The 144,179-nt window shown below is 45.6% G+C and overlaps 3 protein-coding genes across 3 annotated transcripts; all 3 read left to right on the forward strand.

Annotated features, from left to right (window-relative positions):
- Positions 1-723: 723 nt before the first annotated feature.
- Positions 724-17,459, forward strand: LOC146049358 (cholesterol 24-hydroxylase-like). The gene is made up of 15 exons (XM_083165854.1): positions 724-1,052; positions 1,677-1,754; positions 3,030-3,111; positions 4,123-4,193; positions 4,813-4,899; positions 5,064-5,202; positions 6,555-6,665; positions 9,277-9,433; positions 11,607-11,669; positions 11,799-11,871; positions 13,794-13,878; positions 14,551-14,661; positions 15,013-15,101; positions 15,925-15,991; positions 17,128-17,459. The coding sequence occupies exons 1-15, from the start codon at positions 916-918 to the stop codon at positions 17,290-17,292; spliced, it is 1,515 nt and encodes a 504-aa protein (XP_083021980.1). The 5' UTR covers positions 724-915; the 3' UTR covers positions 17,293-17,459.
- Positions 17,460-24,381: 6,922 nt separating this feature from the next.
- On the forward strand, positions 24,382-38,716 carry PSMC6 (proteasome 26S subunit, ATPase 6). Its single transcript, XM_083167603.1, has 14 exons — positions 24,382-24,540; positions 30,236-30,315; positions 30,622-30,661; positions 30,795-30,847; positions 32,177-32,244; positions 32,637-32,751; positions 33,197-33,284; positions 34,159-34,220; positions 34,553-34,676; positions 34,784-34,845; positions 35,752-35,872; positions 36,075-36,155; positions 36,549-36,620; positions 38,267-38,716. Exons 1-14 carry the CDS (start codon positions 24,414-24,416, stop codon positions 38,383-38,385), a joined length of 1,212 nt encoding a protein of 403 aa, XP_083023729.1. The 5' UTR covers positions 24,382-24,413; the 3' UTR covers positions 38,386-38,716.
- Positions 38,717-43,751: 5,035 nt separating this feature from the next.
- Positions 43,752-70,953, forward strand: STYX (serine/threonine/tyrosine interacting protein). Its single transcript, XM_083167190.1, has 10 exons — positions 43,752-44,020; positions 45,737-45,769; positions 49,157-49,210; positions 51,693-51,790; positions 52,064-52,124; positions 53,178-53,214; positions 65,203-65,293; positions 65,877-65,949; positions 69,161-69,254; positions 70,244-70,953. The coding sequence occupies exons 1-10, from the start codon at positions 43,964-43,966 to the stop codon at positions 70,315-70,317; spliced, it is 672 nt and encodes a 223-aa protein (XP_083023316.1). The 5' UTR covers positions 43,752-43,963; the 3' UTR covers positions 70,318-70,953.
- The last annotated feature ends 73,226 nt before the right edge of the window (positions 70,954-144,179 follow it).

Consider the following 144,179-nt stretch of genomic DNA (forward strand, 5'->3'; position numbering starts at 1 on the left):
GCCACTTCATCACTTCAGGCAACTCTACCCATGCAAGCCCCTAATGTGCAGCATGGTGCCACACAGGCCGAATTAATCTTGGGGGGCAGCGGCAGAGCGCCAGGAGTCGAACCAGGAGGTAATGAAGGCGATGGCTGCCAGTCAGTAAATCGGGGCGTAAACATGGGTGTGGACGAAAAGTGCTAGGCGTTCCGTCTAGCACTTTTCGTTTACGCCCCGATTTACACCCAGTTTTGCCCACTTTGAAACCGCACCCATACATACGCCCACATTACGCCCATTTTTCCGAGAGTGCTCGGTGGACATTTTTTTGTGTAGCGATCCGTCCGAATGCGGAAAGCCACCGTTGCACATGCGCATTGCGTAGTTTACGCACGCACACTCTGCTGGAATACGCAATCCGAACGAATGTGTTCCTGTCCGAGTCAATCAGAATAAGGCCCTCAGTTCTTATACGAGTGCAGTCAGGTCTACACCGGAGAACACTGGTCCTGGCAGATCACTCAGCGCACAACGCTGACACATCGCTGTGCAGTGCTGTATGCTGAGCGATCTTACTAAGCGATCTGAGAGCTCTACATTGATCAGATCGCTCTGCACAGTAGCCCCTTGTGTAAGCCCCATTACGAGGAGCGTGTATCAGGGGCTGTTTGGCATACAGCATGCACTAATCTCTATGACCAGTACAGGCCCCCAGCCCACAATGACTCAGCAAAGCAAACACTCCCCTTCCTCGTCTTCCTGTCTGTAGATAGGACTCTGCCACTGCTGCTCCTATATAAGGGATCCCTGCAGCCCTCACACACCGGAGCTCCAGCTGTAGATAAGACTCTGCCACTGTCACTCCTATATAAGGGATCCCTGCAGCCCTCACACACCTGAGATCCAGCTGCGGCCTCTCTACGAGCAGTCACTATGGGGCTGTGGGTTCTCATCTACTGGGCCTTCCTGCTGCTACTGGGCCTGACTGCTGCCAGCTTCCTCCTGTACTGCGCCTATATCCAGTATATCCATATGAAGTTTGACCACATCCCGGGGCCCCCCAGAGACAGGTGAGGGGTCTGCACTCAGCATTTTATATACAGAGAGATATGTATGTGCAGTATCACTGTGCACTGAGAAATAATGGGCCTGATTCAAAATCAAAGTTATGTGATTGCATAGGGACCCAGAGTGAAAACCCGCCCATGGGCAAGCCTGTGATATTATCCATTTGCAGCAAAATCGCCATAGAATGATTCCCGCACTGTGTGCACTGGCTGAGTAGTTTCAGGCTTACTCGGCGATTGTGATGAAACGGGCAGATCAGGGCCAGAGCTGATATCAGAGATTCTCCCTTTAAATGGATGAGCACGCCTGCGCTTTTCCCTGACACTCTGATGAAATGGCCGGGTGCCGCCCCCAAACTCTGACCACCTGTCGATCAACCTGCGCATGACCAAAGAAAAGAAAACGCTGGCTTTCATTGCAGGTATCCCTGCACATGCGCAGCTGTTCAATAATCGCTCAGCCCAGCGATTGAGTCTGAATCAGGCCCAATGTAACAACCTATGTTCTACAATTTTTATGTCAGATTTCCAACAAGCTTTGTCTGCCTGCCGCTGATCCCTCTGTAACCTGCTTCCCCTCACATTACACTGTACGCTTCTTGTGAGTTATTGTATTTATTTTTGCAGTTTCCTTCTGGGCAATTCTCCTACTTTGATGAAATCGATGAAGGGAAATAACCTGGTGCACGAGCTCTTTCTGCAATGGTAAGTCCTCGTTCTATTAATCATTATTATAATAATCAATTGTTTTAGCAAAGTTGTGTCACAGTTTTATGGTCTGTTACACAACTTTTATTATAGGATATAATGTGTTCACATGATGTCATAGCTTCTAACTGCAGGAGATAGTCAGAAATCACGAGACACAGCCCCAAAGTGCCCATTTGGGGAAGGATCCAAAGCAGCTTCAGTGTATTGGAATATATTGTATTTAAAACATAAGCTTTGCAGTTACATAGAGCCGGATTCAGGGGTGGAGGCAAGAGCGATGGCTGCTGCCACAATTTGCACCAGGCACAGCTTTCCATCCGTGTATGGCCGCATACGTGGCTGGTTGAGCGTCTGCTTACACAACCACTTCCACCAATACGCCGGTGGCAGTCCCAGAGCATGTGCAGATCTCTGTAAAAATGGCACGGCAGCCATATTTCTGGTGATTGCGAGAAACATAGGAGCTCGTCAATAATTAGGGGGACATGGCCAACTTTGAGGTCAGAAGGCGAGGTGTATGCTATCATCACTTTGCCACTGAGGGGGCATGGCCAATGCTCTGTGAGCTACTGGCCATGCCCCCAGTCCCTCTGTCTCCCTGAATTGATGCTGTGCCTGTGCACACAGCGTCTATTCACAGCTGACTCACAACTGCCCCCCCACTGCAAGATTCTGCTGGCCCAGGGTGGGATGCGGGACTGTCCAGCAAAAAATGGGGACAGTTGGAATGGCCGGATTTGTAACTAGGCACGGGCCTAGGGGTGGCACCTATTGCAAGCGAGTGATGAGCATCGACGCCGCCGACATGATTCATCATCACTTGTCACCCGACGCTGCCACCTCGGCCACGCATATAATAAGAGTCACATAAATCACGGTCCTGCATCTCGGAGGCTCACTGGCTCAGGCTGGGCTGAGCCACTGCTGCCTTTTGGATATACTGTACACACAGCCTATTGGCCGCTGTGTATAGAATGGGCGTGCGGAGGCGGGGACAGCTGAGCCGAGCCACCGGGTCCTCCCTCCCTCTGGGTCCAGTCCAGAGTAATGTGTGTGACGGTCCCATCACGCCACACGCCTAATGGAGGGTGACCCCTAAATCCAGCCCTAGCAGTTGGAAGGTATGAATAAGTGTGCTGTGGCCAGTAAATGACTAGGTCCTGACCCCAAAGATGTGATGGGAGTCTGTAGCAGAACTGTTTATTTACTATATATTTGATGGTGGAAATTCCCCAAGTGACTGCTCTGTTTTATCTCCTTACTTCTCAGGGCCCAAAGGTACGGTCCTGTTGTACGTATCTACGCCCTGCACAATGTGATGATCCTTGTTACCAGCCCTGATGCGGTGAAGGTAACACAATGACACACCCAGGAATATTATCACAGGAAGCATTGACACTAAAAGGGCCACTTTACAGAGAACCGTTCACCAGATGAAATGTATATACTAGAAACCCCCCAGAAGCGCCTTCCCATGCTCACAGTGGCTTAGTAGCGACACCCGCCAGTAGAGGGGTACTGTACCTTGCTTTCAGGGATGAAGTCCCCGGCGGATTCATAGGGCAGAGCTACTCTGAGTATTTAGAGGCTGTACCAGGCCAAACTGATCTTGAATTTCTCTGTCGGGTGCCATCTAGTGGCCATTGGTGCGCAATACACAGCAGTGTTCGCTATGGATTATATCATAAAAAATGTTACGATTAAGTAGCAAATGCGGGTTTCTAGAGGGGGGCTTCCAAATGCCATCCACAATCTCCCACTCTGCGGAACATTGGAGCAAGTCTGGGGGAGCGGTAGAAGAACCTAGTAATGACCCTGGACATTAATGTACACATTGGTCTTTTATACACTGGGTGCTGTATGGAAAACAGTATTAATATCTAACACTATAGCTGGTCTATATTATAAGATGTGTCAATACATTTATATAATATAAATTATCGGTCAGGAAAAGGTTAAACATACCATTATAAATACACAAACATATTAGAACCAGTACTGCAATATCTAAGCACACATTCTCCCACCTCATGGTCAGGCTCCTGTCTCTTCTTCCTGGCAGCTGCTCTCTGGACACTGACTGAGGACTGGGCACTGACTGAGGACTCAGTAAACTTGGTAGAAGAAGCTGCTACCACAGTACATGTGCAGCAGCTCCGCTCTGTCCCTTACACTGCATGATGTGGCAGCAGATCTAGTAATTATATTATATACCATCCGGCTCAGACCCCATGTCATCTTATTACTCTGCGGTTCATGAATCTGTGGTGGATAAAACCTAATTGTACTGGTTGACATTTATTATGTTTTATTTATATTTTCTTACGTCTCAGATAAGACATATTTTCTGCGCATATTGCAGGAAATCCTGATGTCTCCTAAATTCACAAAGGACATGGTCTACAAACGTGCGTTCAGCCTTTTCGGCGTAAGGTTGGTATTTACGCTTGCGAGCAGGGCCCTCCTACCTCTATTGTATGTCGGTTTGTTTCTACCCAGTTTGTTTAATCACTGTTGTTTCCAATTGTAAAGCGCAACGAAATAAGCTGCACTGTATAAGAAACTGTAAAAGAAAAATAAATAAATTTCCCGGATGTCCGTCGCACTTCCAACTTTACAGCGCATAATAAATGTTGTAATTGTGTTTTCGTAGCTGGAAGTTATCTTTCTTTTATTGATGTTCTCTCTTTTTTTTATTCACTAAGGAATCTTCTTATTACTGGCTGCATTTTTGCCAAATTTACAGAGGTTTTTGCAAGAACAGATCAGTTTATCACTGTCCATGCTGGGGTAGTGCATCCAATAAGAAACCGTCCTGATGATGACATTCCCCCATTAAAACCTCCTTCACTTCCTGCTTATCGCATCGGGGAAGGACGTATTTGTACTGGCAAATCCATCAATTTCCAGGGTACAGGGGAGGGATCCAAATATCCCTCTCCAGCAAAAATATAGTCTATGCAGCAGTTTGATAAATAAGCCCCTAAATCTCACTGTAGGACAAGTTTGCTTATGTTTTTCTTACACATATTTATTTATTTGCTCCTTATAGGTTTATGGGGACCGGTTTGGTGACAGATCGTGATTATAATCATTGGCATAAGCAGAGGAGAGTTATGGATCCGGCCTTTAGCAGAACGTAAGTAACCATGAACATTTCCGCTATAAGCCTGCGTCTATCCTCATACGATATTCTGACCTTTACTATATAGAGGTGACTGATCATACAGGGAGATCTCCCCATGATGCCGCTAGCGCTGTCATGTTGCTATGTACTATCGGAATGATGTTTCTTATTTCCAGGTACTTGATGGGATTAATGGGAACATTTAACGAGAAAGCAGAGGAGCTAATGGAGACACTGTTCGAAAGTGCGGATGGGAAAAGCGAGCTCTCGATGCACGAAAAGATGACCCAGATGACGCTGGATGTGATTGCCAAGGTAATTCTGCCACATGTATGCCACACAGAGGCCTCCCGGGCTAAGCCTCTACAACCAAGCGGGTGTGGTCCTCACCCCTAGCAGCTTCCTTTCCCATAGGTATGACTTGTCTCTAGGGGCCTTATTTTGGTTCATTCTTTCTGACAAAATCCTTCTTAGATGGGCAAAACCATGTGCACTGCAGGTGGGGCAAATGTAACATGTGCAGAGAGAATTAGATTTGGGTGGGGTTTTACTTCAAAGTGAGATCTATATTGCAGTGTAAAAAGAAAGCAGTCAGTATTTTCCCTGCACAGAAACAAAATTACTCACCCAAATCTAATTCTCTCTGCACATGTTACATCTGCCCCCCTGCAGTGCACATGCTTTTGTCCATCTAAGAAGGATTTTGTCAGAAAGAATGAACCAAAATAAGGCCCTTGGTCTTGTGCACACAGTAATGGAGGACTATTTGTATGATGCCACAGGGCCTGATTCATATTAATATGCAGGCTGCAGGCACCCAGGGGGTGGGGAGAAGGGGTCCAACAGAGGTGTGTTGCCTCCAATTTTGTGGGCGTGCCGTAGTCAGAGACTTGATATTCCAATGCAGATTTGCTGGCGGAGATGAGGCGGTCACTCTGAGTAGCCGTACGCTCACTCGGATGGGCGATGCTTGCAATGGTGGTCCGGTGGCTGCAGGCATTGAATGTAAGATACCATCAGCGGGCGTCCTCTAACACCACCTCAACTGCAGACAAGGAATTCTGGCAACCACAGGTGACTCTGCCAACCCTCTCCAACTGTGCAGGTGCCCGGTGGCAGAATATGGGTATTGCCAACTCCAGATTGTGATTTCTTTGTTAACATTTCATTATATGGTGCCAGCTTATTAAATTGCACTTTGCACATGAGAACAAAAACATAACTAAACAATAGAGAGGAGGGCAGACCTTGACTGCAAAGCTTGCAACCTATAAGGAGATAGAATACATGCTACATATTGCTGGTGTTCTTGGTGGATTAGTGGGGTGTGTCAGTGTAGAAAGAGAACATAGGTATGAGTGGAGTGTGTAGTAGATTGGCTTATGAGGTTTATGTGGGTGGCTCTGGATGGTGTTACATAACAGCGAGAAGGAAAGATTCCCAATGCCTGACACACAGATCCGACACCGCAATCCCTACAGCAGGCGATTGGGGATGCAGAATCCCTCTCTTGGAATCTGAGGAAATAGTGGTTTCATAAACAGAGCCCTAAGGATGTTGCCATAGCAATCTAACAGTAGGATAGAACGTTTGCCATTATTGCTATGTGACTCTGGATTACACTCACATCCGCCCTATTGCTGTATTACTGAATGTATACGTTTCAGGTTGCGTTTGGGATGGATCTAAACTCTCTGCACAATGAACAAACCCCCTTCCCACGTGCCATCTCCCTGGTCATGAGGGGCCTGGCGGAAACACGGAATCCTCTGGCAAAGGTTGGTGTCATTCTGTTTGCATGTATTGGATAAATCATGTGGACAGGGTATCCGGGTGACAGACACAAAAACAAGAGGTAGTGCCGGTCGAGACTCACTCGTGATAAATTATCATTAAAGAAAATGAAGTGAATATCAGTAATTTAATTGATAAACACTGCTTGAACGGTTCTCTTCTGTTTAAACCAAGGGATATAAACTCCAGCAGAAAGGAGGTTAATTAACCCATGAATACCATGAATGTGCAAAAGCACATATGCTAATAATGAATATGCATGAACTACACAGGTATAAAAATGGCTTCCAGAAGACTGTCAGGTTGGTCCTAAGGAAGCTCGTTTGCGAAGCGTACGCAGACCAGTACATCCGCAGTGCCTGTGTCCCCCTGTTCCCCTTCCCCCCTTGAATGCATTTCTGATTTGTGTATTATTTAAAATTGAGCGTTAACCACGGGCGCCAGTCGACACTGGGTCTGCACAGTTAGAACAGCGGCGTCTATGGCGCCAACTACCGCTGATTCCTAACTCTAGGGCAGACAGTGTGTCGGAGGTGCTGCATCCACGCACCCCGACACTCTCCAGCTAACCAGCAACTAACGCAGCCCACGCTCACCCCTCTGAGCGGCTTGGTGATTCAGTGTCGGAAACACTATCCGTACACTGCACCTGACCGGCTCGAGGGATTGAAACCATTCGCAGCAGGCACTGATCCTCTGCGTGACAAATCTGCTAAGTAATGTGTCCCGTCCTCTGTTGCCAAAACATATATTAAAGAAATGTGTCCGCCCTACACTGCAGCCACTATATGAACCCATATATGTTTTTCTCTGCCGCATGTCGTTTTGCAAATAAGCAAGCTCACAAGTAGGGGAGATCTCTCCTTGTATGACATACACAGACGATTTACTGTACTTGCAGAGGCAGTTATTCAATAATAGGTTACAGTGGATACACATTGTGTTACAATTAACGCTCCTCAGATTAAAATTGAAACAAATTAGTGGGGAAGCCAGTACAGGGGGAACTCACTGTGTGAGCATATGATAACCTTTTTAATTCCCCCTTTTTTGTGTCATTTCATGTCTTTTTTATGTCTATATTTCGCAAAAACCTTTTAAATAATAATTAAATAAAAGTTACATTTTACGTCTAAACTCTTTTCTGTGCACCACCTAGTGACACTCTTTCTCTCCTTTCTCAAATTATCCGGGTGACAGGTCGGCAGTGTCTATATAGTCATTAGGTCGACTTCAACACCTGGATATGCACCAGGTCGACATTGACAAAAAAGTAAACACAAGCAAAATGCCGACATGGCAATGATCGACACATGAAAACATCAACATGAGTTTTAAGGATTATTTTTAAATTTTGTGGATTTTTTTTCTTACTTTAACTTCCAACTTGACTACGGTTGGGTACACACTACACTAATTGGGGATCCACGTGCTCAGGTGTCAACACTGACACACCAAAAAAAGCATGTCGTCCTTTTCATGTGTCAACCACTGCCATGTTGGCCTTTTTTCCTTTGTGTCAACCTTATGTCAATGTCGATCTTTTTGTGTCAACCTATTAACTGTCTATGTAGACACTTTTTGACCCTTTTATCCAGAACCCAACAGCACAGATGGCATTATCAGATCAGTAAAGCGCAGGTTAGCAGTTAAGCATTGGTTAGGAAGAAGTGTAGATTCAGATCAGTCCTTCCTCTGAAGAAGCTGCTGTGGCAGCAGAGAAACACGTTAGTGCTAACAAGAGCTATTTATGACGCAGTGAAGAAAGCAGAGATGTGAGACAGCGAAGAAGTTGCCCATGGCAACCAGGAAACCTTTATTAAATGGCTTCTATAAAATGATACAGGGCAGCTGATTGGTTTTCATGGGCAACACTTCTTCACTCTTTTCATTGCTTCTAAAATAAATCCCAATCTCTTTATACAAGTTAGAAGCTCCCTAAGGACCTTATTCTGGTTGGTGCGGATATGTCCGCGTGCGTTTGTTCCGCCGATGTTTTGTGTTTGCGCATGTGCAGAGGCATTACTGCGCATGTGCGAAAGGGACATACGTCCAAATTCCGCATGAATTGTTTACACTCCGAACAGGGGGAGGAGAGGGGCATGAAGGGCTGTTTGGCCTCATTAACATATGCATACGCCCCGCGTTTCATGGGCGTTCCCATGAAAACGCTGGGCGTACGTATGGTAATGCGGCCGTGACGCACGTGTAGGGGGCGGACATATGACATTGCGGGATGTCAGCTGCCCGCCCAGATCCCTGCTTTTGCACGGAGAAATGCAGAAATGCCCGAGTGGTCTGAGCTCGCGGGAGCTGCCTGACCGCTCGGTCCTGCATTCGATGGTATGCGACCATCGAATGATGGGGGAGGTTCCCAGAGATGGAGGAGGTGTATACATGAGAAATCCACTCCTGCTCCGTGCGGTCAGCGGCTTACCGCATTCGGACGGAGTGAGCGATCCGTACGGAAGGCGGGGTTTAGGACACACGGTCCTGGCCGCATATTCGGCTTCGGCCGCACAGACCAGAATAAGGCCCTAAATGATAAGATGTGAACATAGCAGAGTTGTGATCCATTTGTTGTTATGTGAACAGTACACCCCAGGAAAACAAGCTTTTCTCCAAGATGTCCGGGACAGCGTGAGGCTGCTCCGCCAGACAGGGAAGGAATGTATTGAGAGGAGACAGAAGGCAATCCAAGATGGAGAAGAGACTCCAGTGGACATATTGTCGCAGATTCTCAAGGGGGCAGGTACATGGAGTAGGCACTTGTGCATGTCAGGGCCTCAGCTACTTCTATGAGATCACATAATGTACCATGGTTTTGGGGGCATATAAAATACTGAAGGAGAGATGTATCAAATGTTGCAATATATATATATATATATATATATATATATATATATATTTTCCAGGAAGTTCCGCACCTATCACAGATGAGTCACCACGGTGGTGCTTACTCTAAGGGTAAGATATCCAAACAATAAAGAGCAAAAAAAGAGGGCACTCACCAATCGTTGAATGAAATTTGAAGAAAAAACGATTTATTTACATGACAGGGCTAACGTTTCGGTCTTACACAGACCTTTGTCAAAGCCAAGCAATATAGAGAGCAGGTCCTTCCACCATGATCAGGATGTAATATCCAGCTCTCACCACTGACATGCAAACACTGTAGTAAGTGCACTTCCGGGATCTGACGTGCGTTCCAACAGCGTGGAACGCACGCAACTTCCGGTTTTCGCTGGGTTTTCTTAGATTTACCCTGTTTTCAGCCCTTTATTCCCCTTTTTTCTTATTGAATGACCCTGATGGATATAACGCTATGCCAACTTGCCATATAATATGTTGTTTAGCCATGTAGGTTTGTTATAATGTTAGTTTGATACCATGTGACTGTGATTGGCTGTATGATGTACCATGTGATGTGTAACAGGTATATATACTGCTATGGTGGCCAGTATGAATTGGGTGTTCATGGTGGAAGGACCTGCTCTCTATATTGCTTGTCTTTGACAAAGGTCTGTGTAAGACCGAAACGTTAGCCCTGTCATGTAAATAAATCATTTTTTCTTCAAATTTCATTCAACGATTGGTGAGTGCCCTCTTTTTTTGCTCTCTCTCTCTCTCTCTATCTATCTCTATATATCTCTATATATATATCTCTATATATATATATATATATATATATATATATATATATATATATATATATATATATATATATATATAACCAGTGTGGTGGGCGGCACTCAATCAGACTTGGACTCCAGTGTGAAGTAAAATAGCCTTTATTCTCCAACGGCGTTTCGAGGTAACAACCCCCGTTTTCAAGGACAGACACTCAAAATACAACTGCATAACATATTTATACATAAAATTCCCGCCACCAAACACCCAGAACTGGCGTGGACAGGCCTTACTCACCTGACCAGACAATCACCGCTGGCGTCCGTCACTGCTGTCAACCATCATCCAGAGGTGCAGCACCGCAATGCCTCCCCACGGAACCTAAAAGCTGTATAATGGTTCCGGGTACTTCACTGCACAGCGCACACGTCCGGGGTTTCAGACACGTGATGCGATCCAACCAATGGCTGTGTCCTTACAGGGAGATTGTAGTGTTGCCAAGCAATCTGAAACCTAATATATGCACAAAAAACATCAATACATTTAAAACATTGATCCGTATAAAATATATAAAAAAACACAATGATATCAGCTAGTGTTATCGCTTATTTTTTAACCTAAATATATGCTACAAGAAAATACTAAACATGTATATGCTGTCAGCGACGGACTTTGTAATAACTGCAAAATATACAATATTTAGAAATCAATAATTGCAATGCTCGCAGTTAAAGGAATAAGTTCACCCATAAAGCCACAAAGGCAGAGACAAATGACAATACATGAAAAAACATGAAAAAACATGAAACATGAAAAAACATGAAGAATCATGAAAAATCATAAAACAGTTGAAACCCATTTGACACAGGATGAAAAAGGGTAGCTAACATTCATAACCCACGCTGAAAAGTTACACAATACTTAGCAGTGGTAAGCAGAATAACAGCACACATACATGGTGGTTACAGAAAGCATATATATATATATATATATATATATATATATATATATATATATATATATAACCACATGTAAAGCCTGTATTCGTCCCTCTGTACCTTACTCTATGACAGGCTGAGTGCGGCCTCTGATTAAAAACCCTCCCATGATGAGGCCGCTGCTGCTGCCCTCCATAGGTGTGAGAAGTATATTATACTGAGCCCCCCCCCCCCCCCCCCTTAATCTGGTCCTGCCTGGGATTAGTCTGCACATGCACTGTTCATGCTGGGCAGTGCCACGCACCGGCTTTTCCTGCCCCTGTAAATAATGTTGTTTTCTCATTTGTGTTTCTGCAGCTCTGGAAGAAACATGCGACATGGAAATTTTGTTGGATAATTTTGTCACTTTTTTCATTGCTGGTGCGTATGAAGTTTATGATATATTAACTATTAGTCCTTATTATCACTAGTTGTTACATTGTGTTACAATGTTCTGACATTTTCCACCTGCATTGGATTGATTTGCATTATTATGTATCTTTTATCTAGGACAAGAAACGACAGCCAATCAGCTATCCTTTGCAGTCAGGGAACTGGCACGGAACCCGGAAATTCTGGAAAGGTCTGTCTGTCATTAGTGTAATGGGACCATAATAATTATCCTCTCAGTTCTTGTATGGTAAGAGAGCGGCCACCTGGATCCTTAGTCACATGTTGGTGCAGTGGCAAACGCAGGATTTTCAGAAGGGGGTTTCCAGAGGGGCGGAGCAAAGCACAGAAATGGACACTTAGGTGACCCAGTATATGCCGGGTCAGTTAAAGTATTATAGATAGACCAAATGTATATTAATAATAATAATAATAATAAAAATATACAGTATATATACACACACACACACACACATACATACATACATACATACATACATACATATATATATATATATACATACAAGGGCGTCAACAGCAGTGTAGACCCCTGGGCATAGCAATGTATTGGGGCCACTACTGATCCTCCAGCGGTAGGGGTGGGGGAAGCTTTGATGTCCCCCAGGTGGTAGGGGGTATTATATCAACCGCTCAGCATGTAGGGCCTGGATCAGTAATTTCCATTAATTACCCCTTTACTGCACAGATGGTGGGAGATGGGGTGGGAGAAGGGGGCACTGGGCTGAATGAAGGGGCCCTGATACATAACTTCCAGGGTGGTAGAGGATGTTTAATATGCAGAGGAGTGGTGTATAGTGGAGTGGGCATATTATTCATAATTTTCTGGTGGGAGGACAGCTTGCTTGACTGCAGATATCTCCAGTTCCCAGAAATACATTCATTAGATTTTAATGGATTTAAAAACTAGAGAATCTCACCTACTAATGGTACTGGGGAATAGGGGATCAGAGTTCAGGAGGCAGAGCAATCTGCCAACGAGTATATAAAACTACATACCAGGTGTGTGGAGCTGGAGCAGTAACCAGCTGCTGGAAAGCTGATATCTCTGGTTCTGGGAACAGTAGAGACAAGCTACTAGTGTCCACCAATGGGGTAGAGTCCCAGCTTTTGGAATATACCCTCAGAAAAACTCTGAGTCAGACAGAACCTGAAATATCTGACTGGGAAGAGCAATTAACAGGCTTGGATGGGGACCACTGCTTTGAAGTCAGATATCTCCGGTTTCCAAGGGCCGATTTTTAAAATTCTTGTACCCCTGGAAAGAGGGGACCCTCAGCTTTCAGACTAGGGCCCTTAGACTCCTGGGGGGGGTTTCTGGGTACCCAGAAACCCCCCCTGCGTGCGCTACTGCGGTGGCCTGTTTTTGTGGAACTTTGTCTGCCCTTGGAGCACCTGTGGCAAGGACCTAATATTTGCAATTATTATAATATTGGAATTTTCTATTCAGGCTGCAGTGGGATGTGGGTACTTGAACCACATAAGGGATGCTAAAATAGAAAATAAATGGAATTCTAAATTTAAAAAAAATGAATAATACAGAAATTATGAAAATGGACAAATCAATAATACATAAATAATACAAAATGACAATAAAAGCATAACTCAGTCGGAGGCAGCAATGATTATCATTCCAACAATATAAGTGAGCCAGTCCCATGGAGAAAGTCTTTAATCAATGTTGTTAGTTAGTATGTGAGGCGCGAAGTCCTGTTATGACCGTGCAGATTAGTAGTTTGTTGATGCATAGGAACGAATCAATGAAGCATTATTGCAAAAGGTATTTAGTTATTGGTGATGTGATATAGTTACCACTCCTTTCCGCAAGCAGCTGTATTTGTTGGCTTGGTATGGTTGTGAATGGACAGGTGGTCACCTGGTGGGTACAGTGAATCTGCGGTTCCTGGCCTAGTTAGCACTTCCAGTCTTGCCCTATCTGGATCCGCCCAAAAGGAAGTCACTTCTGTCCACAAAGATAGCTGGTACTAGAAAAATCTAATTAACGCGTTTCTCTGCCTTAATGTACTTCCTCAGAGAATGCCAAAAGTTAGCGATTAACTGTGACCGTGGAATTAACATGTACATGTCTCTGTGCAGGGTCCAAGCGGAGGTAGATGAAGTGATTGGTTCCAAAAGAGATATTGAATATGAAGATCTGAACAAGCTGCATTACCTGTCCCAGGTGCGCCGCTATGTAACACTGGACTATCACTATAGAGTCTCCCAAAATACAGCAATCACCCCAGCAGCCCTCACACATCACGCTCCATAACGCCTGTCGAGTTAAATATTTTCTAACACAAGATACAATGGGGTATATTCAATGCCGGGGGTGAGCTGGCACAGTGAGCAGTGTTGCCTGCTCGCTGTCACAGCTCACCCTGTCAGTATTCAACTGATATCCCGCCCCGGATTGATGATTTGCTGCATATCCATTCACAAGCAGCTCACCATCTAATGATTTCCCAGTGTGCGCAGTCTGTACGTAGGCCAAGACTTACTCAGTGGCTGCAATAGAAACAGGCTGAATGGGGGAGGAGCTGACATCACATGACTTCCCTGTAAATGCCTGGATACACCTACCAATTCCCTGACACTCCCAGAAAACAGCCGGTTACCACCTACAAACACAGGCTACCCGTCAATCCTTGCGTACGGCCAGCAATAAAAAAAATCATGAATTTATCACAGGATTGCGTTGCGCATGCGTACTACGATCTGAACACATGCACAGTCTATCGATAATCACCCAGCCTGCGAATCTACAGCTGTGCGATCAGTTCTGAATAAGTCCCATTTTAGACCCCTATGAGTGCATTGACTTAATACAAATAATTGTTTTGTCTTGATGTAGGTCCTCAAAGAGACGTTGCGCCTATACCCCACCGCTCCCGGCACTTCCCGGCTTCTGGATACGGAACTGGTGATTGAGGGTATTTCGATCCCCCCCAAAGCCACCTTAGTGGTAAGTTACTGTGTGTGTGACCACCCAGAAACAGGAAATTCTCCCCTTATTAGGATTTGTGTGTAATTAACGGAATCTGCCCTCTTGCATCTTTTGCTAAATGAATTAAGGGGTTTACGGCGCTGTAGGATGATCAGAACAAGTACATAAATATTACATATAACATTGGCACAATTAAAATTGGGACCTGCCACCCGAATAAGACGGACAATCTGAAAAGCTACTGATGGGGTGGGTGTGGCCCCTGTCAGAGTGGGCGTGACCTAGTGCAACGACTCCCCGTTTTGCTACCCTGGCTAATATTGTATATTTCTATTCCTCTTCTTACCAATTCATTATTCCTCTTTTTAGTTTAATTCGTATGTTTTTGGAAGGATGGATCAGTTTTTCAAGGATCCCCTGACCTTTGACCCAATGCGATTTAGCCCAGATGCCCAGAGGTAAATATTTATTTTGTATCCGCTACGTTAACATCATATGTTGTGTTAATATATACACTTCAAGAGGAAGAGCGCTATGTTTTATAAAGCACCAAAATGTCCTTCAATTGCTAGATTTGAGTGGGCAAACTGACATTTTTAATTTCGGTGTAAGAAAAAAGCTGTGCAGCATGTGCGGGCTACATGCAAAAGCAGCCAGTATATACTCTCCATAGAAAAAATATAACAATTATTTAATTTAAATTAAAACATTTAAATCTGATTATGGAAGATTTGCATCCAAACCGGCACCAGGCCCATATGTGTATATAACAGCGCATTTAAATATAATTAGGTTTCTTATACCAAAATAAATTATGTATAAATGGTGGGTACATGTGAGTATTTCCCATGGTCATCACCGAAAATTGATTCGGCCTCAGTAGTAACAACAAATGTGCATGAAAACCTAAAAAAACATTACACCAGCATACCTCCCAACAATCCCGATTTCAGCGGGACAGTCCCGATTACCGGATCCTGTCCCGCTGTCCCACCCGCGGCCGGAGGTGTCCCGCTGCGGGGGGGGGGGGAGGGGGGGCGGGGCAGTTCAGAGCCCCCCCAATTTGACAGAATAGACGCTGTGCGCATGCGCACAGCGTCTATTCGCGGCCGAAAACGGGGATGCGGCTCATTTGCATAAGCCACGCCCCTCATTTGCATAAGCCGTGCCCCCTAAGCCGCGCGAGTGTCCCTATTTCTGCAGCCGGAAAGTTGGGAGGTATGCACCAGATCTATGGTTTCTTACAATATTGGGTGATAATATGTCTGATTCCCTCTTTAGGCCTTACTTCACATACTTCCCATTTTCTCTTGGCCCACGGTCTTGTATTGGACAAGTGTTTTCACAGGTAAGACTATAACGCACTCTACGTTCTGTGGAGACTGAGGTAAGTTTTTGGGTCTTTTTTCCCCCCAGAGCAGGGGTTCCCAATCTTTTTCTAATCACGGCACCGTAGAGTATCAGAATTTTTCCAAGGCACCCCTAGGCCCCCAAAAATATATATCACATTAAGTAGATTGTGTTTATATGTGCTTCTTAGGTTCAGTTATGTGGTAAAGGGCAGGATTTGGTTCTGATTGTACACATTTTATTATTGGCAGCCACCAGCACTGTTTTTTTCCGGAAATAAATGATCATAAATAATTTGAATTGGTCCTGGACCACCAACCCGTGGCACCCCTGCAAGTGTCCCGAGGCACCCCAGGGAGCCTAGGCGCACAGTTTGGGAACCACTGCCCCACAGAGGGTTTTCTTCATGATGCCCTTACTCTCTGGTGCCTTTTAATGAGCCATTGACCTTCTGTTACAAAAAAGGTCAGCTGACATTGTAGTTTATATGTATTACCAGAAGTGTCAGGGTCAGGAAAGCAGTTCTGGTTTAGTTATGTAAAAGGTGAAAGTATACCATACATACAAATCAACTGAATCATTACCGAGCGGAACACTAATCGGCGGCCATAAATATATAAATATAAAGTTACAAAAAACATGGGGAATTTGCCCATGGGAACCCTCGCGTTTCATGGGCGTTCCCATGGAAATTCCCAGATGGGGTGGTTAGCTGATATCAGCCTGATCGCTCAGCAATAGGGCTGCAATCACCCCATGTGTATGCAGGGCAGCCGAGAGGTACGCAGGGCCCAGTAAAATTTTAGGGCATGGCCTAATTATGGGAGGCGTGGCCACCTCCCATGATTAGGCCACACCCCCAAAACATATAAAGTCGAGGATGTTATTGTCACCCCCTCCTCAGCAGCAGCACATACCTACAGCATGTGTTGTGCTGACAGGGCCCCTCCAGCAAGCCTGGGCCCGGGTAATTAGTACCCTCCCCCCCCCCTCTCGGCAGCCCTGTGTGTATGCCGCTTAAGGCAGGCCTATCACTAAGGCGGGCCTGTAACTATGAGGGGCCTATTAATGCCTTGTTTTGTGCTGTTATGAAAACTCTCACTAAAAATGTAAATTGTCTGTCTTTTCCCACAGATGGAGGCAAAAGTAGTAATGGCCAAACTACTGCAAAGATTCGAGTTTCAGCTGACAGAGGGGCAGAGCTTTGACATAGTGGACACGGGAACGTTACGGCCCAAGGACAGTGTGGTCTGCAGGCTGAGGCTTCGCACAAGCAGCAAAGAAACAAAATATACATAGTCAATCATTGGATGAAGCAGCTACGTATGTGTAGGGTATTTAGATTGTAAGCTCGACTGGGACAGGAACTGATGTGTTCAAATATTCTCTGTAAAGGGCTGTGGAATATGTCTGCGCTATATAAATAACTGGTAATAAATAAATAAAATACTAATAGAATTCACACAGACATTTGTAAGAGGTTTTGGATATATTAAAAGTTTTTCTAAAATGTTATCTGTCAGTTGCATCTGGATTTGTTGTAGAATTCTGACTTCTTCCACAGTACCACTTCTATATGCTGTATGAAATTCTCTGTGTTTACTCTTGTTCTGTATGCTATATATATATTTTAGTGACAAAGAATATTAAAAATGACCTCTGTACAATGCAGAGAGCATTCTGACCTCTGCACAATATAGTGAGCATTCTAGTGACTTAAATAGGTTAATGTTCACCATATACCAGGGGTGGGCAACAGGCGGCTCGCGGGCCACAGGCGGCCTGAGAACAGCTCCTGACTGACCCGCCGCTCGGTGCTGCTGTATGTGTGTCCGATGGCCTCTGTGTGTGTGTGTGCAGCATAGTCCTGTGTAGCCGACGCTCAGCCTGTGTGTAGCAGGCCTGGCGCATGCGTGAAAGGCTGCAGGACTACGCCGCGGCACACACAGCTGCCATCAGACACACATACAGCAGTGCCGAGCCACCCACCCCTGCATGTCACTACAACCGCAGCACCGCCACCGAGGATGGGTGAGTCTCAGTGACTGCATGGGGCTGCAATCTGCGCCATTTTTTAAGGCTGGCGCGCAGGTGATTGAAATATCTAAAGAGGGGAAGGTGTGTGGCATTACTAATGGGGGCAAGTGTGTGGCATTACTAATGGGGGCAAGTGTGTGGCATTACTAATGGGGGCAGGTGTGTGGCATTACTAATGGGGGCAGGTGTGTGGCATTACTTATGGGGGCAAGTGTGTGGCATTACTAATGGGGGCAGGTGTGTGGCATTACTAATGGGGGCAGGTGTGTGGCATTACTAATGGGGGCAGGTGTGTGGCATTACTAATGGGGGCAGGTGTGTGGCATTACTTATGGGGGCCGGTGTGTGGCATTACTAATGGGGGCAGGTGTGTGGCATTACTAATGGGGGAAGGTGTGTGGCATTACTAATGGGGGCAGGTGTGTGGCATTACTTATGGGGGCAGGTGTGTGGCATTACTAATGGGGGCAGGTGTGTGGCATTACTAATGGGGGCAGGTGTGTGGCATTACTAATGGGGGCAGGTGTGTGGCATTACTTATGGGGGCAGGTGTGTGGCATTACTAATGGGGGCAGGTGTGTGGCATTACTAATGGGGGAAGGTGTGTGGCATTACTAATGGGGGCAGGTGTGTGGCATTACTTATGGGGGCAGGTGTGTGGCATTACTAATGGGGGCAGGTGTGTGGCATTACTAATGGGGGCAGGTGTGTGGCATTACTAATGGGGGCATGTGTGTGGTATTACTAATGGGGGCAGGTGTGTGGCATTACTAATGGGGGAAGGTGTGTGGCATTACTAATGGGGGCAAGTGTGTGGCATTACTAATGGGGGCAGGTGTGTGGCATTACTTATGGGGGCAGGTGTGTGGCATTACTAATGGGGGCAGGTGTGTGGCATTACTAATGGGGGCAGGTGTGTGGCATTACTAATGGGGGCAGGTGTGTGGCATTACTAATGGGGGCAAGTGTGTGGCATTACTAATGGGGGCAGGTGTGTGGCATTACTAATGGGGGCAGGTGTGTGGCATTACTAATGGGGGGCAGGTGTGTGGTATTACTAATGGGGGCAAGTGTGTGGCATTACTAATGGGGGCAGGTGTGTGGCATTACTTATGGGGGCAGGTGTGTGGCATTACTAATGGGGGCAGGTGTGTGGCATTACTTATGGGGGCAAGTGTGTGGCATTACTTATGGGGGCAAGTGTGTGGCATTACTAATGGGGGCAGGTGTGTGGCATTACTAATGGGGGCAGGTGTGTGGCATTACTAATGGGGGCAGGTGTGTGGCATTACTAATGGGGGCAGGTGTGTGGTATTACTAATGGGGGCAAGTGTGTGGTATTACTAATGGGGGCAGGTGTGTGGCATTACTAATGGGGGCAGGTGTGTGGCATTACTAATGGGGGCAGGTGTGTGGTATTACTAATGGGGGCAGGTGTGTGGCATTACTAATGGGGGCAAGTGTGTGGCATTACTAATGGGGGCAGGTGTGTGGCATTACTAATGGGGGCAAGTGTGTGGCATTACTAAGGGGGAGCTGGTGTGTGGCATTACTAATGGGGGAAGGTGTGTGGCATTACTAAGGGGGAGCTGGTGTGTGGCATTACTAATGGGGGCAGGTGTGTGGCATTACTAAGGGGGAGCTGGTGTGTGGCATTACTAATGGGGGCAGGTGTGTGGCATTACTAAGGGGGAGCTGGTGTGTGGCATTACTAATGGGGACAGGTGTGTGGCATTACTAAGGGGGAGCTGGTGTGTGGCATTACTAATGGGGGCAAGTGTGTGGCATTACTAAGGGGGAGCTGGTGTGTGGCATTACTAATGGGGGCAGGTGTGTGGCATTACTAAGGGGGAGCTGGTGTGTGGCATTACTAATGGGGGCAGGTGTGTGGCATTACTAAGGGGGAGCTGGTGTGTGGCATTACTAATGGGGGCAGGTGTGTGGCATTACTAAGGGGGAGCTGGTGTGTGGCGGGACAGGTGTGTGGAATTACTAAGGGGGAGCTGGTGTGTGGCATTACTAATGTAAGGGGCATGTGTGGCGTTACTAATGGGGGAAGGTGTATGGCATTACTAAGGGAGAGCTGGTGTTTGGAAATGTGAGGGGAATGTGTGGCATTACTTGTGTGGCGTTACTAATGGGGCCAGGTGTGTGGAATTACTAAGGGGGAGCTGGTGTGTGGCATTACTAATGTAAGGGGCAAGTATAATGGGCCTACTATTATGTCGCATGATGTGTAAAAAGGGTATATGGTGTGCTAAAATACAAAGACACACCCCCTTTTGAGTGACCACACCCCCTATTTCTGGAGTGTGGCCCTCGAATATATGCTGGAAGTATTAAGTGGCCCCACAGCTGAAATAATTGCCCACCCCTGCCATACACTATCTCTACATGATACAGAGGGTATTTATTCACTATGCAACATTTATCATTTTAACGGAGTGATCAGCGATGGGGAGGGGGTGGCGGCCATCAGAAGACAGTCAGCGGCATCCCCACTGAACAGAATTCGGAAGGGCTGGGTGTGTATACTTAACCTCTCCCCCTGCCCATCCATCCCAAACCCTCTCAGCCTACAGCCTAACTCTAACCATCCCCTAATGTAGCCTAACCCCCTCTGAAAGTGCCTAACCTTAACCACACCCCCAGTCTAACCCTCCCCCCTTAATACCTAACCCCTACTTTTATCTACTAAGTACTACTACCTAAGTTTTAACCAAGTGCCGACCTGGTTAAAATAAAACGTCAGTATCTGAAAATGAGGATATGGTGGAAATGTCAACATCACTGTTAGAGTTGAGTCAATATGGTAACAGGTAATATACTCCGTCAGCATACAGTACTTGTCAATATACAGTATATCAACAATCTACCTTCATTTTTTTCTTGCCAAGGATATAAGAGTACTCTCAGGTCCAATTTTCACATTAGGGACCTTTTTCTGGTCCGTTCATTGGTCCGAGTGTGTTCGCACGGGGCCGATGTTTGCCCCATTTCTGTGCATGCGCTGGGTGGGTGCACCCACAGCAAACAAACTTCGGAGCGGAGGGCGGGGGGCATGGGATGGTGGAATGGTCCATTAACATATGGACACCTTACATATGCGTACACCTTCCAAAGATGTGGGAGGGTCCCAGTGGAATGCGAATGGATGTTTATGTAAAACATCTTTTTGATGCCAGTGCGAATGTGCATGCCTTGCAAATGGTGGGCCGGCATACCACCATTCGCAAGGCGGGATCTGGTTCCCTCGCAAGGATGCGGATTTGCATCCCAGCAAATGAACCAGAATAAACCCCTAAATCCTTGCTGTAGCTGAATTAGCTACAGTTTTGAAATGATTGAAAAGTAATAAAATGATATTATTTTCTCAATTTGAAGTATCCTACTAGTCTAGGTAACTTTACTTAACATAATTTAACAACTACCTTCTTTAATCAATCACAAGAATTTGTTTTATTTGTGATAACATAGCTGGTAGTCACGTTGGAGATACATAACACATATCTCCTCACTAACGCTAGGAGGAGGCGTGGCCGTGCGCTGCTGGGACATCAGTTAAACCGCCACCACCACGCCTCCTACCACCGTAATTGACATGAAAGAAATCATACTGCCGTCTCCCCATTTCAAACTGGGTTTAATGAAATAATCTGTAAAAGCATTGGAAAATCAGGCGATTGTTTTATGTACTGTATATTTGTTGGACATTTCCATCTCTTCAGCCCCGTACACAATATGTGATAAAGGTAGCCGATATGCACAATACCGCTAACGATGTTATTATGCTTATCGTTCAGTGTGTATTCTCTATTCCTTCATTCTGTAGCTCCAGAGAATTCAAGGGAATTCATTAACTATATCGTTAGCTGCCTTTTTCTCATGGGGCCTTATTCTAGTTCATTCTTAGAGGCAACTTCCTTCTCAAATGGACAAAACCATGTTCACTGCAGGTGGGGCAGATATAACATGTGCAGAGAGAATAAGATTTGGGTGGGGTTTTTCTTCAAAGTGAGATCTGTATTGCAGTGTAAAAATAAAGCAGTCATTATTTTCCCTGCACAGAAACAAAATAACTCACCCAAATCTAATTATATCTGCACCTGTTACATCTGCCCCCTGCAGTGCACATGGTTTTGTCCATCTGAGAAGGATTATTATGCCCGATAATAAATGCAATCAATCAAATCATTATTTGATATGGGGCAACTCAGACGGCATTACATCATGCCCATGTTGGCAAATGCAGTCAGAAGACCTCCACTATTGGCCTGTGTGCATGTGGTCATATTGCAACTACTCGAACAAGATCCATTGATTCTGAAATTGATCCAGCTGCTTAGCCTGAGTATTGGATAGATGGATCCTATAATATGGACAAATTGAGCTCTGACACTGACCACCAACATTATAGTGTGGATTTTGGCTCAATCCTGTGGCATAACTTGAATTTTGGCTCAATCTGTGTAGTGTAATGTCAATTTTGGCTCAATCCATGTGGCATAACATAAATTTTGTCTTACTTCATGTGGAGTAACGTGAATTTTGGCTCAATCCATATGGCATAATGTAAAATTTGGGCTTAATCTGGGTGGCATCATGTAAATTTTGTTTTATTTCATGTGGCATAATGTGAATTTTGGCTAATTCAGTGTGGCATCATGTTTAAATTGCAATATTCTAATGGCATTGTGGTACAATCACGGCTCCCACGATGTCCATCGCATAGCAAAAAATCGCATGCGATTTTTAACAGAAATGCATCCAAATGCATTGAAATTAGTATCAAACATGTTCAATGGCCCCCAAATGTCATTTTTGAGGCTGTACCACCCCCACTATCAACGCGAACCCGAAGCCCCACGAGGGGCGGCAGTACACGTCCTACGACCTTTTCATACCCCCACTATCCACGTCGGCGTGGAGTTGAGAATAGAAAGTGTGGCGAGCGCAGCGAGCCCCGCGAGGGGACACGGATACCTTCACAGGTATCCGCGTCCCTTCGCGGGCTTCACAGGTGTCCGCGTCCCCTCGCGGGGGTCGCTGCGCTTGCCACGCTTCGGGCTCGGTGGCTCGCCACACTTTCTATTCTCAACTCCACGCCGACGTGACATTTGGGGGCCATTGAACATGTTTGATACTAATTTCAATGCATTTGGATACATTTCTGTTAAAAATCGCATGCGATCAAAAAAAAAATTGCTTAAAAACTGCAAAAATCGCATCCAATCGCACTACATATGGCATGCGATGGCATGCGATGGGAGCCGTGAAAGTACACAAGTACCGGCATTGCTAATGGAAACGGCATCAGGCATTGCTTCTCATGGGACAGTGTAATGTCTCTGCCCCATGTTGGCACGCTGTAAGGGTTTTATACATAGCCGTGTCATTTTTGCATAACTCTAATGGGCATTATGGCATGTGGTATAATATAGGTATGTGACGTGTAATAGGCATTATGGTGTAAACGGCGCGCACTGTCCATTTTATACTGTATAAGCACTTATTTTCACGAGGCTTTCATTTTCGCGAGCCCGCCGTAATCGTGAATATTTAAGCCTCGCAAAATATTTTTGCAAAAGGGGTTCTATTTAGGTTCATATAAAATTTGCAAGATTTTCGGTGTGTTGCATAACATGTAATGGGCATTACAGCGTGTGATGTGATGTTACGTGTATGTGGCATTACCGTGTGGGAAATCGATTTGAAGCAAATGTAAAAAAAACCCCCATAAGGCGGGGCTGGGGGCGGGATGTGGGTGTGTCAAGGGGCGGGTCACTGTCCGGGAATCTCTCAACACAAAGGTGGTAACCCTACCGGGAAGCGTCCGGGAACACATTCCCAGGTATGACCTGGCTCTGTGAGCCTGAAAGGGATATTATTAAGTCAACAGTCATTAGGTCGACTGTCATTAAGTTAACCACTATTGCTTGACAGGCAAAATGTTGACATGGTCAAAAAGGTAGACATGCACTAGGTTGACATTGACAATAGGTTGACACAAGCACTAGGACGTGGACTACAAAAATGTGCAGAGAGAAGCAAGGCACTGTGCTTGAAGCATGGTGAACATTGTGGGCCCATGGTGACAGGTGTCGACATAGGCACCAAAAAAACCCTTGTGAAAAACTCATGTCTACCTTTTCATGTGTTGACCATTTCTATGTCAACATTTTGCTTGTGTCGACCCCTTTGTCCATGCCATGTCACCTTTTCATTGTCAACCAGTAGTGGTCGACCTTCTTTTTGATCCACGTCCCCTTGCTGCGTGCAGTACCCCCGCCCGGCAGGGAAGGCGCTGTCGTGCAGGGCTCCCGCTCTGTCCAGCCTCTGCCTGCGCCTCTCGCTCCCCTCTCACTCCTCCTCCCCCGGCGGCCATGGCCCTTCCCGGCATTCCCTATGAGCAGCGGCTTCTCATCATGGCGGACCCGCGGGAGAAGGCACTGCAGGACTACAGGAAGAAACTGCTGGAGCACAAGGAGATAGACGGACGGCTGAAGGAGTGTGAGTGGCAGAGGGAGAGGTGGTGGAGCCGGCCGGCGGGTGCTGGAGGCCCGGGAGAGCCGCGTCACTGCTCCAGACATCCCCGGCCTTAAGTCGCTGTGTCATGCCGGCCTAGGAGCGCCGGCTCTGGTGACTGGCCGGTCCTGAGCGGGTGCTGCAGCGTCGTCCTCAGCAGTGGAGCTCCACGTACCCGGGACCTCGGGCTCTGGATGTAGGGGAGACTTCTGATAGCTGCAGCGGCCGGTGCCATCTGCGGGGGCTCTGTCATCCCGGTACCCGGGGAAGCGCTTAGTGTTACCTACCCACTGTGGGGCCGCTCAGTGTTACCTACCCACTGTGGGGCCGCTTAGTGTTACCTACTCACTGTGGGGCCGCTCAGTGTTACCTACCCACTGTTGGGCCGCTTAGTGTTACCTACCCACTGTTGGGCCGCTTAGTGTTACCTACCCACTGGGGGGCTGCTCAGTGTTACCTACCCACGGGGGGCGGCTCAGTGTTACCTACCCACTGGGGGGGGGGGGCGACTCAGTGTTACCTACCCTCTGGGGGAGCCGCTCAGTGTTACCTACCCTCTGGGGGGGCCGCTCAGTGTTACCTACCCACTGGGGGGGCCGCTCAGTGTTACCTACCCACTGGGGGGGGGGGCGCTCAGTGTTACCTACCCACTGGGGGGTGCCGCTCAGTGTTACCTACCCACTGGGGGGTGCCGCTCAGTGTTACCTACCCACTGGGGGGTGCCGCTCAGTGTTACCTACCCACTGGGGGGTGCCGCTCAGTGTTACCTACCCACTGGGGGGTGCCGCTCAGTGTTACCTACCCACTGGGGGGTGCCGCTCAGTGTTACCTACCCACTGGGGGGTGCCGCTCAGTGTTACCTACCCACTGGGGGGTGCCGCTCAGTGTTACCTACCCACTGGGGGGTGCCGCTCAGTGTTACCTACCCACTGGGGGGTGCCGCTCAGTGTTACCTACCCACTGGGGGGTGCCGCTCAGTGTTACCTACCCACTGGGGGGTGCCGCTCAGTGTTACCTACCCACTGGGGGGTGCCGCTCAGTGTTACCTACCCACTGGGGGGTGCCGCTCAGTGTTACCTACCCACTGGGGGGTGCCGCTCAGTGTTACCTACCCACTGGGGGGTGCCGCTCAGTGTTACCTACCCACTGGGGGGTGCCGCTCAGTGTTACCTACCCACTGGGGGGTGCCGCTCAGTGTTACCTACCCACTGGGGGGTGCCGCTCAGTGTTACCTACCCACTGAGGGGTGCCGCTCAGTGTTACCTACCCACTGAGGGGTGCCGCTCAGTGCTACCTACCCACTGAGGGGTGCCGCTCAGTGCTACCTACCCACTGGGGGGTGCCGCTCAGTGTTACCTACCCACTGGGGGGTGCCGCTCAGTGTTACCTACCCACTGGGGGGTGCCGCTCAGTGCTACCTACCCACTGGGGGGTGCCGCTCAGTGCTACCTACCCACTGGGGGGTGCCGCTCAGTGCTACCTACCCACTGGGGGGTGCCGCTCAGTGCTACCTACCCACTGGGGGGTGCCGCTCAGTGTTACCTACCCACTGGGGGGTGCCGCTCAGTGTTACCTACCCACTGGGGGGTGCCGCTCAGTGTAACCTACCCACTGGGGGGTGCCGCTCAGTGTAACCTACCCACTGGGGGGTGCCGCTCAGTGTTACCTACCCACTGGGGGGTGCCGCTCAGTGTGGGGGGGAGTGCACATGGCATTGCCTACCCAATGTTACGGAACATGGCATTGCCTACCCCATGGAAGGGGGGGAGGGACATGGCACTACCTACCATAGGTGCCGATTCTGTGGTTCTCAAGGGCCCAAGCACCCACGGAAATTGTTGAGCACCACGGGCCTGCCATATTAACTTGCTAATTTGCAGCTGCAGCACGCACATTGCTGGACCCGCCACCTGGGAAACAGTATGCCGGGAAGAGTGTATTCTGTCCGCGGAGTACCTGCAGTGGAACTCTGTTGCCGTAATTTGAATATTGGAGACAACTGTGCTCCATAATATAAATTGGTATTATTTTGTGGACACACCCCTTCCCCATGAAGCCACTCCTCTATATTTTTGGCTTGAGCACCCACCAGCAAAAACATAAATCGGCACCTATGCTACCTACCCGGGAACGGAACATGGCATTACTTACCCCATGGGGGGGACGGAACGGAACATGGCATTACCTACCCCATGGAGGGGGGGTGGAACTTGGCATTACCTATCCCATCGGGGGGGGACGGCCGGGGGGAGACGGGACATGGCATTACCTACCCAATGGAGGGGGGTGGGACCGGAACATGGCATTACCTACCCCATGGAAAGGGGTGGGACTGGAACATGGCATTACCTACCCCATGGAGGGGGGTGGGACTGGAACATGGCATTACCTACCCCATGGAGGGGGGTGGGACGGAACATGGCATTACGTACCCTATGGAGGGGGACGGGAATGGAACTTCGCAATACTTACCTTATGGGGGGTGGGGAGCTTGGTAATACCTACCCCATGGGGGGTGGAGCTTGGTAATACCTACCCCATGGGGGGCGGAGCTTGGCAATACCTACCCCATGGGGGGCGGAGCTTGGCAATACCTACCCCACGGGGGGCGGAGCTTGGCAATACCTACCCCACGGGGGCGTAGCTTGGCAATACCTACCCCACGGGGGGGAGCTTTGCAATACCTACCCCACGGGGGGGGAGCTTGGCATTACCTACCCCACCGGGGGGGGGCGCGGAGCTTGGCATTACCTACCCCACCGGGGGGGGGGGCGTAGCTTGGCACTACCTACCCCATGGGGGGGGGGGGCTTGGCATTACCTACCCCATGGGGGGCGGAGCTTGGCATTACCTACCCCATGGGGGGCGGAGCTTGGCATTACCTACCCCATGGGGGGCGGAGCTTGGCATTACCTACCCCATGGGAGGGCGGAGCTTGCCATTACCTACCCCATGGGGGGGGAACATTGCATTACCTACCCCATGGGGGGGGGGGGGCATGGAATTAACTACCCCATGGGGGGGGGCATGGAATTAACTACCCCATGGGAGGGGGGGGAACGGAACATGGCATTACTTACCCCATTGGGGGAGGGATAGTGTTACCTACCCCTGAACACGGGGACTTAGAGTACTACTGATCCCCACCAAGGGGGGCACATGATTACCATCTTTGATAGCTCACATCATGCCACAAGTGGGGCAAACAGTAATAACACATCTTGTATCATGTGACACCAGTTGGTGTAATCTAGTAATTGCCATAATCTTACCACACCATGGAGGGTACACAGTATTTCCCCTACCTACAACACAGGGGACTCCCAATGCTATTACATGGGGCTGTCAGAATGCCATAATACCATTGGAGAGTTCTCACACTATTGCCCCTACCTAGTAGTGCCCGTCCTATATTATACACCTGGCCCTCCCAGCATGCTCTGCCATAGTTTTAGCAATCGATTATATAAAATCTGTGGCAGGGCATGCTGGGATGTGTAGTTCCACAACAGCTGGATGTCCATGAGTTTAACACCACTGTTATGCAAACAATTCCTCTCTCTCTCTCTGTGTCTGTCTATCTAGATAACATGTAACCTTCTATGCAGTATGTGCCAGAGAGAGAGCCACAGTAACACACAGCTGGTGTGAGAAGGCTTAGCCCTATCCTGGTTGATAACCAGTGACACAGCATAAATCTGCCATCACTGATACAATGCCATCATCCACTCATCCCACTCTGTACATTATTTAGGTTAGATGTATTTAATGTGACAGATAGCTACCTTAATGTTGCTGTGATGACAGTTCTTGCAAATCACTATAATATTTATATCCTTTCCTGCTGCATAACCTTTCCTGTAAACACCACACAACAGGGGGATTGTTAATGGATAGTTTGAATTAGTTTTATTTTATTGATTTCTCATTCAAAAAAGATACAATATAATACTAAATAACATGATGTAAAAGTTAGTATGTCATTATACGGATGCCAGTCACTGTTTGCATAGAGGTGTATGTACTTCACGTCCTCCGACCAAACGCGCTGCCTCGGTGTCATCATTGACTCCTCCCTCTCTTTCACCCCCCACATTCGTGCTCTCTCAAGTCTTGCCGCTTTCACCTCCGCAACATCTCACGCATCAGACCATTCCTCTCCACTGACGCGACCAAAATTCTCATTCACTCTCTTGTCATCTCCCGCCTTGACTACTGCAACATCCTTCTCTCTGAGCTACCTCTCACCCGCCTCGCACCTCTCCAATCCATTCTTAACGCTGCTGCTAGGCTCATCTTCCTCTCCCGCCGCTCTACCTCCACCTCCCCCCTCTGTTTATCTCTTCACTGGCTCCCCATTCCTTTCCGAGTTCTCTTTAAACTCCTCACCACCACCTACAAGGCTCTCTCCTCCACAGCTCCCTACCTCTCTTCACTGATCTCTATCCACACTCCCTCCCGTCCTCTTCGCTCCATCGCTGACCGCCGACTGACCTCTCACCTTATCACCTCCTCCCACTCCCGTGTCCAAGATTTCTCTCGCGCTGCCCCCCTGCACTGGAACAACCTCCCGCCACCCATCAGGCTATCTGATTCCCTTACCTCCTTCAAGCGCTCCCTCAAAACCCACTTTTTTCGACTAGCCTATCCCTCCTCCTAACCTCTTTTGATCCTCCTATCCTGCCTCCGTTCCCCTCCGTTCCTACTTATCCTATTGTATTTCGTTCGTCCACCCACCTATTTTTAGTATGTTAACTCTTATGAGCAGGGCACTCCTTCCTCACGTACTCACCCTACCTCACTACCTCACCTGTGCTCCTGTCCTGTTCTTCCCTTCCTCTACTTCATCTTCAGTCTCCTTGACAATTTTGACTCCTACTTCTGAACTGATGCTGATTTTAGTTCTACCAGCTATACCCCTATTTATACTGTATCTTTCAACACACCCTGTACGTTACCTTGTAATTTTTTTTTTTTTTTTGTTTGCTATGTACGGGGCTGCGGACACTTTGCGGCGCCTTATAAGTAAACGTACTACTACTACTACTTACCATCTGGTATAATATGCAGTTCATAGAAACATAGAATTTGACGGCAGATAAGAACCACTTGGCCCATCTAGTCTGCCCCCTTTTTAAACATGTTACCTCTAACCATATTTGATCCTTATTTTTTTTGGAGGCTATTCCACTTATCTTCTACTCTTTCTGTGAAGTAATTCTTCCTCAAATTTCCCCTGAATCTTCCTCCCTCTAGTGTCAGTGCATGTCCTTGTGTTCTGCTGCTCCTCTTCCTGTGAAGAATGTCTCCCACCTGTACCTTGTTAAAGCCTTTGATATATTTGTTTCTATCCTGTCCCCCCTTTCCCTTCTCTGCTCCAAAGTATACACATTAAGATCTTTTAGTCTTTCCTGGTACGTTTTGTGATGTAGGCCATGCACCATTTTAGTTGCCCTTCTTTGTACAGTCTCTAATGTATTTATATCCTTCTGGAGATATGGCCAGTTCATACTGCGAAGCATAACTTGGTCTTTCTAAGTCAGTGCTGGCCAAACCGGTTCTCGATCTCTCTGAACAAGTCACATTTCCAGACCACCTAGTTGGTGCACAGGTGCAGGCATTACTAACTCTAACTATACTGCATTCATTCCTAACTGATTTATTTATTTCCCCCCACCAGTGAGAGAGCAATTGAAGGAACTCACCAAACAGTATGAGAAATCAGAAAATGACCTGAAGGCTCTGCAGAGCGTGGGGCAGGTAAGAGGAGCGCGTTGCGAGTCCGATTACTCTCCTGCTCATTATGGTCTTTCCATACTGAGTACATTGCCATTCCTTAAGCTGGCCATACACTTATGTGATTTTGCCCGATTTCATCCGATTCCGAGTCATTGGTTGAGTAATCAAGTGAAATTGGGCAAATCGCACTGGTTCTAGATCCGATGCACGGTTCTGTGTGCATCGGGTCGGAGTCCGTAGATCGCACCAGTGGTTCAGGTGCCTCCCCCCTAGTATTGTTTTCATCAATAGCCGTTTTTAAACACAGTATGTTTCCCATATTTCTAGATTGTCGGAGAGGTACTTAAACAGCTAACGGAGGAAAAATGTAAGTAGAGTTGCCAATATATTATAACCTGATGTATACATAGTTTTTTTGTTACATACACTAAGTTTTATTTAATGTTTTGAATGAATAAATATTTGTATAAAGTCTCCCCTACTGTCTCCTATGATTTCAGTTATTGTGAAAGCTACAAATGGACCTAGATATGTCGTTGGGTGCCGTCGGCAGGTAATTTCATTATAGGTGTTTACTTTACTCTTGTAAGTGCTTATTATTTAGAAATGTATTCAGTCACTGCCGAAAAAATAATTACTGGGGGCTTCTGGCCTTGACCCAGTTCTGCCACAAATCTCCGAAAGAAGCTGTTTTGGGGAGAGCAAGCTGTACTGAACTCTTCCCTTACCCTTCAAGCCAATAACCTCTAATCTCTCACTGGTCCAAATGTGAATTCTTGCAAAATGTTCCCAATTCCTATTCAGTATGATGTCTTGGGGTGGTTGGATTGGGCTCGACTGGGTGTGTCCTACGCCCTAGACTTGAACCCTTAAGCTGATTACACTGCAAATAATATGATGTGGCTCTTGATTTCCCTGTAACGTGTACAAATGATCGTGTGTACACACTGAGCGATTTCACAAAAGAGATAGTCAGTCGTCATAGCTAGGATTATAGCAGTCACCTAAAAATGGGCAAAGCCATGCTTCATTGCAGGTGGGGCAGATGTAACGTGTGCACAGTGAGTTAAATCTGGGTGAGGTGTGTTGAAGCTGAAATCTTAATTGCAGTATAAGACTAAAGGTGCGTACACACGTACAGATTTTTCTGTCTGATCTATCTGGTGGGAACAAAAACCTGGAACTGTATGAGAGCAAAGGACAATCAAAATTGTTCCCAAATGCTGGAAAACAGACAGTGATGAGTCAGACAAATTGTTTAAATCATTCTGATATAACAAATTTATCAAAGCATATATATTTGTTTTCTGTTTTCCTGCATTTGGGTGGAAATTTTTGATTGTCATTTGCTCCCATACATTTGCAGGTTTTTGTTCCCACCAAATAGATCAGACAAAAAAATCTGTACGTGTGTACAGTAAGCAGCCAGTATTTACCCTGATAACAAAATCACTCCCCCACAAGTAACTCACTCTCTCTCTGCACATGTTACATCTGCCTCACCTGCAGTGCAGCATAATTTTGAGAACGGGTATGGTAACGGGTAATCTTTAGATTGAGCTGTATTTATAGACATCAGAGGAAATCGACCTGCTGGAGCGCACATGGTTAATGATATATTGGGTACACACTGGACAATAGACACAAATGCCGTTATGACTGGTCATTAGCGTAAATATCATTTAAATGTATCGTCTAATGTGTATGCAGCTGTAGAATGTTAAGGATGTTCCTAGATGAGGTTACCTGGATGTGGTGGGTTATCCCGTAACACTCCCCAGGGCTATGCAACAAATACTCCTATCTACTGCAAACCATTTTACAACTCTAATTAGTAATATTTGAATTACCTTTATTTTTTTCCCTCTTTGTTTTAACACAGCTTGATAAAAGTAAGCTGAAGCCGGGGACCAGAGTGGCGTTAGACATGACTACTCTCACTATCATGCGGTAAGTGTTTGATCTTGTGGTCGTTTCGGTATTATGGATATCATTAGGTACAGAGGGGCGCTACGCCCCTTGTAGCGGGGTGGGGGGAAGCCTCAGAACGAGGCGGCGAGGACCCGGGGGGAGCTCCATGGCCACGAGGCACGCGCGTGATGTGCGTCTCGTGTGCCCGCGCCCCCTGGAGGGGGCTGCTGATTTTGCCAGCCTCTGCAAAGATGGGCCCGGCTCCATCTGTATATGCGCATCATTGGTACAGCATTGCAGAATGAGTCGATAAGGATTTATTCTCCTGGTGCCTATTGAGGTTGCATCTTTGGTCATTTTCTTACCTGCTCCCACCATATGTTATTGGGCTGTTATCTTGGACTCTTATTGTTATCTTATTTTTGTTCTAGCTACTTGCCACGAGAGGTGGATCCGCTTGTGTACAACATGTCCCACGAGGACCCCGGAGATGTGTCCTATTCTGAAATTGGAGGCCTGTCTGAACAAATCAGAGAGCTCAGAGAGGTAGGTGATGGTTTTCCAGTTCCTCTCAAACAGTGGTTCACAACCTCGGTCCTTAAGTTCCCCCAACAATGCAGGTTTTCCAGGTGCAATCATGGTTCACGGACACATTTTAAAAGATCCACAGGTGGAGCTATTTATTTCACTTGTAATTTCGTGTGGAGACCTGGAAAACATGAACTGTTGGGGGTACTTGAGAACAGAGGTTGTGAACCACCTCTATAAACCAATAAATGGGCTGTACAGATGTTGCCACGCTTATTATGGCCGCTAGTGCCCGTTTGGTGCAGCAAGTCGCACCCACCACTCTGAAATGTTGCGCTGCCCCATGAGTCGAAGGTGCGATTCATTAAACATTTCTATAGACTGTCCAGAGTAGATCCATGCATCCTGCTGCAAAATCAACAGGGAAAACCTTTAATGATCCATTTCTTTATTTTTTGAACAGGTCATTGAGCTTCCTCTGACAAATCCAGAGCTGTTCCAGCGTGTAGGAATTATACCTCCAAAGGGCTGCTTACTGTACGGCCCCCCAGGTCAGTCTTTGTACATGATTGGTTGTGCACTGGATTATAGCTTCTGATGTCCTGGTGCAGGCATCCTTGTTAGATCAGTACAGTACCTCATGACACTTTATGCTGACAAAGTGAGGGCAATGGGCCTGATTCAGACTGTATATTCACAGCCTAGTGAACCGTAGACTAATTCGGCCCGCTGTACGAGCGTGTCTGAATCAGCCACAATGTGTTTTTGTGATGGGTGGAGCAGCTTGCAGTGGAGAGACCTATGAGCTGACAGGTCGAATTGTCCGTGTCACAATGAAATCATTTTTTTTTTTTTTTTAAATCAATAGTTTCATTGATATAAAATGAGCATGTGGAGGCTACGTAGTGAAATAAGGAAATGTGGAAGAAAAGGGTTACATGGGAAACCAAGTAATACATTGTATAATTAGTCTTATGTATGAAACCTCAAACTATAAATGGAGTAATGGGGCTTGGAGTGCGCAGGAAAATTACTGCTGCTTAAGTGTGCGGGTGGGGAACCTCCTTTATAATAAATAAAACCGGTTTTAGCAGATGTGTCCACGTACATCTAGCATCCTTTCACACTGTTCAGCCGAACGTCTTTTTTGCTACTTTTACCGTATATCTCTTATTTGTAAATTTGGAGGCACAAACAGCTTCTGCAGATTACAATATGTAACATGTCTATATTCTGCACAATCGCAGCTGTATCTGCATACGAAATGCTACGTTACTTTGTTTTCCAGGAAACCGCTAACTCTCTATTACTTAGGAGTCACGCATGATTCTGTGTGACTCCTAAGAATCGCATGTGAATATATCTGTACCTTTCCCATGATGCCTTAGATATAATACCCATCTTGCTTGTCCCTTCCTCCCACAGGTACTGGGAAAACTCTGTTAGCAAGAGCAGTTGCCAGCCAGTTGGATTGTAATTTCTTAAAGGTAACCACAATAACGCATCTAGGTGATATTTACCTAGATATTTGCCCAGTTTCATATATAGGCTTTACGTTGGCATGATTTTCTAGTTTAATTGCGTAGTTTATAGCTGTGGATGTCTGGTTTCACTTCTGCACTTTCAGCTTGTTTATACATGGAGGAAGACCTTGTTGGGCGGAGCCAATGCTCAACAGAATGCACCAATAGCTGGTGACATCACATAAATATTAGTTCCTCCCATAAAGGAAGTTCGTTCCTCTGCTAGTTAGGATGTTACTTCCTCTGCAGATCCACCTAGACTTATTATATTGTTCTTGTCTCTCGTTTTTTTCCAGGTTGTTTCAAGTTCAATTGTAGACAAATACATTGGTGAAAGTGCCAGACTCATTAGAGAAATGTTTAACTACGCCAGAGACCACCAGCCATGTATAATCTTTATGGATGAAATCGATGCCATAGGTAAGGAGAATCTGCATGTTGGCATTTAGGAAGATGTAATCTTTCCATTGGCCTATCCTTTATTTAAATGCCTGGCCCTGACCAATCTGTACTTGCCAACTCCTCAGGTGGTCGGCGGTTTTCCGAAGGCACTTCAGCAGATCGGGAAATACAGAGAACTCTAATGGAGGTAATTTGGGGTAGTGCACGGTTGTGATTTATTTGTTTTTTTTCCAGTGGGTTGGATGCAGGACTGTAGTGTTTGTTCATCACAACTGTGGCTCATGTGAAAGCGTTACCACTAGGGGTAGTGATCTGGGTATCCAACCCGGGTAGCTACATGGGCGTCTGGGTTGTATGAATGGGTAAATCGGGTCGTGTGTTCACTGCAGATGGAGAGCCGCAGTCCAGTGTCTTGGAGGTGACAGCGCCTGCAGTGGAAAGCCCCCAGCAATATACTGGGTCCATCCTACAGTGTAAACAGGATTCGGGGTTTCAGTCTGAAAGGGGTATTAGTTACAAGGCCTGTTTGGTCTTAATTCTGGAACAACCTAAAACGAAATGGTTCTGGGGTAAATGGTCGATACGGAAGAATGGTCGACATACACTAGGTCAACGAATTTTAGTTTGTGTCAACATGGACAACGTATAAGTGTACCACATCCCCTGACTGCTCTCGGCACACTATTGTAGTCCACGTCTACTGGGCTGGTGAATTAAGTCGTAAGGCTGGTATTAAGTCGCTTAAAATTTATGTTATGTTGACTTTTTTTTTTAGACGTCGATCATGTCCATGTCTTTTGCTTGAATCGACTTTCGGTCAATGTTGACTTGATGTATGTTGACCATTCTTAGGTGTCAACCTACTCACTGTCTACCATTAGTTGTCGTCCTAGACATTGTCAGCCTGCAGACCGGGATACCAAACCAAATGTGAGCGGAATATATAGCAGATACTGCAAGTTGCATATTTGGGTTTTCGTCCATTATCCGCTAACATTTGGCTTCCATTTTCCTGATCGTTCTTTACCTGCTGGCTGTGTTGTCTGGATGGTACTAGGTGTCAGAAAGTAACTGATATGTTTGTTTCTGTTAGTTATTGAACCAGATGGATGGCTTTGATACCCTGCACAGAGTGAAGATGATCATGGCAACAAACAGACCTGACACCTTAGACCCGGCCTTGCTACGCCCTGGGAGACTTGACAGGAAAATTCGTAGGTGTTTTGTGATCACGTGAAACTATCCACTTAATGACTATAGGAAGTAAAGCTAACTTTCTGGGACGCGTCCGGTTTCTTTTTCTATAATACTAAATATTATGTCTGTATTGGCTAGAACGTCTGTATGTCCCGCCCAGGCTACTGTGCTGCCACGTATGGTGATTGGTTAGTGCTAATGATGTGTTTTGTTTTGCAGATATTGAATTGCCCAATGAGCAGGCCAGATTAGACATATTGAAGATTCATGCTGGTCCCATTACTAAACATGGTGAAATAGGTAAAGAAGTCTGAGTTTCTCTACACCACAGAAATAAATTAATATTGGACAACTATATGAAGTGGAGGGATTTTTATTTTATTCTTAATTTTCATTCTTAGACTAAACTTTCTTCAATTAGCATGTTCTGACATAAGGATCTATGCACTTGGAAAAGTTACATTTAAAGCAAGAGCCTCAGTTTTCCTCATCTCATACACTTTCTGTAGCCTCATATGCGGAAGAACACCTAACAACCCTTTAGCTCAGGCTGACAATGGTCTACAAACCTCCAAATCCTGTAGAAGTGTTTTTTTTTTTGTGGAAGCAAGAAAACCTTTTCCTTCAACCCTAGGCACAGACTCTGTATGGGATTTGTCTCTCTCTATAACACTGCTCTTCTTATTTTATTAGATTATGAAGCCATCGTGAAGCTGTCAGATGGGTTCAATGGAGCAGATCTGAGAAATGTCTGCACTGAAGCTGGTAAGGGGACATTTATACAAAGCCTACATTGCAGTATATAGTATTGCCAAGAATACAGTAGCCATGCTATGAGAATAAGGCATGTCTTTTCTATGTTCTGTATATTGGCATAAAACCCAATCCAATTGTCTGCTTCATTTAGTTTTTACCCCTTTGTAGAACCACAATAGAAATGCTGGTGACGCTGATAGATGTGACTTAAGCTGAGCAAACACTATGCAATTATCTGCCAGACTTGCCAGGTTGCAATGAAAATCTCGTAATGGCTGAAAGCAAATGACAATCGACCATTTGCTCCCAAACACTGGAAAATGGATAATACCTGTTGGTCAGATAAATTGGTTAAATCACGAATGTAAACAATTGAAATTAATGAGTTTTTGTCTGTTTTCCAGAGTTTGGGAGCAAAGCAATTATCTTTACCAGATTTTGTGGGATATCCAGTTACCCACGATCATTGATTTCGATTGATTGCATCGCTGGGGGGCTGACCAATTAGTCCCATTAAGCCAGTGCTTGCGCCGGCTTATCGGGGATTTTGTCTCACCTGCCACCGGCAGGCAAAGCTTAATACCTGAAAGCGGCCCCATTCTCCTGTGAGTTGCACTGAACCTGTGTTTGCTTGAGTTTTTTTTTTTTTTAAGGCAATCCAATTGGATAGCCTGTGAAAGGTTAGTCTTAAACCCCTTTTACACCGCCGAAAAATCCGGGTCAGCGGCGGGTCAGACACGGATCTTCGGCGGTGTAAATCCCTAACGCTGTGTCCCTTTACACGGGATTTATACCCAGGTCCTGACCTGGGTAGAACACGGCTAGGACCTGGGTAGAGGGCGGTGTAAATGGGAACGCCGGGTCGGATGACCCGGCTCCCATTTACATGAATGGGGAACGTCCAACCTGCGGACCGCAGCGTCCGCACGTTGGACGGGTTGTCAGCCTGACACTGACAGCCGGCGCTGCTGTCTGCTATACCCTGCAGACAGCAGCGACAGCAGCGGCGGCGGGGGAGGTGAACGGATGCCTGTGTGCGGCATCCATTCACCTCCTGTGCGACGGCGGGGGGTGCGCGCGGTGACTGGGGGCAGCCCAGCAGCTTACCTTAGTGCTGGGCTGCCCCCAGCAGCGTTCCGGTCCGGCGGCGGCGGCAGTGATTGGCGCTTGGAGATGACATCATCCTGTCATCTCCAAGCACCGGGAGGGGAGGGGGGGGGGGGGGGGGTGCGGGCCGGGCTGTCCGCCCGGTGTCAATTGCACTAAACGCCGGGTCGCACCCGGCTTGAACCTGGGTCTAAAAAATCCGGGTGCGACCCGGCGTTTTGGTGTAAAAGGGGTATTAGTAGTCACTAGAGGTAGGGGAAAGGTTAAAAGGTTAATGTTAGGCTGCAGGGGCGGGTGGGAGGTAAAGCTGTAAGTGGGTACAGTAATTAGTTTGTGAAGGGGAGTGTTTGGTCCTTAAGGGGGATTGTTGGAGGTCTGACTGCCGACTACACAAGCGCCAGATTCATGATACCATCTCATTGAATATATGAGCATGATAATCCGTGATGGTAAAGATAAAACTGTTTTTATGACCTCTGCCTCCGCTTTGGAAGTGCCGTGCACTTGTACTATGTAAGCTTCATGCGTGTTTGCTGGTTTCGTTACAGGCATGTTTGCTATCCGGGCTGACCACGATTTCGTTGTCCAGGAAGACTTCATGAAAGCGGTCAGAAAAGTGGCGGATTCAAAGAAACTGGAGTCTAAGCTAGATTATAAACCTGTCTAATACAGACAAAGACTGCATGGGGATATGTGACTTCCCGAAGAGGTTCCTCTAGGGTCTGGTTCTTCTTATAAGTATATTTAACATCGTCAGGATTATTAGTTTGATCAGTTCTGGAACAAGTTCTGCTACAGTATGGTTTCTGTAATGAAGGCCATATATCCGCAGGTTAGAAAATGTTTGCATTGTCAAATACCCACTATCTGGACAGGTTAGTGACGCCGGAGGCATCGATAAGACAGCAGAAGGTTTCTGTGTTTCGTAAAATGTATTTTATATCAATTGACTTTTGTCCTTTTTCTTTCCAAGGTAAATAAACCATGTTTAAATCGGGTGTTTTCTTTTTATTTAATGGGCATCAGGTGTTTGCAACATTCACGAATGATCCTTTTCTTAAGCTGCGTGGGGAGGGTTAGGGGTTCCCGTATATCAGGCATGTCCAAACTATGGCCCTCCAGCTGTGAAACTACAAGTCCCATCATGCCTTGCCACAGTTTTGCCATTAGGAAATGCTAAAACTGTTGCAAGGCATGTTGGGGTGTGTAGCTTCACAACAGCTGGAGGGCCATAGGATTCTCTCAGCTAGGACCCCTAGCTGAGAGAATCTTCAGTGAGTACTAGAAATCCTCTTTTCTCTATGGATCTAAAACAGGCTGAGATGTGATGGGCTGATATTAGCAGGCCCAGTCTCGTTTTTAGGAAATAGAGGCTCATTAAACAAATATCACTTATACAATTTGATCTGGGAGGGATCTTGCCGGCTAGGATCACATTGCATTATGCGATCCGATTGGCAGTATGTATGTTCCTGCTCATGTAGGGACAGGAGCTCTGTAAGGTGCCTGTCCCTGTTATACGTTTAGCCGGGTGCTGGGCTGCCTTTCGCATGTGCATTTATCGCTGACTCATGGCCTTGCCACCATGCGGTATGTAGCCCATAGGTTACAATGGGCTGCTGCCATCCAAATGGCAGTAGCCCCAGGACATGATGCGATGCTGACTGATATTAGTACATCGGGAAGCATCGCATCCCCATAAAAACCTAAATTTAACCCAAAAAATCCATTTATTGTAAACAAAAAAAAAAAAAGGCTTGATTTTACAAGCTGTGATTGGTGCAGAATTACTGCAGCGTTACCATCCACAAATGGAGGAGTTGCGCCTTTATCGGTTAAAGGAAGAAGGGCTTGTCTAGATGAGTGCTAGATAACCGGGATGCGGTCATTTGGTCTACAACATTATGGTAGGCGGTATTTCATGCCCTGCCATCCACTAGGGCGTGGTGGGAGAATAAAATAGTGTGCTGAGCGCAGCGAGCGATGCAATGGGGGTGTGGTGCACTTCAAAAAATTGTCCATGTTGATATTTAGGAAAAAAAACGTGAAAAACCCCATGTTGACCTTTTCACTGTCGACCTAGACATTGTTGAACAAATGACCTTGTCGACCTTTTCCCATGTCGACCTAATGACTGTCGACCATCATGCTGTAGACCAAATGATCCCAACCCAGATAACCTGTCTATCTCAAAGGGCTCAATCCAATTTCGCCCAGACATGCGAGGGGGCAAGTTGCCACTGTAATAGCATGTACATGCCAACATTGGGATTCCTTTCCCTCGTCACCTTAATCACATGTAGATGGAGGTTCTGCCCATTGCCCCAAATAACAATTATCGGAACTTGTGTACCTTCACGGCTGCCATCGCATGCCATATGTAGTGGCATGCGATGGGGTGCGATTTTTGCAGATTTTTAAAAAATTTCAACAGAAATGCATTGAAATTAATATCAAACATGTTCAATGGCCCCCAAATGTCATTTTTAAAGGCTGTACCACCCCCACTATCAACGCGAACCCGAAGCGTGGCGAGCGCAGCGGTACGCGTCCTACAACCTTTTCATACCCCCTCTATCCACGTCGGCGTGGAGTTGAGAATAGAAAGTGTGGCGAGCGGACGCGGACACCTGTGAAGCCCGCGAGGGGATGCGTATACCTGTGAAGGTTTCAGTGTCCTCTCGCGGGGCTCGCCACGCTTCGGGCTTGCTGCGCTCGCCACACTTTCTATTCTCAACTCCACGCCGACGTGGATAGTGGGGGTATGAAAAGGTCGTAGGACGCGTACCGACGCCCCTCGCGGGCTCGCTGCGCTCGCCACACTTCTGCTTCGCGTTGATAGTGGGGGTGGTACAGCCTCAAAAATTACATTTGGGGTCATTGAACATGTTTGTTAGTAATTTCAATGCTTTTCTGTTAAAAATTGCATGCAATTTTTTTGCTATGCGATGGACATTGTGGGAGCCGTGATTGTACACAAGTACCCAATTATCATCCCTGTGCATTTGCAATTACTTTAAATGTACATGTCTCACTATGGCTGCAGACTGTCAGTGATTTATCTGCTGCAGTTTGGGGGCAGGTAGATGATGGCTACGGCTGCGGTCTCCCGTAATGGAGGCATGTCTCTTCTGCTTTGGGGCGTGCTGAGGCCAGGATCTCTGTTCGTTTGTGTGGTGGCTGGCTTGTATGACCCATTGGGTTCTGCAGGTGATGCAATGTGGAGTCCTTAATGTGAGCAGAAGGCGCCCAGCAGCAGCAGCAGAGATATCCGCTCCATCTGCATAGTCAGGTCCCAGATTTGCAGATTTTTGGAAGCGATTTTATGAGGCTGGAAACAAAAATCTCAATCCCGAGAATGGCAAACAGCTGCACTTACTCGCACCCACAAGTAAATGCTGAATCTGTTCTCAAAATGGGCAAAACCACGCTGCACTGCAGGTGGGGCAGATGCAACACATGTAGAGAGAGATTTTTAAGGAAACAACTATGTTTAAAAAAGAAGTGGAAATGTCATTCTGTAAGGTGACGCTGACCGCCATCACACACACTTCAGTTTATTACACGCTAACACATGCACTGTCCGTATTATATGTATCCTATGATTCTGGATTTACATAAACATCCATTTGTGTGCCAGTTGGGACCTCCTCCATCTTTCGATGGTTGTGACCATCGAATGATGGTGAATGTGCATCAGACCACTCGTACATATGCGTGCAGAATTCTAGGGAATGGGGCGAGCAACTGACATCATGTCAGCTGTCCGTCTCCCGCATGTGCGTCACAAACACATTAGTATGTGTACTCCCAGTGTTTTCATGGGAACGCCCATGAAACGCTGATGACCCAGGCCGGATCCCAACGCCCCACTCCACCCCCACACTCGAAAGGCTGGAAGCGTGCACTCGGCAAACAGATTTTGCGCTAAGTTTGCACGCTCCCAGCGTATACACATGCACAGAAATGCTGCTCGCATATGCAAAAAATTGGTCTCAGTGAGAAATCACGCCCGAGCAAGTCAACCTGAATAAGGGCCACTGTCTGAAGGATATTTGTCCTACTGCTTCCAGTCTATTGTTGCAGCTTCAGTAAATTGAGGGACATGCCAGAGAGTCTGAGCAGCAGTTTCCAGGTAAGTATCCTTTATGGACCAAAGCATTAATAGATAAGATCATTGAATAAGGAAAAAATTATATTGACAGTATTAGCATGCTCAGTAAGCAGATTTGAGACTCTGGAGAAATAAATATCTCTCAGCTGTCACAATTTAGAATTTCTTATAAATCACAGTAAAAAAATTCTCATTGTTGCAGGAAGCAGAGGGTTAGGCCACAGGGTACGAGGGTTAAGCACTAGCAGGAAGGTTCAGAACTAGTCTGGATGGAGGGTCGGGTAGTGCGTCACTGTGATAGACTGCAGGCTGTCTGGTGAGGGACTGCGTCAGTCTGATAGAGCGAAGGATGCAGGGTGAGGGAGTGCATCAGTGTTATAGAGTGCAGGCTGCAGGGAGAGGGAGTGCGTCTGTGTGATACAGCGCAGGCTGTAGTTGAGGTAGTGCATCAATGTGATAGAACGCAGGGAGAGGGAGTGCGTCAGTGTGATAGAGCACATGCCACAGGGTGAGGGAGTGCATCAGTGTGATACAACGCAGGATGAGAGAGTGTGTCAGTGTGATAGAGCGCAGGCTGTAGGGTGAGGGATTGCGTCAGTGTGATAGAGTGCTGGCCCCAGGGTGAGGTAGTGCGTCAGTGTGATAGAATGAGGGCTGCAGGGTTAGAGAGATTGTGGCAGTGTGATAGAGTGCAGGTGAGGTCATGCATCAGTATGATAAAACGCAGGCCCCAGGGTGAGGGAGTGCGTCAGTGTGATAGAGTGCAGGCCGCAAGGTGAGGGAGTGTGTCAGTGTGATGGAGCACAGGCTGCAGGGTTAAGGAGTGCATCACTGTGTAAGAGCGCAGGCCGTAGGGTGAGGTAGTTCATCAGTGTGATAGAGCACAAACCACAGGGTGAGGGAGTGCATCAGCGTGATAGAGCGCAGGCTGTGAGGTGAGGGAGTGCTTCACTGTGATAGAGCTCAGGCCTTAGGGTGAGGGAGTGTGTCAGTGTGATATAGCCTAGGCCGCGGGGTCAGTGAGTGCGTCAGTGTGATAGAACGCAGGGTGAGGGAGTGCATCAGTGTGATAGAACGCAGGCCCCAGGGTGAGGAAGTGCATCAGTCTGATAGAACGCAGTACGTGGTGTGAGGGAGAGCGTGAGTGTGGTAGAATTTCGGCCCCATGGTGAGAAAGTGTGTCAGTGTCATAGAGCGCAGGACGTGGGGTGAGCGAGTGCGTGAGTGTGATAAACGGTCAGCTGACACATTCCTCCGCCCATATCCACCCTCTTTCTGTCACTGTCCTAGCGAAGGACTGTGTGAACGATTTCTTCACACAGATCCCTCGCCCAGCGGCGATCCGCTTTGTGCGGGTACTACGCATGTGCGCATTACGGTGCATACGCATGCCCAGTTTGGACCTGATTGCAGTCGTGGCAAAAATGCAGCTGTACGAACAAGTCTAAATGACGCCCTGTGTATGGTCATTGATATTTGAACACAGTACTTTTCTTAAACCATATTTCACGCAATAAAGACGTTTACGGGTTAAGGGGCGGAGCCCTTTACGGCGGTGTGAAGAGCACCCATAGGGTGCGATTAATCACCTAGTTTCATCATAAAATACATAAGGGGTACTCATGAATGAAAAGCCTAATAAAGAGGTACGGGAGTGAAAAAATGTTTTCTTATTAAATACTAGATTTTGCAATAATTGATGGTGAAGCCACATTTGGACGGGACTACGTCTCCCATCATGCTTTGCCAGAAGTTACAAGGTCGGTGCTGATGGGAGTTGTAGTCCGTATAAGCGGTAGACATGACACGGGCCGGGCGGAGCAGTGAGGGGGCCCCGGTGAGGAGGACGAGGACGGTGATGTGTGAGGGATATAATATAGGTGGCGGTATATAGTGTATTACACACGGGAATTACCACATACCATACGCATCGCCTCTCACACTGACCGTGCGCGTGACGCCACTGCGCTTTGTCCCCCAGGACGTGCGCGCCGCCGTCGCCGCCGCCCTGTTGAGTTGCTGGCGGGGGCGCGCCGGTTGGTGTGTAGAGCGCAGCATGGCCCGGGCGGTAGTGGCTGTTGGCATCATCAACGGGCCGGCAGCACTGTGACCCCGCTCCGCTGGACGCGACATGGACGGCGTGAAGCTGGATTTCCCCTCTCTCCCGCACTGTAAGGAGGACGCCGAGGTGAGAGTCGCCTGTTCCGGGCCCGGCTCCAGGTCCCGGTTATTGTCACCTCTGTCCCATTACTGCCCTACAGCTGCCGTGTGTCACTATTATCCATTTACTAGTGCCCTACAGCTGAAGGGTGTCACTATTATGTATTTACTAGTGCCCTTCAGCTACCAAGTCACTATTATTCCTGTACTAGTGCCCTACAGGTGCCGTGTGTCACTAATATCCCTGTACTGCTGCCGTTTGTCACTATTATCCCTTTACTAGTGCCCTGCACCTGACGGGTGTCACTATTATCTCTTTACTAATGCCCAACAGGTGCCATGTCACTATTGTCCCTGTACTACTGCTGCCGTGAGTCACTATTATCCCTGTACTACTGCTGCCGTGTGTCACTATTATCCCTGTACTACAGCCGCCGTGTGTCACTATTATCCCTGTACTACAGCCGCCGTGTGTCACTATTATCCCTGTACTACAGCCGCCGTGTGTCACTATTATCCCTGTACTACAGCCGCCGTGTCACTATTATCCCTGTACTTCTGCTGCCGTGTGTCACTATTATCCCTGTACTACAGCCGCCGTGTGTCACTATTGTCCCTGTACTACAGCCGCCGTGTGTCACTATTATCCCTGTACTACAGCCGCCGTGTGTCACTATTATCCCTGTACTTCTGCTGCCGTGTGTCACTATTATCCCTGTACTTCTGCTGCCGTGTGTCACTATTATCCCTGTACTACTGCTGCCGTGTGTCACTATTGTCCCTGTACTACAGCCGCTGTGTGTCACTATTGTCCCTGTACTACAGCCGCTGTGTGTCACTATTGTCCCTGTACTACAGCCGCCGTGTGTCACTATTATCCCTGTACTTCTGCTGCCGTGTGTCACTATTATCCCTGTACTTCTGCTGCCGTGTCACTATTATCCCTGTACTACAGCCGCCGTGTGTCACTATTGTCCCTGTACTACAGCCGCCGTGTGTCACTATTGTTCCTGTACTTCTGCTGCCGTGTGTCACTATTATCCCTGTACTACAGCCGCCGTGTGTCACTATTATCCCTGTACTACTGCCCTATACCTACATGTTGGAAATCCTCGATTTGCCAATCTTGACCTAAAAATGATCCCTGGTGCATGACAACCAAATGGTTGGATTGGCGGATGCAGGGAGAAAGTTACCTGCCAACAGGGGGACAGTTTAATATCTCCGGTTGGTGCCTCCTATGTGTTAACACCAATTAACACTTAATTTACTGGGCAAGAAAATGGGTCTCTAATTGAATAGTTCCAGGCGTTAGAGCCCGAGGCTACCATCCTATTTCACCCTCTGTAAATTATCGTGGAGAATTGAATCCCCCCCCCCATTAGTGTATCTGCTTATTTTTCCTGCAAATAGAAACCACCTTCGTATCCTGCTTGTAACATTGGAAGCCCTCGTCTACATCTTTTCACTGTCTTGAGGGGTGGGGTTCATTACAATGTCCAAGTCGACATAAAAGGTAGTCGCATGAAATTGTCGACTTGATTTTTCACTTTCTTCACTTGCCATTTTTCGGGTCAGGTGCTCTGCTGTGTTCCGCACATGTTACCATTCCCTTATAATAATAATCTCATAGTATTGAGCTCTGTCATTTGTTTACTGGACTCGTCTCCATTATCTCCACCATGTATGTTGCGTAGTTCAGTCACTTCATTTTCTTTTCTAATCTTGTTTTCTTGCTTCCCAGGACTGGAGTTATCCGATGAGACGGGATATGCAGGTATGTCTGATATATATGCAGGTATGTCTGATATATAACTACTCAAACCTAAACTGCAGGACCTATACATATGTATGTGAGTGTACTATAAATGGGTCTCATTACACACTAGTGTAAAACATAAGCCCACAGCTGATGAAAGCCATAGTATAGTAATAAGCAACACAGCATTACATATGGAAGCATCCACAGCTTGAACATAAAATAAAAAACTGTGGGGGGAATTTAAATGTTGGGTGCCCGGTGCCGTTGTTAGAATGTTTCTGGCGAGGGGTGCGCACACATTTTTCCAGCTCGCTACCCCCGGGGCACCCCAACTGGACTTTTCTTGTTGCGCCCATAAGTTTGGTCAGGTTTAGATGCTTTGTGCACCTAAACCCGACTTTAGTAGGTGTCAAATGTGTGATAAGTCACTATTTGCATACTGCCCTGTGATCTCCTGTCACTTTAGATGGGAGATCATGTGCAATAAAACATTTGAATTCCCCCCCATATGTTAAAGATCCCAAAGAGGAAAAGGAGGCTTCACAGCTTCCCTATTTAATGTAAGCCAGTGATGGAGAACCTTCCGCCCTCCAGCTGTTGTTGAACTACACATCTCAGCATGCCATGCAACAGTATTAGCATGGCCAAATAGCAAAGCTGTAGTAGGGCATGCTGGGATGTGTAGTTCAACAACAGCTGGAGGGCCGAATGTTCCCCATTCCTGATGTAAGCGGTCCAATAGTAGACCGGCACTTTACATGGCTATATAATTTTCTGGGGTTATTCTCGGTCCAAGACCCTTTTGAAAATGGAAAAATAGACAACAAGCTTTGAGCGCTAGGGACAAGTGTATGGGTGCTGTGTGCAAGTGGCTGCCCTCTGGGAGAGGGATGCCGCCCTCAATAAGAGAACAAGAAATGAAAAAGATACCAGTAGGTGCCTTATGCACACAAAACTTACAATTTAATAAATAACATACATAATATTTTGCATGCAATAAACAATTTAAAACATAAGTATCAATGCAATACTGTTTAAAAGCAACATATAGTTACCAAGTCCTGGTTAGTTACTCAGGTATGCGCACAAGTTGAACAAAATTCCCAATTGATAAAGCCGCCTGAGCGTGGCGAAACGCGTCTTTAAAGGAATTCCACGCTGGTTGAGACCGAGGACCTGGAGAAAAATCTGCTGAATTTGAGCTCCACAACCCTTCCACACATTGGTCCCCGCTAGAGCTCACCAGCTAAGGCACAGAGTTGTTTGCCCATTGGACGATTCACAGCCCGCTTGTCAACCCGGCGGCTTGCGGCAGGAGCGTGCACATGTCCACTCAGAGAGGACGCTCCCGCCCGCCACAGTGTTCAGCGGCTCACACTCGGCTCGCTGGCCAGTGTAGCTGCTGTCTACAATCAACACTGTAAGGCGTGTGGCGGAGAGTGCACCCACGCACCCCACTTGGGACCTGCTGAGAGCCTGACTAAGACCTGGGAGATGTACCATCACTGTTTCACATCGCCCAAAGGTAATCACCAAGGGGGTTATTTTGGTTCACTCTTTCTGACAAATTCCTTCTTAGATGGACAAAACCATGTGCACTGCAGGTGGGGCAGATGTTACTTGTGCAGAGAGAACTAGATTTGGGTGGGGTTTTACTTCAAAGTGAGATCTATATTGCAGTGTAAAATTAAAGCAGCCAGTATTTTTCCTGCACAGAAACAAAATTACTCACCCAAATCTAATTCTCTCTGCACATTTTACATCTGCCACCCTGCAGTGCACATGGTTTTGTCCATCTAAGAAGGATTTTGGCAGAAAGAGTGAACTAGAATAAGGCCCCAAGTGCCTGTTTCAAATTAAACTCCATGGTCAAGGAGTTAAAAGGAACTTATTTGCCAAATTACGTTTCCACATTTGGGAATTCCACCCCTCTATTCAGGACGATAATAATATTTGTTCAACTTGTGCGCATACCTGAGTACCTAACCAGGACTTGGTAACTATATGTTGCTTTTAAACAGTATTGCATTGATACTTATGTTTTAAATTGTTTATAGCATGCATGCAAAATATTATGTATGTTATTTATTAATTAAATTGTAAGTTTTTTTGTGTGCATAAGGCGCCTACTGGTATCTTTTTCATTCCTTTTAAAAATGGTTCTTCAACTGCGGCCCTCCAGATGTTGTGAAAATACATGTACCAGCAGGCATTGCCACATTTTTTCCTATAAGAGCATGCCAAAACTGTCAGGGCATGCTGGGACATGTAGTTCCACAACATCTGGAGGGCCACAGTTTGAAGACCCATGCTTTTGAAGAATAGAAGCCTTGTTGTGTGAGGCCTCATGATGCGTTTCACCTAGGACTTCCGGAGGCTGGTGTCTCGGGAGCTTGCTCTGAGCAAACCGTCCCACTGCCATTTTATAAGAATACATTTATTTATGTAGCACTCTAGTGTTCATTCTAGCACCCGCCATCTTTGAAAACCCATGGAGTTCCTCTTCCCTGCCTGGGATGTCGCTGTCTGCTGTGGTGTTTCTAGTACAGGTCTTGTTTGCAGATCAGTGCTGATATACAGACCACACTGTGCTAGAAGCACTACAGCAGGGAAGAGGAACTGCATGGGTTTTTTAAAGATGGCGGATGCTAGAATGAACACTAGCACTCTGACCAATAGGACGTAAGGAGCTTACAAAGCAGTAAAGGTGTCAGACTAGGTTGGGAAAGGGTCATAGAATGTCTGCAATATAATGAAGTTTAGGGCCAGATTTACTAAGCTTCAAAAAAGTGATGATGTCGAGCGTGAGAAACTTCGAGCCAACCAGCTCCCAACTGTTACTTTTTAAACCCAGCCTTTGACATGATAGTTAGGAGCTGGTACTTTATCACTCTCTCCATTGTGGCTTTTTGAAGCTTCGTACCTCACTAGGGGGTAACAGCCCTGCTCAATGTTCCAAAAAAGGAATGGAGAAGCGTATATGGAAAATCTCCCTGGAGAAGTTGCACATGTAGTGCTGAGCCAGCCACGCAGAACCTGCCTTTTAATTAAATACTAATTGGGAATATAGATTCTCTTAAGGAGGCCACACGCACCGATGCAGGCGGTGCGATGCTGTACGATGGGGTGCGCGCTCCCACGGCACCTCATCGTACAGTACAAAAAGTATGTGCTGCACATACTTTTTGTACTAGCTTTTTCTAGCACAGCATCGCATGCACATCGTATGCACAAGGCATACGATGCGATGCTATGTGTGCTAGTTAAGCCCACAACGCACGCCGGAATCGGTGCGTGTGTGGGCTGCATAACCCCTGTTACTGTGAGCTGCCCATGTCTTCCTGTTGGAGCGCTGGTTTCAAATCAATTTTAATAAACTGATTTTTTTCCCCCACTTTCTAGGAAATTTTACCTGGATTGTTTCTTGGTCCTTACTCTGCTGCAATGAAAAGCAAGGTATGAAATCCAAGCAAGGTATCCCAGGACCCAGCATCTGCATGGATTGTCCTTTGGTGCTTGTGCAGCTTAAATATAGCCACATAGGACTCTGTATTATCAAATCTATAGAAATCCCAGTTCATACTTTTTTTTTAATTTTTTTTTTTTAAATATAGTTTATTTGTTGTAACGCATACAATATGATATGAACATATGGCTTTTGTTTTGTACACAATAAAGTCCAGTGCAATGAGCTTGAAAAAGATACATAGAAATCACACAAAAATCGATATCCGTACACGAGATCAGCATTGTGGCCAAAGAAGGGTAGAACTCAGTTCATACTTTTATAGTTGCAAGAAAAAGTATGTGAACCCTTTGGAATTACCTGGATTTCTGCATAATTTGGTCATAAAATGTGTTCTGATCTTCACCTAAGTCACAGCAAGACAAACACAGTCTGCTTAAACTAATGCTGCTTTCCCACTGCAGACCCGTTTTAAGTACTGGTATTTTTAAACGGTATTTAAAACGGTATTAGCATTCCCACTGCAGCAGATTACCGGTTTAAGTACCATTCCCATTGCAGGTAAAACGTTTTTAATCCCCTTGTGTCCCCTTGTACCTGTCCTGCCCCCCTCCCCCCTTACCTGCCAGCTGGTACCCCCCTCCCCCCTGCCCTGGTATCTTGCTCCGGGGCAGTGCAGTCGGCAGGTCCCCCACTGATGCAGACAGCAGGGGCACTGGGGATCCAGTCAGGTCCAGAAGGAGAAAGGTCCCTGCCATGAATGGGAAATATCGGAGCCGCTCATTTAATATGCACATATTTAAATAGAGGTCCATTAGATATGCGCATATTTAATGAGCGGCTCCGCTATTTCCCATTTGCGGCAGGGACCCCCTTCCTCTGCTTCCTCCTCCCACACTACTTCCCCCTCCTCCAGGACAGGTACCAGGGGAGGGGGAAGTAGTGTGGGATGTTAAATACTGTTTAGGAGGCATTCCCACTGCAGTGGGAAAGCAGCACAATACCACAAAGACAATTATATGTTGTCATGTTTTTATTGAACACACCATGTAAACATTCACAGCGCAGGGTGGACCAAGTATGTGAACCCTTGGATTTAATACCTGTTTGACCATCCTTGACCATTGACCATTCCAAAATGGGGATTGGAAGTGGAGGTAGGGTAAAGAGGCTGCTGGGCAGCGGGATCGGGCTGAGTCCAGGGTCCTGATGTTCGGGGGGAGAGAAAGCACGGTCCAAGTGGGGTGGGTGAGTGCACAAGGGTGGTGGTGCGGGGGGGCTGGCGTCCCGTCCCCTCCGCAGTGCACCGCTCACCTGTGTTCACTGCTGTAATCTTCCTCGTGCTTCCGGCTCGTCCGTCTGCTTCTGTTGTTGTTAGATGTCCTCTTGCTGCGGCTCGTTCAGCTCTGCAGCTGAGTAGCGAGCCCGGCTCCACAGGTCCTGGGCTGGGTGCGACTTCCGGGTTGCGGCGCGGGTGTACACCGTCACCCGGCGTCACAGTCCTGCCCGGCTTCTGTGCGCTCTACTCCCGGCGGGGAGGAGACTTGGGGAGATGGGGCAAACTTGGTTGTACAAAGTGGTGGTGGATCAATGTTCTCCTACGCGTGTCAGCTTCTTAGCCTTCTTCAGGGAGTGCCACAACACTGATCAGCAACCATTACAGTGAGCACAGCCCACTCCTTCTTTACAACTGTCAGGAGGAATTTTTGGACCATTGTTTCAGTTCAGCAATATTCTTGGAATGTCTGGTGTGAATCGCTCTCTTGAGGTCATGCCACAGCATCTCAATCGGGTTGAGGTCAGGACTCTGGGCTGCTCCAGAAGGTGTATATTTTTTTCTGTTGAAACCATTCTGTAATTGATCAACTTCTGTGCTTTGGGTCATTGTCCTGTTGCATCATTCATCTTCTGTTGAGCTTCAATTGGTGGACAGGTGGCCTTAAGTTCTCCTGCAAAAATGTCTTGATAAACCTCCAGCATACTTCACAGTTGGGAGGTTTTGATGTTGGTGTGCTGTGCCTTTTTTTTTTCTCCACACATATTGTTGTGTGTTCCTTCCAAACAACTCAACTTTGGTTTCATCTGTACACAGAATATTTTGCCAGTAGTGCTGTGGAACATCCAGGTGTTCTTTTGCACACTTCAAAGACCATGAGTTTCCAGTCACCTGGGAAGTTTTTTGGGGCAGGCTTGCCCAAAAATGTGATATATCGCATGCAAAAGGACCACGTGATCCTGCCGCCCAGGAAGGGCTCAAGGGGGATCCACGGCGACTTCTCTGAGGGGAGAAATTGCTGTCGTGTATAGCCACCCTAACACCTGTATTTGGAGTTCTACACCTCTTATTGCCAATATATTCCAAATGAGTAAATAACACTTTTACAGCTCTGTGCAAGTAGTAAATTACAAGCCTCCTTGCACTAATGCAGGCTGAACTACGGTGCTATAATGGTTTTTTTTTCTTCCCTCCAGCTCTCGATACTTCAGAAATATGGAATAACGCACATAATCTGCATACGACAAAGTATTGAAGCAAATTTTATTAAACCAAACTTTCAGCACTTGTTTAGGTAAGTAACCCTGTATGCAAATATTCTGTACGCAGTGCGTCGCTGTAGGCTTCTGTTCTCATTGGCCTTTGTACAATGATGCAGGGTAATGAACTGCACCTAGAGTGAACACTACTCTGTATATTTCTTTACTGACCATTTATAAACCAAAGGGAGAATTAAATATGGCACGATGTACAGCCGGACATTACCGTACAATTAACCCCCTCATCCCAAGAATTCTCTGACAGGAGTCATGGCTGCTTCCTAACGATTTACTGTTTTGGTTTGCAGATATTTAGTACTGGATTTTGCAGATAACCCCATTGAAAACATTATACGCTTCTTCGCCATGGTAAGTCGTAGATTGTTGGGAGCTGCCATGTAAACCGCTATAATAAATACTGACTGTCCACAGGAAACATGGGGCGGGCTGTCATGCGTTGCGAGTCTAATGGCTGTGTGGGATACAGGCCGAACTTGGAAGCATTTTTTTTAAAGTGGCAATCATTTACACGGCAAAACCATGCCTTGTTAATGATTGGCCCTTTAAAACAATCCTCCAAGATCATCTGGCATCCCCGGATTCGCAATGCATGACAGTCTGCAAATAAGGGGCAGTCTTACTGTGGTAATGGGGACTGGTGTGCGACTGCAAACAGTAACTGCTCTCTGCACAGGATCTCATGCCCGGTCCCCAGGAACCTTCACAATCCACGTTTTCCAGGTCACCTGTGGATTTTTAAAATGTGATGGTTGGTGATACACAGTGCTCCTGCCAAGTGACCTGCGTGGGGTCCTAGGGACAGAGTTTGAGAACCTCTGGATTAGACTTGTCTGGTCCTGTGACTTTAGGTGAAACTCCTCTACCATGTATACCCAATAATTCTGTACTCCCGGATTTGCCATCATCTAACCTCCCCACTGAGCAGCTTATCCTGCAGGATTTCAATTTGCACAGAGGTGTATGCAAATGTGAGATGGGGGCGTCTCATCCGTGTCAGTGTGTCGTATATATTCAGAACCTAGTGGCATGCTCTGATGAGGATTATGGTGTAGTATATCTGGCAGATACGTCTTCCTGTCACACTTTGCGATGCGCACACCGCTGCATGGATCCGCACATGCGCTAGATTTTATTTATTTACACTTTCTTATATAGCGCAGCTTATTACGTTGCGCCTTACAACTGGAAGCAGTGATAAAACAAAACCGGCTGGGTAGTAACAAACTGACATAGAGGTAGCAGGGCCCTGCTCGCAAGCTTACACTCTATAAGGATAAAAGGAGGGATACATAAGGATTGGATATATTTATGTTCATGTGCATTCCGGCATCGGCCCTGATGTCACCATGCTTTTCATTGGTTTTTCCCTTATTTGTTTCTCCTGTATCTCTTCTTTTACAGTCAAAGGAATTCATTGATGGATCGTTACAGGCTGGAGGTAATATTATTGTCCGCTTGTCTGCAGTAATGCTTAGTCGCGTACTAGAGCGAGCAGGTGAACAGGACATGAAATGCATCGGAGAACGTTCAGAGATAACCGGGTTCCTTTCACCAGTGCGTCTCCCCCTTTTACAGCCAGAATCTGTATTAAAATGGAAAACCATAAGTTTATCCTGAAGGTCACAGTACAACATTAACATTCATACATTTATACATTAAGTGTTATTAGGAGTCTTGGGATAAATGTTTCCGTAAACTAGAAAAATAAAAGGTACTTGTGTAATATCTGGGCGCCCGATTATTTTATTGTATGCCTTAACTTAAGGCATACAATCAGATGCGATGCGATTATCGGCAAAATCGCATCGCAACCAAATCGCATGCGATGCGATTTTCCATAGGATTCAATGTTAAATGTTCCTGTTCGTACCTCCACTATCCAAGTGGGCATGGAGTTGATTTTATATAGCGTGGCGAGCCACCGAGCCCGAGGCATGGCGAGGGGACGCGGATTACTTCAAATGTATTCCACTGTGCTCGCCACGCTATATAAAATCAACTCCATGCCTACTTGGATAGTTGGGATCTGAACAGGACCATTTAACATTGAATCCTATGGGAAAATCGCATTGCATGCGATGCGAATTTTCCGACCCGATCATAACATCGGGCACCCAGTTATTACACAAGTACCAAACAAAAACAGTGTGGGTCCCCTCTCACCTCCATTACCTGCACCGGGTCTCTAAACCTTGGGTGGTATGGAAAAATATAAATTTATATGCATTTATGTAAATGTTTTTATAAAATTGACCTGCACCATCCAGGTCTCTATTTGTTTTCCTACATGTTATGTAATGGGAGAATCCTTATCCGAAATGATCGGGAGCACAATCATTTTGGATAAGGGATTTTTGCAGATTTTTAAAAAAAAAAAATTTTTTTTAATACTTACCTGGTCCCCCGACGTCCACAGTGTCCCCTGGAATCCAGGGCAGCCTTAGGAATCCTCTTCAGCGGCATCGCCGGTCCCAGAGGCGCATTGCAAGAGGATTCCGATGGCCACTGTGCACACCTGGGGACAAGGTAAGTATAAAAAAAGAGGCGGAGGGAGGGAACGAAATATTCAGAAAAACTACGGTTTTTGGAATATAAGGACAAGGGAGGCTCAACCTGTATCACATAAGGTGTAACCATGTGACAAATTGGTTACACTGTTTAGTGCTATTCCTATTCCTGCACTGTACACTCTATTTTTCTCTTGGAAAAATATAATGAAATACTGAGTGGGTTGCCCCTCTTTTCCAGTAGCCAGCACCAGGATGAACAAGCTGAAGCTACAGCAGGGATACCCACACTGTGGGGTCCCCCTACCGTGACAGCACCCAGACCCAAAGTGGTCAGACAAGGGCCCAAATTCCTATGGACTACCAGTTCTCCAAACTCCCCGGAGTATAGGAACTGAGAATACTAAATAATAAATCAGTATACCCCTTTGAGACTGAAAAATCCCCAAAAACCCAGGTATTTCCCGGATACAAAAACCTGGGTAAGAGTCAGTTAAAAGCTCTGACCCCCTTTCACACAGCACGAAAAACCCGGGTATTTCCCGTGTCGACCCCTTTCACACAGAAGCCTGATTTTTCTTGCAATATATTGTGTGTCATAAGAAAAGGACTGTTTTTAAAGGCACACAGAGATGAGGTCATGAAAAGTGGGTGGTGACTGCTCGCTGCATTACATTAACCATGACATGACACAAGGATATGTTGTAAACAAGTTTTCCTCTACCTTCCCCCATGGCAGCCATTACTATGGGTTCCTCCCTTCTGGGTAGTCCTTCGGAAAAGAAAAAAAGACACCAACCCCTATAAGAAGGCTCCACCTCCCTGCTCCGGTGTCTTTTTTTCTTTTCCGGGTAGTTGGAAGGGCTTACCCTGTGAAGTGCTCCTTGGATACCGCTGCTCAGGTGTGAGGACTTTGCTGCAGCTGGTGGGGTCCGGTCCCAGAGTTTGTGCCGCATGCAAACCCAGAAAGGGGTAAGCTGAGTCGGCGGCATCCTCAGGAGTGCACTATCAAGCGGCGCGGGATAGCGTTTGCAGTGTAACTCCTGGCCTGTGTTAATCTCCGTAGAGAACAGGCGGGTGTCAGGTGGTGCGCGACGCGGGAGATGACGCGTGCATAACAAGTAGCCGGCTGGAGGAAGAAGCCGGAAGACGCCGGGTCGCGTGGACGCTGCTGCGACTGCTGCACGGAGCGCGGTTGGACGGGTGAGAGAGTCTGATATTTTTTGTTGTCCACTGCATCACCAATGCTTGCGGGGAGAGAGAGAGAAGTAAGCACCTTGTATTTTGCTTTTGTCAGAATTCTGTGGAAAGGATAGTCTGCTTGGAAGCAGGTGTGTTGGAGTAGTACTGAGGCGGTAACTCTTTCCCTGCTGGATTGAAGAGGTGATTGTGGATGCAGTACTCTCTTACTGAATGAGCAGTGTTTTTTTGCATAAGCTAAAGTTGTATATGCTTCTATTCAGCGCACCACCTTGAGATTATGGAGGAGGAAAACCGGCAGGCTGTTAGAAAGTCAGGGTAAGCCCTAAGAGAGGAATAATTTTTTAATGGTGGTGGTCATTAGTTTTTTATTTTTATTTTTTGTTGTGGCACCACTGTGTTTGTTACTTAGGTGATATTCTTTGTTGGTAGGTCTGAGACCAGCAGAGAAAAGGAAGCTAAGCAGAAGAGATCACACAAAGCTAAATGCAGTTCTTGTGACAAATCTTTGCCTGAGAGGCATGTGGGCAGCCTGTGTGAGGCTTGTAAGACCCCGCTGCAAATACCTATGGTTCAGATGAACAGTCTGGTAGATATGCTGAGAAAATCACTGTCAGATACCTTTATGACTAAGGAGGATTTTTCCAAAATGAGATCTAAAAGGAAACATGCTGTATTAAGTGATTCAGATGAATCAGTGGAAGCAGCTGGCAGTGTGCATGTGCTGGATCAAGATCCTGACATTGATGATGAGGATCAATTACAGGATAAGTCTGAGTCTGACTTCAGTACAGACATGATTAATAACTTATTGGGACTGATTCACAAGTCTTTGAACATAGAGGATCCAGCAGAAGATCTTAATTTGCAAGAATTGCTGTTTAAAGATAAAAGGAAAAAGAGTAAAGTTTTTCCATTATCACAGACTTTAAAAGGGGTGATTGCTGATGAGTGGAAACACCCAGATAAAAGGATTGCTATACCAAGTAGGATTGCAAAAATGTATCCATTTGAGAGGGAGCAAGTTTCATCCTGGGATGAGGCCCCTAGGGTGGATGCAGCGGTCTCTAGGATATCCAGGAAGACTACGCTTCCACTAGAGGACGCAAACATTTTTAAGGATCCCATGGAAAGGAGGATCGAATTGGGCCTTAAAAGGCAACACTTGGTAGCAGGGGCGGCATTAAAGCCTGCTGCAGCAATGGCGGTGACCTCCAGAGTTCTCAGAGGCTGGTGTCAGCAGCTTGAGGCTGATATATTGGATGGCATAAAGAGGTCTGAGTTAATCAAAATGATTCAGGACATACAACTGGCAGTACAGTTCTTGTGTGAGGCCTCTTTGGACTCAGTGCGCCTGGCTGCAAGGGCAGGGGCCACTACAGCTATCAGAAGGGCCTTGTGGCTGAAGCCATGGGCTGCAGACGTTCAGTCAAAGAACAAGTTAATGTCTCTTCCGTTCCAGGGTGATTACCTGTTCGGAAAGCAGCTGGATGATCTGGTGACAAAGATATCTGGGGGCAAGTCGGTTTGGTTGCCCCAGGACAAAACTGCCAAGAAGAATGTGCCTAGTAGGTTCAACAGATACCAGCCACAGGATTATAGGGAAGCCAGGAGTTATAGGCCTGGCAGGGCCTATAGAAGGGGATCCTGGATATCCAGGGCAAATTTTCGGGCCCAAAGGGGCAGAGAAAATAGATTCCCTTCCAAGAAGGAACAGCAATGACGCCGACCCTCAAAGGGTAGGTGCCAGACTGTTAAAGTTTCATCAGGTCTGGCAAAGGTCCACCACAGACAGGTGGGTCTTGGAAATCATCCAGTCAGGATACAAGATAGAGTTCAAAACGTGGCCAGGAAATCTGGTAGTAGAATCCCCTATTCCCAGGGACAAGGAGGAAAGGGAAGCTTTGTTTTTGAGTTTGGAAGAGATGATGGCCCAAGGCGTGGTCACTGTAGTACCAAGAGGACAAGAGCCTCTAGGGTGGTACTCTCGTTTTTTTGTTATAAAAAAAGCATCCGGAGGTTTTCGTACCATTCTGGATCTCAGACGTCTCAACAAAAAGGTGCGCATCAGGCCATTCAAGATGGAATCAATCAAGTCCATACTTCCAGAGATAGGTCCAGGAGATTTTATGACTTCAATAGATCTCAAAGATGCGTACCTTCATGTGCCAATATTCGAGGGACATCGAAAATTTCTACGTTTCAAGATTCTAGGTAAAGTTTTATTGTTCCTCAGTGAGAAAAACAAAATAGCAATCTAGCAAATATGATACCTTTTAATGGCTAACAAAAATAAATGTTGTTAAAATGCAAGCTTTCGAGACTTCTTAGGTCTCTTCCTCAGGCATGGTATAACAAGGTGTGTGAAGAACCACATATATATACACAGCAGAGTAGGAACAAGATGTGATAGATGGACATTCTTAAGATCAAAACAAAACAAAATAACAGAATGAGCTTGTAAATTGAGTCCTTAATTGGTTTGTAGATAAGTAGTGTGAAAGTTTTATTGTCTCTAAGTTGATGACAGACCAGAGTTAGAGCTCCGATGCCCTCACTCTCTCTGGGCCAGTCTCCTCAGATGTTGTAGTGGGCCATAAATCCCTCGGATAGATTCAGTCCTGTGTTAAGGGTGTCAAACGTTGTCATTAATTTGTATTCCCAGACCCTCCTGTCTCTTTGTGATTTGAAATTTCCTTTTAGTATAATCACTTTCATATGATCCTGATTGTGTCCTGGGCTGCAGAAATGTTTGGCCACAGGAAAGTGTGTCTTTTTTTCTTTTATTGTGTGGCGATGGGACCTCATCCTTGCCTTAAGTTTTTGTCCTGTTTCTCCAACATACAGACCCCCAATAGGACATTTGGTGCACAGAATCAGGTACACTACATTGGTAGTAGAACATGTGAATGTCCCTGGGATCTTATAGTCCTGTTGTGTGTTGGGGATCCGTACACTGTCTGTAGTGAGGATATGGGCACAGGTTTTGCAGCTCCTTACATTGCAGGGATAGGTTCCTCTTTGTGTAATGGATGGCAGTGAACTTCGGATTATAATATTTTTCAGGTTTGCAGGTTGTCGGTAACATAGTAGTGGAGGGTCTGGGAATATTGTTTTCAGGCGGTCATCTTTGTGTATGATGTGATGTAGTTTTTTTGCAGTTTTTCTTAGCACCTCAAGCTGTGGGTTGTAGGTGACTACCAGGGGTACACGGTTGTTTCTTTCTCTTTCTTTATATTGGAGAAGTTGATTTCTGGGTATCCTGATGGCTCTGATAATCTGATCGTTGATTGATGTGGGATGATATCCCTGATTTAAAAAGGTCCCTTTAAGTTGTTTTAAGTGGACATCTCTATCTGCTGGGCTGGAGCAGATGCGATGATATCTGATGGCCTGGCTGTAGACAATGGATTTTTTGATGTGTTTCGGGTGGAAGCTGTCCCATCTGAGGTATGAAGGCCGATCCATGGGTTTTCGGTATAGGGTTGTCTGTATTGCGTTGTTTTGAATTGTTATAGTGGTGTCAAGGAAGTTTATCTCGGTATATGAGTAATTCATTGTCAGGTTTATTGTTTATTGTTGTTGATAAACCTGACAATGAATTACTCATATACCGAGATAAACTTCCTTGACACCACTATAACAATTCAAAACAACGCAATACAGACAACCCTATACCGAAAACCCATGGATCGGCCTTCATACCTCAGATGGGACAGCTTCCACCCGAAACACATCAAAAAATCCATTGTCTACAGCCAGGCCATCAGATATCATCGCATCTGCTCCAGCCCAGCAGATAGAGATGTCCACTTAAAACAACTTAAAGGGACCTTTTTAAATCAGGGATATCATCCCACATCAATCAACGATCAGATTATCAGAGCCATCAGGATACCCAGAAATCAACTTCTCCAATATAAAGAAAGAGAAAGAAACAACCGTGTACCCCTGGTAGTCACCTACAACCCACAGCTTGAGGTGCTAAGAAAAACTGCAAAAAAACTACATCACATCATACACAAAGATGACCGCCTGAAAACAATATTCCCAGACCCTCCACTACTATGTTACCGACAACCTGCAAACCTGAAAAATATTATAATCCGAAGTTCACTGCCATCCATTACACAAAGAGGAACCTATCCCTGCAATGTAAGGAGCTGCAAAACCTGTGCCCATATCCTCACTACAGACAGTGTACGGATCCCCAACACACAACAGGACTATAAGATCCCAGGGACATTCACATGTTCTACTACCAATGTAGTGTACCTGATTCTGTGCACCAAATGTCCTATTGGGGGTCTGTATGTTGGAGAAACAGGACAAAAACTTAAGGCAAGGATGAGGTCCCATCGCCACACAATAAAAGAAAAAAAGACACACTTTCCTGTGGCCAAACATTTCTGCAGCCCAGGACACAATCAGGATCATATGAAAGTGATTATACTAAAAGGAAATTTCAAATCACAAAGAGACAGGAGGGTCTGGGAATACAAATTAATGACAACGTTTGACACCCTTAACACAGGACTGAATCTATCCGAGGGATTTATGGCCCACTACAACATCTGAGGAGACTGGCCCAGAGAGAGTGAGGGCATCGGAGCTCTAACTCTGGTCTGTCATCAACTTAGAGACAATAAAACTTTCACACTACTTATCTACAAACCAATTAAGGACTCAATTTACAAGCTCATTCTGTTATTTTGTTTTGTTTTGATCTTAAGAATGTCCATCTATCACATCTTGTTCCTACTCTGCTGTGTATATATATGTGGTTCTTCACACACCTTGTTATACCATGCCTGAGGAAGAGACCTAAGAAGTCTCGAAAGCTTGCATTTTAACAACATTTATTTTTGTTAGCCATTAAAAGGTATCATATTTGCTAGATTGCTATTTTGTTTTTCTCACTGAGGAACAATAAAACTTTTCTTATCAACTGGCTAACACGGTACCAAACTTTTTTCTTTTGACTAAATGGAAGATTCTAGGTGTGAGCTATCAATTCACGGCCCTCCCATTCGGGTTGGCAACTTCCCCACGCACATTCTCAAAGGTACTGATAGTACTAGTGGCAAGACTGAGGCAAGAAGGCATAAAGCTATGGCCTTACCTAGACGACATACTTATAGTGGCAAGCTCCAGGGACGTTGTGCTACATCACACAGAAAGAGTGATTCAATGTTTGGAGCAACATGGGTGGCTTATAAATCGAAAGAAAAGTCATTTAGAGCCAACTCAGAAAATACAATACTTGGGAGTGATAATAGACTCCGCCCAAATGAAGGTGGCATTAACCGCCGACAGGAGGTTGAAGTTGATACAACAAGCCAATATGATGAGGATAAGATCAACGGTGAAGTCACAGGACTGTATGAAGGTGCTGGGTCTCATGGCGGCCGCATTAGAGACAGTGCAATGGTCCAGATTTCATATGAGGAAAATACAGGCCTGCTTTCTCATACAATGGAACAAGGACAGCAAGAATCTGATGCAAAGAATAGTGTTGACAAAGGCGGCAAAATTAGATTTGGCCTGGTGGTCAGACGACGATCGGCTAAGACAGGGAAGGTCGTTCGCCCCCATGGAGCAAGTAGTCGTGACTACGGATGCCAGTCAAATAGGCTGGGGAGCAACTTGTGGTCCAGGGATTGCACAAGGAAGATGGTCCCCATCCTGGGGAAAAGCACACTCCAATGTGAGAGAAATGGAGGCAGTGGTCAGAGCGTGTCGTCAGTTCCAGAGTCAGATTCAGGGCAAAGAGCTCATCATCAGATCAGACAATCGGGCTGTAGTGGCCTATATAAATCGCCAAGGCGGAACAAGAAGTCGCAGTCTGATGGAAGTGGCAGACAGGTTGTTGGCCTGGGCAGAGACTTCTGTTCTAAACATAACATCGGTCTTTCTGGCAGGGAAAGAGAACTACAGGACAGACGAATTAAGCAGGAAGACCTGTCTACCAGGAGAATGGTCGCTCAACGACGAAGTTTTCACCATGTTAGTGAGGAGATGGGGTCTACCTCAAGTGGACCTCATGGCCTCAGCAGAGAACAACAAGGTACCAGTGTACTTTTCTCGATTCAAGGATCCGCAAGCAGAGCAATGGGACGCGCCGACGGCCACCTGGTGGATGAGGCGTGCCTATGTTTTCCCACCGATTCCGGTAATTCCGAGATTGTTGAGGAAAATTCAGAGGGAGAAAGCAGAGGTAATAGCGGTACTACCTTATTGGCCACGGAGGGCGTGGTTTGCTTCAGTACGCCAGATGGCGGTGGAAGAACCGTGGACGCTTCTGTCAAGACCCGATCTTCTAGTTCAGGGGCAAATATGTCAGCCGCAACCTTTGACCTGGAAGTTGACGGCCTGGCGGTTGAAACCAGGTCATTGACTGAAAAGGGTTTTGAAGGGGAAGTGGTCCAAACCCTGCTCAAGGCTAGGAAGGGATCCACTTCTGCAGCGTATTACAAAGTGTGGAAAAAATACGTATCAAGGTGTAAGGAGAAGATGCAGTCGCCGAGGGAAGTTACATCAGTACTAAGTTTTCTGCAAGTAGGACTGCAGATGGGACTGTCCTTAAGTACTTTGAAGGTACAAGTCTCAGCTCTGTCGGCAATGTTGGACTGGGACTTGGCAGGGGACAGGTATGTTCGAAGGTTTATTCAGGCAGTAAGAAGACTGAAACCTAAATTTAGATCTCCCATGGCACCTTGGGACTTGAATTTGGTGCTTGGGGTGCTTATGGAACCTCCGTTTGAGCCCTTACACGAAATTTCATTATTATTTCTTTCCTGGAAAGTTTTATTTTTGGTGGCAATTACGTCTGCAAGAAGAATTTCAGAATTGCAAGCGTTGTGGGCAGAAGAGCCTTTTCTAAATTTTTTTGAGAATAGGGTAGTTCTAAGAACTAATCCACAATTCCTACCAAAAGTTGTGACAGAGTTTCACATAAATCAAGAGATTGTTTTGCCCTCTTTTTGTATGAATCCTACAAACGAAAAGGAGAAGCGTTTGCATAACTTGGATATTGTGAGAGCGCTAAAAGTTTATGTTCAGAGAACAAAAGAAGTTCGAACAGTCAAGAATCTGTTTGTTCTAACAACTGGTGCTAGAAAGGGTCAAATGGCCTCAAAGGCGACATTGGCGCGGTGGATTAAGGACTGTATCCTCAAAGCGTATCAAGTGAGGCAAAAAGAGCCACCTGTGAGCTTGAAGGCACACTCTACAAGAGCAATGGCCGCTTCCTGGGCGGAGAAAGGATCCGCTTCAGTGGAAGAATTATGTAAGGCGGCAGGATGGTCGTCGATACATACATTTACAAAACATTACAGACTGGATGTAATGTCTTCAGCAGACGCTAAGTTCGGGAGGAAAGTTCTTAGCGCAGCTCTATGAAAGTTTGAAGAAGTTGTTCTGAAACTATGATTTATGATTATTATGATTTTGAGGAGGCAACAATTCGGTGCTGGTTGTGAGTATGCCCTCCCGAAAATAATAACTGCTGGGGTATGACCCATAGTAATGGCTGCCATGGGGGAAGGTAGAGGAAATATCAGATTATTACCTGGTAATATGTTTTCCTCTACTCCACCATGGCAGCATATATTCCCATCCCTTACGAATTGTTCTGTATTGTGTTATGTGGAATAATTATTTCTGTTTATGTATTAAAGCTGGAGAATGCAAGACACCGGAGCAGGGAGGTGGAGCCTTCTTATAGGGGCTGGTGTCTTTTTTTCTTTTCCGAAGGACTACCCAGAAGGGAGGAACCCATAGTAATGGCTGCCATGGTGGAGTAGAGGATAACATATTACCAGGTAATAATCTGATATTTATTGTGTTTCTATACTGGTGGGTACATGTTACCTCACATGGCTGTCAGTATATTTGCAATGTTTGAATACACTGTGGCATCTTTGACTGTCCCAGTCATCTGTTTGCAGATCTCCTCCTCCCCTCCCACTGCCAGCAGCTCTCACCTCTTGCTCCTTCAAGTTTGCCATGCTATCCTTTCTTCAGCACCCTAATGACCTCAGAGGCCAGCCCTAGTGTCATGCCCTCCCAGCCAATCAGACAGCACCCCTCCAGGAGAGCCAATCAGTGCCTAACAATGTGTAATAATCCCAAAAACCCGGGTTGCACCCTTTCAGACAACCAGCGACCCATGTTTTTGGAATTCAGGCCCGTGGAAAACCCTGGTAAATTCCAAGGTTGAAGCCCTGGTATTTTAGACCCGGGTTGACCCTTTCAGACAGCCAGCGACCCAGGTTTTTGGAATTCAGGCCCGTGGAAAACCCTGGTAAATTCCAAGGTTGAAGCCCTTGTATTTTAGACCCGGGTTGACCCTTTCAGACAGAAAAACAACCCGGGTGTACCCTCCTGGACCAGGGTAATTCCTGGGTAATTTTTTCTTTCTGAAAGGGGTATAATATTGTTTTCCAGAGGTGGTCTACAAGTTTCAGCAAGTCAGCTCCAGCATTAACGCACTTGTTGTACCACATGTACCAGCATACCCATACATTAAGTTAAATTGGAAAAGATAGGACACACACACAAATTATTGAGGAGGAAGTGAGGTATCACGGCTCCCATCGCATGCCATATGTAGTGGCATGCGATGCGATGTGATTTTACCGTGTTTTTATGCATTTTTGATGCAATGCGATGTCATTTTTCACTGAAATTATGGACATGAGTTGAAATCATGTAAAATGCACCCCAAATGTCATTTTTCACACTACCACCCCCACTATCAACGCCAACCCGAAGCGTGGCGAGCGAAGCGTGGCGAGCGAAGCGTGGCGGTACGCGTCCTACGACCTTTTCATACCCCCACTATCCACGTCGGCGTGGAGTTGAGAACAGAAAGTGTGGCGAGCCCCGCGAGGGGACGCGGATACCTTCACAGGCGTGGAGTTGAGAACAGAAATTGTGGCGAGCCCAGCGAGGGGGCGCGGATACCTTCACAGGTATCCATGTCCCCTCGCGGGGCTCGCTGCGCTCGCCACGCTTCGGGCTCGCTGCGCTCGCCACACTTTCTATTCTCAACTCCATGCCGACATGGATAGTGGGGGTATAAAAAGGTCGTAGGGGCGCGTACCGCCGCCCCTCACGGGCTCGCTGCGCTCTCGCCACGCTTCGGTTGGCGTTGATAGTGGGGGTGGTACAGTGAAAAATGACATTTGGGGTGCATTTTACATTATTTCAACTCATGTCCATAATTTCAGTGAAAAAATGACATTGCATCAGATCGCATGCGATTTTTCCCTGTATGATTCCCATCGTGGGAGCCGTGATACTACACAAGTACCGGAAGTGAATACATCATGAGTATTGTTTATCTCACACAGTGGAGGGGTGCAAAAAAAAAAACATTTACAGGCTATGCCCCCACACAGCATCAGTGAAACGGACAGTGAGCAGAAACTGCGCTTCTTCTGGGGATTTGGTTTCACCTGCCTGAGGCTCACACCTGCTTATCGGGGCTAATTGGATAGCACACCACCGGATGCAATTACCCATGGTAAACTACCATGGGTAATTGGATACCCCCCAATGTCTATCCAAGCTGGTGGAGGCTGTACGGTGGTCTGAGAAACCCGATGTATGTGCCAGGTCCCCATAATGTCTTGTGGAATTTAAAAATGTGGTTTTAATATGTTTGGGTAGGAAAATTCTGCATTTGTGTAACGTATCGGTCTCTCCTTGCGCAGGCAAAGTTCTCATCCACGGCAATGCAGGGATTTCTAGGAGTGCTGCCTTGGTTATTGCCTACATCATGGAAACGTTTGGATTAAAATACAGGTAATGGGGGGGGGGTATAGTACGTTGCCATGTGCAATCATGTTTATTAACTCCACAGAGATGAGCAAAGTACTTAAATTATTAAGGGCTTAATTCAGCATGGGTTGCATATAAGCTTCTCGCAGCAGCTTAGTATAGGTGATCCATTGCATTGCAAATGCAGGAGGAGGTGCGCACCACCCCCATGCCTGTACACTGCCCCCCCTGCCTTCATACCCCTGCCTGCACAATGCCCCTTTCCTGTTCGCCCCCTGTCTGCATTTGTGATCGATGAAAACTGTGATGCGATCAGTTTTATGGTTGCGATGCTTCTTTGCCTGTGTTAGTCTAACATTACTCAGGTTGTCTGTCACAGCTCGCCGTGCAAGTCCTAGGAAACTGTGCCATGCGGTGGAGTTCTTGGTCTGGCCACCCCAGGAAAATGGGGGCGACACTGTGCAGGAAGCCAATTTCCTTTTCTAGCTGCAGGTTCCTTTTTTTTGTGTAATAGAGCAATAGAACGGTCTATAGACAATCGGAGACATTTGCAGACGTTATGCGCAGTCCAAGAAAAGGCTGCTGAGCTTCTACTCTTCTCTCGTAGGGACGCTTTCACCTACGTGCAGGAAAGAAGATTCTGCATTAACCCCAATGCTGGATTTGTTCATCAACTTCAGGTAGTTTCACATCTTGACTTCAAGCTCTGTTGCTGGCTTACTAGATCTGCACTGGGGAACCCACAGCCCTGAGATGCATTAGCTGTCCTGGGACGAGGTCTGTTCATGGGTTCAGAATATCTTGTTGACATTCAGAATGTTGAGATGATTAGAATGTTGACTAAGTGTTTTGGTGATCTAGCCTAACCTTTCCTCCCTCAGCATAAACTGCCCTGCCCTCCCTCGGCCTCAACTGCCCTGCCCTCCCTCGGCCTCAACTGCCCTGCCCTCAACTCCCCCCTTCCCCCCCATCCCCCCTCCCCCCCCCCCCCATCCCCCCTCCCAGTCCATGCAGAAAGTTGATATTTTGACAATATCGGCATTGTGGAGTCAACACATTGACTGCATTCCCTGTACACTACTAAGTGGCCACTTCCTCTTGCCGCAGTCACCATAGCTATTGCCCATCATGCATCACTCGCAGTGCGTAATTAGATATGTACAGTGGGGATTGAATGTTTGGGCTCCCCAGGCAAAAATTCATTTTAATGTGCAAAAACAAGCCAAGGAAAGATGGAAAAACCTCCAAAAGGCATCAAATTACAGATTAGACATTCTTATAACATGTACAAAATATATATTTTATTTCCCTCATTGACACTTTTAAAAATAACAGAAAACAAAAAATGGCGTCTGCAAAAGTTTGTGCATCCTGTAGAGTTAATACCTTGTTCTGCCCCCTTTGGCAAGTATCACAGCTTGTAAACGCTTTTGTAGCCAGCCAAGAGTCTTTCAATTCTTGTTTCAAGTCAAGTCAATTTTATTGTCATCAACAGCGGAAGAAGAATTCTCACTGCAGACGAAATTGTGTAGTACATAAATACCAGTACAGTAAAAGCAATATCCGTATAATACATATAAAAAGGGAAGAAAAATACTTAAGGGATACATAAAATCAAACATCACTTCAAACATTCAACATACGCACTGCTGATGGAAGGAAACTGTTGTGCAAGCGGCTAGTACGTGCCCTCATGGTTCTGAACCTTTTTAGCGAAGGTAATTGCTCGAATGAACTAAAAAACGGGTGACTGGAATCGGCTAAAATATTTTTAGTACGCTTTAAAATTCTAGAATTATAGAGCTCCAGTATGGTTGGCAGTTGGACTCCTATAATTTTGCCAGCGGCCTTTACAATGCGTTCTAGTTTTGAGCGCTCCCTAACCGTGCAATTGCCGAACCAGACGATAATGCCGAAGGTCAAAATACTTTCTATCGAGCATCTATAGAAGTTTGTCATGGTGGGCTTGCTCACACCGGCCGCTTTTAAACGCCTCAGAAAAAAGAGACGCTGTTGGGATTTCTTTGTCTGAGTGTGAACATTGCCAGACCATGACAAATTGGCTGAGACCTGAAGTCCCAGAAACTTGACTGACTCCATAATTTCAACATCTGCCTCGTCTATACACACTGGTTTCTTCGGCACCACTAACTTTCTCCTAAAATCAATCACTAATTCTTTAGTTTTTCCCTCATTTAACACTAGGTTGTTTCCCTCACTCCAGGCTACCAGTCTCGCTATTTCTTTTCTGTAATGGGTTTCATCATTTTGAGTTATCTTCGCCCATTCTTCCTTACAAAAGTCTTCCAGTTCTTTGAGACTCCTGGGCAGTCTGTGACCAACTGTTCTTTTAAGGTCTATCCATACATTTTCAATTATGTTGAGGTCAGGAGATTGTGAATGGCATAACCTTCAGTTTACGCCTCTTGCTGTAATTCACCATGGATTTTGAGGTGTGTTTAGGATCATTATCCATTTGTAGAAGCCAGCCTCTCTTTAACTTCAGCTTTTTCACAGGTGGCATCAAGTTAGCGTCCAAAATTTGCCGGAAACTTATTGAATCCATTTTTCCTTCTACTCGTGAAATTTCCCTGAGCCACTAGCTGCAATAAAACCCCAAAGCATGATTGATCCACCCCCATGCTTAACAGTTGAACAGAGGTTCTTTTCATTTAATTCTGTGCCCTTCCTTCTCCAAACGTACCTTTACTCATTCCGCCCAAAATGTTCTATTGTCCACAGAACTTGATTCCAAAATGCATCAGGTATGTTCATTTGCAAACTTCAAACGCTGATTTTTGTGATGAGGACGTAGAAGAGTTTTCTTCTGATGACTCTTCAATGAAGACCATATTTGTACAAGTATCTCTTTATAGTGGAAAAGTGTACCACAACTCCAGATCTTCCTGGAGGGATTGTGCAGTCAAAGGTGGATTTTGACACTTCTCACAATCCTTCGAGCTGTTCTGTCTGATATTTTTCTTGGTCTTCCAGATCTTGCTTTAACTTCCACTGTTCCTGATGACTGCCATTTCTTAATTACATTCCGAAAAGAGGATATGGGCATCTGATAACGCTTTGCTATCTTCTTATAGCCTTCTCCTGCTTTGTGAGCGTCACCTATTCTCAGTTTCAGTGTTCTACACAACTGCTTAGAGGAACCCATGATGCTGATTGTTGGGGCAAGGTCAGATGAGTCTGGGCTTTTAAAACCTTCGAGATTGACATCACCTGGTCTTTCCAGGCAATGATTGAGAACAATCCATGACACTGCCAGGTCTGAGCTGTCCAAAGGGGGCGGTGCATGCTATAAACTCTGCAGGGTGCCCAAACTTTTGAAGACGCCATTCTTTTTGTTTTCTGTTATTTTGATTAGTGTATATAATGATGGAAATAAAATCAAACTTTTTTTGACATGTTATAGAATGTCTTATCTGTAATTTGAAGCCTTTTGGAGATTTTTCCATCATTCCTTGGCTTCTTTTTGCACATTAAAATAATTTTTTGCCTAGGGTGCCCAAACTTTCGAGTCCCACTGTATGCCTGCATTCTCACATGTTCCTGTGGAGCTTTACCATGTGTCAGTGACCTCAGTGGGATGTGTGGCACATTGTATTTCATGAGCACACAGTCCACCATTCTCCCTATCACACACAATGCTTCTAGCCTCTAGTGCACAGGTAATAACGGCTGTAGAATTACACATCCCAGCATAACCTGCAATGTTTTTTGTTATTAGTGCATGAATAAACTGTAGCAAGTCATGCTGGGATGTGTAGTTCCACAGCAGCAGGAATGCCACCGGTTGTCTACCCCAGCTGTAGTGTTTTACTTATACATGTGTCGAGGGTACTGACTTCCTGCCTGCCCTGTCATCTCTCCTGTGTGTAGGAATATGAAGCCATCTATCTTGCAAAGCTAACCATTAAAACGATGTCTCCTCTGCAGTTAGGAAGGACTTTCTCTCTACAATCTGGTGCTACTGGTAAGGTCACACCTACATTTTGTGTTGTCACGTGTGTGAAAAACACAGCGGTGTAGTGGTCAGTGTTGCTGCCTTACACCTCTGACATCCTGATTTCAGTTCCCAAGTGCATCATCTGTATGTACCCTCCACCCCCTCAGCCTAAAGGCCCCCATACATTAGTCCAACTTGTCCTTTAGGACAAGTCGGACCTGATTTCCCAGGCAGCTCCCCGGGAAGGGGACACACTATTAGGCACTTGACGTGCCAAGGTTTGCATATGATAAATCGCATGCAACTCCCGGGGAGCTGCAAGGTGGAGGGAGCAAGGGGGCGGCGGACATTGAGGTGGCTGCTGGGAGACGCTGCTAGTAGGGCAGAGGCAGCGGGCAGGGGACACTGTGGGGCGGTGGACACTGGCGAGGGTAACGGAGACCTGGACAGGGGGAGCCGGAGCAGGGAGCTGTCAGTGCTGCAAGGGGGAAAAAAGCCCATACAAAGGAATGCGCAGCCAGTGATTGGCTGAGCGCTCTCTCAGCCAGTCAGCAATTGGCTGAGAGAGCTCAACCAATCACTGGCTGTCCATTCATTTGTATGGGCTTTTTAAAAAATATCTTAGCAAATCTTATGTGCAGCTGGTACGACCTCCCGACTCCAATCCGATGCGCACTGGACCGGGTGTCTAGACATGCGATTTTGCCTGATCCATCCGAATCTGGTGAAATCGGGACCAAATTGCATAGTGTATGGGGGCCTTAAAATCCCCTCCCCCTCCCTCAGCCAAAGATGCCCTCCTCTGTTCAGAATGATTGCACCAGCTAGGGGCTCTGGAAACCGTGGACCATTGGTAGATCTTTAGTGCCACTTTGGCCACGCCTTATGAAAGGGTTGTGATAGAAGAGCAAATATATACTTAACTGACCATTTTAAGGCCCTTTACAATGCCCAGAGTGGTGTTAATGTCCTATTTTGGATACAGCCAATGTCTGGTCTGTGCTCTTTGCCCCCAGGAAGTCTGAAGCGGACTCTAGAAGAGGAAGACGAGTTTGGGAACATGCAGGTCTCCGCAGCTCATGAAGGATGAAGATCCCCCTATAAGTAACCTGTCATTTTCCTGTTCTGGTGCTGCTATTGTGCTTTTATAGACAATAATAGGACTTTTTCCCATTTACGATATGGGTGGCACCGATTGTTTCACTGCTTTTTACACAGTCGTTTTAGTAAAAAAAAAAAAAGCCAAAAAAACTTGATTTGTTTTTCATTTTGTTTTTTTGTTCGGATGTGCAAAAGAGGTATTATTGCAATAACGCACTTTTCATACTTGAAGATTTTTTTTATTTTCAGGGTTTTTTTTTTTTTGTATAATATAAAGTAATTTCATGTAATGCAACTGATGGGGAATATACCTGTTTCTATAGTGTTGTTTAATTTATAAGAAAAAGGCTTTAGTAATGAAATGTTTGCTGAACTTTTTGTGTTTTTTTGTAAATACAATTTTATAGGTTTAGAAGTTCTGAAGTTTTTAACAAAGTGGGTTCTATACAAAAATAAAAGGCGTTCTTGACCAATGAGGGCGGCTTGTACACTATTGATATAACCTTCTAAATTATCAGTCATTTTTATTATGCAATTTATATTGTGGCATTGGCCTGAAAACTGATTTTGTTCATTCATAACAAATTTGTTCTGACGTTTTCCAAATAAACAAATTGTACATCTATTGCGCATAATCGAGATTTATTCTAATGTAAAGTGTCATAGCAGGTAAGACATTTGAAAAGTGTTAATTTTGTGCCTCTCCGGTGTTTCCCTCACCCCATGTTCTGTAAAGGGATACCTAAGAAAGGAAAAACTGTTACTGTTTTTGACGTAAAATTCATATTGATAGAATAGTCTATACACAGATTACAGTACAATTCCGAAAATGTCACAGCGCTAGCACTTAGTGCTTAAAATATCAATATATACCATATTTTTTGCTCCATAAGACACAAAAAAAGTGTGTGGAAAAGTGTGTGCGTCTTATGGAGCGAATACTGCAAAAAAGAGTGAATGTTGGGGCCGGGTCCTGGATGCTGCTATAGCGCCGGCATCTCAGGAGCTGCAGCAGAGCCCAGCATCTCGGTAGCCATGTGACTTCCCCACTCACCCCCCCCCTTACCTCCTACCTCACAAGTGCAGCCTTGGCCGCTCACCCCCATCCCAGGAGAGCCTGGACACAGGGAACCACTGGGGCAGACATGTGGGCAGTGTAACATCCAGAAGGGGTGTCATGGAGGAGCGCATCAAGCTCCGGAGACTATAGCAGCAGCTCTTGCCAGCCTCAACTTGGTAAGGGTCGGTGTCTACAGTATGTGTATGCTGGCTCTGGTGTGTGTGTGTGTGTGTGTGTGTGTGTGTGTGTGTGTGTGTGTGTGTATGTGTGTGTGATTATTTGCTTACATTTCTTGAGACCATTACAGGCAATTCATAAGTTAATGACATAGTATTGTATGCCAAATAATAACACATGGTATTTTATATAGTATTCAGGTACTATCAAATATCTGGTAAATTGATTTAATGGGCATGTTGGTGTGACATAATGTGTAATGAGCATGACAGTGTGATGCATAATCTGTAATGGGCTAGACAGTGGCAGGCATAATGTGTAATGAGCATGACAGTGTGATGCATAATCTGTAATGGGCTAGACAGTGGCAGGCATAATGTGTAATGGGCATTATTTGGTTCAGAATATTTTTTTCCCTTATTTCCTCCTCTAAAAACTAGGTGCATCTTATGGAGCGAAAATACAGTAGTTTGTCCACTTTCTCAATAAGGACAAGACTCAATAACATTAAAATATCAACCTTTTATAGACCTAAAATAATAATAAAAACAAATCTTAAATGTGGAAAGTGAGAATACAGATAAAGAAAAATACATACAAACTTGCATAGAAAACCATTAGAAATAAGGGGTGCTGGCGTCCCAGCTGACCTTTTTTTTATAGAAAAATCTTTATATAGATTAACCCCTTCCCGACATTTGACGTATATATACGTCATGGCCGGGATGTACTTCCCGACACATGACGTATATATACGTCATGACTTCAAAGTGCCACTGCGTCTAGAGACGCAGTGACAGAGGGACGATGTCTGCTGTCCCTGACAGCAGACATGTCCCTGCATGCCCAGGGGGGGGCGGCGATCGCTGTGATTGGCTGTTCAATGTGAACAGCCATTCGCAGCGTTTTCCTGTGTTGCCGGCGAATCAGACGCTCGGTAACACAGGTGTCAATCACCGCCGGGTGTGAGGGGGCATGAGGGGGTCATCGGTGACGACGAACACCTCACCCCACCTGCCCCTAAGGCTGTGATTGGTCCGACGGACCAATCACAGCCATGGCGCGCCATTTAAACTAACGGTGACTGCGCTGCAGACGTCATTCCGGTCTGGAATTGCGTGCAGAGCGGTCACCGGCCACTCTGTCCTGCTATACATACCTGAACCTTGCCTGATACTTACCTGATCACCGCTGATCACCGCTGGTAGCTTGCTGCCAGCAGCTGGATGCTTCCTGGATCTTGTGACTTCCTGTGTGCTGCTGCTGCAGTGTCATAGAGTCACAGATAGTTATAGTCAGAGATAGTGAGAGAGAGTGATAGAGAGTGCTATATTTTGTGTCTGCTGCACCCCCTTTTGTGCTGATCACTATATCTGAGCTGATCAGCAACTTTTTGGGGGTGCAGAGTTTTTTTTTTTATATATATATACCTGTCAGTTGCACCAAAGGTTGTGCTGCCTGTGCAACTGACTGCTGCCCCCCCTTTTGTGCTGATCAGTTTAAATTAATTAAGATCAGCAACTTTTTGGGGGTCCAGTTTTTTTTTTATATATATATACCTGTCAGTTGCACCAAAGGTTGTGCTGCGTGTGCAACTGACTGCTGCCCCCCCTGCTGCCCCCCCTTTTGTGCTGATCAGTTTAAATTAATTAATCAGCAACTTTTTGGGGGTCCAGGTTTTTTTTTTATATATATACCCTGTCAGGTTGCACCCACAGTTGTGTGCCTGCTGCCCCTCACTGCTAATCAGTGTTGCATCACTGCATCACAGATCTGCAGTGGGGTTTTGTTTTTACACCCACGTTGCTTTTGTGGGTGTCCTGTGGCCGCTGATCAGTGACGTACAATCACTGAACAGCATTTTTGGCACAGGGTTGATATAATTTTTTTTCTGCAATTTTTTTAAATTGTGTTTTTTTGTTTTTACACCCACGTTGCTTTTGTGGGTGTCCTGTTGCCTTTGAGCGCTGTTCAGTGACGGACGTTACTGACCGCTGTTCAGTGATGGACGTTACTGACCAACATCTGTGCTCAATTTTTGGCGCAGGACCTTTTTTTTTTTTTAACCCCTTCAATTTTTTTTTTTTTATTGGGATCAAATTCCTGTATAAAGTGTTTTTTTTTCTGCACTACATACACACTACACACTACATACCCCCCGTGTTGAAATAAAGTTTGTACCCCCCCTACACTATACACGTGTTGAAACATTACACTTACAGAAACACAAAAATAAAAATGGCATCCCAAATGTCAGCCCAAATGTCATCCCAAATGTCATCCCAGTCATCCAGAAGAATGTATTCAGCGGAGGAGGCATATGCCATGCTTGCCTCTGACACAGCCAGTGAGGCAAGCGGGGAATTTGAAGGATTCGTCTTAAGCTCCTCTTCCTCCTCTGGTGATGAGGGACCCCCTCAAAGACGCCCCCGTAGAGCAGCTGAGACCCCCCCCAAATGATTGATCCCGTATGGACCCCACCACCAGACAATTTTGAGCCCCAGGTTCCTGAGTTTTTGGCCATCCCAGGAATCCAATTTGATTCAACAGGTCTCAGAGAAATTGACTTTTTCAAATTATTTTTCTCTGATGATTTTATAAATTTAATGGTGGACCAAAGTAATTTATATGCCCAGCAGTTTATTGCTCAAAACCCCACGTCATCATTTGCTAGGTGGACCCCTGTAGATGCAGTAGAGATGATGACGTTTTGGGGTCTGGTGTTACATATGGGCATAGTAAAAAAGCCAGAAATTAGGCAATATTGGAGTACAGATGTTCTGTACAGCACCCCATTTTACCGTATGGCCATGACTCGGACTCGTTTTGAGGCAATCCTTAAATTTTTACATTACACCGATAATGCACAGTGCCCACCCAGAGATGATCCCACCTTTGACCGGCTATTCAAAGTCAGGCCGGTCATTGATCATTTCAGTGCCAAATTTGCAGAGATGTACATCCCTGAAAAATTTATTTGTATCGACGAGTCCCTTATACATTTTAAAGGAAGGGTTAAATTCCGCCAGTACCTTCCCAATAAGAGGGCAAGGTATGGTATAAAAATGTATAAGCTGTGTGAAAGCACCTCAGGGTACACCCACAGGTTTAGGGTATATGAAGGGAAGGATTCAACAATTGAACCGGCAGAATGCCCCCCCTCCCTCGTAGGTGTTAGTGGAAAAATTGTCTGGGATTTAGTGCACCCCTTCCTGGATATAGGTTATCACCTCTATGTGGATAACTTTTACACTAGCATCCCCCTGTTTAAGGCCCTTGGTTCAAGAGGTACAGCAGCTTGCGGTACTGTGCGCAAGAACCAAAGAGGCCTCCCAAAAACGCACATTGCCCAAGTACTGAGAAGGGGTGAAAGCAGGGGAAGATGCACCGAAAATATGTTGTTGGTCAAATATAAGGACAAGAGGGATGTCCTTATACTGACAACAATTCATGGAGACAGTACCACCTCCGTCCCTGTACGAGGTACCAGTACCCACACCTCAAAACCTAATTGTATCCTAGATTACAATAGGTACATGGGCGGAGTGGATCTTTCAGATCAGGTACTGAAGCCGTACAGTCCCCTGCGGAAAACAAAAATCTGGTACAAGAAGCTGGCCGTGTATATCATCCAGATGGCACTGTATAACGCTTACGTGCTATTCCGTTCTACCGGCCAGAGGGGGACATTTATGCACTTTCAAGAGGAAGTCATAAAGGGCCTAATATTTGGGAACCAGCAGGCAGAGGGCCCCAGTACTTCTAGTACTGGCCCCCGTATTGTACCAGGGCAGCATTTTCCTAACGAAATCCCCTCCACTGCAAGAAAGGGCAGGACACAAAAAAGGTGCAAAGTTTGCTATAAAAAGGGAATAAGAAAGGATACTATTTTCCACTGTGAAACTTGCCCCGACAAACCCGGCCTATGTATAAAGGAGTGTTTTAAAATATACCACACATCTATGGATTATTAGGTTCATCACATAACCGTGCTTCGGGGGTCTTGCTAATGCCACATAGCACCCACCATTCATTCCACCAGAATCTGAGCTGCAAAATCCAAAAATCACTCCTTCCCTTCTGAGTCCTGCCATGCACCCAACTGGTATTTTTTGGTCACATATGAGGCATTGCCATACTCGGGAGAAATTGGGGCACAGATTTTCGGGTGCTTTTTCTCCTTCATACCTTATGAAAATGAAAAATTTTGAGCCAGAACTGCATTTTTGTGTAAAAAAATGTAATTTTTCATTTTTCACTGCCCAGTTGTATCAAAATTGGTGAAACCCCTGGGGGTTTGAAATGTACACTATACCCCTAGATGAATTCCCTGAGGGGTGTAGTTTGCAAAATGGGGTCACTTGTGGGGGGGTTTCACTGTATTGGTGCTTTGGGGGTCTTGCTAATGCGACATAGCACCCACCAACATTCCACCAGAATCTGAGCTGCAAAATCCAAAAATCACTCCTTCCCTTCTGAGTCCTGCCATGCACCCAAATGGTATTTTTTGGTCACATGTGAGGCATTGCCGTACTCGGGAGAAATTGGGGCACAGATTTTGGGGTGCTTTGTCTCCTTCATTCCTTGGGAAAATGAAAAATTTTGAGCCAGAACTGCATTTTTGTGTAAAAAATGTAATTTTTCATTTGCACAGCCCAGTTGTATCAAAATTGGTGAAACCCCTGGGGGTTTGAAATGTACACTATACCCCTAGATGAATTCCCTGAGGGGTGTAGTTTGCAAAATGGGATCACTTGTGGGGGGGGGTTCCACTGTATTGGTGCTTCGGGGGTCTTGCTTATGCGACATAGCACCCACCAACATTCCACCAGAATCTGAGCTGCAAAATCCAAAAATCACTCCTTCCCTTCTGAGTCCTGCCATGCACCCAAATGGTATTTTTTGGTCACATGTGAGGCATTGCCGTACTCTGGAGAAATTGGGGCACAGATTTTGGGGTGCTTTGTCTCCTTCATTCCTTGGGAAAATGAAAAATTTTGAGCCAGAACTGCATTTTTGTGTAAAAAATTTTATTTTTCATTTTCACTGCCCAGTTGTACCACAATTGGTGAAACCCCTGGGGGTTTGAAATGTACACTATACCCCTAGATGAATTCCCTGAGGGGTGTAGTTTGCAAAATGGGGTCACTTGTGGGGGGGTTCCTAACTTTTAGCATCTTATGGTGCCTAGAAACCTACATGGTGCCTAAAAAATAATCTCATAAAAAGGAGGCTCCAAAATCAAGTAGGTGCTCCTTCTATTATGAAGCCTGTGGTTTGGTCAACGTGCACACTAGGGCCACATATAGGATATTTATGAAAACAAAAGAATTGGGGGAATCAATTTTTAGTCACATTTCTCTAGTAAAATCTACTGTGTTCCTTAGAAAAATGTATTAAAATTGCAAATCTGCAAAAAAAATGAAATTTTGAAATTTCACCTACACTTTGTTTTAATTCCTGTGAAACACCTAAAGGGTTAACAAACTTCCAAAATGCTGTTTTGAATACTGTGAGGGGTGCAGTTTTTGAAATGGCATCATTTATGGGGGTGTCTCACATACAAGTCCCTCAAAGTCACATCAGAACTGAACTGGTCCCTAAAAAAATCAGTGTTTGAAATTTTCTTGAAAATTTGAGAATTTGCTATTCATATTTTAAGCCTCCTAGTGTCCAAAAAATTTAAAAGGAAGTTGAAATAATGATGGAAACATAAAGTAGACATATGGTCTATGTTAGTTATTAACTATTTTGAGTGGTATGATTATTTGTCTCACAAGCAGAAAATTTAACATTTTGAAAATTGCTAAATTTTCCATTTTTTTACGTCATTTTGGTATTTTTCACAAAAAAACACAGACTGTATCGACCCAAATTTACCACTAATTTGAAGTACAATGTGTCACGAGAAAACAATCTCAAAATCACTGGGATAAGTAAAAGCAAAAAAAAGTTATCCCCACTTAAGTGATACATGTCAGATTTGAAAAAAAGGGCTCTGTCAGGAAGGCAAAAACTGGCTGTGTCAGGAAGGGGTTAATGCAAGGGTTCTCAAACTCTGTCTTCAGGACCCCACACAATTCACATTTTCCAGGTCACCCGGCAGGTGCACAGGTGCACTCATTACTCAGACACATTTTAAAAGATCCACAGGCGGAGCTAATTATTTCACTTGTGATTCTGTGAGGAGACCTGCAAAACATGCACTGTGTGGGGTCCTGAGGACCGATTTTGAGAAGCTGTGGATTAATGAATCGATATGACATCAGCAATTGCCAGGTTAGTGCTTCATAGATCGGACTCCATATAAATGCAGCAGCAAGTGTATTAGTGCAGATATATTTAGTCAATGAAGTTAGTTCTGAATCTGTTTAGCCTTAGTGCAGCAATATTTCAAGTTTAATTAAAGCATGGTTAAAGCAAGAATTGTCTTAACACATATGAAGCAGGTGGTTTTCCAGTTGATTCTGGAGGCAGGAGCTGTGTAGAAATGCTCACCTGTGATGGTTTCCAGTCGTATATTGGGACCAAGTACTTTGCTCTCCTATTGCTGTGTTTCATCTCCTAGAAACGGAGACTTTTTCAAGATGCCACGGCTTGTTTGAGTTGCAGTATTTAAAGGGTTATATACAAAACGGGTAGAAAAAGAAGACTCTTTTTTGGGGGCACACTTAGAATGAAGGATATATGTGTCAAAAATATATACTGTGAAAAAGATGATTGGTTGGTAAATTAAAACTTAGCTTTTAATTCGGTTTACCTTCTAAGATAAAGTGATCTCAAATAAGAGATACAAAAAAGGACACACAAAAAACATAGAAACACTGGTTAAAAAGCAATCCTCCCGTCTCTTGCGGGTTTTTTTTGACTACACCCCTGAATGCAGTTACTTAATTGTGACTAAGCTGTCACAAAATATATGCTCGTATGTAAATTGATTTCAATTAACCAGGCACCGTATTCAGTTACAGCTAAACGTTTGTTCCAAAAGGTTTTTTAAACTGACAAATTAGAAAAATCCATCACTTTACATGGACTAATAATGGCCAATCAGGAGCCAGTAAAGTCGGCTCCTGATTGGCTAGAATTCATTCTTAGTCCAGACGCCGAGGAGGAAACCTCTCTGCAGCTCTGACAGACGGGGAGTTTGCTGGAGTCGCCCGGCAGCTTAAAGAAGAAGCAAGAAGATGGAAGAAGAAGGAAGAATGCCTGGACAACGTCGGACCAAGCCAGAAGAACTTCCATGGAGGACCTGGGTGAATTGGATTTCCTTCCACAGGTCCACCATGGATTTCTTCGGACCCGGAGCTGCCGCCGACGCCGACATGAAGAATGGCGACATGGATCCGGAACCAGGACAAGGCACCGGATCAATACTCTGGGACCTACCTACGGGATCAAGATAGGTAAGTATCAGTGTGTGTGTAATGTATGTATTAAACTTTTATTTTACAGGTGTCAGTGTGTTTTTTTATTTAACTATTTTTTTTACTGTGGAACTACAAGACCCAGCGGGCCATTTAATGCCCCGCAGGCTGGGACTTGTGGTTCACCAAGTCCCAGCTTGCAGGGGAGGCTTGCTGGGACTCATAGTTCTACAGTTTAAAACAATAGTTTATTCTATTTTTTTACACCAGAATCAGCCCGATGCCCACCGCCCAGGGGCATCGGGGACAGCACCAGGCTTCAGCCTGGTCAGGTAAGTCCTGGAGGGGGGGAACCCCTTTATTTGGGGGGTCTCCACTCCCCCAGGACCCCTGGCCAGGCTGATTGGCCAGAGGGCTGAATGCTTTGGCCGGGGGTGACTTGTATAAAAAGTCTCCCCCCGGCTGTGGCATTACCCTGCTGGCTGGTTTGGCCTGGGGCTGGTTCTTAAAATACGGGGGACCCCTAGTCATTTTGTCCCCCGTATTTTGGGAACCAGCACCGGACCTGGAGCCTGGGGCTGGTTGTTAAAAATCAGGGAACCCCTATTTGTCGGGTTCCCTGATTTTTAATTACCGGCTCTTTCAGCCTGGTGCTGGTTGCAGCTGTGGGGGGGACCCCGCGCTGTTTTTTTTTTAATATTTATTTATTTTTCAATTTTTTTACACTGAAGCCTGCACGGATCTGACTGATCCGTGCAGGCTTAAAGCAAATACGACAGGGAAAGCAAGGTGTATTTCTCCTTCATACTTCATGGCAGCCATTACATTGGGTTCATCCCTTTCTCTCTCTCAATTAGACAGGTAGTTTTTTCCCCTAGGACCAGACTCCTCCTCTTACATAACCTATATAACTGAGCACCTCCCCTCTGACCATAGTCTTTTTTCCTGTCTCCTCTGTCTGTAAACAGGTAGTTAGGTTAGCTAATCCAAAGGAGACAAATTCTTAAAAATACCTGGCAGCATGGGGATGGCGGTGCCTTGTCCTTTATATATCCGGGCCGGCGGCATGGATAGCTCCAGAGCATATGGGTTGGCGGCGCCTATAACCCTGAGGTAAAACAAGCAGTATGGCTTGGGGACTCACCACGCTCATATGTCCGTGTAGCGGTGGCGGGACGCTCGTGGTGCGGTCCGGAGCGGAGGGAGAGGCGTCAGCAGCATGTCAGCAAGGTTACAGTTCCCGGCGTGTGTTTGGCTATTATGAGCTGCGGACGCCGGCGGAAGTGACGCGCGGCTTCCGGTGCTCGCGCACGTGTGTGCGTTCCACGAGCGGCCGCGTGCGTTCCAGATACCGGAAGTGCCGGTATTTATAGCGCCTGGTCGGTGTAACAGGCGCTGCTGCTGTCTGGCTCTGAGGAGTCAGTGTGTAAGGTGTACGGAGCACTGCACATTATGGAGGATGCCTCTCCCAAACCAAATGTACCGCTGCCCAGGTAAGTCCTCTGTGAGGACTGGTTCTGTTACTTTTTGCTGAGTTTAGGAAAGTTAGTTAGTTCTTTCTTTCTTTCTTTCTTTCTGTCGTTTTAGTGTGCCTGTAATTGCAAAGAAGAAGTCAGCCAAGAAAAAACTGGATAAAATATGCCCTGAATGTGACAAGTCATTTATTGGGGAGGATGTTTTATGTAGAAGTTGTTTGCAGAAGAAGGAAACTGCTTCAGTATCTAATCAAATCGCTGAACTTAGAGAATGGATGGAAAAGAATTTTGTGTCAAAAAAGGAGTATTCTGGCAACAAGAGGTCTAGGTCTCAGACCAGTTTAGACCTGGATGATGATGATGGCTCAGCTGTTTTAGGTTCTGACGATAATGATGATGGTGGTTCTGCTGCTGAGTCAGGGGAAATCACTGAGGAAGAGCGTTTATTTGATTTAGGGTTAGTGGAAGTAGTATTAAAAAACCTCTACAAAACCTTTAATTACAAGCAACCTGCAAAATCTGAGTTGGATACTTTGTTTGAGGACAGATCGAGGAAGGGCCGGTTCTTCCCAGTCCATAAAGTTGTTAAAGACATTTTGGCCAAGGAATGGGGTAATGTGGATAAACGAGTAGGTTCCTTTAAAAGGGTTGAGAAGATGTTTTCTATTGAGGATGAGGACTTTCTAAAATGGAGTAACATCCCCAAAATAGATGCAGCAGTTTCCGAGGTTACTACTCGTACAACCATACCGCTAGAGGACGGGGCGTCCTTAAGAGACCCTATGGAAAAGAAGATGGAAAGTGCATTGAAGCGTTTGCACATATCCACTGCAGTGACAATGAAGTCAGGTGTAGCCATAGCCTCACTTTCTAGAGCTTTGAGAATTTGGTGTGCGAGTTTGCAAGATGACCTGCAAGACAGAACGTCTTGTGATCAAATGAGTAAAAGTCTGGCACAAATCCAGATGGCCATAGACTATATTTGTGAGGCATCGCTAGACGCTTTGGATTTCTCGGCAAAGTCTCTGACATCAGGAGTAGTGGCCAGGAGAGCTCTTTGGCTGAAATCTTGGGCGGCAGATTCGCACTCCAAGAATAAGTTGGCAACACTTCCATATGAGGGATCCTTCCTATTCGGAAGTAAACTTGACCTCATGATTCAAAGAATGTCAGGTGGCAAATCTGTGAGGTTGCCACAAGATAAGAGGGGTAGGTTTCAGTCATACTCCAATAGGCAGTCTTATAGACAAGCCAGGTCCTACAGGCCAGGTAGGCCATTCCGCGACCGATATGCTGCAGTTACGACGCGAGCATTTTTTCGCCAATACATCAAGAAGAGAGGCGAAAGTTCGGCCGCAAGCCAAAAGCAGTGACGCCAGAGGTCCCATGGAACAAATTCCAGTAGCAGGAAGGCTGTTGGAGTTTGCTCATATATGGGCGCAAAACATTACGGACAAGTGGGTGCTGGAGATAGTGGCACAAGGTTACCGTTTAGAGTTTCTTTCAAAGCCAAGATTGGCAAAATATTTAAGTTCAAGAATGCCTCTACAGGAGTCAGAAGAGGAGGTTTTAAAACTGAGTTTGCAAGCTCTTGTCGACACAAATGCGGTCGAAAAAGTCCCAGAGGTAGAAAGGGGACTAGGCTATTACTCCCGTCTGTTTGTAATAAGCAAAGCATCAGGGGGGTTCAGAACTATTCTCGACTTGAGAAGTTTGAACGATCGCCTAAGAAAGAAAAAATTCCATATGGGGATCAGAAGAGACGATTTCCTAGTGGCAATCGATCTAAAAGATGCATATTTTCACATTCCAATCTTCCCAGGCGACAGAAGATATCTAAGATTTGCCATAGGAGACAGCCATTTTCAGTTTACATGTCTGCCGTTCGGCCTCACCTCATCACCCAGGGTCTTCACAAAGGTGCTAGTTGTCCTAATAGAAAGGTTAAGAAGACAAAAGGTGTCTGTATGGGCGTATCTGGACGACATATTGATAGCAGCACGCTCCATAGAAGAATGTATGGTAGCACGAGATCACACTATCAAGTTTCTTCAAGATCATGGGTGGATGATCAATTACGAAAAGAGTCGACTCGTTCCTTCCCAGTGCATTCAATTTCTAGGCATCCTGGTGGACACGGTGTCTTATCAAATATCCCTCTCAGAGAAAAGGTGCGAAAAAATCCAGCAGTTGATCTCACGGGTCAACAGCGAACCTCGCATATCCCTAAGGTCCGCAATGAGTTTACTGGGGATGATGGCCTCAGCAGTGGATGTAATTCCTTGGGCAAGATGGAGGATGAGGCCACTCCAATGGTTTCTTCTAAGGTTCTCCAAAAGTCTTGTGTCATTAGACCAGTTAATAAAAATCCCAGAGGCAGTAAGAAGATCTCTGGTATGGTGGAGTCACGAGCAGCTGAGGGAAAGAAAAAGAGCGCTAGAAAGCCCAACGTTCGTAGTGATAACCACGGATGCCAGCGCCTCCGGTTGGGGAGCACACGGGTTAGGCAAGTCATGCCAAGGAAGGTGGTCACTGACAGAAAAGAAGTGGTCTTCAAATCACAGAGAATTGAGGGCAGTGTGGCAAGCAATGAAATTCTTTGTGGAAGACATCAAAGGGAAACACCTTCGGGTGTTTTCAGACAATATCACTACGGTCTCTTATATCAACCGTCAGGGGGGTACAAGAAGTCAGGTGCTGCTGGACAAAGTAAGAAACATAATGTCTTGGGCAGAGGTAAACCTTCAGTCTATCTCGGCTCTGCATATTCCAGGAGAAGAAAACCAGGTGGCAGACTACTTGAGTCGCAGTACATTAGTTCCAGGCGAATGGGAACTAAAACAGTCAGTCTTCCAGTTAATCGTGGAATACTTCGGCATGCCAGAAATAGACCTCATGGCATCATCAGTCAACAAAAAGGTCCCTCGGTTCTTTTCAAGATTCCAGACGAAGGGGTCGTGCGGGATCGATGCCTTGTCACAGAGCTGGGATTATGCCCTAGCCTACATATTCCCACCCTTCTCCCTTGTGCACAGGGTACTCTGGAAGATCAGGACAGAGAAATGTCAAGTCATCATAGTCCTGCCTTTTTGGCCCAGAAGGGCTTGGTTTCCGATGCTGGAGAGTATGGCAGTAGCAGGGCCTCTGTTTCTGCCAGTGTCACTGGATCTGCTGTCCCAGGGACCAGTCAAATGCCAAGACCCTCAAAAATTGTCATTGACGGCGTGGAAATTGAGAGGCAACAATTGAAGGAGAAGCATTTGTCAACAGAAGTAATTGAGATATTGCTCCAAGCAAGAAAAAAGGTGTCATCAGAGATTTACTATAGGGTCTGGAAGATCTTTGCCAAATGGTCTGAAGGGAAGTTTCAATTTCCTAAAGCAAACCTATCGCAGGTCTTACAATTCTTATGTGATGGTTTCAGCAAAGGATTGGCAGGGTCCACGCTAAAGGTGCAGACATCAGCATTAAGTGTGCTATTGGATCGTAAGCTTGCGGATCATAGTCTGATAAGAAGATTCTTTCAGGCTATCAAGAGGATTCGCCCGAAGATTCGGTCTATGATTCCACAATGGGATCTTAATTTGGTCCTGAATGGTCTCATGTTACCGCCATTCGAACCATTGGATAGAGCGAACCTCAAATTCATGACGTGGAAAGTAGCCTTCCTGGTAGCAATCACCTCGGCTAGAAGAGTCGGAGAGCTTCAAGCATTAAGTATACTAGACCAATATTTGAAAATTTTTCCGGACAAAGTGGTGCTAAAGACTAAGCATTCCTTTCTGCCAAAAGTTGTATCATCTTTTCATTTGAACCAGGAGATTATATTACCATGTTTTTATCCAAATCCGACAGATAAGAGAGAAGAAAGGTTACACACATTGGACGTGGTCAGAGCTATTAAAATTTATTTAGACAGGTCTGCAGCGTTCAGACAGTCAGAAAATCTGTTTGTGATTCCGCAAGGGGCGAAGAAAGGATTCGTGCCTGCAAAACAAACGATTTCAAGATGGCTCAAAGATGTAATTGTTTTTTCCTACAAGAAAGTGGGGTGTCCAGTCCCTGAAGGTATCAAGGCGCATTCCACACGGGCAGTGGCGGTATCATGGGCAAGAGAGGCAAATGTGTCAGCCAGGGAGATATGTCAGGCAGCCACGTGGTCATCTCTACACACATTCTCTAAACACTACGCTCTGGATGTGGCGGAAGTGCGGTTTGGAGGTGAAGTCCTGAGGCAAGCCTTGGCCTGAGGTATTGTATGCCCTCCCTACTGCTTTGGTACATCCCAATGTAATGGCTGCCATGAAGTATGAAGGAGAAAGCAAGGATTATACTTACGATAATACCTTTTCTTCGGAATACTTCATGGCAGCCTATATTTTTTAGCCCTCCCTGTTTCTGTTTTTTCCCTAGGACATGGGCGGAGACATTCAAAAGACTATGGTCAGAGGGGAGGTGCTCAGTTATATAGGTTATGGAAGAGGAGGAGTCTGGTCCTAGGGAAAAAAACTACCTGTCTAATTGAGAGAGAGAAAGGGATGAACCCAATGTAATGGCTGCCATGAAGTATTCCGAAGAAAAGGTATTATCGTAAGTATAATCCTTGCTTTTCCTGTCGTATTTGCGTGGGTGTTTTACACCAATTAGCAGCCGTATTATCAATACGGCTGCTTAGTACATCAGGAACCACCATTCTTTTGAATGGTGATTTCTGTCGTATTCTATCGATGGTGTAGACATTCGTATTTGTAAATACAAATACGAATGTTCCATCTTTAGGAATACGAATTGTTTTATTTTACAGGTGTCAGTGTGTTTTTTATTTAACTATTTTTTTTACTGTGGAACTACAAGACCCAGCGGGCCATTTAATGCCCCGCAGGCTGGGACTTGTGGTTCACCAAGTCCCAGCTTGCAGGGGAGGCTTGCTGGGACTCATAGTTCTACAGTTTAAAACAATAGTTTATTCTATTTTTTTACACCAGAATCAGCCCGATGCCCACCGCCCAGGGGCATCGGGGACAGCACCAGGCTTCAGCCTGGTCAGGTAAGTCCTGGAGGGGGGGAACCCCTTTATTTGGGGGGTCCCCACTCCCCCAGGACCCCTGGCCAGGCTGATTGGCCAGAGGGCTGAATGCTTTGGCCGGGGGTGACTTGTATAAAAAGTCTCCCCCCGGCTGTGGCATTACCCTGCTGGCTGGTTTGGCCTGGGGCTGGTTCTTAAAATACGGGGGACCCCTAGTCATTTTGTCCCCCGTATTTTGGGAACCAGCACCGGACCTGGAGCCTGGGGCTGGTTGTTAAAAATCAGGGAACCCCTATTTGTCGGGTTCCCTGATTTTTAATTACCGGCTCTTTCAGCCTGGTGCTGGTTGCAGCTGTGGGGGGGACCCCACGCTGTTTTTTTTTTAATATTTATTTATTTTTCAATTTTTTTATACTGAAGCCTGCACGGATCTGACTGATCCGTGCAGGCTTAAAGCAAATACGACAGGGAAAGCAAGGTGTATTTCTCCTTCATACTTCATGGCAGCCATTACATTGGGTTCATCCCTTTCTCTCTCTCAATTAGACAGGTAGTTTTTTCCCCTAGGACCAGACTCCTCCTCTTACATAACCTATATAACTGAGCACCTCCCCTCTGACCATAGTCTTTTTTCCTGTCTCCTCTGTCTGTAAACAGGTAGTTAGGTTAGCTAATCCAAAGGAGACAAATTCTTAAAAATACCTGGCAGCATGGGGATGGCGGTGCCTTGTCCTTTATATATCCGGGCCGGTGGCATGGATAGCTCCAGAGCATATGGGTTGGCGGCGCCTATAACCCTGAGGTAAAACAAGCAGTATGGCTTGGGGACTCACCACGCTCATATGTCCGTGTAGCGGTGGCGGGACGCTCGTGGTGCGGTCCGGAGCGGAGGGAGAGGCGTCAGCAGCATGTCAGCAAGGTTACAGTTCCCGGCGTGTGTTTGGCTATTATAAGCTGCGGACGCCGGCGGAAGTGACGCGCGGCTTCCGGTGCTCGCGCACGTGTGTGCGTTCCACGAGCGGCCGCGTGCGTTCCAGATACCGGAAGTGCCGGTATTTATAGCGCCTGGTCGGTGTAACAGGCGCTGCTGCTGTCTGGCTCTGAGGAGTCAGTGTGTAAGGTGTACGGAGCACTGCACATTATGGAGGATGCCTCTCCCAAACCAAATGTACCGCTGCCCAGGTAAGTCCTCTGTGAGGACTGGTTCTGTTACTTTTTGCTGAGTTTAGGAAAGTTAGTTAGTTCTTTCTTTCTTTCTTTCTGTCGTTTTAGTGTGCCTGTAATTGCAAAGAAGAAGTCAGCCAAGAAAAAACTGGATAAAATATGCCCTGAATGTGACAAGTCATTTATTGGGGAGGATGTTTTATGTAGAAGTTGTTTGCAGAAGAAGGAAACTGCTTCAGTATCTAATCAAATCGCTGAACTTAGAGAATGGATGGAAAAGAATTTTGTGTCAAAAAAGGAGTATTCTGGCAACAAGAGGTCTAGGTCTCAGACCAGTTTAGACCTGGATGATGATGATGGCTCAGCTGTTTTAGGTTCTGACGATAATGATGATGGTGGTTCTGCTGCTGAGTCAGGGGAAATCACTGAGGAAGAGCGTTTATTTGATTTAGGGTTAGTGGAAGTAGTATTAAAAAACCTCTACAAAACCTTTAATTACAAGCAACCTGCAAAATCTGAGTTGGATACTTTGTTTGAGGACAGATCGAGGAAGGGCCGGTTCTTCCCAGTCCATAAAGTTGTTAAAGACATTTTGGCAAAGGAATGGGGTAATGTGGATAAACGAGTAGGTTCCTTTAAAAGGGTTGAGAAGATGTTTCCTATTGAGGATGAGGACTTTCTAAAATGGAGTAACATCCCCAAAATAGATGCGGCAGTTTCCGAGGTTACTACTCGTACAACCATACCGCTAGAGGACGGGGCGTCCTTAAGAGACCCTATGGAAAAGAAGATGGAAAGTGCATTGAAGCGTTTGCACATATCCACTGCAGTGACAATGAAGTCAGGTGTAGCCATAGCCTCACTTTCTAGAGCTTTGAGAATTTGGTGTGCGAGTTTGCAAGATGACCTGCAAGACAGAACGTCTCGTGATCAAATGAGTAAAAGTCTGGCACAAATCCAGATGGCCATAGACTATATTTGTGAGGCATCGCTAGACGCTTTGGATTTCTCGGCAAAGTCTCTGACATCAGGAGTAGTGGCCAGGAGAGCTCTTTGGCTGAAATCTTGGGCGGCAGATTCGCACTCCAAGAATAAGTTGGCAACACTTCCATATGAGGGATCCTTCCTATTCGGAAGTAAACTTGACCTCATGATTCAAAGAATGTCAGGTGGCAAATCTGTGAGGTTGCCACAAGATAAGAGGGGTAGGTTTCAGTCATACTCCAATAGGCAGTCTTATAGACAAGCCAGGTCCTACAGGCCAGGTAGGCCATTCCGCGACCGATATGCTGCAGTTACGACGCGAGCATTTTTTCGCCAATACATCAAGAAGAGAGGCGAAAGTTCGGCCGCAAGCCAAAAGCAGTGACGCCAGAGGTCCCATGGAACAAATTCCAGTAGCAGGAAGGCTGTTGGAGTTTGCTCATATATGGGCGCAAAACATTACGGACAAATGGGTGCTGGAGATAGTGGCACAAGGTTACCGTTTAGAGTTTCTTTCAAAGCCAAGATTGGCAAAATATTTAAGTTCAAGAATGCCTCTACAGGAGTCAGAAGAGGAGGTTTTAAAACTGAGTTTGCAAGCTCTTGTCGACACAAATGCGGTCGAAAAAGTCCCAGAGGTAGAAAGGGGACTAGGCTATTACTCCCGTCTGTTTGTAATAAGCAAAGCATCAGGGGGGTTCAGAACTATTCTCGACTTGAGAAGTTTGAACGATCGCCTAAGAAAGAAAAAATTCCATATGGGGATCAGAAGAGACGATTTCCTAGTGGCAATCGATCTAAAAGATGCATATTTTCACATTCCAATCTTCCCAGGCGACAGAAGATATCTAAGATTTGCCATAGGAGACAGCCATTTTCAGTTTACATGTCTGCCGTTCGGCCTCACCTCATCACCCAGGGTCTTCACAAAGGTGCTAGTTGTCCTAATAGAAAGGTTAAGAAGACAAAAGGTGTCTGTATGGGCGTATCTGGACGACATATTGATAGCAGCACGCTCCATAGAAGAATGTATGGTAGCACGAGATCACACTATCAAGTTTCTTCAAGATCATGGGTGGATGATCAATTACGAAAAGAGTTGACTCGTTCCTTCCCAGTGCATTCAATTTCTAGGCATCCTGGTGGACACGGTGTCTTATCAAATATCCCTCTCAGAGAAAAGGTGCGAAAAAATCCAGCAGTTGATCTCACGGGTCAACAGCGAACCTCGCATATCCCTAAGGTCCGCAATGAGTTTACTGGGGATGATGGCCTCAGCAGTGGATGTAATTCCTTGGGCAAGATGGAGGATGAGGCCACTCCAATGGTTTCTTCTAAGGTTCTCCAAAAGTCTTGTGTCATTAGACCAGTTAATAAAAATCCCAGAGGCAGTAAGAAGATCTCTGGTATGGTGGAGTCACGAGCAGCTGAGGGAAAGAAAAAGAGCGCTAGAAAGCCCAACGTTCGTAGTGATAACCACGGATGCCAGCGCCTCCGGTTGGGGAGCACACGGGTTAGGCAAGTCATGCCAAGGAAGGTGGTCACTGACAGAAAAGAAGTGGTCTTCAAATCACAGAGAATTGAGGGCAGTGTGGCAAGCAATGAAATTCTTTGTGGAAGACATCAAAGGGAAACACCTTCGGGTGTTTTCAGACAATATCACTACGGTCTCTTATATCAACCGTCAGGGGGGTACAAGAAGTCAGGTGCTGCTGGACAAAGTAAGAAACATAATGTCTTGGGCAGAGGTAAACCTTCAGTCTATCTCGGCTCTGCATATTCCAGGAGAAGAAAACCAGGTGGCAGACTACTTGAGTCGCAGTACATTAGTTCCAGGCGAATGGGAACTAAAACAGTCAGTCTTCCAGTTAATCGTGGAATACTTCGGCATGCCAGAAATAGACCTCATGGCATCATCAGTCAACAAAAAGGTCCCTCGGTTCTTTTCAAGATTCCAGACGAAGGGGTCGTGCGGGATCGATGCCTTGTCACAGAGCTGGGATTATGCCCTAGCCTACATATTCCCACCCTTCTCCCTTGTGCACAGGGTACTCTGGAAGATCAGGACACAGAAATGTCAAGTCATCATAGTCCTGCCTTTTTGGCCCAGAAGGGCTTGGTTTCCGATGCTGGAGAGTATGGCAGTAGCAGGGCCTCTGTTTCTGCCAGTGTCACTGGATCTGCTGTCCCAGGGACCAGTCAAATGCCAAGACCCTCAAAAATTGTCATTGACGGCGTGGAAATTGAGAGGCAACAATTGAAGGAGAAGCATTTGTCAACAGAAGTAATTGAGATATTGCTCCAAGCAAGAAAAAAGGTGTCATCAGAGATTTACTATAGGGTCTGGAAGATCTTTGCCAAATGGTCTGAAGGGAAGTTTCAATTTCCTAAAGCAAACCTATCGCAGGTCTTACAATTCTTATGTGATGGTTTCAGCAAAGGATTGGCAGGGTCCACGCTAAAGGTGCAGACATCAGCATTAAGTGTGCTATTGGATCGTAAGCTTGCGGATCATAGTCTGATAAGAAGATTCTTTCAGGCTATCAAGAGGATTCGCCCGAAGATTCGGTCTATGATTCCACAATGGGATCTTAATTTGGTCCTGAATGGTCTCATGTTACCGCCATTCGAACCATTGGATAGAGCGAACCTCAAATTCATGACGTGGAAAGTAGCCTTCCTGGTAGCAATCACCTCGGCTAGAAGAGTCGGAGAGCTTCAAGCATTAAGTATACTAGACCAATATTTGAAAATTTTTCCGGACAAAGTGGTGCTAAAGACTAAGCATTCCTTTCTGCCAAAAGTTGTATCATCTTTTCATTTGAACCAGGAGATTATATTACCATGTTTTTATCCAAATCCGACAGATAAGAGAGAAGAAAGGTTACACACATTGGACGTGGTCAGAGCTATTAAAATTTATTTAGACAGGTCTGCAGCGTTCAGACAGTCAGAAAATCTGTTTGTGATTCCGCAAGGGGCGAAGAAAGGATTCGTGCCTGCAAAACAAACGATTTCAAGATGGCTCAAAGATGTAATTGTTTTTTCCTACAAGAAAGTGGGGTGTCCAGTCCCTGAAGGTATCAAGGCGCATTCCACACGGGCAGTGGCGGTATCATGGGCAAGAGAGGCAAATGTGTCAGCCAGGGAGATATGTCAGGCAGCCACGTGGTCATCTCTACACACATTCTCTAAACACTACGCTCTGGATGTGGCGGAAGTGCGGTTTGGAGGTGAAGTCCTGAGGCAAGCCTTGGCCTGAGGTATTGTATGCCCTCCCTACTGCTTTGGTACATCCCAATGTAATGGCTGCCATGAAGTATGAAGGAGAAAGCAAGGATTATACTTACGATAATACCTTTTCTTCGGAATACTTCATGGCAGCCTATATTTTTTAGCCCTCCCTGTTTCTGTTTTTTCCCTAGGACATGGGCGGAGACATTCAAAAGACTATGGTCAGAGGGGAGGTGCTCAGTTATATAGGTTATGGAAGAGGAGGAGTCTGGTCCTAGGGAAAAAAACTACCTGTCTAATTGAGAGAGAGAAAGGGATGAACCCAATGTATTGGCTGCCATGAAGTATTCCGAAGAAAAGGTATTATCGTAAGTATAATCCTTGCTTTTCCTGTCGTATTTGCGTGGGTGTTTTACACCAATTAGCAGCCGTATTATCAATACGGCTGCTTAGTACATCAGGAACCACCATTCTTTTGAATGGTGATTTCTGTCGTATTCTATCGATGGTGTAGACATTCGTATTTGTAAATACAAATACGAATGTTCCATCTTTAGGAATACGAATTGTTTTATTTTACAGGTGTCAGTGTGTTTTTTTATTTAACTATTTTTTTTACTGTGGAACTACAAGACCCAGCGGGCCATTTAATGCCCCGCAGGCTGGGACTTGTGGTTCACCAAGTCCCAGCTTGCAGGGGAGGCTTGCTGGGACTCATAGTTCTACAGTTTAAAACAATAGTTTATTCTATTTTTTTACACCAGAATCAGCCCGATGCCCACCGCCCAGGGGCATCGGGGACAGCACCAGGCTTCAGCCTGGTCAGGTAAGTCCTGGAGGGGGGGAACCCCTTTATTTGGGGGGTCCCCACTCCCCCAGGACCCCTGGCCAGGCTGATTGGCCAGAGGGCTGAATGCTTTGGCCGGGGGTGACTTGTATAAAAAGTCTCCCCCCGGCTGTGGCATTACCCTGCTGGCTGGTTTGGCCTGGGGCTGGTTCTTAAAATACGGGGGACCCCTAGTCATTTTGTCCCCCGTATTTTGGGAACCAGCACCGGACCTGGAGCCTGGGGCTGGTTGTTAAAAATCAGGGAACCCCTATTTGTCGGGTTCCCTGATTTTTAATTACCGGCTCTTTCAGCCTGGTGCTGGTTGCAGCTGTGGGGGGGACCCCACGCTGTTTTTTTTTTAATATTTATTTATTTTTCAATTTTTTTATACTGAAGCCTGCACGGATCTGACTGATCCGTGCAGGCTTAAAGCAAATACGACAGGGAAAGCAAGGTGTATTTCTCCTTCATACTTCATGGCAGCCATTACATTGGGTTCATCCCTTTCTCTCTCTCAATTAGACAGGTAGTTTTTTCCCCTAGGACCAGACTCCTCCTCTTACATAACCTATATAACTGAGCACCTCCCCTCTGACCATAGTCTTTTTTCCTGTCTCCTCTGTCTGTAAACAGGTAGTTAGGTTAGCTAATCCAAAGGAGACAAATTCTTAAAAATACCTGGCAGCATGGGGATGGCGGTGCCTTGTCCTTTATATATCCGGGCCGGTGGCATGGATAGCTCCAGAGCATATGGGTTGGCGGCGCCTATAACCCTGAGGTAAAACAAGCAGTATGGCTTGGGGACTCACCACGCTCATATGTCCGTGTAGCGGTGGCGGGACGCTCGTGGTGCGGTCCGGAGCGGAGGGAGAGGCGTCAGCAGCATGTCAGCAAGGTTACAGTTCCCGGCGTGTGTTTGGCTATTATGAGCTGCGGACGCCGGCGGAAGTGACGCGCGGCTTCCGGTGCTCGCGCACGTGTGTGCGTTCCACGAGCGGCCGCGTGCGTTCCAGATACCGGAAGTGCCGGTATTTATAGCGCCTGGTCGGTGTAACAGGCGCTGCTGCTGTCTGGCTCTGAGGAGTCAGTGTGTAAGGTGTACGGAGCACTGCACATTATGGAGGATGCCTCTCCCAAACCAAATGTACCGCTGCCCAGGTAAGTCCTCTGTGAGGACTGGTTCTGTTACTTTTTGCTGAGTTTAGGAAAGTTAGTTAGTTCTTTCTTTCTTTCTTTCTGTCGTTTTAGTGTGCCTGTAATTGCAAAGAAGAAGTCAGCCAAGAAAAAACTGGATAAAATATGCCCTGAATGTGACAAGTCATTTATTGGGGAGGATGTTTTATGTAGAAGTTGTTTGCAGAAGAAGGAAACTGCTTCAGTATCTAATCAAATCGCTGAACTTAGAGAATGGATGGAAAAGAATTTTGTGTCAAAAAAGGAGTATTCTGGCAACAAGAGGTCTAGGTCTCAGACCAGTTTAGACCTGGATGATGATGATGGCTCAGCTGTTTTAGGTTCTGACGATAATGATGATGGTGGTTCTGCTGCTGAGTCAGGGGAAATCACTGAGGAAGAGCGTTTATTTGATTTAGGGTTAGTGGAAGTAGTATTAAAAAACCTCTACAAAACCTTTAATTACAAGCAACCTGCAAAATCTGAGTTGGATACTTTGTTTGAGGACAGATCGAGGAAGGGCCGGTTCTTCCCAGTCCATAAAGTTGTTAAAGACATTTTGGCAAAGGAATGGGGTAATGTGGATAAACGAGTAGGTTCCTTTAAAAGGGTTGAGAAGATGTTTCCTATTGAGGATGAGGACTTTCTAAAATGGAGTAACATCCCCAAAATAGATGCGGCAGTTTCCGAGGTTACTACTCGTACAACCATACCGCTAGAGGACGGGGCGTCCTTAAGAGACCCTATGGAAAAGAAGATGGAAAGTGCATTGAAGCGTTTGCACATATCCACTGCAGTGACAATGAAGTCAGGTGTAGCCATAGCCTCACTTTCTAGAGCTTTGAGAATTTGGTGTGCGAGTTTGCAAGATGACCTGCAAGACAGAACGTCTCGTGATCAAATGAGTAAAAGTCTGGCACAAATCCAGATGGCCATAGACTATATTTGTGAGGCATCGCTAGACGCTTTGGATTTCTCGGCAAAGTCTCTGACATCAGGAGTAGTGGCCAGGAGAGCTCTTTGGCTGAAATCTTGGGCGGCAGATTCGCACTCCAAGAATAAGTTGGCAACACTTCCATATGAGGGATCCTTCCTATTCGGAAGTAAACTTGACCTCATGATTCAAAGAATGTCAGGTGGCAAATCTGTGAGGTTGCCACAAGATAAGAGGGGTAGGTTTCAGTCATACTCCAATAGGCAGTCTTATAGACAAGCCAGGTCCTACAGGCCAGGTAGGCCATTCCGCGACCGATATGCTGCAGTTACGACGCGAGCATTTTTTCGCCAATACATCAAGAAGAGAGGCGAAAGTTCGGCCGCAAGCCAAAAGCAGTGACGCCAGAGGTCCCATGGAACAAATTCCAGTAGCAGGAAGGCTGTTGGAGTTTGCTCATATATGGGCGCAAAACATTACGGACAAATGGGTGCTGGAGATAGTGGCACAAGGTTACCGTTTAGAGTTTCTTTCAAAGCCAAGATTGGCAAAATATTTAAGTTCAAGAATGCCTCTACAGGAGTCAGAAGAGGAGGTTTTAAAACTGAGTTTGCAAGCTCTTGTCGACACAAATGCGGTCGAAAAAGTCCCAGAGGTAGAAAGGGGACTAGGCTATTACTCCCGTCTGTTTGTAATAAGCAAAGCATCAGGGGGGTTCAGAACTATTCTCGACTTGAGAAGTTTGAACGATCGCCTAAGAAAGAAAAAATTCCATATGGGGATCAGAAGAGACGATTTCCTAGTGGCAATCGATCTAAAAGATGCATATTTTCACATTCCAATCTTCCCAGGCGACAGAAGATATCTAAGATTTGCCATAGGAGACAGCCATTTTCAGTTTACATGTCTGCCGTTCGGCCTCACCTCATCACCCAGGGTCTTCACAAAGGTGCTAGTTGTCCTAATAGAAAGGTTAAGAAGACAAAAGGTGTCTGTATGGGCGTATCTGGACGACATATTGATAGCAGCACGCTCCATAGAAGAATGTATGGTAGCACGAGATCACACTATCAAGTTTCTTCAAGATCATGGGTGGATGATCAATTACGAAAAGAGTCGACTCGTTCCTTCCCAGTGCATTCAATTTCTAGGCATCCTGGTGGACACGGTGTCTTATCAAATATCCCTCTCAGAGAAAAGGTGCGAAAAAATCCAGCAGTTGATCTCACGGGTCAACAGCGAACCTCGCATATCCCTAAGGTCCGCAATGAGTTTACTGGGGATGATGGCCTCAGCAGTGGATGTAATTCCTTGGGCAAGATGGAGGATGAGGCCACTCCAATGGTTTCTTCTAAGGTTCTCCAAAAGTCTTGTGTCATTAGACCAGTTAATAAAAATCCCAGAGGCAGTAAGAAGATCTCTGGTATGGTGGAGTCACGAGCAGCTGAGGGAAAGAAAAAGAGCGCTAGAAAGCCCAACGTTCGTAGTGATAACCACGGATGCCAGCGCCTCCGGTTGGGGAGCACACGGGTTAGGCAAGTCATGCCAAGGAAGGTGGTCACTGACAGAAAAGAAGTGGTCTTCAAATCACAGAGAATTGAGGGCAGTGTGGCAAGCAATGAAATTCTTTGTGGAAGACATCAAAGGGAAACACCTTCGGGTGTTTTCAGACAATATCACTACGGTCTCTTATATCAACCGTCAGGGGGGTACAAGAAGTCAGGTGCTGCTGGACAAAGTAAGAAACATAATGTCTTGGGCAGTCTATCTCGGCTCTGCATATTCCAGGAGAAGAAAACCAGGTGGCAGACTACTTGAGTCGCAGTACATTAGTTCCAGGCGAATGGGAACTAAAACAGTCAGTCTTCCAGTTAATCGTGGAATACTTCGGCATGCCAGAAATAGACCTCATGGCATCATCAGTCAACAAAAAGGTCCCTCGGTTCTTTTCAAGATTCCAGACGAAGGGGTCGTGCGGGATCGATGCCTTGTCACAGAGCTGGGATTATGCCCTAGCCTACATATTCCCACCCTTCTCCCTTGTGCACAGGGTACTCTGGAAGATCAGGACAGAGAAATGTCAAGTCATCATAGTCCTGCCTTTTTGGCCCAGAAGGGCTTGGTTTCTGATGCTGGAGAGTATGGCAGTAGCAGGGCCTCTGTTTCTGCCAGTGTCACTGGATCTGCTGTCCCAGGGACCAGTCAAATGCCAAGACCCTCAAAAATTGTCATTGACGGCGTGGAAATTGAGAGGCAACAATTGAAGGAGAAGCATTTGTCAACAGAAGTAATTGAGATATTGCTCCAAGTAAGAAAAAAGGTGTCATCAGAGATTTACTATAGGGTCTGGAAGATCTTTGCCAAATGGTCTGAAGGGAAGTTTCAATTTCCTAAAGCAAACCTATCGCAGGTCTTACAATTCTTATGTGATGGTTTCAGCAAAGGATTGGCAGGGTCCACGCTAAAGGTGCAGACATCAGCATTAAGTGTGCTATTGGATCGTAAGCTTGCGGATCATAGTCTGATAAGAAGATTCTTTCAGGCTATCAAGAGGATTCGCCCGAAGATTCGGTCTATGATTCCACAATGGGATCTTAATTTGGTCCTGAATGGTCTCATGTTACCGCCATTCGAACCATTGGATAGAGCGAACCTCAAATTCATGACGTGGAAAGTAGCCTTCCTGGTAGCAATCACCTCGGCTAGAAGAGTCGGAGAGCTTCAAGCATTAAGTATACTAGACCAATATTTGAAATTTTTTCCGGACAAAGTGGTGCTAAAGACTAAGCATTCCTTTCTGCCAAAAGTTGTATCATCTTTTCATTTGAACCAGGAGATTATATTACCATGTTTTTATCCAAATCCGACAGATAAGAGAGAAGAAAGGTTACACACATTGGACGTGGTCAGAGCTATTAAAATTTATTTAGACAGGTCTGCAGCGTTCAGACAGTCAGAAAATCTGTTTGTGATTCCGCAAGGGGCGAAGAAAGGATTCGTGCCTGCAAAACAAACGATTTCAAGATGGCTCAAAGATGTAATTGTTTTTTCCTACAAGAAAGTGGGGTGTCCAGTCCCTGAAGGTATCAAGGCGCATTCCACACGGGCAGTGGCGGTATCATGGGCAAGAGAGGCAAATGTGTCAGCCAGGGAGATATGTCAGGCAGCCACGTGGTCATCTCTACACACATTCTCTAAACACTACGCTCTGGATGTGGCGGAAGTGCGGTTTGGAGGTGAAGTCCTGAGGCAAGCCTTGGCCTGAGGTATTGTATGCCCTCCCTACTGCTTTGGTACATCCCAATGTAATGGCTGCCATGAAGTATGAAGGAGAAAGCAAGGATTATACTTACGATAATACCTTTTCTTCGGAATACTTCATGGCAGCCTATATTTTTAAGCCCTCCCTGTTTCTGTTTTTTCCCTAGGACATGGGCGGAGACATTCAAAAGACTATGGTCAGAGGGGAGGTGCTCAGTTATATAGGTTATGGAAGAGGAGGAGTCTGGTCCTAGGGAAAAAAACTACCTGTCTAATTGAGAGAGAGAAAGGGATGAACCCAATGTAATGGCTGCCATGAAGTATTCCGAAGAAAAGGTATTATCGTAAGTATAATCCTTGCTTTTCCTGTCGTATTTGCGTGGGTGTTTTACACCAATTAGCAGCCGTATTATCAATACGGCTGCTTAGTACATCAGGAACCACCATTCTTTTGAATGGTGATTTCTGTCGTATTCTATCGATGGTGTAGACATTCGTATTTGTAAATACAAATACGAATGTTCCATCTTTAGGAATACGAATTGTTTTATTTTACAGGTGTCAGTGTGTTTTTTTATTTAACTATTTTTTTTACTGTGGAACTACAAGACCCAGCGCGCCATTTAATGCCCCGCAGGCTGGGACTTGTGGTTCACCAAGTCCCAGCTTGCAGGGGAGGCTTGCTGGGACTCATAGTTCTACAGTTTAAAACAATAGTTTATTCTATTTTTTTACACCAGAATCAGCCCGATGCCCACCGCCCAGGGGCATCGGGGACAGCACCAGGCTTCAGCCTGGTCAGGTAAGTCCTGGAGGGGGGGAACCCCTTTATTTGGGGGGTCCCCACTCCCCCAGGACCCCTGGCCAGGCTGATTGGCCAGAGGGCTGAATGCTTTGGCCGGGGGTGACTTGTATAAAAAGTCTCCCCCCGGCTGTGGCATTACCCTGCTGGCTGGTTTGGCCTGGGGCTGGTTCTTAAAATACGGGGGACCCCTAGTCATTTTGTCCCCCGTATTTTGGGAACCAGCACCGGACCTGGAGCCTGGGGCTGGTTGTTAAAAATCAGGGAACCCCTATTTGTCGGGTTCCCTGATTTTTAATTACCGGCTCTTTCAGCCTGGTGCTGGTTGCAGCTGTGGGGGGGACCCCACGCTGTTTTTTTTTTAATATTTATTTATTTTTCAATTTTTTTACACTGAAGCCTGCACGGATCTGACTGATCCGTGCAGGCTTAAAGCAAATACGACAGGGAAAGCAAGGTGTATTTCTCCTTCATACTTCATGGCAGCCATTACATTGGGTTCATCCCTTTCTCTCTCTCAATTAGACAGGTAGTTTTTTCCCCTAGGACTAGACTCCTCCTCTTACATAACCTATATAACTGAGCACCTCCCCTCTGACCATAGTCTTTTTTCCTGTCTCCTCTGTCTGTAAACAGGTAGTTAGGTTAGCTAATCCAAAGGAGACAAATTCTTAAAAATACCTGGCAGCATGGGGATGGCGGTGCCTTGTCCTTTATATATCCGGGCCGGTGGCATGGATAGCTCCAGAGCATATGGGTTGGCGGCGCCTATAACCCTGAGGTAAAACAAGCAGTATGGCTTGGGGACTCACCACGCTCATATGTCCGTGTAGCGGTGGCGGGACGCTCGTGGTGCGGTCCGGAGCGGAGGGAGAGGCGTCAGCAGCATGTCAGCAAGGTTACAGTTCCCGGCGTGTGTTTGGCTATTATGAGCTGCGGACGCCGGCGGAAGTGACGCGCGGCTTCCGGTGCTCGCGCACGTGTGTGCGTTCCACGAGCGGCCGCGTGCGTTCCAGATACCGGAAGTGCCGGTATTTATAGCGCCTGGTCGGTGTAACAGGCGCTGCTGCTGTCTGGCTCTGAGGAGTCAGTGTGTAAGGTGTACGGAGCACTGCACATTATGGAGGATGCCTCTCCCAAACCAAATGTACCGCTGCCCAGGTAAGTCCTCTGTGAGGACTGGTTCTGTTACTTTTTGCTGAGTTTAGGAAAGTTAGTTAGTTCTTTCTTTCTTTCTTTCTGTCGTTTTAGTGTGCCTGTAATTGCAAAGAAGAAGTCAGCCAAGAAAAAACTGGATAAAATATGCCCTGAATGTGACAAGTCATTTATTGGGGAGGATGTTTTATGTAGAAGTTGTTTGCAGAAGAAGGAAACTGCTTCAGTATCTAATCAAATCGCTGAACTTAGAGAATGGATGGAAAAGAATTTTGTGTCAAAAAAGGAGTATTCTGGCAACAAGAGGTCTAGGTCTCAGACCAGTTTAGACCTGGATGATGATGATGGCTCAGCTGTTTTAGGTTCTGACGATAATGATGATGGTGGTTCTGCTGCTGAGTCAGGGGAAATCACTGAGGAAGAGCGTTTATTTGATTTAGGGTTAGTGGAAGTAGTATTAAAAAACCTCTACAAAACCTTTAATTACAAGCAACCTGCAAAATCTGAGTTGGATACTTTGTTTGAGGACAGATCGAGGAAGGGCCGGTTCTTCCCAGTCCATAAAGTTGTTAAAGACATTTTGGCCAAGGAATGGGGTAATGTGGATAAACGAGTAGGTTCCTTTAAAAGGGTTGAGAAGATGTTTCCTATTGAGGATGAGGACTTTCTAAAATGGAGTAACATCCCCAAAATAGATGCGGCAGTTTCCGAGGTTACTACTCGTACAACCATACCGCTAGAGGACGGGGCGTCCTTAAGAGACCCTATGGAAAAGAAGATGGAAAGTGCATTGAAGCGTTTGCACATATCCACTGCAGTGACAATGAAGTCAGGTGTAGCCATAGCCTCACTTTCTAGAGCTTTGAGAATTTGGTGTGCGAGTTTGCAAGATGACCTGCAAGACAGAACGTCTCGTGATCAAATGAGTAAAAGTCTGGCACAAATCCAGATGGCCATAGACTATATTTGTGAGGCATCGCTAGACGCTTTGGATTTCTCGGCAAAGTCTCTGACATCAGGAGTAGTGGCCAGGAGAGCTCTTTGGCTGAAATCTTGGGCGGCAGATTCGCACTCCAAGAATAAGTTGGCAACACTTCCATATGAGGGATCCTTCCTATTCGGAAGTAAACTTGACCTCATGATTCAAAGAATGTCAGGTGGCAAATCTGTGAGGTTGCCACAAGATAAGAGGGGTAGGTTTCAGTCATACTCCAATAGGCAGTCTTATAGACAAGCCAGGTCCTACAGGCCAGGTAGGCCATTCCGCGACCGATATGCTGCAGTTACGACGCAAGCATTTTTTCGCCAATACATCAAGAAGAGAGGCGAAAGTTCGGCCGCAAGCCAAAAGCAGTGACGCCAGAGGTCCCATGGAACAAATTCCAGTAGCAGGAAGGCTGTTGGAGTTTGCTCATATATGGGCGCAAAACATTACGGACAAATGGGTGCTGGAGATAGTGGCACAAGGTTACCGTTTAGAGTTTCTTTCAAAGCCAAGATTGGCAAAATATTTAAGTTCAAGAATGCCTCTACAGGAGACAGAAGAGGAGGTTTTAAAACTGAGTTTGCAAGCTCTTGTCGACACAAATGCGGTCGAAAAAGTCCCAGAGGTAGAAAGGGGACTAGGCTATTACTCCCGTCTGTTTGTAATAAGCAAAGCATCAGGGGGGTTCAGAACTATTCTCGACTTGAGAAGTTTGAACAATCGCCTAAGAAAGAAAAAATTCCATATGGGGATCAGAAGAGACGATTTCCTAGTGGCAATCGATCTAAAAGATGCATATTTTCACATTCCAATCTTCCCAGGCGACAGAAGATATCTAAGATTTGCCATAGGAGACAGCCATTTTCAGTTTACATGTCTGCCGTTCGGCCTCACCTCATCACCCAGGGTCTTCACAAAGGTGCTAGTTGTCCTAATAGAAAGGTTAAGAAGACAAAAGGTGTCTGTATGGGCGTATCTGGACGACATATTGATAGCAGCACGCTCCATAGAAGAATGTATGGTAGCACGAGATCACACTATCAAGTTTCTTCAAGATCATGGGTGGATGATCAATTACGAAAAGAGTCGACTCGTTCCTTCCCAGTGCATTCAATTTCTAGGCATCCTGGTGGACACGGTGTCTTATCAAATATCCCTCTCAGAGAAAAGGTGCGAAAAAATCCAGCAGTTGATCTCACGGGTCAACAGCGAACCTCGCATATCCCTAAGGTCCGCAATGAGTTTACTGGGGATGATGGCCTCAGCAGTGGATGTAATTCCTTGGGCAAGATGGAGGATGAGGCCACTCCAATGGTTTCTTCTAAGGTTCTCCAAAAGTCTTGTGTCATTAGACCAGTTAACAAAAATCCCAGAGGCAGTAAGAAGATCTCTGGTATGGTGGAGTCACGAGCAGCTGAGGGAAAGAAAAAGAGCGCTAGAAAGCCCAACGTTCGTAGTGATAACCACGGATGCCAGCGCCTCCGGTTGGGGAGCACACGGGTTAGGCAAGTCATGCCAAGGAAGGTGGTCACTGACAGAAAAGAAGTGGTCTTCAAATCACAGAGAATTGAGGGCAGTGTGGCAAGCAATGAAATTCTTTGTGGAAGACATCAAAGGTAAACACCTTCGGGTGTTTTCAGACAATATCACTACGGTCTCTTATATCAACCGTCAGGGGGGTACAAGAAGTCAGGTGCTGCTGGACAAAGTAAGAAACATAATGTCTTGGGCAGAGGTAAACCTTCAGTCTATCTCGGCTCTGCATATTCCAGGAGAAGAAAACCAGGTGGCAGACTACTTGAGTCGCAGTACATTAGTTCCAGGCGAATGGGAACTAAAACAGTCAGTCTTCCAGTTAATCGTGGAATACTTCGGCATGCCAGAAATAGACCTCATGGCATCATCAGTCAACAAAAAGGTCCCTCGGTTCTTTTCAAGATTCCAGACGAAGGGGTCGTGCGGGATCGATGCCTTGTCACAGAGCTGGGATTATGCCCTAGCCTACATATTCCCACCCTTCTCCCTTGTGCACAGGGTACTCTGGAAGATCAGGACAGAGAAATGTCAAGTCATCATAGTCCTGCCTTTTTGGCCCAGAAGGGCTTGGTTTCCGATGCTGGAGAGTATGGCAGTAGCAGGGCCTCTGTTTCTGCCAGTGTCACTGGATCTGCTGTCCCAGGGACCAGTCAAATGCCAAGACCCTCAAAAATTGTCATTGACGGCGTGGAAATTGAGAGGCAACAATTGAAGGAGAAGCATTTGTCAACAGAAGTAATTGAGATATTGCTCCAAGCAAGAAAAAAGGTGTCATCAGAGATTTACTATAGGGTCTGGAAGATCTTTGCCAAATGGTCTGAAGGGAAGTTTCAATTTCCTAAAGCAAACCTATCGCAGGTCTTACAATTCTTATGTGATGGTTTCAGCAAAGGATTGGCAGGGTCCACGCTAAAGGTGCAGACATCAGCATTAAGTGTGCTATTGGATCGTAAGCTTGCGGATCATAGTCTGATAAGAAGATTCTTTCAGGCTATCAAGAGGATTCGCCCGAAGATTCGGTCTATGATTCCACAATGGGATCTTAATTTGGTCCTGAATGGTCTCATGTTACCGCCATTCGAACCATTGGATAGAGCGAACCTCAAATTCATGACGTGGAAAGTAGCCTTCCTGGTAGCAATCACCTCGGCTAGAAGAGTCGGAGAGCTTCAAGCATTAAGTATACTAGACCAATATTTGAAATTTTTTCCGGACAAAGTGGTGCTAAAGACTAAGCATTCCTTTCTGCCAAAAGTTGTATCATCTTTTCATTTGAACCAGGAGATTATATTACCATGTTTTTATCCAAATCCGACAGATAAGAGAGAAGAAAGGTTACACACATTGGACGTGGTCAGAGCTATTAAAATTTATTTAGACAGGTCTGCAGCGTTCAGACAGTCAGAAAATCTGTTTGTGATTCCGCAAGGGGCGAAGAAAGGATTCGTGCCTGCAAAACAAACGATTTCAAGATGGCTCAAAGATGTAATTGTTTTTTCCTACAAGAAAGTGGGGTGTCCAGTCCCTGAAGGTATCAAGGCGCATTCCACACGGGCAGTGGCGGTATCATGGGCAAGAGAGGCAAATGTGTCAGCCAGGGAGATATGTCAGGCAGCCACGTGGTCATCTCTACACACATTCTCTAAACACTACGCTCTGGATGTGGCGGAAGTGCGGTTTGGAGGTGAAGTCCTGAGGCAAGCCTTGGCCTGAGGTATTGTATGCCCTCCCTACTGCTTTGGTACATCCCAATGTAATGGCTGCCATGAAGTATGAAGGAGAAAGCAAGGATTATACTTACGATAATACCTTTTCTTCGGAATACTTCATGGCAGCCTATATTTTTTAGCCCTCCCTGTTTCTGTTTTTTTCCCTAGGACATGGGCGGAGACATTCAAAAGACTATGGTCAGAGGGGAGGTGCTCAGTTATATAGGTTATGGAAGAGGAGGAGTCTGGTCCTAGGGAAAAAAACTACCTGTCTAATTGAGAGAGAGAAAGGGATGAACCCAATGTAATGGCTGCCATGAAGTATTCCGAAGAAAAGGTATTATCGTAAGTATAATCCTTGCTTTTCCTGTCGTATTTGCGTGGGTGTTTTACACCAATTAGCAGCCGTATTATCAATACGGCTGCTTAGTACATCAGGAACCACCATTCTTTTGAATGGTGATTTCTGTCGTATTCTATCGATGGTGTAGACATTCGTATTTGTAAATACAAATACGAATGTTCCATCTTTAGGAATACGAATTGTTTTATTTAACAGGTGTCAGTGTGTTTTTTTATTTAACTATTTTTTTTACTGTGGAACTACAAGAACCAGCGGGCCATTTAATGCCCCGCAGGCTGGGACTTGTGGTTCACCAAGTCCCAGCTTGCAGGGGAGGCTTGCTGGGACTCATAGTTCTACAGTTTAAAACAATAGTTTATTCTATTTTTTTACACCAGAATCAGCCCGATGCCCACCGCCCAGGGGCATCGGGGACAGCACCAGGCTTCAGCCTGGTCAGGTAAGTCCTGGAGGGGGGGAACCCCTTTATTTGGGGGGTCCCCACTCCCCCAGGACCCCTGGCCAGGCTGATTGGCCAGAGGGCTGAATGCTTTGGCCGGGGGTGACTTGTATAAAAAGTCTCCCCCCGGCTGTGGCATTACCCTGGCTGGTTTGGCCTGGGTCTGGTTCTTAAAATACGGGGGACCCCTAGTCATTTTGTCCCCCGTATTTTGGGAACCAGCACCGGACCTGGAGCCTGGGGCTGGTTGTTAAAAATCAGGGAACCCCTATTTGTCGGGTTCCCTGATTTTTAATTACCGGCTCTTTCAGCCTGGTGCTGGTTGCAGCTGTGGGGGGGACCCCACGCTGTTTTTTTTTTAATATTTATTTATTTTTCAATTTTTTTATACTGAAGCCTGCACGGATCTGACTGATCCGTGCAGGCTTAAAGCAAATACGACAGGGAAAGCAAGGTGTATTTCTCCTTCATACTTCATGGCAGCCATTACATTGGGTTCATCCCTTTCTCTCTCTCAATTAGACAGGTAGTTTTTTCCCCTAGGACCAGACTCCTCCTCTTACATAACCTATATAACTGAGCACCTCCCCTCTGACCATAGTCTTTTTTCCTGTCTCCTCTGTCTGTAAACAGGTAGTTAGGTTAGCTAATCCAAAGGAGACAAATTCTTAAAAATACCTGGCAGCATGGGGATGGCGGTGCCTTGTCCTTTATATATCCGGGCCGGTGGCATGGATAGCTCCAGAGCATATGGGTTGGCGGCGCCTATAACCCTGAGGTAAAACAAGCAGTATGGCTTGGGGACTCACCACGCTCATATGTCCGTGTAGCGGTGGCGGGACGCTCGTGGTGCGGTCCGGAGCGGAGGGAGAGGCGTCAGCAGCATGTCAGCAAGGTTACAGTTCCCGGCGTGTGTTTGGCTATTATAAGCTGCGGACGCCGGCGGAAGTGACGCGCGGCTTCCGGTGCTCGCGCACGTGTGTGCGTTCCACGAGCGTCCGCGTGCGTTCCAGATACCGGAAGTGCCGGTATTTATAGCGCCTGGTCGGTGTAACAGGCGCTGCTGCTGTCTGGCTCTGAGGAGTCAGTGTGTAAGGTGTACGGAGCACTGCACATTATGGAGGATGCCTCTCCCAAACCAAATGTACCGCTGCCCAGGTAAGTCCTCTGTGAGGACTGGTTCTGTTACTTTTTGCTGAGTTTAGGAAAGTTAGTTAGTTCTTTCTTTCTTTCTTTCTGTCGTTTTAGTGTGCCTGTAATTGCAAAGAAGAAGTCAGCCAAGAAAAAACTGGATAAAATATGCCCTGAATGTGACAAGTCATTTATTGGGGAGGATGTTTTATGTAGAAGTTGTTTGCAGAAGAAGGAAACTGCTTCAGTATCTAATCAAATCGCTGAACTTAGAGAATGGATGGAAAAGAATTTTGTGTCAAAAAAGGAGTATTCTGGCAACAAGAGGTCTAGGTCTCAGACCAGTTTAGACCTGGATGATGATGATGGCTCAGCTGTTTTAGGTTCTGACGATAATGATGATGGTGGTTCTGCTGCTGAGTCAGGGGAAATCACTGAGGAAGAGCGTTTATTTGATTTAGGGTTAGTGGAAGTAGTATTAAAAAACCTCTACAAAACCTTTAATTACAAGCAACCTGCAAAATCTGAGTTGGATACTTTGTTTGAGGACAGATCGAGGAAGGGCCGGTTCTTCCCAGTCCATAAAGTTGTTAAAGACATTTTGGCCAAGGAATGGGGTAATGTGGATAAACGAGTAGGTTCCTTTAAAAGGGTTGAGAAGATGTTTCCTATTGAGGATGAGGACTTTCTAAAATGGAGTAACATCCCCAAAATAGATGCGGCAGTTTCCGAGGTTACTACTCGTACAACCATACCGCTAGAGGACGGGGCGTCCTTAAGAGACCCTATGGAAAAGAAGATGGAAAGTGCATTGAAGCGTTTGCACATATCCACTGCAGTGACAATGAAGTCAGGTGTAGCCATAGCCTCACTTTCTAGAGCTTTGAGAATTTGGTGTGCGAGTTTGCAAGATGACCTGCAAGACAGAACGTCTCGTGATCAAATGAGTAAAAGTCTGGCACAAATCCAGATGGCCATAGACTATATTTGTGAGGCATCGCTAGACGCTTTGGATTTCTCGGCAAAGTCTCTGACATCAGGAGTAGTGGCCAGGAGAGCTCTTTGGCTGAAATCTTGGGCGGCAGATTCGCACTCCAAGAATAAGTTGGCAACACTTCCATATGAGGGATCCTTCCTATTCGGAAGTAAACTTGACCTCATGATTCAAAGAATGTCAGGTGGCAAATCTGTGAGGTTGCTACAAGATAAGAGGGGTAGGTTTCAGTCATACTCCAATAGGCAGTCTTATAGACAAGCCAGGTCCTACAGGCCAGGTAGGCCATTCCGCGACCGATATGCTGCAGTTACGACGCAAGCATTTTTTCGCCAATACATCAAGAAGAGAGGCGAAAGTTCGGCCGCAAGCCAAAAGCAGTGACGCCAGAGGTCCCATGGAACAAATTCCAGTAGCAGGAAGGCTGTTGGAGTTTGCTCATATATGGGCGCAAAACATTACGGACAAATGGGTGCTGGAGATAGTGGCACAAGGTTACCGTTTAGAGTTTCTTTCAAAGCCAAGATTGGCAAAATATTTAAGTTCAAGAATGCCTCTACAGGAGTCAGAAGAGGAGGTTTTAAAACTGAGTTTGCAAGCTCTTGTCGACACAAATGCGGTCGAAAAAGTCCCAGAGGTAGAAAGGGGACTAGGCTATTACTCCCGTCTGTTTGTAATAAGCAAAGCATCAGGGGGGTTCAGAACTATTCTCGACTTGAGAAGTTTGAACGATCGCCTAAGAAAGAAAAAATTCCATATGGGGATCAGAAGAGACGATTTCCTAGTGGCAATCGATCTAAAAGATGCATATTTTCACATTCCAATCTTCCCAGGCGACAGAAGATATCTAAGATTTGCCATAGGAGACAGCCATTTTCAGTTTACATGTCTGCCGTTCGGCCTCACCTCATCACCCAGGGTCTTCACAAAGGTGCTAGTTGTCCTAATAGAAAGGTTAAGAAGACAAAAGGTGTCTGTATGGGCGTATCTGGACGACATATTGATAGCAGCACGCTCCATAGAAGAATGTATGGTAGCACGAGATCACACTATCAAGTTTCTTCAAGATCATGGGTGGATGATCAATTACGAAAAGAGTCGACTCGTTCCTTCCCAGTGCATTCAATTTCTAGGCATCCTGGTGGACACGGTGTCTTATCAAATATCCCTCTCAGAGAAAAGGTGCGAAAAAATCCAGCAGTTGATCTCACGGGTCAACAGCGAACCTCGCATATCCCTAAGGTCCGCAATGAGTTTACTGGGGATGATGGCCTCAGCAGTGGATGTAATTCCTTGGGCAAGATGGAGGATGAGGCCACTCCAATGGTTTCTTCTAAGGTTCTCCAAAAGTCTTGTGTCATTAGACCAGTTAATAAAAATCCCAGAGGCAGTAAGAAGATCTCTGGTATGGTGGAGTCACGAGCAGCTGAGGGAAAGAAAAAGAGCGCTAGAAAGCCCAACGTTCGTAGTGATAACCACGGATGCCAGCGCCTCCGGTTGGGGAGCACACGGGTTAGGCAAGTCATGCCAAGGAAGGTGGTCACTGACAGAAAAGAAGTGGTCTTCAAATCACAGAGAATTGAGGGCAGTGTGGCAAGCAATGAAATTCTTTGCGGAAGACATCAAAGGGAAACACCTTCGGGTGTTTTCAGACAATATCACTACGGTCTCTTATATCAACCGTCAGGGTAGTACAAGAAGTCAGGTGCTGCTGGACAAAGTAAGAAACATAATGTCTTGGGCAGTCTATCTCAGCTCTGCATATTCCAGGAGAAGAAAACCAGGTGGCAGACTACTTGAGTCGCAGTACATTAGTTCCAGGCGAATGGGAACTAAAACAGTCAGTCTTCCAGTTAATCGTGGAATACTTCGGCATGCCAGAAATAGACCTCATGGCATCATCAGTCAACAAAAAGGTCCCTCGGTTCTTTTCAAGATTCCAGACGAAGGGGTCGTGCGGGATCGATGCCTTGTCACAGAGCTGGGATTATGCCCTAGCCTACATATTGCCACCCTTCTCCCTTGTGCACAGGGTACTCTGGAAGATCAGGACAGAGAAATGTCAAGTCATCATAGTCCTGCCTTTTTGGCCCAGAAGGGCTTGGTTTCCGATGCTGGAGAGTATGGCAGTAGCAGGGCCTCTGTTTCTGCCAGTGTCACTGGATCTGCTGTCCCAGGGACCAGTCAAATGCCAAGACCCTCAAAAATTGTCATTGACGGCGTGGAAATTGAGAGGCAACAATTGAAGGAGAAGCATTTGTCAACAGAAGTAATTGAGATATTGCTCCAAGTAAGAAAAAAGGTGTCATCAGAGATTTACTATAGGGTCTGGAAGATCTTTGCCAAATGGTCTGAAGGGAAGTTTTAATTTCCTAAAGCAAACCTATCGCAGGTCTTACAATTCTTATGTGATGGTTTCAGCAAAGGATTGGCAGGGTCCACGCTAAAGGTGCAGACATCAGCATTAAGTGTGCTATTGGATCGTAAGCTTGCGGATCATAGTCTGATAAGAAGATTCTTTCAGGCTATCAAGAGGATTCGCCCGAAGATTCGGTCTATGATTCCACAATGGGATCTTAATTTGGTCCTGAATGGTCTCATGTTACCGCCATTCGAACCATTGGATAGAGCGAACCTCAAATTCATGACGTGGAAAGTAGCCTTCCTGGTAGCAATCACCTCGGCTAGAAGAGTCGGAGAGCTTCAAGCATTAAGTATACTAGACCAATATTTGAAATTTTTTCCGGACAAAGTGGTGCTAAAGACTAAGCATTCCTTTCTGCCAAAAGTTGTATCATCTTTTCATTTGAACCAGGAGATTATATTACCATGTTTTTATCCAAATCCGACAGATAAGAGAGAAGAAAGGTTACACACATTGGACGTGGTCAGAGCTATTAAAATTTATTTAGACAGGTCTGCAGCGTTCAGACAGTCAGAAAATCTGTTTGTGATTCCGCAAGGGGCGAAGAAAGGATTCGTGCCTGCAAAACAAACGATTTCAAGATGGCTCAAAGATGTAATTGTTTTTTCCTACAAGAAAGTGGGGTGTCCAGTCCCTGAAGGTATCAAGGCGCATTCCACACGGGCAGTGGCGGTATCATGGGCAAGAGAGGCAAATGTGTCAGCCAGGGAGATATGTCAGGCAGCCACGTGGTCATCTCTACACACATTCTCTAAACACTACGCTCTGGATGTGGCGGAAGTGCGGTTTGGAGGTGAAGTCCTGAGGCAAGCCTTGGCCTGAGGTATTGTATGCCCTACCTACTGCTTTGGTACATCCCAATGTAAAGGCTGCCATGAAGTATGAAGGAGAAAGCAAGGATTATACTTACGATAATACCTTTTCTTCGGAATACTTCATGGCAGCCTATATTTTTTAGCCCTCCCTGTTTCTGTTTTTTCCCTAGGACATGGGCGGGGTACTTGTTTCCTAGCACGGCCACAATCGTAACTAATCGTGTCCCTTAATTAAGGGACACGATTAGCCCGATGGACCCGATTTCCTTTGAAATCAGGTCCATTTTGCCGGCTAGGAAACAAAAATCGGGGGCATCGCGTCGGTCGGGACCATTAACATTGGTCCCGACGCGACCGACGCGATGTCCCCGATATTTGCATTGACTTCAATGTTAAAAAAATTTTTAACATTGAAATCTTGTCGGGAACTGTAAAATATCGGGGGCATCGCGTCGGTCGGGACCATTAACATTGGTCCCGACGCGATGCGACGCGATGCACCCGATTTTTACATAGGATTCAATGTTAAAAAAATTTTTAACATTGAAATGGTGTAAAAATGTTAAAAAATGTGAAATGGGTCAATATGACCCATTTCACATTAAAAATGTCCCCGTCGTCGCCCCACGATAGACGGCAACCCGAAGCGTGGCGAGCGCAGCGAGCCCGCGAGGGGCGGCGGTACGCGTCCTCCGACCTTTTCATGCCCTACTATCCACTAGGGCGTGGAGTGAGAATAGAATAGTGTGGCGAGCGCAGCGAGCCACCGAGCCCGAAGCGTGGCGAGCGCAGCGAGCCCCGCGAGGGGCCGCGGATACCTTCACAGGTAAACGCGTCCCTTCGCGGGCTTCACAGGTGTCCGTGGCGACGCCGACAACTGTGAAGCCCGCGAAGGGACGCGATTACCTGTGAAGGTATCCGCGTCCCCTCGCGGGGCTCGCTGCGCTCGCCACGCTTCGGGCTCGGTGGCTCGCTGCGCTCGCCACACTATTCTATTCTCACTCCACGCCCTAGTGGATAGTAGGGCATGAAAAGGTCGGAGGACGCGTACCGCCGCCCCTCGCGGGCTCGCTGCGCTCGCCACGCTTCGGGTTGCCGTCTATCGTGGGGCGCTGTGTACACGCTTCAATTTGGGGGGGTTTGGAATTTTTTTCATTCAATCCAATGTAAAATTGGGTCCCAGGGACCCAATTTACATTGGATTTAATGAAAAAATCGGGTCAAAAATCGGTCGGATCGGTCGATCGCATCGCATGCGACCAAATCGCATGCGATGCGACCGACCGATTTTTTTCAGCACGACCACCCCGATCTTAATCGGTGTGGCCGTGCTAGGAAACAAGTACCATGGGCGGAGACATTCAAAAGACTATGGTCAGAGGGGAGGTGCTCAGTTATATAGGTTATGGAAGAGGAGGAGTCTGGTCCTAGGGAAAAAAACTACCTGTCTAATTGAGAGAGAGAAAGGGATGAACCCAATGTAATGGCTGCCATGAAGTATTCCGAAGAAAAGGTATTATCGTAAGTATAATCCTTGCTTTTCCTGTCGTATTTGCGTGGGTGTTTTACACCAATTAGCAGCCGTATTATCAATACGGCTGCTTAGTACATCAGGAACCACCATTCTTTTGAATGGTGATTTCTGTCGTATTCTATCGATGGTGTAGACATTCGTATTTGTAAATACAAATACGAATGTTCCATCTTTAGGAATACGAATTGTTTTATTTTACAGGTGTCAGTGTGTTTTTTTATTTAACTATTTTTTTTACTGTGGAACTACAAGACCCAGCGGGCCATTTAATGCCCCGCAGGCTGGGACTTGTGGTTCACCAAGTCCCAGCTTGCAGGGGAGGCTTGCTGGGACTCATAGTTCTACAGTTTAAAACAATAGTTTATTCTATTTTTTTACACCAGAATCAGCCCGATGCCCACCGCCCAGGGGCATCGGGGACAGCACCAGGCTTCAGCCTGGTCAGGTAAGTCCTGGAGGGGGGGAACCCCTTTATTTGGGGGGTCCCCACTCCCCCAGGAGCCCTGGCCAGGCTGATTGGCCAGAGGGCTGAATGCTTTGGCCGGGGGTGACTTGTATAAAAAGTCTCACCCCGGCTGTGGCATTACCCTGCTGGCTGGTTTGGCCTGGGGCTGGTTCTTAAAATACGGGGGACCCCTAGTCATTTTGTCCCCCGTATTTTGGGAACCAGCACCGGACCTGGAGCCTGGGGCTGGTTGTTAAAAATCAGGGAACCCCTATTTGTCGGGTTCCCTGATTTTTAATTACCGGCTCTTTCAGCCTGGTGCTGGTTGCAGCTGTGGGGGGGACCCCACGCTGTTTTTTTTTAATATTTATTTTTCAATTTTTTTACACTGAAGCCTGCACGGATCTGACTGATCCGTGCAGGCTTAAAGCAAATACGACAGGGAAAGCAAGGTGTATTTCTCCTTCATACTTCATGGCAGCCATTACATTGGGTTCATCCCTTTCTCTCTCTCAATTAGACAGGTAGTTTTTTCCCCTAGGACCAGACTCCTCCTCTTACATAACCTATATAACTGAGCACCTCCCCTCTGACCATAGTCTTTTTTCCTGTCTCCTCTGTCTGTAAACAGGTAGTTAGGTTAGCTAATCCAAAGGAGACAAATTCTTAAAAATACCTGGCAGCATGGGGATGGCGGTGCCTTGTCCTTTATATATCCGGGCCGGCGGCATGGATAGCTCCAGAGCATATGGGTTGGCGGCGCCTATAACCCTGAGGTAAAACAAGCAGTATGGCTTGGGGACTCACCACGCTCATATGTCCGTGTAGCGGTGGCGGGACGCTCGTGGTGCGGTCCGGAGCGGAGGGAGAGGCGTCAGCAGCATGTCAGCAAGGTTACAGTTCCCGGCGTGTGTTTGGCTATTATGAGCTGCGGACGCCGGCGGAAGTGACGCGCGGCTTCCGGTGCTCGCGCACGTGTGTGCGTTCCACGAGCGGCCGCGTGCGTTCCAGATACCGGAAGTGCCGGTATTTATAGCGCCTGGTCGGTGTAACAGGCGCTGCTGCTGTCTGGCTCTGAGGAGTCAGTGTGTAAGGTGTACGGAGCACTGCACATTATGGAGGATGCCTCTCCCAAACCAAATGTACCGCTGCCCAGGTAAGTCCTCTGTGAGGACTGGTTCTGTTACTTTTTGCTGAGTTTAGGAAAGTTCGTTAGTTCTTTCTTTCTTTCTTTCTTTCTTTCTTTCTTTCTTTCTTTCTTTCTTTCTGTCGTTTTAGTGTGCCTGTAATTGCAAAGAAGAAGTCAGCCAAGAAAAAACTGGATAAAATATGCCCTGAATGTGACCAGTCATTTATTGGGGAGGATGTTTTATGTAGAAGTTGTTTGCAGAAGAAGGAAACTGCTTCAGTATCTAATCAAATCGCTGAACTTAGAGAATGGATGGAAAAGAATTTTGTGTCAAAAAAGGAGTATTCTGGCAACAAGAGGTCTAGGTCTCAGACCAGTTTAGACCTGGATGATGATGATGGCTCAGCTGTTTTAGGTTCTGACGATAATGATGATGGTGGTTCTGCTGCTGAGTCAGGGGAAATCACTGAGGAAGAGCGTTTATTTGATTTAGGGTTAGTGGAAGTAGTATTAAAAAACCTCTACAAAACCTTTAATTACAAGCAACCTGCAAAATCTGAGTTGGATACTTTGTTTGAGGACAGATCGAGGAAGGGCCGGTTCTTCCCAGTCCATAAAGTTGTTAAAGACATTTTGGCCAAGGAATGGGGTAATGTGGATAAACGAGTAGGTTCCTTTAAAAGGGTTGAGAAGATGTTTCCTATTGAGGATGAGGACTTTCTAAAATGGAGTAACATCCCCAAAATAGATGCGGCAGTTTCCGAGGTTACTACTCGTACAACCATACCGCTAGAGGACGGGGCGTCCTTAAGAGACCCTATGGAAAAGAAGATGGAAAGTGCATTGAAGCGTTTGCACATATCCACTGCAGTGACAATGAAGTCAGGTGTAGCCATAGCCTCACTTTCTAGAGCTTTGAGAATTTGGTGTGCGAGTTTGCAAGATGACCTGCAAGACAGAACGTCTCGTGATCAAATGAGTAAAAGTCTGGCACAAATCCAGATGGCCATAGACTATATTTGTGAGGCATCGCTAGACGCTTTGGATTTCTCGGCAAAGTCTCTGACATCAGGAGTAGTGGCCAGGAGAGCTCTTTGGCTAAAATCTTGGGCGGCAGATTCGCACTCCAAGAATAAGTTGGCAACACTTCCATATGAGGGATCCTTCCTATTCGGAAGTAAACTTGACCTCATGATTCAAAGAATGTCAGGTGGCAAATCTGTGAGGTTGCCACAAGATAAGAGGGGTAGGTTTCAGTCATACTCCAATAGGCAGTCTTATAGACAAGCCAGGTCCTACAGGCCAGGTAGGCCATTCCGCGACCGATATGCTGCAGGTACGACGCGAGCATTTTTTTGCCAATACATCAAGAAGAGAGGCGAAAGTTCGGCCGCAAGCCAAAAGCAGTGACGCCAGAGGTCCCATGGAACAAATTCCAGTAGCAGGAAGGCTGTTGGAGTTTGCTCATATATGGGCGCAAAACATTACGGACAAATGGGTGCTGGAGATAGTGGCACAAGGTTACCGTTTAGAGTTTCTTTCAAAGCCAAGATTGGCAAAATATTTAAGTTCAAGAATGCCTCTACAGGAGTCAGAAGAGGAGGTTTTAAAACTGAGTTTGCAAGCTCTTGTCGACACAAATGCGGTCGAAAAAGTCCCAGAGGTAGAAAGGGGACTAGGCTATTACTCCCGTCTGTTTGTAATAAGCAAAGCATCAGGGGGGTTCAGAACTATTCTCGACTTGAGAAGTTTGAACGATCGCCTAAGAAAGAAAAAATTCCATATGGGGATCAGAAGAGACGATTTCCTAGTGGCAATCGATCTAAAAGATGCATATTTTCACATTCCAATCTTCCCAGGCGACAGAAGATATCTAAGATTTGCCATAGGAGACAGCCATTTTCAGTTTACATGTCTGCCGTTCGGCCTCACCTCATCACCCAGGGTCTTCACAAAGGTGCTAGTTGTCCTAATAGAAAGGTTAAGAAGACAAAAGGTGTCTGTATGGGCGTATCTGGACGACATATTGATAGCAGCACGCTCCATAGAAGAATGTATGGTAGCACGAGATCACACTATCAAGTTTCTTCAAGATCATGGGTGGATGATCAATTACGAAAAGAGTCGACTCGTTCCTTCCCAGTGCATTCAATTTCTAGGCATCCTGGTGGACACGGTGTCTTATCAAATATCCCTCTCAGAGAAAAGGTGCGAAAAAATCCAGCAGTTGATCTCACGGGTCAACAGCGAACCTCGCATATCCCTAAGGTCCGCAATGAGTTTACTGGGGATGATGGCCTCAGCAGTGGATGTAATTCCTTGGGCAAGATGGAGGATGAGGCCACTCCAATGGTTTCTTCTAAGGTTCTCCAAAAGTCTTGTGTCATTAGACCAGTTAATAAAAATCCCAGAGGCAGTAAGAAGATCTCTGGTATGGTGGAGTCACGAGCAGCTGAGGGAAAGAAAAAGAGCGCTAGAAAGCCCAACGTTCGTAGTGATAACCACGGATGCCAGCGCCTCCGGTTGGGGAGCACACGGGTTAGGCAAGTCATGCCAAGGAAGGTGGTCACTGACAGAAAAGAAGTGGTCTTCAAATCACAGAGAATTGAGGGCAGTGTGGCAAGCAATGAAATTCTTTGCGGAAGACATCAAAGGGAAACACCTTCGGGTGTTTTCAGACAATATCACTACGGTCTCTTATATCAACCGTCAGGGGGGTACAAGAAGTCAGGTGCTGCTGGACAAAGTAAGAAACATAATGTCTTGGGCAGAGGTAAACCTTCAGTCTATCTCGGCTCTGCATATTCCAGGAGAAGAAAACCAGGTGGCAGACTACTTGAGTCGCAGTACATTAGTTCCAGGCGAATGGGAACTAAAACAGTCAGTCTTCCAGTTAATCGTGGAATACTTCGGCATGCCAGAAATAGACCTCATGGCATCATCAGTCAACAAAAAGGTCCCTCGGTTCTTTTCAAGATTCCAGACGAAGGGGTCGTGCGGGATCGATGCCTTGTCACAGAGCTGGGATTATGCCCTAGCCTACATATTCCCACCCTTCTCCCTTGTGCACAGGGTACTCTGGAAGATCAGGACAGAGAAATGTCAAGTCATCATAGTCCTGCCTTTTTGGCCCAGAAGGGCTTGGTTTCCGATGCTGGAGAGTATGGCAGTAGCAGGGCCTCTGTTTCTGCCAGTGTCACTGGATCTGCTGTCCCAGGGACCAGTCAAATGCCAAGACCCTCAAAAATTGTCATTGACGGCGTGGAAATTGAGAGGCAACAATTGAAGGAGAAGCATTTGTCAACAGAAGTAATTGAGATATTGCTCCAAGCAAGAAAAAAGGTGTCATCAGAGATTTACTATAGGGTCTGGAAGATCTTTGCCAAATGGTCTGAAGGGAAGTTTCAATTTCCTAAAGCAAGCCTATCGCAGGTCTTACAATTCTTATGTGATGGTTTCAGCAAAGGATTGGCAGGGTCCACGCTAAAGGTGCAGACATCAGCATTAAGTGTGCTATTGGATCGTAAGCTTGCGGATCATAGTCTGATAAGAAGATTCTTTCAGGCTATCAAGAGGATTCGCCCGAAGATTCGGTCTATGATTCCACAATGGGATCTTAATTTGGTCCTGAATGGTCTCATGTTACCGCCATTCGAACCATTGGATAGAGCGAACCTCAAATTCATGACGTGGAAAGTAGCCTTCCTGGTAGCAATCACCTCGGCTAGAAGAGTCGGAGAGCTTCAAGCATTAAGTATACTAGACCAATATTTGAAAATTTTTCCGGACAAAGTGCTGCTAAAGACTAAGCATTCCTTTCTGCCAAAAGTTGTATCATCTTTTCATTTGAACCAGGAGATTATATTACCATGTTTTTATCCAAATCCGACAGATAAGAGAGAAGAAAGGTTACACACATTGGACGTGGTCAGAGCTATTAAAATTTATTTAGACAGGTCTACAGCGTTCAGACAGTCAGAAAATCTGTTTGTGATTCCGCAAGGGGCGAAGAAAGGATTCGTGCCTGCAAAACAAACGATTTCAAGATGGCTCAAAGATGTAATTGTTTTTTCCTACAAGAAAGTGGGGTGTCCAGTCCCTGAAGGTATCAAGGCGCATTCCACACGGGCAGTGGCGGTATCATGGGCAAGAGAGGCAAATGTGTCAGCCAGGGAGATATGTCAGGCAGCCACGTGGTCATCTCTACACACATTCTCTAAACACTACGCTCTGGATGTGGCGGAAGTGCGGTTTGGAGGTGAAGTCCTGAGGCAAGCCTTGGCCTGAGGTATTGTATGCCCTCCCTACTGCTTTGGTACATCCCAATGTAATGGCTGCCATGAAGTATGAAGGAGAAAGCAAGGATTATACTTACGATAATACCTTTTCTTCGGAATACTTCATGGCAGCCTATATTTTTTAGCCCTCCCTGTTTCTGTTTTTTCCCTAGGACATGGGCGGAGACATTCAAAAGACTATGGTCAGAGGGGAGGTGCTCAGTTATATAGGTTATGGAAGAGGAGGAGTCTGGTCCTAGGGGAAAAAACTACCTGTCTAATTGAGAGAGAGAAAGGGATGAACCCAATGTAATGGCTGCCATGAAGTATTCCGAAGAAAAGGTATTATCGTAAGTATAATCCTTGCTTTTCCTGTCGTATTTGCGTGGGTGTTTTACACCAATTAGCAGCCGTATTATCAATACGGCTGCTTAGTACATCAGGAACCACCATTCTTTTGAATGGTGATTTCTGTCGTATTCTATCGATGGTGTAGACATTCGTATTTGTAAATACAAATACGAATGTTCCATCTTTAGGAATACGAATTGTTGTATTTTCGGGATTGTAAATCCCGAAAGGTACTTATGTAATATCTGGCCTCCCGTTTTTCTTATGAGACCGCGTCCCCTTGCGGGGCTCGCTGCGCTCGCCACGCTTCGGGCAAGGTGGCTCCCTGCGCTCGCCACACTATATAAAATCGACTCCATGCGTAGTTGGATAGTAGGGGTATGAATAAAATGGGGTGCATTTAACATGGGAGCCCAGATAATACATAAGTACCTCCCGAAAATACAAATGTGTAAAAAATAGGTGTATTTCTGCCTACGAATACACCTATTTTTTACAAATCCATTTTGGTAAATTTCCCCCTAAATGTCAAAAATAAGTGTATTTCTGGATAAAAATACACCTATTTTTTTACAAATTTCCTTAAGTAAATTTCCCCCATACTGTAGTGCAATTGCTGCGATTACTCAAATAAATGCGCAAACATCATATAAATAAAACGACATGTAAACATTCCTGAGAAGGATTGCCAATCAAGGACCACATCTGTCTGCTTCAAGGGTCAAGCTGCAGCGGTCATTACCAACTCTACCAATGGTGCAGCAACAGTAACCATTTGCATATAAAGTGACATCATAATAATGACAATCAAAAAGACATTGCAAAAAGACAATATTAAAGAGAATGACTTTAAAGAAGAATACCAACAAGAATAAGTTTGTCACTTAACCCCAGAATGTCCCGGACGCAAAACACAGTTCCAGAGTTTAAGCAAAGGTCCCACAAAGAAAAATCGGTACTTGTTTCCTAGCACGGCGCTAGCGATAAAAATTGTATCCATCAGGACCCCCAAAAATCGCGACGACCGCATCGCATGCAACCAAATCGCATTTGACATGTAAAATACCCATAAGGGTGGGTATACAATGAAAAATCGGGTCCATTGGCCCATTTAACATTGTTCCCTATGTAAAATCGCGTCCATCGGTCGCATCGCATGCCTTAACTTAAGGCATGCGATGGACGCGATTTTTTAATTGTCTGGAAAAAAGGTTAAAAATAGCCCTAAAAACACGTCGGTCACGTCCATCGCATACCTAAAGTTAAGGTATGCGATCACCTACAACGGGCGCCATGCTAGGAAACAAGTACCGGAAAATCCTCAAAGGAAACAATAGGCCTGCCTTAGTGTGCACACTACTTTCAGCTATATCAATAAAACAATCCTCAGGAGAGGGACAAGCCTAGGGTAACTCCTGTTGAAATGCAGATTATGGGCCGTGAGGGGTAGTCTTATTACAACAACAACCTCTGGGATGAGTTATGGGGCCCTGCAGGTGACTGGTAATAGCGATGGGGTCTGAGGGGTCCTGGTACCTTATATGTTGCTGGCTCCTGCCAGTTGGACCACCAGCTGTGCTGCTCTTGTGTCTCCGGGCGCACTGTGCACCACCATGTGGCTCCCAGCTCTATGGATCGCGTGCAGGGGTATGGGTCTTGATGTGCGCCTCTCCGGTCACACAGTGGCTTTCTAGCGCCGCTGTCAAACACCGCCAGGACCTCTCTGTAGTGCCTACTCGCTCTCTGCACACGCTGCCAGCTGGCTCACCGCACGCTATTCTCCTCTCTCCCTCTGCAGGGTCACTCTTCTGCCTGCTTCCAGGCTCAGGCTACAAGCTCTCCTCCTCTCCCCTTACTCTCTGGGCTGCTCTTCTCTCCTCTCTGCACACATTCCCTCTCTCACACTGCTGCTTGGATCACCTCTGACCTCCCAGATTCCTGTCACATGTGCAGGAGAACTGGTGTAACACCCTGCTCAGAGGGTGAGATGTAATGCACTCACCGGGGTCGCTGGTGATAATCGCCCCACCGAACAGGTTCTTCTTTTTCCTTGGAGAGTTAGTAGGAGGAATACAGGCTAACACGATTATTGTCCTTTTAAGGCCTCGCTTTGAGGTCATTTATTTTGCGTAAGAGGTCAGGTGAAAAGGAAGAAACACAGAGGGACACTGCCCGTGGGTAGTCTCCTATAATTGCAATAGGTTATCACAATAAATGCAATACATTTCTATATTCACTTTAACGGTACAATATCTCCCTCAGCAGACATATATATCTGAGGCTTAACTGTTTCAAAGTAGCATAAATCAGAACATACATCACATGCACATACAGACATTCCTCACTTAACGACTACCTGTTTACCGACCGCCCGGACTTACGACCCGTTTTTTTTTTTTAGCGTCCGCGCTACGACTCCTCGGACTTATGACCCTGCCCGCTCGGATTTACGACCCGCGCGCCTACCCACTCGCAGTTTCGACCCGCCCAGACTGTTTAGCGACCCGTGGCGTACAGTACATACAGCGTCTCAGCGTCATTTTGACATGGCAGAGAAGAGGAAGAATATGACAGGAAAAAGTGGCAAGAAAAGGAGGGCTATTGGTCTTCAGCTGAAAATGAAGATCATAAACGATCATGAAGCTGGAAAGAAAGTGAAAGAGATTGCAAGTGAGTTGGAGCTGGCACATTCAACCATTTCAACAATCTTGAAGGATAAGGATAGAGTGAAGGAGGCTGTGAAAGCATCAACAGGCTATAAAGTCATAATAACTAGGCAGCGGAAAGGCCTCATTCATGAAATGGAGAAATTACTGGCGATCTGGTTTGATGACCACATACAATAAAGAATACCACTGAGCCTTTCAATAATTTACAAGAGACCCATTTGTGGGGAGACAAATTATTGTCTCTAAAACGACCCTGGATTGCGCAAGCTTTCCACGCTCCTTACACCTCATCCTCACGTGGGGTCTCGATTCTGATTAAAAAGACGGTGGTATACGAGCACATCTCCGCACAGATCGATCATAATGGTCGATATGTGTTTATAGAAGGTTTGATAAATACAACTAGTTTTAATCTTCTAGCAGTTTATGTTCCACCGCCCTTTCGTTTTGATGTACTGAGAAATGCACTTGAATTTATCGTTGCTAGTCCAGATAACTCTTGTATCTGTTTGGGGGACTTCAATAATGTGATAGATTATGGGTTGGATATTTGGAGCCCCAGAAGGGGAAATCAGAATGGGAGAAGTAATTTTGCTAAATTTATTGAAGAAATGGGTCTGTACGATGTCTGGAGAGAAAGGTTTCCGAAGAAGCGTCAGTTTTCCTGCTATTCACCCACGTTCAACAACTTCTCGAGGATCGATATGATTTTTTCCTCCTGGAATGTACTCAATAACATCACACATATTGAGTATAGACCTCGAGGAATATCGGACCATTCCCCAGTGGTGGTACAATTGGATTATTCAACAATAAAATATAGCTTTTATTAAATATGCTTTAAAATATGTAGGTTCCTGTACTGAAGGAAAATGTATATAAAGCGCAGCAAAAATATAAGATAATAATATAGAGACACTGGTCAGGCTCAAGGCATCGGAAATCCTCATTAATCCCCTAATTGACACCAAGTTGTGGTCTGTTGTTATGGGGTAGGTATTAAATCATTGGATTTTTGTCCTGGACCAATTGTTTGTCTCGCAACAAGGTAGAGATTTGTAGCAGTATGTCATGCAGTTGTGTTAAATAGTGTGCTGACTTGCGGGAGCATATGGATAAGTGTGGCATAAATATGAGCGGTACAGCAGGTAATGAAAGGGTGATATACAAGAAAAAGAGAGATCCACTGGTCGAAACCAGTGGTTACCTGAAGAGACCCCACCGGTGTGGTACTAGGAGGCCGGAATGAAGTCTGCTGCTGTGCCGGGTATGTATGCGCTCGCTGCTAGCTGCTGGCGTCCCTGCCTGGAGAAAGCCGGTCACGTGTGTGCACCACGTGTCCCGGCGGAATCCTCTCACGTGAGAGGATTCCGCCGGGACACGTGGTGCACACACGTGACCGGCTTTCTCCAGGCAGGGACGCCAGCAGCTAGCAGCGAGCGCATACATACCCGGCACAGCAGCAGACTTCATTCCGGCCTCCTAGTACCACACCGGTGGGGTCTCTTCAGGTAACCACTGGTTTCGACCAGTGGATCTCTCTTTTTCTTGTATATCACCCTTTCATTACCTGCTGTACCGCTCATATTTATGCCACACTTATCCATATGCTCCCGCAAGTCAGCACACTATTTAACACAACTGCATGACATACTGCTGCAAATCCCTGCCTTGTTGCGAGACAAACAACTGGTCCAGGACAAAAATCCAATGATTTAATACCTACCCCATAACAACAGACCACAACTTGGTGTCAATTAGGGGATTAATGAGGATTTCCGATGCCTTGAGCCTGACCAGTGTCTCTATATCATTATCTTATATTTTTGCTGCGCTTTATATACATTTTCCTTCAGTACAGGAACCTACATATTTTAAAGCATATTTAATAAAAGCTATATTTTATTGTTGAATAATCTATCTTGATCTGTAATACAAGGGTGCCCCCACCCAGAGTTTTCTTTTCTCCTCCTCCTCCCTTGGCATTGTTTAACTACAATCATTACTCCGGGGTGCACCACTGACTGTCCCATACAGAGGCACCACAAGACTTACACTGTCTGAGTGCTCTGGGACCCACTGTTCCTTGTTATTGGAATTTAGTCAGTCTTTTACAGATCGTTCATCACCTCCCCTACTTATTTAATAAATACCAGTGCGGATATACTCCACTTCCCTCTCACTTCCATTACTCCCCCTTCCTCCTCTCTCAACAACCGTGGTACAATTGGACCCAGAGCCACTAAGAGGATACCAGTACTAGAGGTTTCAGCCAGCATGGCTGCCCCAGTTGGGAGACTTGGGTGATGTAAGGATGGAAATTGACGGCTTCTTTGGAATAAACATCAACTCTACTAAACCCGCAATTGTGTGGGAGTCCTTTAAGGCTTTTTTTGAGGGGAATAATGATTAAAAAAATTGCACAAGTCAGGGGTACACTCCAAAAAACAGAGTTGCAGTTGGAAGCAAAAATGATGAACCTTGAGCAAAATTATCTGTTAAATAAAAGTGAACCTAGCAAACAAGAATGGCTCTTGGCACAGCGTACCTGGGTTACACACCTGCAAGAAATGGCGAAGTGTAGGATGTTGAAAGACTCACATAAAATTTACTTGAATGCTGACAGAGCGGGGAAACTCATGGCACATATTGCCAGAGGGGATAAACCCCCCAACTTGATTCCAAAAATAGCCACGGGGACTGGAGAAGTAGTTACCGAAACGTCAAAAGTGGTTGATGTCTTTGTTAAATATTTGGCAGAGATATATAAATCAAAGCATACAATAAGGAACGACGAGTGTAAGACATACTTAAATACACTAAGGGGCTTATTCTGATCGGTGCGGCCAAACGTGCGTACATTCCATATTAGCGCACGCTCTCCGTACGCGGCCGTTGAGGTTAAGTCCACCCACAAATCAGCCGCATACGTACGGCCAGAAACAACGTCGAAGGGGAGTGGCGTACAATTGAGCGTACGCCAACGTACCCGGACGGATCAGCCCTTAGACTCCGACAACTGGCGTACAACAGAGCGTACGCCACCGTTTACGGACGTCTCTCGTCCGTCTTCCCGCCGACTTCTTGCGGAAATCTGAGCGTACGCCAGCTTGCACGGACGGGTCGCTATTGTTTTCAATGGAAAACTCAGCTTATGTCACCACTCGTGAGAGTGAGCGTACGTCCGTGTACGCTGGCATACCCTTCACATATATGGACCTGCAAATCTTGCCTTTCAACTATAATTCAGACAATTAATTAATTATTCTAATTGTTATTCAATTATTGTTTTCTATTAACTCAATTGTCTACCTTAATAAAGACCCTAATAAAACAACATTTTAACCCTCATTACATGTATATTTGTTATGTTCTAATGTGGCATTTTAATCACTATCTATGTGTCCCCACATTGCTTTTACTTGTAAATAAATTTATGTTGGTGTTTGTGTGTATGTACTAAATTATGTCCATAATTAGTTTGATCTGATTTTTTTAACATGTATACCTACCCTGATGTTGTGTGATGTTTTCATCTAACAACAATAAAAAATCATGCCTTTTCACTATGTGTTATTTCACCCCAAAACACACACATTCACACATCATTCATTAACCCTCACCTCAAATTACCAATATAACTTACATGACACATCTGTATGTACCTGCCCTTACAAACCCTCTAACATTTTTCTAATTAAAAACACAGGCAACTTCTAACTAAATATAAACTTGTATTTTTTACAAACATAAAAACAAAAATAATCAAAAAATTAAAGGAGGGCCTCCAGGCGCAAAAAAAGTGGTGTGGGGGTAGGGGAGGGGGTGGGGGTAGGGTAGGGGTGGGGGTAGGGGAGTGGCTGGTGGAAGGGGATGTGGAAATGTGGTGGTCACCAGCAGGACCCATAGTCTCCTCCTCTAAATCCTCCTCTTCCTCCTCCTCTTCCTCCTCCTCCTCCTGGGCTGCCTGCTCCCGGGCTGCCGCCTCCCGGGCTTCCATGCGTGCCCTTGCCCGTGCTGAAATGTTAATGTTGATGGCATAGAAATCGAAGGTTGGGTTTCATAAAAATGGGGGAAAGAAAAATTTGCATTAGGTATGCTCATAACCTTACAAATTTTCATTTCTGTTATATTTCATACATTTATCATGCTAACTAATTGATATGCTACACCCAAAAACAGAGCGACTACTTATACCCCCCCTATACACCCCATATACACCCAATATACCCCCATATACACCCCATATACACCCACATACTCATGAACATATTTATAAAAAGTACAGAAATCATTGCAAAAAAACGCAGACATACTAGTTAATAAAAACTTACATCGGGCAATATGGCGGCGAATCGAACACAGCATCACTGGCTGGCGCCGGCGCAGGTCAGACCAGCGCCGCTCTACTTGTGCCAGGCTTCTCTGGACGCCGGTCCGGGCGTATATTAGCCGGCGGGCAGCATTATATGCCCGACGCTTGTCCATGTTGGACACATATGGGCCCCTGGGCCCCAGGCGCCGGTCCATGACCTCAACCAAGGCCACCAGCTCCTGGGTCGAAAACGCGTTAGCCCTGGTTGAAGTCATATTGGCAATGGCGCAGTTATTAATTGCAGGTACATATATCACTTTTGGTGCTTGCTGATTGGTCTAAAAACTTGTTTGTTTAGTATTAACTTTATTAATCCTTCTTACATTAACAAACTGGATGCGAATAGAAACTTACGCGGACCGTTCTGATATACACACACCATAACCAACAGCATGCTTTCAATGTATAGAGAGACGTACTGTATATACAGTGTGCTGAAAATAATACACGCAACCGTCTACTAATAAATACGCTGCTAAAAAAGGCACAATGCAACATGTTGGTGTATGACAATTTCATACTCATTACATATGTAAGGAAAGCATTATAACGTGATGTTTTGAAATGTGATTCAGAAAGCATACACGAACTCCAACAGATACCAGCTGACAACACTCATCATTGGAATGACAGATGCACACATTTCACCATGTAGCACACAATGCTCCACAACCTGTGTATGTGCATATACAGGTAAATGTTCAGGTGCGTTGAGACCTGCGTAATTTAAGCGGGAATTATCGCCGGGAAATATCGGCGTAAATTAGCTACTACATTGCGGGGAAAAATATACGCCCCCTTGTTCATGGCGGGAGATTACCATATAAATATTCAGTCAGATGCAGGCCAAAATTGCTGCAAACATGTCTAGCTCAGATGATTCCGCAGCTGAGGACGCTCTACAGAGAGCTACAGCAGAATCCCTGCTTGAAGCTTTGAACAAGAGGGAACAGGAGCGGAGAAGGAGGGCCCAAGAGAGGAGTAGCCTACAAGACCAAGCGGGCCCCTCACTAACAGGCCCTGTTCAAACTGCACCAGCTCCACAAGGGCCAAGCAACCAGCCAGAACAAGAGGTTGCATCTCTCCAAACAGGTGTGACCCAGCAGGTGCATGGTGAGAGAACTGGGGCCACCAGAAAACGAGCTGCAACATCTAGGGTGAGGACTGAGCAGGATACCACCACCAAAAAGAGAAACCCTGCATTTGTAGAGGCAGAATTGAGAATTTTAGTGCCCAGGGCACGCAAATGGATCGAATTGCCAACCAGGAAGCCGGGTGCCAGTGCAAGGAGAAACCTTTGGGACAAGATCACAGAGGAAGTGAACCAGGTGTCACCAGTGGTCAGAGATTGGCTAGCGGTGAAGAAAAGGCAAGTGTGTTTCTCCCCCTGATAATGTCATATGTGTGTACATATGTTACATGTATGTTTTGAGAATAATAGAAAGGTGTGTTTGTAGATAGTGCTACACTAAAATGTCACATGTGAACACAACCATGTCTAATAACCCACATTTATATATGAAACATGCACCATTGGTGTGATGTGAGGTTATGGGCACAGTTCTGCTCATGTGAAGTATGTGATGGGACAAGAGAAAGTGTGTTTTTGAAAAAGAGTTGTTGTAACATGTTCCATATGATGCTACTGAAACAAGAATGACCAAACTGTGCACATGTAGCTGGTGAGAAACTACACATCCCAGTATGCCTTCCCATAGTTAAATTACTCCATAATAACCACACTGTCAAGCTATGGTGGAATGTGTAGTTTCACAACAGGTGGAGGTGCATAATTTGGCCATGGATGATGTCATTTCTGCATAGTGATCTATGTATGTGCATTTAGTGGCCTAATGAATGAGATGAGACACTGAAATGCCTCATAATGGAGACATTAATGTGTGTGTGGGACACATATGGCTAAAAAACATAAGATCACCCACACTAGGAAATGTAACGTAGTCATGATGTTCACTAGCACAGTGGTGCACATATCTCATGGTGATATTTGTATTTTTAAACTTGTAGGTGGACAGACTTCAAAACGACACTGAAGAGGAAGATGACTGACCGGTACAACCACAGCATGTCCACCGGGAGGGGGCCTATGCCAGAGAGCTTGGAATATACCCCCCTGGAGCAGGAGGCCTTGGATGTAATTGATGTGGCCGAGGTCAGGGGGATATCCAATATGGATAGTGAGCTCCCGGTGGAGGTCTTTGCTGCTGCTTTTGATGGTAAGTCACAGTAATGCATTGTATTTGGAAAGATATTTTTTAGTGCGTATGTGATGGTGACATTGTTTTCAATTATTATCCTAGAAGAAGCAGAAACACAGGATGAACCGGCAGCATCTTCCTTTGCAGAGCCACAGGTGGAGCAAGTGGTCCAGCCTCCACCAACACGACACCCCCAGCCACAGGACACATGGGATGCCAGGTGGAAGGTGATACTGGAGAGGATGGAGCAGCGAGGGGAGGAGTCTGCGGTCTGTCAGCAGAAGGTGTTGGAATATCTCGGAGATTGGAAGTCCACAAAGAGCCAGCAGTGTGAGGCCTTAAACCGCATCAATGACACTCTGGCGGCTGGCATGCAAAGCATTGACCAGCAACTCAGCCGCCAGAATGTCATTCTTGCGGAGCTGCTGACCACCGCCAGGTCCCTAAGGGACAATCCCCCATCTGCTGGCCCACCCCAAGCTGCTCCCCAACCCTCCACCTCTGCTGACCCTCCTGTGTCCACTAGGGGAAGACGGCGCAAGCCATCTGAGCCAAAGGCCCCTGTCCCCAAGGCCCCATCTAAAAAGGGGAAAAAAGGGCCCAAATAATGAGACCTGGTTCACTTCCTCTGTGGTTGGACCCCAAATGTTTAAATTGCACTGGACATCCACTTCCTGAGTTGGCCATCGATCCATTTTCGTGCCATGGGCATTAAAGTTCTTATTTTGACCTCTACAAATGCAGGATAAATTTTTGGTGGTGTGTATCTTGCTTAGTATTCACCCTGATTGTTGCAGTACGTATTCTGGTGTCCTCATTTCTTTCACCATTGCATTTGCAGGGTAACACATGTTTGGAGATATGCAACCTCTTGTTCTGGCTGATTTTTTATTTTTGTGTATATTTTATTTGTTTATTTGATTTATGACATTAAAGTGTCAAATAAGCTGTGATGCTGAACAGCAAATAAATTTATTTTACAAATTAAAACACAATTGTTGTATGTGTAATTTCTTGTGTGAAACAAATACTACATTTATGTGTACTTACTGACCAGGGTATTTTTGAGCATTTCTTGAAGTGTGGTAGAAGTTTCCCATGTGTAACCCTCTCCATGGCCATTCACATGTTCCTATCCAACTTTTCCCTGCTAATTAGTTTGTGTCGGCACATGTGCAGAGCAACTTAATAGGTGAGAAAGCAGTTTGTGTGCAGGTGAGGTAGCTCCTACATTAGTAGGTAAAAGCAGGTCCAGAACAATGATTTCCTCATGGAGTGGGTGAGGTAGACAAACAAGGGTCAAAAGGGACATTTGTGTAGGAATGCATATGTGTCCTCCCTAAAAAAAGATGTGTGAATCGGCCAAACATGATAAAATTGCTTGTGGACAAACATGTTTAACTTTTTACATATATATGATTTTACAGTGTCATAAGCAGATGTAGGAATCCTTTGTTAGAGAGATGTGAGTGCAATAATGTGATTGGTGGCATCTTACATCCAGAGTGTAGTAAAATCCAATTCATAGCAGATCAGATAGTGGTACAGTTCTGTATTTTGGGTACTATACAAAGATTGTGTGCAAAATAGTGGGCATGGGCTTAAAACATTGCTGAAACATCCTTTGTAGGTGTTAGATGTGGTTTATGTTATTGTATCATAAATACAAAACCTATGTTTGTATTAGAGTGAACACGTTGACACATGTCGACTTGTGTAGATTGAGTGTGCTACTGTGTAAAGTCTATGAAAGCACGTAGTGAATGTGTATAACTGTTTAACAAATACCTACCTTAGCATATATAAGCAGGTCTTAAAAAGATTCTTACCTTAAATTAAACAAACCTTTAAATGTAGAGAAGTATAGAAAGATAAGCTTCCAATGTGTTTGAGTGCTGTGTGTAGGCTTGCAGGTAGTGAAATCATGGTTTGGACTTAATAGACTGCAGCATTGCTTATTACATTCAGGTGTATGTGTTTGAGTAGTAATCAGCGTAAATTTGCAAACCCAGGCGCACGCTGGCATGCTGTATCTGTAGGGGTGGTCTGAGGTGGCGGTTGGCGGACGCCTGTTTTGTGTCCGAAATGAACGGTGCTTTAGCCGATCGTGCGGTAGTAGCACCGTTCATTTTTGGTGCACACCCCCGTGTACGCCCATATTTACGCCCATTTTCCCTCATTATTTCGGCCGCTCCCCTCAACACGCCCCTATGCCGCCCCCAATGCCCGTACTCTCGCGTACAGGTTTTTTCGCACGGAGAGACCCGTCCGTAAGCGTTGTGGAGTGTTCGCGCCTGCGCATTGGAGATGGTACGCATGCGCAGATCATTAAAAACCCCGGAACGTACGCGTACGGGCCGGCCGCACCAACCAGAATAAGGCCCTAAATCTCCCTAAGATATCAATAGAGGCTAGGGAAGTATTAGAACAGCCCAGAAGAGATCACTGGCGCAATAAAGGGCCTCTCCACCGGGAAGGCCCCTGGGATAGATGGGCTCCCGGCAGAGTTATATAAGATAATGGAAGACACTCTGGCATCAAGGCTATTTTACTTTTACCAACAGATGGAAAAAGAAAATACATTATCCCAGTCCATGACAGAGGCCGTAATAACGGTTATACTTAATAAAAGGAAAGACCAACTAAAAGCGGAGTCGTATAGACCAACTAAAAGCGGAGTCGTATAGACCAATCTCATCCCGATCAGACTGGATTCAGAAGGGGTATGTCCACGGCCATAAACTTGAGAAGATTATTTACTTACCTACAAATAGGGAAGGCTACGAGAATTGAGACAGCAGTGGCCTCATTTGATACTAATAAGGCCTTTGATTCATTGGAGTGGCCATACCTGAGAAACACTTTGGAAGCCTTTGGTATTGGTCCCCAGTTTATCAATAGGGTCTTCTCTATGTATCATAGTCCTACTGCCAGAGTGTCTATAAATGGGTTTGTCTCAGGGGCGTTCCCTCTGTTCCGGGGCACGAGACAGGGCTGCCCACTTTCCCCAACATTGTTTGCAGTGGCCATTGAGCCTCTGGCATGTAACCTCAGGCAAGATCTGTTGGATGCACATGCGGGGGAAGGGGCATCCGTGGGCAGCCTTGTCTCGTTGTATACCGATGATCTACTGGTGGGAATGTCTAACTATAAGGTAGATCTCCCTCAGATTATGGCAACTCTGAACGAGTTTGGATCCTATTCCGGTCTTATGATAAATAGTGAAAAATCTCACCTAATGGTACTGGGAGGACGGGAGGATACACTCAATGAGGAAGGGAGTATTCCCAGGGTAGATAAATTTAACTATCTGGGAGAAGTGATCTCCAAAAACCCTGATGACTATGTTGCCATGAATATTGCCCCACTGATAGATGAAATTAAAATAAAATGTAAAAATTGGGTCAAATTACCCTTGACCCTTATGGGGCGGGTCAACCTTATAAAAATGATAATACTACCGAAACTTCTCTATGAGCTACAGCACTCACCTGTATATATCAGTAATGCTGTATTCAGGAGAATGAACGGGGTGCTGATATCATTTATTTGGAGAAATAAGACCCCTAGGATTAAGCTCGCCACACTTATGCGGCCTAGAGAACAGGGGGGGCTCGCCTTTCCAGATTTTAAATCCTATTACATTGCGGCCCAGCTTGCACACTTGCAGGAATGGCTTAAGGATTCAGGTCAACTAATAGAAACTATGAATATGGTAAATTTGATCATTCCAGGCTATTCGCCATTACAAGCCATTCTTGCAAATAGATGCTCTAAAAAATATCCTCCAATTTTAAACCAGGCCATAAAAATATGGAGATGGGTCAATAAGGAACAAGGATACAAAGGGTTGGACCCCGAAACAAATATTTTCTCTTTAGCCTCCTTTAAAAAACTAAAAGAACAGCAGGGAAGTAGAGTCTGGACAGAGGCAGGAATTGAAACCATTGGTCAAATTACAGATCAAAATATAATGAAAACATTCCTGCAACTCCAGGAAGAATATGCTTTGTCAAAAAGCATGTTCTTTCGATACCTTCAAATAAGGAGTGCGTTTGAGGAACACACAAGAAATTCCCCCATTGAAGTAAAGGATAATCCAACAAAAACCCTCGTCAGGAAATTGGGCACAAGTAAAACCACCTCGAAACTGTATAACCATATAACATCTATTATACAGACAGACCAGCTGGATGGCCTCATGCGAAAATGGGTCGAAGATCTCCCATATTTAACAAAAGGGGACTGGGAGAAGGCACTTTTTAATATTAAGTTGTCAACTAATTCACTTAAAATCCAACAGATTCAGTATAATATCATTCACCGAACCTATTTAACCCCAATTAAAATAAGTAGGTTTACTGGCAAAGAGGCAGATGGATGCCCTAAATGTGGGGAAGGTGGATGTAATTTCTGGCATCTTATATGGCAGTGCAACTCAGTGCAAAATTTCTGGAGGGATATCAGAGGTATTCTGATTAGCATGGGAATCCCCCAACAGGCAATCAACCCGGCAGCCCTGATATTGGGAGCCTGGCCTGAACAGGGAATATCCAGTCAATCAAAACAGTTGGCCCTGAATCTAAGCTCAATAGCTAAGGTGTCCATTGCACGTGCATGGATGGCCAAAAATACTCCGGGGATACTAGAATGGGCTAACCTGGTTAACAACACATTTGAACACGAGTAGGAAGTTTATATCACAAGAAATAATATAAATACATTTTTTAACATATGGGGCGAATGGTACCATTCACGGTATTATAGAGAAACATAACTTATGGTAGAGGAAACTTAAAAACGGGGGAAGTTGAGATTCACATAAATTCATAATGGACATAAAATATATAGTTTGCAAAGTCACAGAATAAAGGATTAAAAGGGGAAAAAAAAACATATCACAAAAAAGACAGAGAAATTCACTAAAAACATTAATCTCCCTAGATAGAGTACTAAGACAGTGTAAACACACCCACAAGGGGTGTAATTTAGATAATAATCAAGCACGGAAAGAATAGTCTAGTAGATTAACCAGATAGCTAGACAAAAAAAAAAGAAAACAGAATACGCTCCCCAGTTATACCAACATAATTTAGAGCTTAGATGGAAAAGACGAAGCAGGAATTCTCTTTTGAGGGATAGAAACAGGGGGGAGGGGGGAATTGGTTTTTTTTTCTATAATGCAGGATGTTTTTAAGTCTGTGTGTGTTAGTGTAACTGTTTATGTATTGTGATTTATGTAATGTTAAATGTCATTTGCTACTTGTCGTAAAAAAAACAAATAAAGACAATTAAACACAAGCAAAAAAAAAAAAAAAAAAAAGAGCCTTTCAATAATTCAAGCCAAGGCACGCAGTATCTTCCAGACTTTGAAGGTGCGTGAAGGGGAAGAATCAGCAGGTACATTTACAGCAAGCAATGGATGGTTTCAAAGGTTCCGTCGCAGATTCAACCTGCATAATCGCATTATCAGCGGTGAGGCTGCAAGTGCTGATGTAGAAGCAGCAGAAAAATTTGTGGATGAATTTGATGAATTCATCAAGGCCAGCAGCTACTGTCCAGAGCAGATCTTTAATGTGGATGAAACTGGCCTTTTTTGGAAAAAAATGCCTGAAAGGTCCTAAATACACACAGAAGCTAAAACAATGCCCGGCTTCAAGGCTTTTAAGGACAGAGTCACTTTACTGTTGGGAGGAAATGTCGCTGGTTTCAAATTAAAGCCTTTGCTCATCTATCGCTCCCTGAACCCATGTGCATTGAAGCAGATTAGCAAGCACATGCTGCCTGTTTACTACCGTGCAAATAGCAACGCATGGATGACATAAGCTTTATTTGAAGATTGGTTCATCAACTGCTTCATACCCCAGGTCAAGCAATATTGTCTGCAGAAGGGCGTTCCCTTTCATATTATCCTCCTGCTTGATAATTGCCCAGGACACCCTCAACATCTTGATGATGTAAACCGGGATGTAAAGGTTATGTTTCTGCCTAAAAACACAACTGCTGTCCTACAGCCAATGGACCAAGGGACTATAGCCACGTTTAAGGCATACTATTTGCGCACCACTTTTTCCAAACTTGTATCAGCAACAGAAAATGATGAAGTAACCCTTCGTGAATTTTGGAAGGCCTACAACATTTTACACTGCATAAAGAACATTGAAACAGCTTGGAAAGAAGTGACAGAAAATTGTATGCAAGGCATATGGAAAAAATGTCTAAAATCTTTCATGAAAAATGACGAAGAGTTGGACACAGATGAGCTTGTCGATGTCATAAATCAAAACACTGTGGAGCTGGCTAACAAGCTTAATTTAGATGTGGAAGTGGAAGATATTGAAGAATTAGTGGAATATGTTGAGGAAGAGTTAACAAACGAAGATCTAATAGAATTGGAAGCACAGCAGCACTTGGAAGAGAAAGAAGGAGAAGAAGAAGAGGAAAGAGCAGAAGAAGTAGAAAAGAAGTTCACTGTAAAGGGGTTAGCTGGTGTGTTCTCAAAAGTGAATGCGGCTATGTTACAGCTTGAGGGTATGGACCCTAATATTGAAAGGTTCACGAAAGTGGAACGCCAAATGAACGAACTTTTACAATGCTATCGTGAAATTTACAAGTTCTGCAATTTCCTTGCCATCTTCTCCCCTACCTGGGCCCTCAACAACTGCGGGTAACCCTGCTGATGACTCCAATGATGATGGTATTGTACTGTAGTCTGATTTTTCTTTGTGTGTTTTCCCTTTGTTTTCATTAATTTTCTCTATGCAAGTTATGTGAACTAAAAAAGCATGCAAATTAAAGCAAGTTATGTTATGCAAAGTAAAACAACTTGCAAAATAAAACATGCAAATTAAACAAATTAATGTTAAAAGCAAAGTACAGTAAAGCAAGTTATGTTTTAAAAAGTGCATACAGCACTGTTTGCAAAAAGTAAAAGAAGTTATGCAAAGTAAACAAGTACCAGTCTTCTTTATTTCTTTATTTAGAAGTGTACAGTATTTCTTTACAGTATTTAGAAGTGTACAGTACAGGTATTTCTTTATTTAGCCCCTTTACTTGTTACCATGGGTTTTAAATAGACTCGTTTAACGACCAATTCGCTTAACAACCGAGTCGTAGGAACGGAACCCGGTCGTTAAGTGAGGAATGTCTGTATTCACAATGCAACATACTGTAGGTAAATATCAACAGTCTCCTTTATAACTGTACAGTTTAGTGTAACTTAAATGCTCAAATCCCAGTTGAATAGTCACGTGGTACTGACGTTTGGGATATACATGCATGTATATAAAACCCTTGGCGTAATGAAGGAGGGGAAAGTTTAGAGTAGTGACTTTGGATGTAGTGCAGTAATGTCATTAATATTTAGCTCACTTGTTAAATAGATGACTCATGAGTGTCCAGAATGTTCACAAGTATGATATGGCAAGAGCTCACCACTGCCACCGGATCCTGTCACAAGTATGATATGGCCAGAGCTCGCCACTGCCACCGGATCCTGTCACAAGTATGATATGGCAAGAGCTCACCACTGCCACTGAATCCTGTCACTGCTAGGCTGACAGTGACTGTAAATACTTTATTGGGAAACGTGACTGTATGCTGGATATACACTGATGAAACACACAGTTGCTTGTTGTAGCAATGTTTAGAATATGGAAGGCTTATGCACCCTGTGTCACTAATAATGCAGAATAGTTGTAGAGTCAGGTGCTGACATTGCATATGCAGAATAGTTCAAATGCAAGATACTTCAGTTGCAGAGTACTTGAAATGCATAACACTTCAGTTGTAGGATACTTGCCAGGACCTCTGTTGGCCTTCTGCTGCTGCGGGTACTCCCACTGGGTTCTCTCTCTCTCTCTGCACAGGGCCACTCCCGATGCCTCAGCTCCAGGGACGCAGGCCCACTCTCTCTCTGTGACCCTTGCAGCTGCACACTTGCTAATGGGGCTGACAGGCTGTCCTCACTGACCAGCGCTCTCTGCATGCTGCCAGTCTGTGCCCACCATACACTTCAGGGCACGCTACTTCATCTTCACCCAAGTCAGGCTGCTTTCCCCAGCCTTCAGGGCTCTGCCAGCTTCAGCATTCACCAGTCAACACCACACTTCTCACTCTGCTCTGCTGTCTCAGACTCCCAGGGAGAGATTCCATCCAGGATTTCCCATCTTTTTCTGCAAACCTGTCAGTTCTGTAACAATGTTTCTTTTTTTGCAAACTGATCTCCCTTGCTGTGAGCTGGGCTGTTAACCCTTGTTGTGCTGCAAGCTATATAAACTCAGTTCTGTGCAACTCCAGTAGTACTTTTTAATACACAGTCATGCTGGCACCTGTAGTGCCACAGCTACTTTATGCCTGCAGGCCTTTACAGTGTTTCCATTACGTTATGCTGCTGGCACTTGTAGTGCCCCAGTTTGTGGGGTGCCACACTGGGACACTAGCTGAGTCTGTTAACCCCTCACAACCCTGCTGACAAGGTAAAGGACCTGTTCTGGCAGCATTGGCTGCAATTTGGAGATCTCCTGTGGGCATACAAAGGGCATACACTGGAAAACTCATTGGATGGATTTGCAGTGGATCGCCTATCCAGCTAATTTTTGCGAGCCGTGCTAAGCAAATCGAAGTCTTACACGGGGTGGGAAATCACTCTCATGGGGCTGCATGTACCGGATCCAAGGTCGGAAAAAACCCCTAACTTGTTAGATTAATGACATTACTGTCATAATGTAATGCTATCCGTGTTTGAACTTCTAAGCATGTTCAAATGATTTTCCTTACTCAATGATTGCATCCTGCACTCTAGAAACAGCTGGTTTTAGCTGCAGTATCATATCTATCATACTGTGTATTTTCAAGAATTCCTAGCCATTTGCATTTTTTTTTTTTTAAATACATCAAAATGATATAAATTTCTCTCCCAATCCACTTTTACACGAGAATCCAATGTTACAATCTAGAGTAGTGCTTCTGTATTCCGTCCACAAGATGGCACTGTTGTATAATGTAGATTTGTAACGGCACTGGCTTTTTACCACAATATTCATTCAAATCCTCTGCCTGGCTTCTGCTTTAACGTCCCAACTTTTTTTTTTCTGTTGTTTGTGTCCGTGCCTGACAAAACTGTACAGCGCTATTGATTTGTAGGTCCTTAAAGCAGCAGAAAAAAAAAATACTTATTAGAACACTATGTACAACGTACAACAATAGAAACCGCTAATTGCTGCTAAAACAGCGATATTTTTGCTGAAATTTTGTAAACAATAAAAAATAATAATTTAGCTGGTCTATAATGAAGCCTTAAAGTACTCAGGAAAGAGGTAACAGAGGTAATTTTTACTTTTTAGAGACAACTATTAGTTGGTTGTATTAGTGAAGCAATGTTTACATCTCCTGCTGATGAAATGGTATTGGCTGGATGAATGCATTTTTGGTTGCCTATGAATGTATCATTGAGCTGGCCTCTGGAGTTGTCCTTTGCAGTCGTAATTTAACTCTCCAAACATCCCCTTCTGCAAGTCCACCAGCTAGTCAATGGTGCGTACACACATGAAAATACTGATATTGGGGAAGTGGTGGGATACCAGGATTTGCACGTGCATACACACTTGCCGATGCTGGTGGGCAATGGGCGACGGTTGGGCATATATATATATATATATATATATATATATATATAATATATATATAGCAGACATAGAGCCCGGCACTCCTGTGCCCACAGGTGGTGGCGGATGTAAGCTGCCCGGGTGCCTGCCCTGGGGGCTGAGGTAGCTCCCAAATACAGAGGGCAGTATTCAATGAGAAAAGTTCTCCGTGTTTTGTGGAGAACTTGTGCTTTGTTCGCCTTGGACGGAGCATTTTGCTCTCCAAAAGCGAGCAACCCTATTCAATGTGAAATGTTCTCCGTCTTTCTACGTGATTTTCTCCGTGTCTCTCCGTGTAGCAATTCTCCATCTTTTGATGGGGAGCTGGAATGTGAACTTTTAAACTAAAAGGTTTTTTTAAGAAATTTTGGTGTAAAAAAATCAGTTTTTTTTTCTGTGAAGGGGCATGTTATGCTTATAGCACATGAATATATATTTAATTTTTTAATCAATTTTTTTTTTTTTACAAATTGCAGCCAGCAGGGGGCCGGAGCGCTCGAGCCGCTCATTACATATTCATATATTCACTGCACCCGATCGTTAGTATGCACGAACGGGTGCAGTGAATACTGGGTCCCCCGCTGGCTATAGGGGGGGGCAGGCTGTGCTGCCTGGGTCCCGGAGAGCCCCCCTCCTCTCCACATTCCTCTGGAGCAGCCAGGGAGACTTTAATCTCTCTGGCTGCTTCCGGCTCCCTGAAAGCTCCCTGCTTCCTGCAGGGGTTAAGACTCGCCGCGAGTGGCGGCGAGTCTTAACCACATTGAATAGAGGGAGCAGGAGTGGCAGCGAGCCCTCCGGAACACGGAGAGTGCATGGAGAGCGAAATAAAACGCTCTCCATGCACGGAGAACTTGGTCATTGAATACTGCCCAGAGAGGTAGAACAGAGAGCGTCACTCCGGGACTTGTAAAGTGTCAAAAACAGCTTTAATGGCGTTTTGTCAACGCGTTTCAGGAATACCCCTTGTCAGGACAATTACCATAACAAGTAAAAACAGTGTATTATATACATACCAGCATGTTGGTGCTTCCCCTCACGTCTGGCGGTCCTCCGTTCCGGTCCTCGCTCCAACTTCCGGATTGGGGCCCGGAAGTGACGCTTCTCCGGCGGTGGAACGCACACCAGTGGCCGGGGGAGCACTGTGAATCAAAATACAAAAAACGGTACTTGTTTCCTAGAAGGGCGCCCACGATTTTGATCTTAGCCATCGCAAGGAAAAAAATTGCGTCGGTCGCATCGCATGCGGCCAAAAAATCGCAGGCGATGCGACCGACGCGATTACCGCGATTTTACATAGGGAACAATGTTAAATGGCCCAATTGACCCGATTTCACATAGGGAACAATGTTATATGGCCCACAGACCCCAAATACCCACCCTGAAGTGTGAAATGGCCCCCCCCAATTGTTAACGCCACCCCACGATCAACGTCAACCCGAAGCATGGCGAGCGCAGCGGTACGCGTCCTCCGACCTTTTCATACCCCCACTATCCACGTCGCGTGGAGTTGAGAATATAAAGTGTGGCGAGCGCAGTGAGCCACCGAGCCCGAAGCGTGGCGAGCGTAGCGAGGGGACGCGGATTACTTAACATGTATTCCGCGTCCGCTCACCACGGTTCGGGCTCGTATACCGCGTCCACGCGCGGGGCGCGCTGCGCTCGCCACACTTCGTGCTCGGTGGCTCGCTGCGGTCGCCACACTTTCTATTCTAAACTCCACTCCTACGTGGATAGTGGGGGTATGAAAAGGTCGGAGGACGGGTACCGCCGCCCCTCGCGGGCTCACTGCGCTCTCCACGCTTCGGGTTGACGTTGATCGTGGGGTGGCGGTAACAATTGGGGGGGCCATTTCACACTTCAGGGTGGGTATTTGGGGTCTGTGGGCCATTTAACATTTTTCCCTATGTAAAATCGGTAATCGCGTCGGTCGCATCGCATGCGATTTTTTGGGCCGCATGCGATGCGACCGATGCGATTTACATTTTACCATGCATTTCTATGTAAAATCGCGGCCATCGCATCGGTCGCATCGCATGCCATTATAATGGCATGCGATGTACATGCGATGCCCGCGATGGGCGCCCTTCTAGGAAACAAGTACCCAAAAAACTTTATTATACAAACAACATTCTCCTAATGTGCTCCTATCGGTCCATGCCTTCATCAGCACGGGTGTTATATAGCAGAATAACATTCATTAATATAGGTGAAGATGAACTGTGCGTCAAGACCCTTCATTTATAATGTATAATCTGATCATTCTTGAAATGTTTAAATGATGTGAAATTAATATGCATGTGTTAAAAAAGAATCCTCCCTTACCAAGGGGTTATCTTTCCTTAAATAGTATAGTGATATTAAAAATATTTTTAACCTGCACATAAAGCCCATCATTTCTATGGGGCATATATCTGTGATGTACTGTGGGGCGTAGATCTTAGAGCCCCATTTCAAGTAGCAACTTATCAAAAAATGTAGTAAATCAATTATATGTACAAGAAAAAAGCATAAATCAAAAAAATAAAAGAATCATAAAGAGAATATGAACTTTTTTGTGAAAAACCATTTGCTGAAAAGCACAGAATTATCATACATGGGACTGAAGGAGTGGATTACGGTTTATAATAATCATAGGAAACAGCTATAATTGATGGCTTCATTTAAGCCGTCCGGATTGACAGTCTACAATTTGAAGATCCACTCACACTCTCGTCTTAATGAAAGTTTATCTCTGTCCCCTCCTCTGGTTAGTGGTGGGACATGGTCTATCATGCAATAACGTAGACCTGCCATGTTATGGCCTGCATGTGCAAAATGGCGAGCTACCGCCTGTTCACTGTTTCCCGACAACAGGGCAGCTTTGATTGCAGCCCTGTGTTGGGCCATCCTTTCCTTGAATTGCCTTGCTGTCTTGCCCACGTAGTGTAACCCACATGGACAAGACAGCAAGTAAACCACGTACCTGGAGCTACATGTTAATGGGTATCTGATTTTATACACAGTACCCTGATGTGGGAGTGTGAATTGGTCCCCTGAGGTTAAGTATCCACAGGTGGCACATCCTGTGCATCTATAGCAGCCGGGTTTTCTGGTGAGAAAATGTTCCACTTGTTTTTTAGGTCTATCACTAATATCCATTTTTACCACTAGGTCACGTATATTAGGACCTCTTTTGTAACTCGGCATGAGTTTAGATTTATGTAAACTCTTTAGGTCAGGGTCTGTGTTTACTATAGGCCATAAAGATTTGACCTTGTTAACAATCTCTGGGGTTAGTGTGGAATATTGTGTGACCCAAGTTGTGGTATCAGTGATTTTGTGGTTAGGCATTTTATTGCGCAGTAATTCCTCACGAGTTTTGGCACACGCTTTTTACCTAGCCAGCTCCAATTCTTTTTTGGGGTAACCCCTCTGCACAAACCTGGTGGTCATATCCTCCAGTTGTTTGTTGCGGGTGTCAATATTGTTATTAATCCGACACACTCGCAAATATTGTGAGTAAGGAAGCCCTGCTTTGGTATGAATCGGATGAAAACTATTATGATGTAACACATTATTTCTATCCGTAGGTTTACCGGGCTGGGGGATGCATTGTGCTCTTCTAATAATTGTATTAAAGATTCTCTCGGGCCGGAGCAGAAGATTAGAATATCATCGATATATCGAAGATACAAATAACTTCCGCATTGGTGAAAAAAAATTGTTTTTCCACCTGGTACATGAATGAATTGGCATATACTGGCGCTGCCGCTGAACCCATTGCACATCCCGTGCTTTGATTAAAAAACTTCTTGTCATGCATGAACTAATTATGGGTCAGTGTATATTCCAAAATTTCAATAAAGAAATCTATGTATGGACCCTTGTAGTGGGTGTTGTTGGTGATCAGTGTACGTACCGCCTCTAGCCCCGCCTGATGCGGAATACATGTATACAAATTGTTGACATCAATACATGCTAAGATAAGACCGTCTTTAACTTGTGAGATGGTATTGAGTTTTTGCAACAGACTGGTGGTATCTTTTAGATAGGTGTCTGTGTTTTGTATACATGCCTACAGGTGATGGTCAATCATAACTGCTAAAGGCTCGCACAGAGACCCCCGAGCCGAGATAATCGGGCGACCCGGGGGCCTCTGTGCTTCCTTATGTATCTTCGGCAGTGTGTAGAATAATGGGATTTGGGGTGTCGTTTTTAAGAGGCGTGCTTTAATGTCCTTTGTAATAATTTGATTATCCACAGCATTTTTCAGGATGATGTTAAGTTCCTCCAGATACTGTGAGGTAGGATCTCTGTGGAGGGGCAGGTACTGTAGGTATTTCTGTCTGATGGTTGTCTGTCACACTCTGTTCGATAAGCTAAGATGTCTTGAATGACAATCGATCCTCCTTTATCTGCTCCTCTTATCGTGATGTCATCTCTTGCCCCAAGCTGTCTCAATGCCATCCTTTCTGTGTTGGTAAGATTGGAGTGGTTCCTCTTGTCAGTCTTAATGCAAGACATGTCCATCATCCGAGAGAAAGATCTGATAGATGAGTTAAATGTTTGTGGATCAAAGGTACTGGTCACCTTTATTTTATCAGGCAACATGGTAGGTGTTATAGTTATTGCTTTCTCCCAAATCGGTGAAGTTCCGTTTTCCATGTCAAATCATCATGCCTGGTTGTAGGCACAAAGGACAAACCATGATCTAATACTTCCATTTCTGTGTCACTAAATATTCTGCTGGATAGGTTGTATACTATTGAATCGTGGTGCCGGCTGCTTTTAGAGCTCCTCGCGTTTTGGCCTCCCCTGCGGGTGGTCGGCCTCTTGCCTTTCTTGCAGTGATTTTCTTGTTGCTTGGTGTGGGGCCTAAAGGGCCACCTTGTTCCGGGCCTCTGATTCCACCTGAAAATCACTGTCACTATTCAACGAGTGGGGGGTGGTTCTTGAGGTTGTACTACGTGCTCGTCTGAATGGTTTAGATCTTTGTACGCGGTAGGAGGAGCGTTCTGTTGCAGAGCCAGTGAGCCATCTATAGACCATGTTGTGTTCATAATCCTCACACACTATGGTGTATTTGTTGCGCTTAAATTGTATAAGCTGTTTTTGATATGTTTCTATTTGGGTTTCCAGCTTATTAAGCCAGTCCTCTGACGTGTCAGCAAGAAGATTAGTCTTGTTGTCCAGTTCAAACTTTGCTGCTTGGTCTTTAGCTAGAGCCAGTTCCCTGCCTAACTCTTCCACGACAAGGACCATGAGGTCATGGCTACACTTATTTAGGATTCCTATCCACTTCCTACAAAAGTCGACATTATGTCGACCTATCGTTGGTGTGTTCCGAATCCTAAATCCACGAGGAATCATGTTGTCACGCAGGTAATCTGATAGTGAGACTCCATGGAGTAGGAAATCTACTTCACGTTTTTTTAATTTTATACCATAGACGGTATAAGTTTTCCGGGTTGGGGGTACTTTCTATGTTGGACAGGCTCTGAGGGAATACAGCTTGTGCTGTCTCGTCTTCAGAATAACTGAAATGCTCCCTTTTGTCCAGTGTAAGTCCTTGAAAGCCTGGTGTGTTGGGCATGGGTCTGGGATCTTCTGTACTTTGGGATAGCATCCTGTGATGTTTTTAAATTTGCTCCTGCAGATAGCATCCCGTGTGATGATGTGGAGGATGTGGCGTGAAGGAGGTGGTGAAGGGAAGTGGTGGATAATTCACCGTATTGCAGGCAGAACACTGCCTATCAGTCCGGGGGTGCCTTGGCTCCTGGGAACCTACAGGGGTTCAATGGATACAGGTAAAGGACGGTCCGGCACTCTCCCCTCCGATGTAAGTTACCTTGGTGCCCTCCAAACAAATGAACAGTGTAGACAAGAAAAAGGCGGCACTCCAAGGGTTTTAGTTCAGAATAGTGTATTCAATGATGACACCAACGTTTCGGAGTGTGATATGCTCCTTTGTCAAGGCGGGTAAAACAGTGAATAAAGAGGTGCATACAGTGCCTTACCTTAAATAAGGTGAATCACCGCCCCTTCTCCTCCTCAGTCAGCGCGGGCTTCCCGTGTCTGTCCCTGTCCTGTGCGGACGGAAATGGCCGGGAGTTGGATAGTCACTTCCTCCATAGTTGTTTGGAACGCACGTTGTACGTGGCGTGAAGCGCACGTAGATAGAGCAGGAAGTTATCTGTGCAATAGTCTGGAACGCACGTCAGGAGTAACGTGGAACACAAGCGGTTGCTAGGCAAACGGCTGTGTGTAGCTGTAAGGACTCGGGTGAACAGCGGGAAGGTCCGGCTGCTGTAAAGAGGGGACGTATACAAAAATGAATTAGTGATATACCAAAAACGTGCAACAATAAGACATGATTATGCGTGAAGAAAAACATTTAAAAACTGGAAGTGGTATATACTAACACACCGGGTGTGTATACTAAAAAAATTAATATAAGAATAAAAGCGGGTTAGCTAATCTTAATGCAGGTTCATATAAACATATATAAGAGTATTGACTTGAATACGATAGTCATCCACTTGAGATGCATCTTCCTGTCGTTACAGATGTGCTGTGATTACATATTTCAAGTGTCCATGGGGGCAGGACGTGGAGCGGAAAGCCATAACATGGGTATGTTCACTTAAAAAAACACATGAAGACTGTTAGTGGCAATTTGTCATTAAGTCCATGCGGTTTTACTGCATTTAAACGATGGATTCATGAGGCTTCCAATCGTAGCAGTTTCCCTTCTCTGTCCCCTCTTCGTATTGATGCTGGAACATGGTCTATAGCCATGTGCTTGATATCGGATAGTTTATGCTGGTCTAGCGCAAAATGTTTGGCCACTGGTAGGTCAGTATTCTTGGTGTCCCCAGTGAGGGCTTTTTTAATCGACAATCGATGGTTGGCCATTCTTTCACGCATCGGTCTGTTGGTTTTGCCCACATATATTAGGCCACAGGGGCATTGGATTACATGTACTATGAAGGCCGACATACAGTCCAAGATAAAGTTGATGGGGTACTTTCTGTTGGTTGTTGGATGAGTGAATGCTGGTCCTGTGAGCATATCTGTGCACGTAGTACACTTTATACATTTGTAACATCCATTTTTCTTTGTTCAGTTTTTTTCGGTTGTTTGTCAAAAAACTCACACAGGCAAAGTTTTCGTTGAAATTTATAACTGTCCACCTTCTGTTTGAAGGGGACATGCCTCGTGGTAGGTGTAAAGCTCAACCCTTTACTGAGAACTTGAGTTTCTATCTCAGTAAGGGGAGTCTGGGATAAATTGAAGATGGGGCATAGCGTCCCCTCTGGGGCTTGTATCTGTTGCCCCCTCTTGTTTTGACCCCCACGTCTGGTTGCTTTGTGGCGCCTCTTCCGCCCTGATTGGGAGTCAATGCTCTCGAGCGGGTGTCTACGCCTAAAGGGAGGACAGGTCTCTTGTTTCTTCTTTTGATGGTTGTCAGTTTTTCACTGTCACTTGCCGAGGTGCTTGTATGTCCTTCATCAGGAACCTCCTGGCGTCTGTCTCTTCGATGTTTGGGGCCCCCATAACTTGGTTTGTTGGTACCTGCTTGCAACCATTTATATACTCTATGCTGAGAATAGTCTTGTTGTACCTTTACAAACTTTTCTTTCTTGAATTTTAGTATTTCTCTTCTGTGGGCTTCCACATCATTTGACAGTTTAGTTAACCAATCTTTACTGGCTTCTTCTCTTAAAGTGACTGTGTGCTCTTTTTCAAAGTTAGTAATTTTCTCCCTGATGTCATTTAATTCCCTAATGGATTCCTTAATAACTAATAATATTAGGTCCATAGAGCATTTATTGAGGATACTTATCCAAAGGGAACAAAAAGTGGGGTTAAAACACCCTATGGTGGGACTGTTCGTGACTCTAAAACCACAAGGAATTAACTTCTTGTGAAAATAATCTGACAGTGTGATGCCATGCATTAAAAAATCCACCTCCTTATTTTTCAGCCTAAACAATTCAGTATATAGGTCCTCGGCTGGAGTTTGGGTTGTCATGTCAAATACTGATTCTGAGTATATGATATTGCTGACATCGCTGTCTCAATAACTGAAAACATCATTATTATTGCTTTGTATGATTTGGGGTGGTTCATCGCCAATGCTGGTAGCCATGTTGCAATAATAAAGTGTGATTGCTGTGCAAAAACTTT

This window comes from Crinia signifera, chromosome 12 (assembly GCF_055691185.1).
Source record: "Crinia signifera chromosome 12, ASM5569118v1, whole genome shotgun sequence".
NCBI lineage: Eukaryota > Metazoa > Chordata > Amphibia > Anura > Myobatrachidae > Crinia > Crinia signifera.

Excerpts from the sequence above, each read along its gene's own strand:
- LOC146049358 (XM_083165854.1), top strand. The coding sequence starts at position 916 with ATGGGGCTGTGGGTTCTCATCTACTGGGCCTTCCTGCTGCTACTGGGC. Across the intron at positions 6,666-9,276 it reads CACGGAATCCTCTGGCAAAG|TACACCCCAGGAAAACAAGC; the intron begins GTTGGTGTCATT and ends TTATGTGAACAG. Across the intron at positions 15,102-15,924 it reads TTTAGCCCAGATGCCCAGAG|GCCTTACTTCACATACTTCC; the intron begins GTAAATATTTAT and ends TTCCCTCTTTAG.
- PSMC6 (XM_083167603.1), top strand. The coding sequence starts at position 24,414 with ATGGCCCTTCCCGGCATTCCCTATGAGCAGCGGCTTCTCATCATGGCG. Across the intron at positions 30,848-32,176 it reads TCGTTGGGTGCCGTCGGCAG|CTTGATAAAAGTAAGCTGAA; the intron begins GTAATTTCATTA and ends GTTTTAACACAG. Across the intron at positions 36,156-36,548 it reads TACTAAACATGGTGAAATAG|ATTATGAAGCCATCGTGAAG; the intron begins GTAAAGAAGTCT and ends TTATTTTATTAG.
- STYX (XM_083167190.1), top strand. The coding sequence starts at position 43,964 with ATGGACGGCGTGAAGCTGGATTTCCCCTCTCTCCCGCACTGTAAGGAG. Across the intron at positions 51,791-52,063 it reads AACTTTCAGCACTTGTTTAG|ATATTTAGTACTGGATTTTG; the intron begins GTAAGTAACCCT and ends TTTGGTTTGCAG. Across the intron at positions 53,215-65,202 it reads TGGATCGTTACAGGCTGGAG|GCAAAGTTCTCATCCACGGC; the intron begins GTAATATTATTG and ends CTCCTTGCGCAG.